The sequence below is a fragment of the Eumetopias jubatus genome, unplaced genomic scaffold (genome assembly GCF_037043125.1).
Source record: "Eumetopias jubatus isolate StellerSeaLion01/CBP00866 unplaced genomic scaffold, mEumJub1_p1.0 scaffold_1, whole genome shotgun sequence".
In the NCBI taxonomy this organism is placed as follows: domain Eukaryota; kingdom Metazoa; phylum Chordata; class Mammalia; order Carnivora; family Otariidae; genus Eumetopias; species Eumetopias jubatus.
In genome coordinates, this window is record NW_028274807.1 from 17,006,237 (window position 1) to 17,150,415 (window position 144,179).

Below are 144,179 nucleotides of genomic sequence, written 5' to 3' on the forward strand. Positions count from 1 at the left end.
CATTGGCTTATAGCCAGAAGAATTTAGAGAAAGAAGTGTTTTTTTTCAGGACATTTTGGATTTTGGAACTATGGATAAAGGATTGTGCATCTATACCTACCCCCTTTCCTTACCCCTGACCACCCACCATACGTAAGGAACTGAGCCTGAAGAAAGTTGCAGCCACAGGACAAATTGGTTTCATTATTAATTAATCATCACCATATTCAAAGGGACCCTTGACATTGCCTGGTAATTCCACCATGTTTCTTTGGTCTCTCATCAAAATTTCAATCCAACTGTTTTTCTCTTCACTTTTAGTGGCTGGCTTCATCTTAAAATTTCCAAAGAAAAGAAGGCCATTAGGAAGAGATTTACTCAATTTTCTGATATCAAAAAAGACTTCTTAAAATATAGGCATTTCCTGTGCCTTTTATTTCAGGCCAGTTTTGCCCTATGCTTACAATCCTGTTTTTTCTCCTTCTCAGGAACCTCCTGCTATCGATTTGCCCTATTTTAAATAGGATAACTCTTAGTTTTCTGTTTTTCATTTTTGGATGAGTGATGATGGACTAGGTTACACTGGAACATTGGAAGACACAGTGATGATATCAAGTGTGTGTATGTGTTTGTGAGATACTAAGTAGATGGCTGGAAATGGAATTATTAATTTATAAGTTACCTGTGAAGGTTATTACTGAAGCATTGGACTTGGGCACAACTAGCAAGAGTGAGATTGTATAAAGTGAAAGGAGAAGAGGATCCAGACCCGGGTCATGAGTTAAATAATCAGGAAGTTAAGGTGCTTTCAAAAGAGACTGATAAAACGTATCCAGAAAAGAGGGAAACCAAGACACCATGCTCCATACAGAAATGACAGATAAACTTTTCCAGAAAATTTGACTGTAATGGGGAAGTTAGAGCCATAAAGTTGCAACTGGAGATGAATGAGGGCGGTATAGGGGTTTTCTTTATCCTTTTAACATGGGAGTACACTCTATCATATAGCTACAAAGAGGTTTCTTTCAGGGGATTATGAGCCCCTAATTATGGTTATGGTTAACAAACCTATTGTTCGTATAGGTCAACAAAACTATTAATTATGTTCTGTTCTTAAATATGTCCTAATAATTATTTCTATTAATTATGGTCAATAAACCTACTAATTCCTAACTTCTCTGTTCATTTGGGTTACTAGAAGTTGAATAAAGCATATTTGGTGTCCTTGGTATGGTCAGAGTCAAGTTGGACCTTATCATCTAGCGATTTTTGTAGAGGATTTTGTCCCCATGCCTGTATGATTGTGGGTATAAATGCTTCTACAAAGGAGTTCAGAAATGAAGACTGAAGACATCTTAAAAAAAAAAGAAAAATATAGTTCTATAAATATTGCCCTTTATTTTGTGATTACTGATCCAAGTCCAAGACACTTTTGAAGTTAGAGAGACTGAGTAAGGAGATAGCATAAAATAAGGTGCCAATTCACCCTGGTTATGGCAAAATGATCCCCAAATGGACAGACTACAAAACCTGAAATCCTTGTGATTAGAGTTATATGGTTCAGGTCACTTTTCTTCTGAAAATACTATTTCTGGCCAATAGATATTTAGTAAGTGTTGTCTCTACATTTTCACCATAAAAACAACATTTTGAGAAAAAATACAATCACAGGAAACAATATCATGACCCACAGTAGAAGCACATCAAGTGTGCTGTAGATCTTGTATATCCTGACTTTTTCCATAATGCATCTCTGGGTTCATCTAATATGTTTTAAAAAATATATTATTTATTTCTGCTGACCTTAGGCTTATTTAACATTGTGTTACAGACAAAGACAACTTCAGGAAAATTGTTGTATGTAAATTTTTCCGGATTTCTCAAGGGAATATTCAGGATTTATGTTCTAAGTTATTTCTTAGTTGGACACATATTGGTTATCTTTTGAATTTCAAACCTTCTGGAGCAAGAGAAATAATGGATTTTTTTTGCTATCTTTTAGGAAGGATAATTATCATGTAATATATGATCTGTTTATAGTTTCTGTGGATGTTATCTAATGCAAAAAGTGAGTGATCAGTGTGAGGCAAAGCAGATGGTGAAGTGTCTGGTTTGTGTCTGAGAGTAAGCGGATCTGAGAGCTGAATAGTCCTCACACAACTGTGGGTCATTGTCATGCCTGCTGGCAGATTCCACAGAGAGGTTAGTTGAGCCTGAAATCATTATCAGGCAATTATTTGGGGACTATGAGGGTGGAAACATTTGACAAAACATATTAACTTTCTTTTGTCTTTTATTTGTATTGTTCTGCATCATGCACACCTGTATATAAACGTTATCATAAGCAAAGATATCGAGATTCTGTGATGAATGATTATAGCCATTTTAAAACATAAGACATGTAAACTGTAGTTACCATGAATTACAAGTTTTATAGAAATTAATATTGAATTTTGTTTTTCAAGTTGATATGAATTTCCCTTTTGTGCCGGTAACCATTGTTAAGTTCCTTGGACTGGAACAGTGTTTTACAGACTTTGGTACAAGGTTCTTCACAAGTACATATCTCTGACTGAATCTCAACATTGTATTATAATCTGTTTCTGTGTCTGTCTTCCCAGTATGAATCCTTCAGGGTCTAATCTCTCTCTTTTTTTGTAACCTGGCACCTTACGTATGCCTTGGCACATCCTAAGTCTTCTATGAAAGTTTTCAATAAATATAGGTTTTTTAATATGTTTATCCATTGTAAATACATGCTTATATACAAACAAACAAATAAACAAGAGTTTACCTTCTCATTTACAATACACTTTTTATTCCTCACAGGATCTGGAATGATAATATACTTAGTAAAATATATTTATCTTACATTTTATTTAGTAGCAATTTTTACATCACTTCATCATGCCAAATTCTGAAATAAACTTGAAATAAGTTCTAATTTTAGAATTACTTTAGTTATAACTATTAGTTCATATAGATCAGTAAGTCAATAGATGTTTATAAAACAATTCCTAAAAAAGTATATTTACAATTATATTTTTTAACTACAATAAACTGTTAGTGTGAGCTTTCCTTAGTATATGTTTTATAAAGTGTGAGTAAAGTAAATGCTCTTACAATTTCACATTTAATGTTCGAGCTATCTTAAGAATTGCTATATAGTTAAATGTAGCAATAGCAAACATCATTACTGCCTCTTGCCTCTGACTGAAGATGGTGAACTCAAACTGTGGAGTTGAACTTATATCTAATCACAATGATTATGTTCCTTCTCAGAATGCTTTCCCAGATGATATGTTCTGTAGTATCTCCCAACAACTTTTGTTAATCCAGGTATAACTTACATGTCTTTACCTGCACAAATCTTTAATGAACTGGTTGGTTAGTTTTCATATATGTATACACCCATGTAATCATCACCCAGATCAAGATAGAGAACAGTTATACATATGTGTGAATTGCAATTCTAAAAAGTATAAAAAGAACAACCTCAGAAAAGAATAATAAGAAAAAAAACAACTTGTCTTGCATTCCTGGTCTGAAACCAGGAACCCTACTTTCTTCCAAGCATCTGCTTTTTCTTGACTTATTCAACGTACAACCTATAATTTGAAAAAAGAAAAAAAAAAGAAAAGAAAATCTGTTTTGAATATCTGGAAGAATTTCTGTTTCTAATTCTTATTTATTTATCATGCAATTAAAATGTCATCAACTGTAAGTATCAAAAGGGTCAGCCTCATGATTATGCAGAAAGATACAGATTGTACTTCCAGGTGGCTTTGCTTTTACTAACTTTATGAGCATACTCTGTGTTTCCATAACCAGCAACAGAATATACATTGGGTCTGATCATGATTCCATGACATATGTAAATAACTATCAAATAATGCAATGTCTGTTTTGGAAACTTTTCTTTCTTTTTTTAAAAAAATAGGCTCCACACCCAACATGGAGCCCAAAGCAGGGTTTGAACTCACAGTCCTGCGATCAAGACCTGAGCTGATATCAAGAGTGAGACAGTTAACCAACCGAGACACCCAGGCACCCCTGCTTTGGAAACTTTCATTGCTTTACTTTATACGCATTATTAATTTTACTACCAATTCTATAGTTTGGTGTTTCTATCACACTTGACTAGAGATATAATATCTTTCTGACATTTCTATACATTTCCAAATTTATTAGAAGTTATGTGTAGCTTTATCTATTTGTAACTTTATTTATGTAATTCTATTAGAAGTTATATGTAACAAAATAATGGTCATGTAAACATGTCTCTTATCTCTCTTGACCTCTTTTTATCAGCTTCTCAATTTTCACATTTAATCTATTGCCAAACTATGTGTTAGTCAAAGACGATTTACAAATCTGAGTTAACAGCAACTCGGGTATACTGGTATCAACCAATCATGAGGATTTCAGTCTTCATCTATATAAGACATGAATTCACACTTTGTTCATCATACTCACATGCAATAGTATCTAACAATTAGAGGCAATTATTTATTATTCAAAACGAATGACAGGGCCAGAAAAAAGTGGAAAACAAAACAAAACAAAACATGCTAGTAACAATTTCCATAACTTAATCCCTAGGAGTAGTCTATTTTAGAATTATACACAAAATCAATTAGGCTGCTTTTCTCATGCTCATTGTTTTTTCTCTCTTACTCTTTCTTGATAAGGGTGTCATTTGCTCACCATTCCTCTAGTTTCCATGTGTCCTCCTTTGACATCCTTCACCCCACTCATTCCCTCAAAAGAAGATGAGATATTCAACTGGAGAAATGGGAGAAGCAAGTGGGGTGCTAGACTCAGCACCTTTTGCCGGGGGTCCCAGCCTGTTCATGAGATAGGGAGTCTGGTCTACTCTCTGCCCTATAGCAAGGGACTTGTCTTCGAGGGCAAGACCTAAAGTTGAGCAGGTGTGCCAGCAAGGTTACAGCCCCCAGATACAAACCCATGTTCAGCACTAAGCATGCTCCCCATCTTTGTCTTTTCTGTGTCATACCACAATTGAATCGGAATGCAAATGGTGAGAGAGTTACTATTTGTTATCTCTCCCCCAAACTCCCACCATTTCTCTCTAGCATTTTCAGTCTGTGCTTTGTGCCTTTTTATTCAATTCCTCTTCTACTACTTACAAATGTAAGTCTACTCTAGCTTACTATCAGTCCTGCTGTTTACCTTCTTACTCTTTGTCTTCACAGTCTTTTTTTTTTTAAGATTTTATTTATTTATTTGAGAGATTGAGAGAGAGAGCACAAGCAGAAGGAGAGGGAGAAGCAGGCTCTCCTCCGACTAGGGAGCCCAATGCAGGGCTCGATCTCAGGACCCCAGGATCATGACCTGAGCCGAAGGCAGATGCTTAACCTACTGTGCCACACAGGCACCCCTTCACAGTCTTTTTCTTAGCATGAAATTCAAAGTGTATTTTGTATTTGCTCTTTTGATGGTTTCCTCTCTCTTATTCCTCTAACTTCATTAAAACTATTTTTGGAAGAATTTCTAAAGTTCCCTAAATCCTGTATCTTTTGATTAGTCATCTTCCTAGATAAAAGCAGATTCAAACTTGACTATAATCTTCTTGATGGAAAGACAACATATCCAGTTATAGAGGAGTCCATGGTTTTGAGCACTATAGTCTAAAATTGGTTTCCCATTCTTTGCTTTACAGAGAAAGCCCTAGTATTGTAGCGTAGTGAGTTATGTCTTCATTTGAGAAAATACACTAACTCCCTGTGGAGTCTTTTAATAAGGGTAAGAAAAAAGCAGTCAGTAAAGGAGATTCTCCAGTGTATATATGGCTCTGGTGTAACGACTTGGAATTTTGAAAGAACTGGGTGAAAGACATGGTGCTCAAGCAAGCATTCAATAAGCACTTCTTTGTTAGCCAGATTTTTTGGGGGGGTAGAGATGGGGGTGAGAGGGGCTGAAAGAGAATCTTAAGCAGGCTCCACACCCATGATGGAGCCCAATGTGAATACGATTTCATGACCCTGAGATCATGACCTGAGCCAAAATCAAGAGTCTGTGCTTAACAGACAGAGCCAGGGGGCACCCCTATTAGCCAGATTTTTGAGAGCTGTCCTCTGTGAAATATCCAAAATTATTAGCATTCTGTGCTCCTGAAGGAAGGCAATTGAGTATGCTTTAGAAATTAAAAAAAAATCATACTTCACCTCTTGGATTACATTCTGAATGCCTGCTAGTTTCCTATTTATCCTTCCAGCACATTATGTTCAAAAAGTTTAAAAGAGAACTTTCAATGATGGAGAATCTCAAATGATTTTTAGCAGGAACAGAGTGAGATAGATTGAAAAGAGGCTAGCAGAGGATAGTTTGGACCAGCTGCTTTAGCCATGGAGGAAAGAAACATTTTTTTCTGTGAGTGATTTTCCTAGGATTTATATTTTTGAGTCTCTTCATATCATATATAGGTAAATATGAAGTTGTGGATATAGGGAAAAAGCCAAAGTGTTTCAGATGCAAGCCATGATTCTCAAGGAGCAAAGAATCCTGGAGGCATACATATGGTATAGCCAATCTGTTCCCTGGGGTCTTAGGACCAAAGCCATATTGGTACAAGCCACATGAATTTGTCTGACTATCCCCTTATATCTCTCTTGGAAACTTGCAGTAAAGACAATTGGCCAATAGAAAATTCTTGGCTATCCTGCTATGTCTTTCTATCAGAGACATGACTAAAACGAAAAATAAAAATATATGTTCTTTAGAGTTTCCTAACGAAAATTAAAAATTAGAGATATACAATATTCTTCTTAATTTTAACATCATGTATATTATATTTCGTCTGTTTGCCTCCATAAAACTACAGCATGCCACTTCAATAGACCTCACAGAATCTTACTAATAATCCATTTTTCAATTGCCACAAAAAAAGAAGTCTCCATTGGAAATGGACCTAAGTCTTATGGTAACTTCTTTATTTAAAAAAAAAGGCAAACAAGCCCCCACCCTTCAAAACAATAACAACAACAAACCTGAATATTCTTAATTTTCTGAAGCTGTCAACACAATCAAACAATCTTTTGAGATTATTTGATACACATTATTTGATTAGTTGATACACAACTGCTGTTGTTGGTCTTTCAAAGTAAGTGTATCAGCTTTGAGGCTTGTTTTCTCTCTAAAAAACGAGTAATATTGAGGGTCATATTTTCTAAAATGAAACATGACTATGTTACAATTTTTAACAAAACTGGATTTTGTATTTTTAGTCTTGCTTCAGTGTTTATTTTGATTTTAAAATATATATACTAACTAGAAACTGATGGAGTCAGAAGAGAAAGTTTCATGACTAAAGGCAAAACAGATATATTCATCAGAAATTTTGATGTTATTGTGGTAGAGCGTTTTCAAAAAAGTAAAGATTAAAATTTGTATTTATTTCAATTGGGAAAAGAGTGACTGACTGCATCCTTCTGGATTCCTTGCTCCCATAAAGTTTCAAGGAAACATAACAATTAATTCAATAAACATGATTCTAAACCAATGTCTTTTAGTAACTTTATTAATGTGTTTCAAAAAAGGAAAGTAAGCTATTGACCAACTCCTAGGAAATTAATGAATCTGTTGACAACAATTGATTTCAAAACCAATTCCAAATCATTCATCAGCCAAATGGCAGGAACTAATTCAAATACCTTGGTATTTGAGGATTTGGGAAAAGGTTTGGAAAATTTGATTGAACTTTTCTATTTCCTCTACCCTTTTCTTATCCTTTCAAGCTCTGAGCTTTTTTCAGTAGAAGCCAAATTCTTGGGGAAAAATTCATTTTTTATTACACATACCCATGATTTTTAATCAATTTGAACCCTCTAGGGATTGTTATACTCATAAATAAGAAATAAAGCCATTGTTGCAACTACTACACACTTTTTTTTTCTGGCTAGAATTAATAGCAATTCATCCATGTTTTTCTTATGTAATCATCATTTTATTGAACGGATTCAGAAAGTTCTTTATGTGGATAAGTTTAATTTTGCTTGATAAGGGCTCCTTTGCAAAGTAATGGTTTTGAAGTCATGAATGTTTTCATATAAATCATAGTCTTTAAAAAAATCTCTTCTGATCAATCAGATAAGCAATCTTTTATATTATTAAAATTATAAGATTTAATTTTATACTACTTTAGTGATCTTACTACGTATTTTTCTGATTATGGATGTAAAATTAAATAAGCCTCTGGAGACAGAGTTAAATTTTGAAGAGAGTAATCTTTTTCTGTCCTAAAGTACTCTTCCAGAACAAAGCGAAAAAATGAATTAATATCTACTGGGCTTTTCAGAATTATGAAAAGTTATTGTCATTGGCTTTATGGTCTACCAGCTTCTCATAAATTAATAAAGTTGCCTCTATAAAGGCCAATACATGAAAATAAAATCATTTTATATATTTAAGAATCAGGATATTGGGGCCTATCCCGTCTTCATTACTTACTGGGTATATGACCCTAGGCAACTTATTTTCTATTTATTTATTTGAGAGAGAGTGAAATGGAGATAGCAAAGAGATAGCAAGAGAGAGCACAAGTCGGGAGGAGAGGGAGAAGCAGGCGCCCCACTGAGCAGGGAGCTGAATACAGGGCTCCATCCCAGGACCCTGAGATCATGATTTGAGCCGAAGGCAGACACTTAACCGACTGAGCCACCCAGGCACCCCCGGAGGCAATTTATTTAATCTCACTTTTCTTCCTTTTCTTTTCTTCTATAAAATGATCTACCTCTTAGGGTTTGATGATTAAATAAGAGGATATACGGGCTTGACGTATGGCAATCACTAACTTTTTAAATATTTTTTAAAAATTTAAAAATATTAAAAAAATAATAATAGGTACTATTATTATTACATCAAAATCTAACTGAAATTAACATTTCTCATTAAGTAAGAAATTAAATTTTTAGCTGTCACAACCTACTAATAATGTATTCATGTGGATAGCAATTTCCTTGTTTTGTCATTCAGCTTTCATAATAACTCCAAGTCCTGATAAATATTGTCCATTAGACTCCTTATATATCAAACAATGATTTTAGGTCAAGAATATTAGAATAATGATCACAGGCAAGCCATAGATATTCACTGAGCATTACATATAAAATATCATGTTTTGTAAGTTACTCTGATATTGGTTAGTAATTTGGGTACATCCTTTTGCAAAAGCCATTAACAATGTAAACAAATACGTTTTAAAAATGTCTCTTAAAAGTATTGGATAGTAGAATCGTCAGTGAGTGACTACTAGGCCAAAATTGTAGGGAAACCAGAATTCCAGATATGTGAGCAGGGCACATAGGGATAAATCCACTTTTACCTCAAGAAAAGATGGGTGTTCTAAGCATATTTGGGCTATACATCTGGTGGCCTTGAAGAGCAAGGGAGACAAAGTCAAGGTCCTAGACCTACTATGGTAGGAAAAGTATTAGAGACTCCCCCACCCCCATCATTGAACTGGGTCATCAAAGGGTTATACACTCAGAGTAAGGGTGACCTGAAATAATTTTCTACCACATCTCCACTTCTTGTGGACCTCAGGGATCTCTCCCTTGGTTCTCAGTTGAGCACAGAGGATAAAGAAAAGTGAACAACAGTAACCTGTGGATTTCCATCTCATCCTGGGATCAAGAGTTCCCAGTATCCTCCAACTATGAACTTGAAATGAGGGATTCTTAGACTGATAGTGCCCCCAGAAACAAAGCCAAATCCTCTTGAGGAGAGTAACTTCATCTAATCCTTAAGAAGTACTATGAGTTTTTTAAGGATCGTCCCCTTTCAAAGTAACCAAGTACACAACGAAATAAAGCAACATGAGCCAGAAAAAGCAGGAAAAAAAAAAAAAAAGCAAGGAAAAGAAACAGCAGAAACAGACATATTGGTTTCAAATATAGTGCTTCCAGATAATAAAATACTAGCTTTAAAATCTGAAAGAAATGAGAAATATAAAATATAGCACAGCAGAGTTTTTATAAATCAGGTTGACTTTCTGGAAATGAAAAATCAATTAATGGATCATAAAATCTCAGTGGTTGGGTTGAACATCAGAATAGCACAAATGAAGAGACAATTGATAATCTAGGATTGAAGTCAGAAAAATTTATTCAAAATGATACACATGGAGTCAAAAGATGGAAAATATGGAAAAGAGATTATGAGACAAGGCGGTTGTTAGTAAGTTACCGCATGGGCTTAACTGTAGTTCAAGAAGAAGAGTAAGGAGAAAACAGAATAGGTACAAAATTTGGAGACATATAGTTGAGAATTTCCCAGAAGTGATGAAATATACCCGTTCATAGATTTAAAAATCCAAGTGAAATCTCAGCAGGGTAAATAATATGAAATCCACCCTGAGACTCATCAGAGTGGCACAGCAGGGCATGAGTGACTAGAAGGAAGATTTTCAGAACCGCTGGAGATGAAAGGGCCTGTTTCTGTCAGAGGAGTGCTTGCTAGACTGTTAGCTTATTTCTCAACAGCTGCAGTGTAACCCAACGAAAACTTTCATTCTAGAATACCAGACTCTGCAAAACAAATGTCAAGAATAAGGACTAAATAAAAAACAAGGTGAGAGGGAAAGAGCAGGGGGGAGAGAGAGATTGAGAGCGAGAGAGAAACAACAAAACCTGAAAGGGTTTGTTAACAGCAGACCCTCATTTCAGGTAGAAGGACCATGAGCTCAGCAGATGAAAAGTGTGAGAAGCAAGAAAAATGAAGGGCAAACAAAATGGCAAATGGGGGTAAATCTGTATCAGGCCAGTGTTATTGACATTTTGAGCCGGGCATTCTTTGTTGTGAGGAACTGTCCTGTTCACTGTAAGACGTTTAGCAGCATCCTCAGCTTCCACCTATCAGGTGCTGGGCAGCACCTCTCACCTCTCCCAGCCTACTAGCGATGACAATCAATAATGTCACTAGACACTGCCAAATGGTCCCTGCGGGGTGACATTGTCTCTGGTGAGAACGACTGATCTAAATGAATATTAATTTATAAGACAATAATAAATAATTTCTTGTGGGTCAATAAGATGGACTTGAAACCGACAACAACAATAATAGATAAATCGGGAATGAAAAGGGGATCTGACAGAAGAGGAAAAATTAGGAATGATAAGGATAACCCCAAGGAAAAGGAGGAGGGAGAGAAGAATCACCACAGAGCGAGCAGGAGGCTATGGGCCGCCAATGAGGAACTCTTCTAAAATCAAAGGGCAGAGACAATTTGAAAGCGAAAGAAGAAAGAAAAGATGAATCTTGAATAAAGGAACCAAGAGCCTCCCCCCCAAAAAAACCTGGTTATTAGACAAAATAGTTTTTAACCATCATGGATTAGTTAACATTTCTATCTTGATTATTTCACAGCTGTGATGCAATGGAAAGAGCCTTTGTTGCCCTTTCTTGATGTGTTTGTACAGTTTGTTTTATATGTGTAAATCCAGAAAAGAAACACTGCAAAAGAATAACAAGATTTTACCATAGCCAGAAGCAAAACTGATAACAGTGAGGAGAAAACAGTTCTAGTAATTTCTTACACCAAAACAGGCTGGCTTTCATCTAAGTGACAGAAATAAAAACATTTTAGACAACATATATTGAAAATCTTTTGTTGAGAAAGCAGTCTTCCTGGCTTGAAACCATTGAAAACATTGTAAAATTAAAAAAAAAAAATCATTTAGAAATCTGTGTTAACCAGCTTTTAGTGACTCTACAATTATGACCTGTCTGTCTTTCTTTCTTCCTTAGGTTTGCATTTCTCTCTCTCTTTCACACACACAATAATAAACAAGAACCAGCTTATGGAGACATTTTGTACTGCCTTAGAAAGAAATCTGAACTTGTTTAAAAAATTGTTTAGCATAACCCCACAGAATCATCTGCTTAATTTTATTTATTTTGGCAAAGATGCTGTCACAGATGTTCATTATTACACAATGAAAACACGTTCACAGTGTAGTAGATGGGCATAAAGTGGATTGCAAGAGTGGTGCATGAAGCAAAGAATCCCCATAAATTTTGTAAGTAAGTTTATGTGTGACCAGGTTATGGGTTAGTAAGTGTATATTAGCACCTTGTAAGAGTCTGCTGTCCTTTTAGAACACAGAGGTGAATTCACTGAACCCTATTAGGAGCTGTTGAGATAATGGAGCAGTCCTGTTAATGGAAGAGGGACAGAATGGCAAGAAGGTAAGAAGGCCTTTAAAGGCAGGTTTTGGGAGATCTGGGGAAGATAAAATGCCCAGGCTGCTCTTTTATCACTTTCTCATGCCAGTGTTCCTTCTCTTCAACCTGGGGAATTTGGGCCTTGAGGTTATAGTCTGTCTTCACACGGGAATTCTGCATGACCTTGTCAACTCTGAGAGCAGTACGATAAACAGCCCAGAGCTCTTAGGAATGACCATGTTTTTAAAAATTCTATAAATAGATTCTGCCGGTTAATTATTACTCTCAAGGCTGTCTAGTAAGTGAACAATGAAACTATCAACCTGAACAGCTAATTCCTATGCAGTTTCAAAGCCTCTGAATTTTGGATCAGCTTCCTTCCTCACGCTTGTTATTGACAGAAATTCTTGGTTCTCATCCTGTATTAATGAAGTGCATGTTTCTTTTTATATCTTCATGTTATTTGCATGGCTAATAAAAGCTCTGTATATATAGGCAGCAACCCAATCTAATGAATGCATCAAAATTACTTCCTTAGATTAAATATAATTTTTATGAGACTCTACTCTTCAGGGGGGCATGTTGTATAGACCATTATATTACGCATGTGCTTAGGCTTGCTAAAATGCAATTTCAGTCATATATGATATTCTATTTTCTTTATTCTGATCTTGCTAACAAATATCTTCTTTCTTAGAAACACCAGCTCTTAGTCCCTAAAGGAGGATGTCTCTATTGTTATGCAGTCCTTGGACCTTCATCTTCTCCAACTCTTACGTCCCCAAACCTCAATTTAATTATTTTGCAAAAGCCTATTAAATTTTAAAGCAGCTGGTATCATATTCAGATACAATAACGGCCAAATGATAATACTGAAACAACAATATCTTTGTTTAAAAGACTTGCTCCTACATAGCCGGGCTGGTGAAAGCATATGTTAGACAGAACTTCTCATTTAATAAAATTCACAGTAACTGGATCAGGCAACCCCTGTTATTAAAGGCTACCTGCCAGCACATATTACACTTGTATGGAACCAGCCATTACAATGGTTTTCATTGAGATGAATTCTGCTTCTGGGGCGAAAAATATGTTTAGGCTCATGAAAGTGCCCCGGTGTATGTTCTGCACACAGTGACCATACTCATTTTTATCATTCTGATTGTCATTTCCCATATTTATCCTCGGTCTAAAATTGTGTTGTCCTCTCTCATAAAAGATGATGAATTTGTTAATGTATTTTCTCTGAGTTGTGTTTTCGGAAATGTTGATTACTACCAAGTTAGTTTTGCTGTTATCACACTACATAAACGGCATGCTTCTGTTTCACATTAAAGGAACACTTTAACTGGGCTAGGTATATTTAAGAGCTCTGATACCTTGCCCCTGTCTCTCACTGACATGTGTGTATTTTGCTGTCTAATATTCCCAGAGCACCGGCAAGTACTCATGTATATATCAGTTTAAGAATGAGATAAGACATTGGGAATGTGAATAATAATATTTCAAAACGTTTGGTAGAGGCATTTCAGTAATTAGTTTTTATAGATAAGATGCATGAGACCCAGAGAGAATAAATGATTTGCTACTATCTGAAATCCCTGTATTTCAACAAGACAACAAGATAAATATGAAAGAAGGTAATAATAGGCTGAGGTTTGTATTTGCATTAGGATATTATTTCTTCAAAATCAGATTAATTCAACGAATGTACATAGAGACTTTGTTTTGTTTTGGGCCCTATTCTTGGTGATGGAGATGAAAAGATTCAACTTCCAGCGTTGACAGCCTGGTGGGGACGTTATCAGCGCCCTTGTGTTTATTATGCATGCATGACTGCTAGAACTTAAGCTTCCTGAAAACAGAAATTCGTGTGTGCTTGGTTCATCGATTCGCTGAGCATCTACAAATAGGCCTGGAAAATTGCAGGTACTTAGTAATTATTTGTTGAGTAAAAGAACAAATATATGCATACTCTATACTAATATTATAAAGCATAAGGTTTATTATACTGCACATATCATCGAGTTTCTTCTGGAGAGCAATGAGGGTGGTGTGTCTTGAGGAAGGTCAACAGTTCAGCTCCATTGATGATAAGGATTGGTATTTATTTGACTTGCCTGAAGTTTTAAAACTTTGGTTAACACCTCTAAGAGAGTATATGTTCTGGGTATAATACTTAAATGAAAAAATCTCTGGGCTTCATCCATTAATGAACAATTTACCTTGTTATTGCTACTTAAAAGCAATTAAAACTATTAAAACGATGCTCCAATTATGCAAAGTTGAAGACCGAACATAGACTTGAAAATTAGTCACACAACGCTACTAGCAGCACATCTGCATAGCGTGCTGAAGGGAGGAGGCAACAGAGACAGAAAATACGCCCTGGAAATATGTGAGGGTGTCCACAGCACAATACTCTGCTAAATGAAAACATTCCAGAAAATGATTACACTGTGCCATGTTCATAATAAGAATGGAATAAGCATGGGAGGCAAAGGGGGTAAATTAAAGTTTTTTTTTCCTTCTTTTCCCTACTATCTTCTTTTCTGAGAAAATGCAAGACACAGCCCATCTTGGGGGAAGTCAAAATCACGATAATGAGTCATTATATAGTACAAGTATGCATAATAAGTGCAGAGTATTGTTTCAAGCATTTGCATTATATTTAAGGAGTAGAGGCAATGGATTTAGAATAGTATGTGCTAGGGCAGCTCAAAAATAAAATTCAAAATATCTCCTCCCCCCAACACACACCACTATGACAATGGAGGTTTACATTGTATGAAGACTTCAGAGATGCATTAGAAATGCTTGTAGATTGTAAGGCAAAAAGGACCCTGTTAATTACTGTTATGTTGGATAAAGCCGAACTCATAGCATGTGAATAATTTTCTGGCTGGACACTTTCAAGAACATCTCACGCAGTGGGCCAGAAAAACTGCTCATCAGTGAATCGTGTCTCCGTTAGCTACACTCAGGAATGTTCTGAAGTTTTGAAACATATCACGATGTACTGAGTGTGTTTAATTAATCCTATGACAAGTTTATTTAATTGAGCTTCTTCCCCATTTCTCTTCTTTTCTCCCACGTGGAGTTTCCACATTTTTCTCCCTTCTCAGTTTGATTATGAGATTAAACATATGGTTATGTCTCCTTAAGAAGTTTGAGATGTCGTTCATTTGTCATTTCTAATACCCACTGAGATGATTTGTCAACATTATGGAAAGTCTGTTCTTTTTCCTTGAAAAAATTAGCTTTACATTAATATTGTCAAAAAGTAACATATTTAAAATATGTTTATGGTGAGTGAAAGGAGTGAAACCATAATCATAATACTCTACCTGCTAGGCTTGCTTCATACAGAATACATCAGAATAAATGTTTCATGGCTCTGTTAATTTCCGTGATGTTTATGGACAGCATCTGAATATTGACCTGAATAGGTTACCAGATTTAGCAAATGAAAATACAAGATGCCCAGTTAAATTTGAATTTCAGATTAACAAATAATATTTTTTTTAGTATGCCCCAAATATTGCTTTGGGCATATTTATCCTAAGAAATGATTCACTGTTTATATGAAGTCCAAATCTAACCCGTGTTTTATCTGATAATACACAATGGAAGAGACTGTTCTCAATCACATCAATCAGATTTTTCCTCTGCAAGGCAAAGAAAATATCACAAGGAGAGGATTCATGGGAAGATTAAGCCAGTACTATGGCAGATTAATTGAGGCAAAGCTGAATTTTCTATGAAGTGACTTAACTCAGTATGGACAGTTTGTTATAATGAAAGTCTGTATGCAACATATCCCTAGTGTATATTGTTTGATTATAGAAATTCATTTCAGGGACACCTGGGTGGCTCAGTCAGTTAAGCCGCTGACTCTTGATTTCGGGTCAGGCCATGATCTCAGGGTGCTGAGATCGAACCCCGTGTCAGGCTCTGGGCTGGGTGTGGAGCCTGCTTCACATTCTATCTCCCTCTCCCTCTGCCCCTCCTCCTCTCTTTCCCTCTCTCTAAAAAGAGAAAAGAAAAAAAAAAAAGAAATTCATTTCATTCAACAAATATTTATTGTCTATTCTTTGCCAAGCACTGTAAAGACACCCCAAGGTATTTCTAAGAAAACAAAGAAAAAGAAATTTAAAATTGATATGCATGCATACTTCCCTGAACTGACAATGTGACAATGTTAGTACATATCAGTTCATAAATAAACACATTGTCCTCCTTCCTTTTTCTTCATTATTGAGTTTGATTTGCACATACTACTTCCCACCTGTATGAAAATGGGTGATGTGATCAAGTGTTCTATTTATTCGTTGAATTTCTAGAACTCGGATAGACCCCACTTCATTATTAATTTAATTATAACCTGTCCTAGATATTTTTGATCTGCTTGTTGTTCATGTATGTTTGCCTCACAAACACAAAATTTTCTTAATTATTTTGCTTTCCTTTAATAACTTGTGGTATCTGCTTTATTGAATGAAGAATGAGCCCTGAGAAAGATTTTAATTTGCTTGGAAATTTACTCAGAAACGTTCAAGGTAATTGAGGTCAGCTAATATTTACTTCAAATTATTCCTATAAGAATAATCATGTGGTCATGTAATCAAGTGATAATCAAGTAATAATAAGAAGAATAAAAGTAATAAAGAATTAAATAATCATGAGTAATCAGGAATATTTTTCCTGGTGTTATGTGTCTTTAATTTTTGATTCAAATGGAACCACACACATTCCTTATAGTTGGAACAACGTGGAACCTAGCAAGTTGATGAAAAATTGCACTGCGTCTATTAAGAATGAGTTAATATATAATGATGATTCATATTGATTGTTTTTAATTGTAATGACCTCAGCTATGACTGAAATACCCAAAGGAAATAGGTTTTACCAACATGAAGCATTATGAACAACCACAATTACATTAATGTACTACAATTCAAGTAAGTGGTGTCAAAGCTCTTTGGCGCAGATGCCTTATCACATGCTCTATTTGGTGACTTTCCTATGAAATTGGCAAATGCACATGTATTTTTTTTTTCCATTTGGCACATATCACCATACATTCACTTATTTATTTTGTCATGCTTCTGATGAAATCTTGAATGTCCTTTAAAAAGTGGCTCATTTTTATGCTTTCTTGAAGACATTTCATTCTATTCATTATCCTTTTACCTAAGTAACTATTGAATGAGAGGATCAACAATAAACTAAGTGACTCTGCATTTCATAAATCATCAATTAATTTAAATTAGTTTTTGTGAGAGGAACCAAAGAAGCCACATATGTTGATTAAGTCTGAGTAAAATAGAGAGCAACCTGAAACGTGGGGAAGCATTTTTAGGGAAGGCTTTGACCCCAAACACAAACCCAAAGGAGATAAATCCTTTGCTGTGGTTTTAATAGTTTGGCGCCTAAGCAACATGATAAATGTGCTGATATTTACAGAGGCCCCAATTAGAGCCAAGAGATCTTAATGCACTCCTTGGCATCTCAGAGCACACATACTCTATACGAAGGACTTTTAGATTTATGGTGTGAAAGCAGTCTACCATATGGGACCCAGTTCTTTCTTAACACTTTCCTGCAGCATTTGTGCTGATATGTTCTTTTGTTTTGATCAATCCTTTCTTAACTACTTGTAGACTACATATTTTTTCCCCAAAGTCTTTCAACTGTTTTCTTCTCGTTTTAATCTTCCAGTATCCATTTGAAATAGAAAAGGTATTATGCCCATTTCACTACTCATAACAGTTGTTCTTATGTATAACTAAACAACCTATGATATTTTCCCTTGTAGCACTGAGTGTAGCTACTTACTCTTAATTAGTTTCAAGAGAGAGTGGGTGGGGGACGTGGGGAAAATGTGTATGCTAATGTTTCTTTTATGTTCTTGGTGACATTTACTGTGTAGTAGTTTTTGCTAAGAAGAGTACTGCTTAAAAAAGAATAAAAGTTGACTCACATAACTAATAATTTTTGAGAATCACTAAGATGTGTGATAACCATTTCAGTTAAAAGACATTCTCAAACACAAAATGACTAAAAACCTAGAGACTATTTCTGAATTGAGTTTGCTTAGAATTTGATGTGGTAACCAGTCATAGTATTTGCCATATCACAGTAATCATAGTAATGCTGCTTAGAAAATTTTAGGTGTTAAAAATGTCATAAGTGGAGGAAAGTCAATTATTTTCATGATGTGTGCATTTTTAATATTTTTAAAAATTTTAACTGTTTTGAAAATGATTAAACATATTGAAATCAAGATAATTTTGGTTAAAACTGTCCCTAATTTGTTGACCTCATGTGGACTGATTGGATCTCTTTTAAATTCAGATGGTCAGCATTCATTTAAATTTAACACGTCAACATGGTAGCTTGGAAAAGCTCTTTGATATATGGGTTCACGAGGGCTCCTTGCATGATATTTTACGATTTCTTAAAGGTCTATTTAAAATGATGATTGCACTGGAAATTAGTTTTCCATATTTATTAAGTTGTAAGAGTCATGATGCCTTGAAAGTGAGTAAAATATAAAATCAAATTTATGGAAGTTACAGATATAACTCATATCACATAAATATATTTGGTAATCATAAATTTTATTCTTTCAGTGGAATTACTTATGTCATCACATGATAATTCTATGTCCATATTCACTGTAACTCATTGTTTATTTACATGTCCTATCATGTTAATATTTATTTTTGTGATATAATTCAAAATCAGTATTTTAAAATGAGTATGTTGCTTGCAAAAATAGGCTTAAGGGAACTGATTATGCAGATATTTTAAAATATTTTTGTAGATGAAATATAGACTGTCAAATATTTTAATATGATAATAGCTATTTTAGGTCACATGTCTAACATATATTTAAAATGTTTTCTTAATTATAGAAAATATTCATGTTTCATAGAAGATATTGTTTGACATTTTTAAAAAGTAGAATAAGAATTTAGGAATATTGTCATGTAATTTATTTATTTTTATTTATTTTTAAATATTTTATTTATTTATTTGACAGAGAGAGAGAGGGAGGGCACACAAGCAGGGGGAGCAGCAACAGAGGGAGAGGGAGAAGCAGGGTCCCCGCCGAGCAGGGATCCCGATGTAGGGCTTGATCCCAGGACCCTGGGATCATGACATAAGCAGAAGGCAGATGCTTAACCAACTGAGCCACCCAGGCGCCCCTTGTCATGTAATTTAAATGCAGAATCCTTCTAGGTCTTAATTCTTTCCCTAAGCTTTTATACTTTCTTGTCCACACCCAAAACTGACAGCAATTTTTATCATTTTTGTAAATTATTCAATTGTTTTCATTGAAATGACATTTTTATAATTATATTTAATCAGTGTATATAAATGACCATGTATGGCTAAAATAACAGGAATAAATAAAATAAGCAGATTTAAGGAAAATGTAATTGACTTGGGAGCTAAAGTGAAATGAAGAGGGAAATAGTGTGCCACAAACTAGCTCAAGATGTCTTGTAGGGGGAACAGAGAGAAGTAAGCAAATTGATTACATAAAGTTCTATTAGGAGAGCTTCTATTGAATTGAAAAAAAAAAGGAGAAGAAAATGCAAATGTCATTTTCCAAGGATACATACTTAATATTTTGGATATTCCTTTTCAGCTGTAGATAGCTATACTTAGCTGGTATGCGTCAGTTTTATTCTGCCGGGAGGTAGGCTAAATAATGGATCCTATCTAAATATCAAGGCAATTAGATGCTGTTCAGGAATGCCAGTCTGCAACCTAGTCAAGTAGTTATTGACGTTGTAGTTGAGTAATAATATTCCCTAGAGTAAGGATACAATTGACAGATGGGGAACATATTTTCAGACTAGAATATTCCTTAGTGGCCCTCATATCTCCATCAGAGTCATTAAACTTAGATTTACAGGATCAAATTAAAAAAAAACCCTTTTACTTTATTATTACAATAATATATTGACATCATCATAAGATTATATCCAAAGCATATTATTATTAATATTATAAGGAATGATTGACAATGATTTCAATATGTCTGAGCTAGTTAAATAAAATTCCTGTTAGAGTAAATATTATAGAAAGTTGGAAATGTATAGAAAAACAAAAAACAAAACAAAATAAAAACAGTAACCTAGTTACTGTATCCAATTATAAAAATGATTACTATTTTGGTGTTTAGTCTTTTTTTTTTTTTTTTGGTTTTATTTATTTATTTGAGAGAGAGTGAGAGCATGAGTGGGGAGAAGCAGACTTCCCACTGAGCAGGGAGCCCGATGCGGGACTTGATCCCAGGACTCCGGGATTATGATCTGAGCTGAAGGCAGACGCTTAACCGACTGAGCCACCCAGGCGCCTTGGTGTCTAGTCTTTTAGTAATTTTCTGTGTCTTTGTGTGTTAACAACACACGATTAGCCCATGCAACAGTTTTGTTACATGACAAAACTGCCACAGCTTGGTTGTGGCACGAGAACATATCTCAAGGTCGTATGGTGTTGAAAAGCCCAGGTTCTGGAATCTGACTGCCTGAAAGATGATGTTCTGATTTTGTCTCTTGCTAGTCGTGTGGCCTTGGCAAATCAAAGCTTCTAAGCCTCAGACTCCTCACTGCCACCATGAGAACAAGGGAATAATAGTAACATCTAGCTGATAGGTTTAAACTGGGGTAACCCCTGTGAAATACTTGGTTCAGGAAATACTAATTTTTTTCTATTTGCAGCTTAGTGCGCTATCATTTTTAGATGTTTAAGTTAAATGCACTGTTGTTTCACGGAAAATTCTTTTATAAGTTAGGGGGAAGATGGACATGTTGATGCACTTATTTTCAAAAGATGTGATCTTTAACTTTTGTTGTAGTCATTTACAAAGCCAATTAAATCATGAAAGGAGAAACTTCACAGTAAACAGAACACCAAGGTAACTACCAACCGAAATAAGAAAATAGTTTAAGAATAAAATTAAATGATAAATCCGCCATTTAAGTGGACTTACTTTCTGGTATGTTACATTTATTCTTTTTAAAGGAATATATGTTGGGAAAATGGAGAGTATATCTTGGGTATTTAGAATTTGAATTTCCAGAGTGTGATCAAGATTTTCAACTGGTTACTAAGCCTGTGTTGATAAAAAAATTTAACAGATTAATGGGGCATAAAACATTTTTTAAAGTTGCTGTTCCTGGTCTAACACAGTGGTTAATATTTTACCGACTTACGTGTTTTTCCTGTTCATGCTTATTGAGTCTCTTAAGTCCAATGATTCAAAGAAATTAATTAACTGAAAGAGTTTCTATTTGCAAGCATGTCACTCCTGGGAATTAATGTGTCTACAGTAAAATCCATGTCAGTTTTTATACCAACTAGTATTACTGGACAGGTTGAGTCATACAATATCCATTAATTTTTAAATGCCTCAATAACATATTATAGAACCAGGAAATTCAGTCTTTCTTAAAGATTACAGGCTAAAATCCTCTTGGGGATTTATAGATTGCATTTGTGAGTATCACAACAAATGATGGTTTCCAATTTCTCCTCCCTCTATAAGATAATAATTGGCATGTAATTTTCAAGGACATCTTTCCCTTTCCATCTTCATATCCTTGTGAATTTCTTCAGTCCTGTGGTTCCTTGGCTCTTCCAGGTGTCCCTTTTCTCAAGTGTTTTATGGAATATGGAAAATCTGGGAAGTGTCATTATAAAGTATGGGAAACTTTAATATTCTTAACTATCTTGATTCATGTTTGAGGGTCCAAACAATTAATATTCTTCTCCTGTTTACAAAATTTTTAGTTTGGAAGGTTTATGTGAGATTACCATGATCAAAAGTTCAAAAATCCCTGAAGTTGTAATTGGCAAAGAAGAGATCTCAGTCAGTAATAAAGCAATTGGGTGCCAGAATGCCTCTATCTCTGATTAATAATTGACTAAACTCTACGCCCCTTGAATGCTGAAATATTTTATTTTTCTTGGTATTCCAAATACACTGCCTGACCCATAATATTGGCTCGATAAATACATGTCGAATAAGTGAATGAGAAAATAAATTCATTTCCTAACCCAACTTTCCACTTGAATAAGGAATCCCCTTAATATCCTGACAAACCAGTATCCAAATTATCTTTAGATTTAGTGTCTTCAATCTCATCATTCCACAAATTGTTCATTCTGTCTCTGGGTACAGATCTTATTTCTTCACTGTTTCTGGGAGATATTGGGCAAAGAATTTAAATGCTTCAAAAGTCAATCTTCATTATCTCTACATTTATTATATTGTGTAATGTTCTCTTCAGGACTATTATGAGAATTCAGTTATTAAGCATGTAGGAAACATTTGAGTGTAGCATTAGGCTCCCAGTTTGTGCTCAGCATATTGTGATTCAAAGTCAAAGTCTTTCACTTAATCAGTTGCCTAAAACAAATGTTCCTGTTTGGACCCTGCCATTCTTGCAAAACTTATTTTTTTCCCCTGAATTTTTCATTGACTTTGTTGTTATTGAATGAAGAGATATACATTCTTATTACAACAGACAAGTCATTCTGAATCACACAACTTGGGAAATGAGTCATTTTCTTGCTGAAGAAATTTTTGGTACCATATTACTTCTTGTTCAAATAACTGATTTCTTTTCATGTCACTTTTCAGTTTGGATCATTCTCTCAGATCCATTTCTTTCTTGCTTCCTTCTTTTGTTTTTCTGGATTATAAATGTAAATTAAAAAAATGTTTTTCATTGTTTTCAGAAAACACTCATGGACACTGGGACCTGGCAGCCAAAGTTGCTTTCTTTTTAACTTCCTTTTCATATTTAGTAAAAAAATTTTCTTATACATAGATTTTTAGATTAAACATATTTTCTGGATATTAAATTCTTTTTTTTTCTGACATATAATAGTACTAATGAGAAGTCTGGTGCCAGTCTCATCCTCTTTTCTCTGAAGATTACTTTTGTTCCCATTGGAAGATGTATTATGATTATCTTTTTACGCTCAGAATTCTGAAATTTCACAACTGTCTTTGGGTTTGTACCTCTTTTCGTTTTTCCTGTAATCTGTGAAGTTCTTCAATCTTTTCTTAGAGGTTTGTGTTACAGTATCTCTATGACAGTTTATACCTACCAATGGTCTCTCTTCTTTTTTCTGGTTCTACAAAGGTCTGGGACATTCTGGATATAACTGGCATCTAAATTTTCTAATATTTTCTATTTCTTAGTTTTTTAAACTTTATATTCTGGAATATATCCTTGTCTTTCTCTTCCAGGTTACTAATCCAGGATTGCCTATTTTATTAACTATCCTTATTGATTCTGTTCAATTAATTTTGGCAACCATGATTTCAAGTTCCAAAACTTCTTTCTTGTTTGCTTATTGTTCTTTTTTAGGGCAGCGTGTTTTTATTTTAGGCATGAAACATCCTCCAAATCTCTCTCAGGTTACTAACATGGATTTTATCTGTCCATTATCTATCTATCTATCTATTGAATTCATTTTTTTATTAACATGGATTTAAAAAAATATTTCTATTTTTTGCATTTCTCCATTTCTTCCGTGATCACTTGGTTTTCTCTGATGAGATTTTACAATTAGTGAATCTCAGTGTATCACTCATACTTATGAATTAGCTGCTAAACTGATGAATCTTTTTGCCAGCAGGTGTGCTTTGTAGTTTGTAAGTATGTTGCCCTAAAAGCACCTTCCTGTGGGGGCAGAGGCCCGACTGTGAGCCAGTCCAGTTGCCAGGCAAGTCTCTCTTTATATTAAAACTGTTCTTTAGAGTAGGAAGACTGGCAATGATCATAGGGTAGAAGACTTTACTCTGGGGGAGAAGTACTTTGATTTATTTTGTTCTGGGTAGAACTGCTTCTCCTTTCCTATGCTCAATACCCAACTCCATTGAACACATCCAGAGCCACCTCTGTGTTTTCTGCTTCTTCTCTCAACCACAACTGCCACTGGGGGGCCATCCAGGAGAATCATCTGCTCAGATTGAAGGTGAGATCCTTAGCTGGGGAAAGACTGTAGCTAGCTACTCGGCACCTACTGAGGAAGGGGTGGTGGCTGAATGACTCAGCAGCTCTTTACATGGGCCTTTATTAAATTCTGTCAAGATTACCTGGAGGTATCTCTTGTTCTCTGTAATTCATAATTACAGATTTACAGCCACTTCATATTATTTTTTCACCACCGAGAACAGCTCCAGTCACCTGTAATTTTCACCCATGCCTATATTAAGATGTGATTTCTTTGATCTAGATTATACTTCTATTCAACCCTATTTCTCTACTGTCGTTAAACTTTTGTTGACATTTCTGTTCTGCTTAATGCTGACTTCTTTCCACTTTTAGCACTCTCATGGGTTTATTATTTTTTGTCAGAAGGTGAGAGAGCTCATTAATATCTCTTATATAGGTCAGCCTCCAAAAAACACAAAGGATAGAAAAAGATGGGGAGTGGATCTGGACAAACAAATGGGAAATATCCAGCAGGGCTCACCCTTTTGCATCCACTCTTATACTTTGCCCGGATGAAATATTATGTGCTCAACAGAGGGACCACCCAAATTCCCATCAGCTATGTTGATGGCAATTCAGTGATCTACCCACTTGAAACTTAAAACAGGAGGATCACCAGCATGCCCATATAAGGCAGGAAAGTGAGGAAGAAGGGGAAATGAAAAATAAATAATTTACATAACATTTTACTGCTATGTTCCCATTTCTGATGCCAGATATGGGTCTAATTTGGTAATTATAGCCTCCTTTCTTTACTACTCAGTCCTTTTTTGTTTGTTGTTTGTTTTGTTTGTTTTACTCCTGCCAGCCACCGCAGTTGTATGGAATTCTTTACCTGGTGAGATGATCCTGCATGATCTGGGTCCATGTCGGTTCTGTCTTTATTGTGTTGCTGTAGTTTCCATTGACCAGGGCTCTTGGGAAATGAAGTATCAAGAAGCACCCAAGCAAATCTCCTGTGTTCCACACATAGACCTTTTTGTTCCAACCGTGTAGCAGGAATTCAGTTGCACCTTGATGATTAGGTTTAATCACTTCAGCCAATATGTCACCTCTTTCCCTTTCTATGGGGTCAGTATTTTGAGAAGCCCTGAACGACCAAGAGGAAGTTGCAGCTTCCAACTAAATAGACCATGACTGTATTTACTAGTTGAAGCATTTCTTTCTTAAAGAATACAAGTTCAGGGGCCCATGGGTGGCTCAGTCAGTTAATCATCTGACTGTATTTCAGTTCAGGTCATGAGATCAAGCCCCGTTTTGGGCTCTGCCCTGGGCGTGAAGCTTGCTTAAGATTCTCTCCCTCTCCCTCTCTTGCTGTGCCTGCCACCCTCCCTCCCTGCTCACTCACTCACTCTCTCTAGGAAAAAAAAAAAAAGAATACAACTCCAAACCCATTTAACCTAAGGTTATAGGAACTGGAAGTAAAAATTTTTTCAGTGAGTAACTTTGATAATAGTAAAAAAGTTTATTCTTACCTCTGTATTTTAATTCCTTTTCCTGTATATTCTGATTATGGGAATGATGGCTCCATATAGGAAGTGCAGGTTTAAATCATATAACCTGTCCTGCAGGACAGAACTTCAACCTTGCAAGTTGTTGTTGTTTTCCATTTGGTGGATTAATTGAGTCCTTAGTTGGCCATGGCATTGTTACATTAAGGCAGTAGCTCTTAGGTTATTATGGGGACAAGCTAAGACCAGTGAGATTTGTGGCTATGAGTCCATTGTCCCATTTCCTTCACTTTAAAATGTATCTCTTTTTTGGACATGATATGCTTGTGGTTCCATGGTAGTGGACAAAGTTAACAATGGAGATACTTTCAGGGGCAGAGTAGAGTAGAGAAAAGTGGAGTGGATCTGTAGAGGCAAATGGCAAATATTCTAGCACACAAGGAGACTTTGCTGGTTGGAATGAAGAAGAAGAAGGAGAAGAAAGAGGAGGAGGAGGGAGGGGGAGGGAGAGAAGAAATCCTGGACTAAGGGATTTTTTAAATTTTTTTAAAAGATTTTATTCATTTATTTGAGAGACAGAGAGAGAGCACATGAGCAGGGAGGAGGGGCAGAGGGAGAAGGAGAAGCAGACTGCCCGCTGATGAGGGAGCCCAATGTGGGGCTTGATCCCAGGACCCCTGAAGCTGAGTTGAAGGCAGACGCTTAATGATTGAGCCACCCAGGCGCCCCTAGAGGATATTTAGAAAAAATAATTCACCAGGAGGGAAATCCAGAGAGGTTACCATTAAGAGAAATTTTTTTCCTTCGGCTTTTTTCCCTTAAAAGTATCAGAGAAAAAAAGGACAATGTGGGTTTCACTTAAAAAGCAAATCTTTTTTTTTATTATTATTATGTTATGTTAATCACCATACATTACATCAGTAGTTTTTGATGTAGTGTTCCATGATTCATTGTTTGCGTGCAACACCCAGTGCTCCACGCAGAACGTGCCCTCTTTAATACCCATCACCAGGCTAACCCATCCCTCCACCCCCCTCCGCTCTAGAACCCTCAGTTTGTTTCTCAGAGTCCATAGTCTCTCATGGTTTGTCTCCCCCTCCGATTTACCCCTTCATTCTTTTTTTAAAAATTTTTTTATTGTTATGTTAATCACCATACATTACATCATTAGTTTTTTGATACCCCTTCATTCTTAATGGAGAAAAAAGTAATAATAAGTGAACTCTTCTGAACTTATAGAACATCATCATGGGAACTCATATCTACCATAAGAGCAATATGATCTTTGCTATCTAAGTTGCTCTGTTAGATTGTTGTGATCAAAGGAAGTAGTCCAAGAAGTTTTCCTCAACTAGTGAAAAAAATCTGTCATTCAGTCAACCGAGTACCTTCCATGTGCCATATATTGCTGCAGGTACCAGGTATACAGAAATGAAAAGCTTTTGCTCTCAAGAAGCTAATAGTTTAATAGGCAAACAGACAGGAAAAGCGACATATAATACAAGTGATAATTACTGTGTGCAACTTGTGGTGTGACCAAAGGGAAAAAAATAGTTGTCTCAAAGTACTAGGATAAGAAGGGAGAAGTGTCAGGGTAAGTTCAGAGAAAGTTTCACAAAATATTTGACTCTTGGTGGGTAAAAGGTATCATTCTAATAAAGAGTAGAGGGAGAAAGAGATTATAGGCAGAGATGAAAGCAAGTACAATCATAGGGAGGTATGAAATATTTAGGCCACTAGTTTGGTATGGTCCCCAAAGATTAGGTGAGAAGGAAAGAGGTCAGAGATAAGGCTTGGGAAGAGACTGATGGAGAGAGGAGGCTGACGGAAATTATTTGTATTTTTCTTTTCATTATTATGTACAAATGATTGGTATCTGAACTTTCTTAGGCTCTATATTCATGAGAATAAGCCACAAAGTTACTATCTGTTAATGATTAGCATCCAAAATAACATGTACAATTACTTAGAGATTTGAGGCAGAGAAAATTTGGAACACTGTACAAGAGTTTGAATCTATTTCTTATTGATTTCTGCATCAAAGACCTGAATGGTATATTGGTGCGGCCATGAAATCATGAGAGCATTTCTAGTGTTAGAAATGTTTAATGTTGTTGTTATTACAATTTACATATTTTTAATAATGTGCATCCAATAAAAATTATTGTAGTTTTGTTATTTTTAATATATATTTAACATTTAAACTAGAGTTGTAAGTGAATTTTAATTAAAATCTTACTGTAATTTTATTAACACACCTAATTTTTATTTTTTAATTTTTAAATATTTTTTTAAAGATTTTATTTATTTATTTTGACAGAGAGACACACAGCGAGAGAGGGAACACAAGCAGGGGGGAGTGGGCAAGGGAAAATCAGGCCACCCGTGGAGCAGGGAGCCCGATGTCAGGCTTGATCTCAGGACTCTGGGATCATGACCTGAGCCTAAGGGAGATGCTTAACGACTGAGCCACCCAGGCGCCCTAAAACACCTAACTTTTAAAGAGAAAATGAGAAACGTGTTTTTGTGTTTAGAAAATAATCTTGACTCTTAGTTAAAATTAAATGGTATTTGAAGTTCTTAGTGTTATATTTATTTCTGGCATACTTATTTATTATATAACTTAGGAATTTTAGTTTTAATTGATACATAATTAAGTCTAGTGATGCTTTCTGGCTTCTGTATATAAAATCATGTTATATGGGAAAGGTGAACACTTGACAATGTACATGAAGTGCTTTATTTATTAAGTTTAAAAAATTGCCCTAGATTACTTCAAAACTTCCATCCGTCCTTAGCTAACTTTTATCTCAAATATTTACAAGCGCTGATGCAAAAATAAAATGCGTCATTTTTGGAGGAGCATGTGAAGATTGCCCGTAGTGTTTCATGTTTTCATTACAAAAGAGAGTGAGCACTCTCTAGGGCCTGAAGCTGGGATATTTAGCCATGCTTACATTCTTAAAGCCAGCTCAAGAACAAACAGTTCAAGTACATACATGACATATTCCTAAACTTTTCTTGGAAAGATTGGAGAAATGTTTTTAGCTACTGACATATTATTTCGTTTTTATTTTTTTCTAGTGCCACTGGTAGCAAAAGATACTTATGTGACTGTTTTTTTTTTTTTTTTGCCTGTTTTGATTTCTTATGTGGAAATATATTCTGTACAGACAGGGCAGGCTTTAATCTATAAAAGAAAGAAACAGACATTACCCTGTCTGCGGATTCAGTTTTCAATTCTCTATCGGACACTCTGGTGCCTGAACAGATAGAGCTCAGTAATATTTTAATATATAACATTTGTGTGCATATTTATACACAGACACATCTCTCTCCTTCTCTCTCTCTCTCTCGCTCTCAAAGATTTGCATACATGGTTAATTAATTTCAGTTTCAATAGCTGCTCATAAACAAAGAAGGAGGAAAAAGCTTAACTATGAAATTAAAAGCATGAGGAATAATTCTCAAGAAACAGAATGATGTTTTTCTAACCAGTTGTCCAAACAGCACCTTCGGAATTTGTATAGATAATCTATATATGCAATTTCTGTGTTCCCTTTCCCCCTAATGTCTGTTAATTGTTTTCTTTAGTGAAACTGGTGTGACACTAGCTCATTTTTATGAGACTCTCTTCTCTTCAAACATTCCTTTTCACTGTATACCATGTGTGTGCCACCCAATCTGGAAGCCTTTCTGGCACAAGTTGAGATATTTATTTTATTTTATTTTATTTCTTTTCTTTTCTTTTCTTTTTTTTTAGATTTTATTTATTTATTTGACAGAGACAGAGACAGGGAGAGCAGGAACACAAGCAGGGGGAGTGGGAGAGGGAGAAGCAAGCTTCCTGCTGAGCAGGGAGCCTGATGTGGGACTCGATCCCAGGACTCTGGGATCATGACCTGAACCGAAGGCAGCTGCCTAACGACTGAACCACCCAGAGGCCCCTTGAGATATTTATTTTAAAAAGAAAAAAGTGGGGCACCTGGGTGGTGCAGTTGGTTAAGTGCCTGACTCTTGGTTTCAGCTCAGGTCATGATCTAAGGGCCTTGGCATCAAGCCCCGTGCCAGGCTCTGCACTCAGAGCAAAGTCCGCTTGAGATTCTCTGTCCCTCTCCCGCTGCCCTTCCCCCTGCTCTCTCCCTCTCTCTCAAATATATAAATAAATCTTAAAAAAAAAGAAAAAAGAAAAGTAGAAAGAAGGCTTTATAGAAGATATTTGCCTATAATTTGTATCTTGGGAAAAAGCATTATGTAAATATTTAACATATCATCATCTAACATATAATGACAAAGTATAAATGTTAGCAGAGCATTAATCTTCTAATGATAAGTTTTTCTATGAACACTTAAATATCCTATTAATATGCAAATTAGGTACCCCTGAAATTTACGCTAATGAATAAATGAAATTCATGGATTGTGTTCTATTTCTGGTTAAAATTTCAGGTCTTTAAAAAAAATTTCAGGCCTTTGATCTACTTCTTTCTTAAGTAGAAATTATTGTGAAATATGTCAGCTTAATGAAAGCACAAATAATCAACATTAATTAAATAAGTATATGCATTATCTGATAAGTTTTCAAAAATATATGTGCGAGAGTTAGAGTTAAATCAAATTAAGCCATTTTTGTTGAAAATGCTTTAGATATTCTGGGTACTACAATAATGTCAAGTTAATACGTTTCCATATCTTTAATAGTACTGTAATGTAATAATAAGAGTAAACAGTTGCAATAATAATTTAGTGTAATAATAGCAATGATTGGTGAAGAAAAGAGACTTAAGAAATGACGTTCCAGTGTTCCCGCTGGGACCCTTGGAACCACTGATGTTCAGGTCTGTCCATTTATTGCCAGTGTGGAATTTGTGAATTCAATTTCAGTTTCATAGACACTTGGAACAGAGAGATTAAAGCGGACAGGTGAGTGAGTGAGTGTGTGGATTATATCATCTCTTTGTGTACGCTCTACTCTAGAGTAAGATAACATGGTCAAAGGAAAACTACTCTTCCCACTCCAGTGTTGCTGCCTTCTAAAGTAGCAGGAGGACTGGCGGCCATGAGAAGAGGATCTGGAAGTGTTCCAGGGACTTCTGGGACATTAAGCCTCAGTGTCCTCACCTCCCAAGAGGGAAGCGAGGACTTTGAGTGACATCTGGCTGTCCTTTGACAAACTTATGTAATAAAATACTTTTATTCTCTTTCAAGCAAAAATTTTTAATTAAGTTTACATCAATTATTTATTGTCTGTGCAAACCCCACAACTTGGGGCTGCAAGTTTGGCTCTGCGAACTGTATGATATCATATCACAGCACATTGAATGTTCATCCCCATCTAGTCTCTACACCTAAGAAGTTTTTCCTCTCGGGGGAGTCAAAGGAATATGCATTCCCCTGCCATAGCACCTGGGATGAACTTTTACTTTTTCTTTTTTCATTTTTTTATTATTATGTTATGTTAATAACCATACATTACATCATTAGTTTTTGATCTAGTGTTCCATGATTCATTGTTTGCATATAACACCCAGTGCTCCATGCAATACGTGCCCTCTTTAATACCCATCACCAGGCTAACCCATCCCCTCACCCCCCTCCCCTCCAGAACCCTCAGTTTGTTTCTCAGAGTCCATAGTCTCTCATGGTTTGTCTCCCCCTCCGATTTCCCCCCCTTCATTCTTCCCCTCCTGCTATCTTCTTCTTCTTTTTTTTCTTTTAACATATAATGTATTATTCAGAGGTACAGGTCTGTGATTCAACAGTCTTGCACAATTCACAGCACTCACCATAGCACATACCCTCCCCAATGTCTATCACCCAGCCGCCCCATCCCTCCCACCCCCCACCACTCCAGCAACCCTCAGTTTGTTTCCTGAGATTAAGAATTACTCATATCAGTGAGGTATTATGATACATGTCTTTCTCTGATTGACTTATTTCGCTCAGCAATACTCTCCAGTTCCATCCACATCGTTGCAAATGGCAAGATTTCATTCCTTTTGATGACTGCATAATATTCCATTGTATATATATACCACATCTTCTTTATCCATTCATCTGTTGATGGACATCTTGGCTCTTTCCACAATTTGGCTATTGTAGACTTTGCTGCTATAAACATTGGGGTGCAGGTGCCCCTTTGGATCCCTACATTTGTATCTTTGGGGTAAATACCCATTGGTGCAATTGCTGGATCATATGGTAGCTCTATTTTCAACTTTTTGAGGAACCTCCATACTGTTTTCCAGAGTGGCTGCACCAGCTTGCATTCCCACCAACAGTGTAGGAGGGTTCCCTTTTCTCTGCATTGTTCCATGCTTATGGACTGGAAGAACAAATATTGTGAAGATGTCAATGCTACCTAGAGCAATCTACACATTCAGTGCAATCACTATCAAAATACCATCAACTTTTTTCAAAGAAATGGAACAAATAATCCTAAAATTTGTATGGAACCAGAAAAGACCCCGAATAGCCAGAGGAATGTTGAAAAAGAAAAGCAAAGCTGGCAGCATCACAATTCCGGACTTCAAGCTCTATTACAAAGCTGTCATCATCAGGACAGTATGGTACTGGCACAAAAACAGACACATAGATCAACGGAACAGAACAGAGAGCCCAGAAATGGACCCTGAACTCTATGATCAACTAATCTTTGACAAAGCAGGAAAGAATGTCCAATGGAAAAAAGACAGTCTCTTCAACAAATGGTGTTGGGAAAATTGGACAGCCACATGCAGAAGAATGAAACTGGACCATTTCCTTACACCACACACAAAAATAGACTCAAAACAGTTGAAAGACCTAAACGTGAGACAGGAGTCCATCAAAATCCTAAAGGAGAACACAGGCAGCAACCTCTTCGACCTCAGCCTCAGCAGCTTCTTCCTAGAAACATCGCCAAAGGCAAGGGAAGCAAGAGCAAAAATGAACTATTGGGATTTCATCAAGATAAAAAGCTTTTGCAGAGCAAAAGAAACAGTCAGCAAAACCAAAAGACAGAATGGGAGAAAATATTTGCAAATGACATATCAGATAAAGGGCTAGTATCCAAAATCTATAAATAACTTATTAAACTCAACACCCAAAGAACAAATGATCCAATCAAGAAATGGGCAGAAGACATGAACAGACATTTTTCCAAAGAAGACATCTAAATGGCCAACAGACACGTTAAAAAGTGCTCAACATCGTTCGGCATCAGGGAAATCCAAATCAAAACCTCAATGAGATACCACCTCACACCAGTCAGAACGGCTAAAATTAACAAGTCAGAAAACGACAGATGTTGGTGGGGAACCTTTACTTTTTCTGATATGTCGTGGAGCCTAGCTCCCTCAGAGACTACTGGAGCATTTATTTTAAAGGACCAACTTTTAGAGAAATTACAGAAATTAAACAGAAGTCAAAAGTCAGCGTTGTCACCGAAGTGCAATTTGATAATCGTGTGTGTTGTTTTAATACATTTTACATATTATCCCAAAATAATTTCATTAAGAGATGGTTGGAGCCATTTTCCCTTACAGTTTCTGTAGCAATCAGTCTAAATTTGGAAGAATAATATTCTTTATATGAAACTATACCAAAAATCTTTAGCTATAGTGTTGGCAAATAAAAACATTTTTAACATTTTCAATTTTTGGTAATGAATAAGTAACTTGTATAAACACTATTTTATATGTCTAATTATGACTTTAAATGTATAAATAATTAGAAAAATAATTAGAAAAATAATAAGGACTAAAATATGTAGAACTTATGTACTGTTTTTCTTTTTGAGGTGATTTTACATATTGCTGATTTATTTAACCCTCACAATGACCATATGAGGTAGGCACAAGTGTTATCTATAATTTTCCATGAATAGTTGAGGCATAGAAAGATTATGTAAATTTCCCAAATCATACAACTAATGAGGTGTGGAGCTGTGGTGTCAACCCATGTTCTCTGCACCAATAATATTCATGGCGCTATGATGTCTCACTACAGACCGAAGATTAACATAAAATGGAAAATTCAATGCCAGTGCCTGGTAAAATGAACAAGCAAAAAATGAAAAAATGAAATAAAAAAACTCTAATACTGGTTTTGTCTAAGTCTGGCCTTTATATAATTTAATAGTGATATAAAATAAAAGTACACATCCTAGATCTATTTTGATACTCTAAATATGCAGGCAACTTTAGTCACGCATCACTAAATATACAGACAAATGCAGAAAGCAAAACACACTGTGAAATAGAAAGAACTTGATATTTGAAAAAAGTGGCTGATAATATTTGTAAAAGGTGGAAGTAAATGATGTGTTTTTTACTTATTGGTTAATTAATGACTAACCCTAAGTCCTAATTGTGTGCCAGTGTAGTTAGTTGAGTGCATTCATTTTTAACTTTAAAAGTTGCTCAAACACAGCTTCAGGTGTTCAGAATTTCTTTGTCTACTGCCGGTCATTCTTTCAAACTCAACTGCAGTCATCAGTGAAAACTTGATTCACATTTTCTGAGAGAAGAATAAATGCTTTCTTCAAAAGTCTAAAATAAGTTGGTACTCTTTCATAATTCAAGTTTAATTTTAGTCGTGAATGCAACTTGACATTTTCAAAAGTAGGCCACATTGTAAATTAAAATCTAAAATCCAACAAATTTTAAAGTCATAAGTTTGTGGTGTTTTATTTGTATGGAATCCACACCAGGCTGGTTCTACAACTTAGGAACATAACCCCAGCTCTGTGCTCCTTTCTAAAGAAGAAATTTCTCCTTCGTTTTTGCAGGGATAAACAGTTTATGACATAAGTTCCCAGATGACATGCATGTAGGTATAAGAGAGGTACCAATATGGAGAGAAATATAGCATTGAGGCTTTACTTGCTGTTTCAAAATCGTTTTTCATCTTGTAGACAAAAACTATTTAAAATTATTTCATGAAATATTATGTATACAAGAGAATAAATATGTACCTGAACAATATGATGAAGAAAATAAATACCTATATACTCAATCTTTAACTTAAAAAAATAGGTCATTATCAGAACCTTTGAAACCCTCCACGCTCGTCTACCTCAAATCCCTCTCCTGCTTCTGCAAATGGCAGTTTAATTAGTAGAGAACACCATCTATGTTTAATGATAACTATTCCCCAGCTCTGTGTGCGGATTTTCCCACAAATTATTGTTTTGTGTTTTCTGTGTGTTGTCAACTTTATGTAGATCAAATATCCATTAAATTCTATGATTGGCTGCTTTGGTTCAACATTTATGGTTTAAAAATTTAATCATGTTTTTGCCAACAGATGAACTTCGTTAATTTTCCCTGGTAAGGTAATATTTTGCTGTATGACTATGCTGCAATTGATTCATCCTATCTTTTGCTGAAAGACAGTATAATATTTCTAGTTACTGTATTTCATAAAATAAAATATGTGGCAAATTTTCTTATATTTGCCTTTGAGGACAAATGTACAAGAATTTCTTTAAGATATGTCCTTGGGCCTGGGAATGAAAGTGCTTCATTGTGGCATATAATCAACTCAATTTAGTAAGGGCAATATTTTTCAAATGGTTTTAGTACTTCTTACTTCCTCAGCCATTGATAAGAGTTCTTGTTGCTCCCTATTCTTGTCAAAACTTAGTATTATAAAGACCAATTTTTGTAAAATTGTAACTGGCACAAAGTTTCTCTTTGAGATTTCAATTTCATTTTGATTAGTAGTGAGGTTAAGCATTTTTAAATGTCGTTACTGGAAAGAATTAATCCTCCCTTTCCCAGCAAGGGTTTCCCATTAAACATTGATACAGTGGTTGAAGATTCACTCCCAGGTATCTGGTTAGTTCTCTGGACCTCTTACCAACACGGAAGTCCCAGGGTACAAGGTGAAAAGTTTAGGGCAAGGCACTATCAGGTTGATTTTGCACAAAACTGATGAGTCAACACCATCCTGACTATTGTGACCCTGGGAACAAAGGAAGTTGAGGCCAAAGGGATCTGAAGTTTTTCAGAAGGGGTGTCTGACTCAATGACATCTTTTGTGTGTGCTGGAGGAACAGATCTGGGAATAGTGTCTCAACTGGGTCACATTTGAGGTCACTTAAAGATTCCCCAATATGTCCCTCTTGCCACTGCACAGTATTGCCAGGCACTGGATTTCACTCCAATGGCTCTTGCATTGACATTAATACCTCTTCTGCATTGGAAATGCAAATCTGTAGCCAGTACCTGCTCCAAACCTTATGCCTCTTGTACCTCCTCTACTTACTAAATGCAAACTCAACACAGAATGTCCTTCATCTTTCTACTCTGAATTAAAGTCTCGTTGGACACAGTTGATTTCGGGAGACCAATTTATGTTCTAGAGGCATGATAGCTGGGAACTTGAATTCTTTGTTGGGGAGTTGGGACACCAACTAGAAAAGTTATCCAAAAATGATGTGCAAACCCGGGTGTAAAAAAGTGCCCACGAGAGGCTTCCAGGAAGATTTTTTACTCCTATTATGGAGCCACCGAAAGCTTCTGCCTTTTCTACTAGACATGAATGGAGAAGTGTGTGGTCTCCATGGCTGCTAGTGGCCAGCCTGCAAGCACGACAGGATTAATCTTAGGAGGAAACAGGCAGTGTAGGCAGCAAAGTGGGGGATGGATATGATGACCTATCCCCTGGATCAAACAAGTTTGAGGTCCACATTGTCCCTGGACTCCAGTTTTGTGAGCTGAGAATATTTTCTCACTCTTTACACCAATTTGAGGTGATGAAAGAATCCTAAATCATATAGCTATTTTTATTTATTTTTATATGAAAATATTTATATTTATTCTATTTATTTTTATATGGAAGATCACCTCATGCTTCAATATAAAATTATTGGAGAGAAAACTTTCCTCTTAATTTAGCATGTAATTTCCAAAGATCTCAAATGTCTATCAGTTATTTATTTATTTTCATCAAAGAACATTAAGATAGTAGTTGTAATATTTATAATTACGATAGTAATAAAAACATACCATCAACTTGCTTGATCTTTTTTAGAGTTCATTCATGAGATTAACTCACTGTAAGTCCTCCACAGTTGTTGGATGTGGGAAGTTGATATTGTACTTTATTCACCTTAGACCTGAAGAAGTTGTAGCTCAGAAAAATTAATTAAATTTCCCCAGCTAATGAGTTTAATAAGGGAATAAATTACATTGAGAACCTAGGGCTTCTCAGATCTAGTCAAGCAAGTAATTTGTTAGAAAACATTTATATGATCCATACATATGCCACATAAACTAATAAATTACATATTCACTAACAAAATACACTTAGGCTATTTAATTGTATCTACAAAAGAAAGGAAGTGCCTGTTTTGGGGACAAATATCTCTCATGAGTCCATTTCCATGCTGTGTCATGTCATGGGCTATATACAATGTCTGGAGCAAGACTGAAATGGGAAAATGAGTTAGAATGATTCTGAGCCCTTATCTAGATCCTTTACTCATATGTTATATAGGCCAATAAATGTCATTCATTTTAATAAATATTTAATTTCTTGTAATTTCTAGGTTCAAACTGCTCTTTCTCTTGGTACCATTAAGAGAGACTTAACAACATATTTTTTAAAATTATGAAACATTTTCAGGGTGCCTGGGTGGTTCAGTTGGTTAAGTGTCTTAACTCCTTGTTTCTGCTCAGGTCATGATCTCAGGGCCATGGGACTGAGACCCATATTGGGCTCCATGCTCAGTGGGGAGTCTGCTTAAGATTCTCCCTCTCCCTTTCCCTCTGCCCCTCCCCACCACTTGTGCACTTTTCTCTCTCTCTCTAAAATAAATAAATAAAATCTTTAATTAAAAAAATAAAATTATGAAACATTTTTGAGTAAAACTACCAACATGACTTCTGATACTTCCTCATACAAAAAGGCTTTTTCATCAATTATTTCAATCACCCAATGAACAAATACACATTTGTTGTACGCCATGTGTCGGCCAATTTCTGGAGATTCTAGTGAAGAAGACTGCTAAGGTTCTTGCCCCCTTATTAAACCTATATTCCTTTTAGGGATGCAAACGTCTAATGATATAATTACAATACAATCTCTTAAGAATTGTGTTGGGTGAAATGAGAACACACACACTGAGCCTAGACTGGCTGGAAGGAAGAGGGGATAGGAGCAGCCATTAAGGGGGCTCTGGGAGCAGGAAGTTTTCCAAGCAGCAGGGATAAGGTCCTGAAGAACAGAGAACCAATGCATGTTTAAAAATCTGAAGGAATTGAAGAGCAAGCCCCACAGTGCAATGGTGGAGACTGAGAGCTTTAGTTTTAGACTCTCTTGAGTTCAAATCAGAACTTCATTATTTTCTAACTGATATGACATTATGTGACTTGGGAGAGGTTACTTCATTTTTCAACTGCTCAGCTTTCAAAAAGAAAAGGAAACTAGTCCTACCTTGAAGAACTTTAGGGAGGATTAAAGGTAATTTGTTCTAGAAACATCAAGAAAGTATTTGGTACCTAACATGTTCTTGATGGGTGCTCTTAAGTTCTCTGTGGCTGGGCTGTAGAGGGGGCGGGGGTTGTCTCTGAGGGAGTGGCTGGAGGACTGGGCCTTTGACGGCCTCCTAGGCCATGTTTGAAATTTGAACTTTGTCCTAAGAGCAGTGGGGAGAATCTGAAAGTTACAGCACAGATTTGCATTTTGGAAAAATTTAATATTGGGATGTAGTCATGAGGTACTATAAACATGAAAATATTTTATTTTGTAAGTTATTATGAAGATAAGACTGAATGAAAATAAATATGTGAACAAGGCAGGAACAAAAATTCTCCTCAGAAATGTACACTTTACATATTTTTTTCTTGTACATAGAAAAATCCTGGTAGTCAAACAGGATCCTTAGGGATCCACATATATACGGAGAATGTCTTTGGACAACCAAACCATTACATAACTTGTTCATGATTTTTTAAAAAAATGTATGGGCATTACCAGTTGTTGACATATCCACATGTGTAGAAAAATAAAAATCACATGCCTAGGAAATGGTCAGAAATTCTGCTTACAATCAAATTCAGTATTGAAACATTTGTGATTTTTATGTAAATTATCTGTTATTTATTATATTCTGTGATTGCAGTCAATAAATGTTTATTGAACCAATGTTAATGTACACACCATTTTGTTTTTATACTAGAAATCATTTTATTATGTACATTTTACTTTTATACTTTTACACATTAATTATTAAATCTTATTGATTCTGTTCATGTAATGTCTTACCACATAATATAAAATTGCATGTTTTCTGTTAGATTATTTGTTCATTTTTATTTCATTGTGTAAGATATGCCCTCCAATAAATGTTGTTGACATTGCATTTCTTATGTGCCTGCATCATATTTCTCTTGATTAAAATTAGTACACCCCTCTTTACGACATATAACTGCCAATATTTTTCAAAAAGTATGGTCAAAAGACCAATTATGTAGGAAAAAAATCTAAGGAGGCAGGGAGTTCTTACTACAAAAGCAGATTCCTGAGCCCTATTCCACATTTAAGGAATCAAAATGTTCTGGATATGGGTTCCTGGAAATTTCATTAAAAAATTGTTTGAGTGATTGTGATGTGAATTCAAGTTAGAAATCCACTTCAGAATGAGTATGCACCTCTTTTCTGTTGAAGTGAATAGAAGTGGACCATTTCAATGCCACCATTTCTATAGGTATTATTTGACCCATAAAACAATATCCATGATAGAATATCTTGATTTCTCCTAAGTTAATCAGAAAAAATCTCACAAAGCATTGATGGATAAGCAGGTGCTATTGTCTGACTGTGTTTTCCAAAAATTCGTATGTTGAAATCGTAACGCCCGATATGATGGTATTAGGAAGTGGGGCCTTTGGGAGGTGATTAGGTCATGATCTTAAGCTTCTTTAATTGTAGTACAATGCTGAAGGCAAGGAAAATCCTAGCAGAGTGTTGTTCCACGCATGGCCCTGGCACACAGCACCACATCTGGAGATGAGCTCCCAATGGCATGGAGTCTGGAAACATGGGGCCAATGACCTGCCAGAAAAAGATTCTTATGGAATCATGAAAGCTGTTTTATGTACTTGAAAGGCACATTTTGTAGAAGAAGGATCACTAAGTACTTTTGTTTTTTTCCCTGTTTGTTTCTGGAGAGCACAAATAGAATCAATTGAGTTTAATTCAACAAGCCCTAACTGATTCTCATATTCCAGGCATCGGGCTTGGAGTTTGGGGCTAAAGGCACAAGCACTCACAGATCTCAGAGTTTAGTTGAGAAGCAAACATGAAACTCCTTGTCAACTTTTTTTAAAAGTCCCAAGATGGATTTCCAAATTGCTTTCCTAAAGTACTACATCAAATTTCTCTCCCGCTAGAATTATATGACAGAGCTCTTTCAACACAGCTTTATAAAAACGTTGTGCATTGATTTTTTCCCCTAGTTTTACATGAAAATGGTGTATCATTGTTTTTTAATTTTCATTGTTGTTACTAGTATGATGAAATATTTTTTCTTTTTATTTTTTTTAAGATTTCATTTATTTATTTGACAGAGAGAGAGACACAGCAAGAGAGGGAACACAAGCAGGGGGAGTGGGAGAGGGAGAATCAGGTTTCCCGCCGAGCAGGGAGCCCGATGCAGGGCTCCAATCCCAGGACCCTCGGATCATGACGCGAGCCAAAGGCAGACGCTAAACGACTGAGCCACCCAGGCACCCCAGAATGATGAAATATTTTCAAATATTTTCAAATAATAATCTGTTATGTGAATTGGTTGATTTTTATTATGTAAGGATGATTTCAGTTGTTGTTTTGTTTTGTGTGCTTTAAATAGATAACCAGTTCCCTCAGTGATGCTTATTGAAAATCCTTCCTTAAAAAAAAAAAAATGAAAGGAAGAAAGAAAAAGAAAATCCTTCCTTTCTTCAGTGATTTCCAATACTGCTCTTATTCTGAATAAAATTCACATATGTAACAAAGTTAGTTTCTGAATTATCTATTTGGTTTCATTGGTTTATGCTAATTGAGTTATGCTGAGTTTACTATTTAGTTGGATAATTATTAGGTTTTTTTATGTTCCCTTGTTTGTTATTTCTTCTAGATAATTCAGAAAGAGCTTATTAATATATTTTTGTTTGAATTATATTAAGATTATAAACTAATTTTAGAAAAACATCTATATTTACAGTAGTATTTGTATCCAAATATATGGCCAGTATTATATCCAATTATATGGCTACTTTTAAAGTGGCCTTTTATTAATTAATCCCAGATGTTTTTTTCTTTTTGTAAATGAGTCACATCTAAATATTATTTTGCGATTTTTGTTTATTGTTATGAGTAAATCTGTTTGGCACTGTTATTTTTTTTTTAAGATTTATTTATTTATTTCGAAAGAGTGAGAATGAGAGAGAGAGAGAGAGCACATGAGAAGCGGGGGAGGGCCAGAGGGAGAAGCAGGTTCCTCGCTGAGCAGGGAGCCTGATGCGGGACTCGATCCTAGGACTCCAGGATCATGACCTGAGCCCAAGGCAGTCGCTTAACTGACTGAGCCACCCAGGCGCCCTTGGCAGGGTATTTTTAAGGAGCTGTGGGAAATGACAGGGAGCACAATGCTTCTGCTACATTCTACCAGCAAGAACTAGATATTTGGGCTGGCCTAAATGCAAGGAAGTCTGGGAAATGTAGTTCTTGGCTGAGCAGCTGTTAGCTCTAAGAACTCTCCACTTCAGAAAGGGAGCAAAAGCCTGTGGTCAGCTAGATGTCTCTCCTACATGAGTATTGTTCTTTGTATTTGCATATTTATATGTATCTAGATATTTTAGTGAATTACTTTATTATTTCTAATAATTTTCAAAGAATTGTCACAAGTTTTATTATACACAGTTATTGCATACAATTACATTATCATCAAAAGTATGTAATTTAGTCTTTTTTCCCCTCAATAGTTATGTTTCATTTGTCTGATCTGTTAAAATAATAATAATTATTGCATTTTTGGATTTTACTGCAAATGTCTCTAGTAGTTAGCAGCTGATCTGATTGGAGATGTGTATTCTTTATCAAACTGAGTCACACATATTTTCCAATACACCTGTTTATGTACATGTAAATGTATTGTGAGTTTAAACGGTAGAAAAATAGAATTTTAAATGTGTTTTAAAGGTTATTGGTGTACTTTTTAAAAATTTTATAAATTAACTTGATCAAGTTTATTAATAGATTTCCTAATATCAACTCACTCATTTTTGATATGAATACTATTTTATTTTGATATCTAATATTGCCTTTTAAACATTTTTGAATCAAAATATCTTGTATTGTGTTTCATCCACTCTCCTCCAAACAACATTAGCACATGTTAAATTATTGGACTTATTTGTATTTAGTGTTGGAAAACAGCTCTCTGTCAGGAAGATGGGAATATACTGCTAAAATAATAATCACACAGTGAATGCAGAATTCAGACAATTATTCAAATTGTCACTTTCTTTTATGCATCTGCATATAGGTCTGGATAATTGGTAAATATTTGACCCATTTAGCTTATGAGTTGCATGTTTCCTTCAGCAGTTCAATATTTTATGTTTGAGAAAAGATGGGATATTGAGGTACTATTTAGAAAGTTGAAGACATAAATTAATTACTAAAATTATATCTTTTAGATGATGAGGATTCTCAATAAGTACATTTTGCTGTCCATTGAATTGAATAAATGTGCTAACTTGGCATCTAAACAATTGTTAATTTTAGTGTAAGCTACATGGTTGTTAGTATGATTGGTGCTGCTATGGACTGGATTGTGTCCCCTCAAAAATTTACCTCGTAAAGCCAATGTGACCATATTTGTAGATGTAGCCTAGAAGGAGGTAATTAAGGTAAATGAAGTCATAAGGATGGGGCCTTGATGGGATAATATTGGTATTTTTTTTTAAGATTTCATTTGTTTGAGAGTGAGAGAGAGCACAAGCAAGGGGAAGGCAGAGGGAGAAGTAGACTCCTTGCTCAACAGGGAGCTGGACCCAGGGCTCAATCCCAAGATTCTGGGATTTCTGGGATCATGACCTGAGCTGAAGGCAGACACTAAACCAACTGAGCCACCCAGGCACCCCAGGATTGTTCCTATAAGAAACAACACCAGAGGGGTGCCTGGGTGGCTCAGTCGTTAAGCATCTACCTTTGGCTCAGGTCATGGTCCCAGGGTCCTGGGATAAAGCCCCGCATCAGGCTCCCTGCTCGGTGGGAAGCCTGTTTCTCCCTCTTCCACTCCCGCTGCTTGTGTTCCCTCTGTCATTGTGTCTCTCAGTCAAATAAATAAAAAAAATCTTAAGGAAAAAAAAAGAAACAACACTAGAGCACTCTCTTTCTCTCTGTGCATGAAAATGGAAGGGGCCAAGTAAGCACAAAATGAGAACTCAAAGTCCTCACCAGCCATCAACTCTGCCACCATTTTGATCTAGAACTTCTAGAACTTCTAGAAACCAAAGTCCTCACCAGCCATCAACTCTGCAGCCATTTTGATCTAGAACTTCCAGCCACCAGGACTGTGAAAAATTAATTCCTATTGTTTAAGTGACCCATTCTGTGATATTTGATTATGTTATCCTGACAGGCTAATACAGGTACTATCAAAGAATGAAATACTGTATTTTCTCTAAACAGAAATATTACAAACAGAATCATCTCCAAGTTCTTGATTCACAGTAGAACATTATTTGTCCAATTTCTGTAAACCAGATAACATTTTCTTGCAAGCTACAGTATATTTTAAAAAGAGAGAAAATATGTGCAAATATTTTCAGTTTCCTATTATGCTATTTGCTGTAATGTGTAACAGCACGTTACATCCTTCTGTTTATATAATCACATACATTTGTTGGTAATGATGATACTTCGGAAATGTTGACATTCACTGATGGAGGACACATGTTCCAGAGATGAGGAAAGTTCAGAATGAAATTACTTAAATAAGCATTAAAATTAGTACATGATAAAATTTCCAAAGGGGTTAATAAAATAAGGAAGTTAATGTGTTGATTGATAAGGAGGAAAATTAAGTTGAGCCATCTGGCCATTCATGATAAAATATGATTTAGTAAAAATATTTAGTAAAGAGTTTATACCTGTTTGATAATAGTTATGATTGCATTTTTTAAATATTTTATTTATTTATTTGAGAGAAAGCACAAACGCATGCATGAGTGGGGGGAGGGGCAAAAGGAGAGGAGTGAGAAAATCTCAAGCAGACTCCCTGTTGAGTGCAGAGCGCTACACAGGGCTTGGTCTAAGGATCCTGAGACCATGACCTGAGCCAAAATCAAGAGTTGGCTGCTCAGTTGACTGAGCCCCCCAGGCGCCTCAGTGATTGCATCTTTTGAAATAGGTAGGAAATGCATGCATATTTACTTTATAATTCTTTATTATATGACCCTTGGAGTTGGGTGTTCTTATCTTTGATCCTCAGGTTTACCAAGCAGTGTGAGTCAATAACATAAATAAAGCTTTTATTTTACATTGTGTAGATTTTACTTTGCATAAAATTTCAGATGGGCACACCTTACACCTAGGTCTTAGCTTTCTTTCTAGGTCTTAGCTTTCCCACTAGAAGGAGCCAGAGATCCTCAGAGAAATGACTGATTCCAGGATAGGGCTGGGAAAATACTGGATGATGTTGGAATATCTTGTTGGGTCAGGAATGTTGGAAATACATCAAATGAAAAAAATAAAAACAGCAGTTTGAAAACTTTGGGTCAGAAGAGACCATTGACCCAAAAGGGGATAATTTGATAATCAAAATAAAAAATAATAGTAAAGAATTATAACCCATTGAATAAAAATTGGAAACCACGAGCTACTATAGGTATAAATAAATTGAATACTTGTCGAAAAACAGGACACTTACCTTCTACAAATACTAATTATGAAGGGAGAGAATATAGAGGAGAGTCTTGGTAGTATCACCTTAATCAAGTGATAAAAATAACAGGACATTAGTTATGACACAAACCAAAATTGTGCACAGCCTTATAGAATAAAATGAGAATACCATCACACAGGTGTTACTCCTGCTAGAAATGCATAACCCAAATCTAATCAAAAGAAAACACTAGATAAACGTACATTGAAAGGAATTCTACAAAAGTGAATGCTTGTAATCTCCAAAATGGAAGTTCCTTTCTGTTTCAATCCTTGTTTGGCATATTTCCTAATGTTTCAATATGCATCACTGCCTTAGGAAGTCAAGTAAAATGCACCTGTGGTAAGGGTATTTGATGAGCTATCTGCCTCAGAGCATGCCTCTGTCAATGTCCTTACTAAAGGCTTTAGTGGAGCTACTCAGGGTGGAACAGACTTTGTTAAATCTGTGATTTTTTGAAAAATATGGCTTCTAAAGTTGCTTTTAGGGATAAAGCCTTGACGTTGGCTAAGGCAAGTAGAAAATCTGGCTACAGTGCAAATATTCAGAAGGTCTGGTTTTCTTATCAAAAGTGCTATCCAAATTTTCCTCCCATCTCAATTTGCTAAAAGCTTCTGGCAACATAGGCATTAAGTCCTCTTATCTCCTATAATGGAAAGCTCTAGATGCCTTTGGCTATTTGGTTTCTGTGCCTCAGGGCATTGGCTGTAAAATGAAAGTGATATTGATAGTACTTACTTCACGGAGTTCTTTGTGGACCAAGAGAATAAAGTATGTGAATGAAAAGAGCTTTGGTAGGAAGTGGCACACTCAGATAAATAAGATTAGTTGATGAAAGTCACTGAAAGTATTTCCACTTAAGTCTTTCCTGTTGAGGACATCAGTATCTTGATTTTAAGAGTTGGTAAGTATCTGATATCTGAATGGGATCTGTCTATAAAACTGGAAGAAAACAATGGAAGAATTTGTGGCTTTTTTGGATATGATTGCACATGCTCCACAGAATGAGAACTCGATTTACTTTAGTGAATTCAGAATAATAAACGCATAATTGTATAGAATCAGGTAAAATGCTATGCCATGGGATTTTGAGCTTGTTTGCATTTCTTCCTTCTTGTCTTCGGTGAAGTCACTAAACAAAGAATAGCTGAGAATGCATGCTCTCTGTTCTGGTTCAGCCTGGATCATTCTGTTGCTTCTCCCTGTCTACCTTGCGTTTCTCAGGGGCAATGCCAGTTTATACTGACCCATTGCATCTTCTGATCAGAGCAATTAAAAATTACAAAACCAATTTCTCATTCTCTGCCTGCCATGGCTTAATTTGATTTTCAAGCAACAACATCTGTATTAATTATGTTGCAAAGGGGAAATTCATTCTGCTGCTACCCTGACACTAGTTTCCGTTAGCCTGAGAAAGCATTGGATCCTCTCTTTGCTTGAGTTGTCCTACAGCTCTATATTTTTTTGTGAATCTGCAGAATCTGGGATCCCACAAGTCTCTATACCATTCTGCCACAGGCTTTGGCTATAATCTGGTCATAGGAAGAGTATCTTCTTCATGAAAGGCCAGGCTAAAAAAAAATTCACCCTGGTGGAGGCATGCTACCACCATCACACTGCTCATTGTCATGCCTTGAAGATATTTACTAGGTTACCAAGGTGCAGAATTTAACCGTTGTTTTTTTTTTTTCTTTATAATCCATATTATGAGGGCACAGTTTCACATATATTTATTTTGAGTATGAATTGCCTTTAATATTATGGAGAACTTCATGGGTAAGGATAAGAAGGGGACGGCAGTATTTCTCTCCAGAAAACATTTAAGGCAGCGAGAACATCCAAGTCACTAATACTGTTGGATAAACTAGCATTACTCAAGTTGTCTCTTGGCAAGGAGCAAATCATGTTTTTAAGTGTTTGAGTCAGGAAGACCATCCCCGATGAAGAGAGAGTGTTAAGATTAAGAAATGATACTGTTTAACTCTCCATGGTGCTTCACTGAATTTTTGGCTCATCACTTAGATTCTTCCCAATGTTGCAGCCATCATTGGATAAATGAGTAAGTTTTATGCCATCCTCTCTCATCCCCTTCATCCTCACAAGGAAACTTCATCTGATACCAAACCCAGTGTGGAACCCAGTACAGGGCTTGAAATCACGACCTTGTGATCAAGATCTGAGCCGAGATCAAGAGTCCGACACTTCACCAACCAAGCCACCCTGGTATCCCTAAAATAAGATTATTTTAAAATTATTATTATTTTTTAAAGATTTTATTTATTTATTTGACAGAGAGACACAGCGAGATAGGGAACACAGGCAGGGGGAGTGGGAGAGGGAGAAGCAGGCTTCCCGTGGAGCAGGAAGCCCGATGCGGGGTTCGATCCCAGGACCCTGGGATCATGACCTGAGCCGAAGGCAGACGCTTAATGACTGAGCTATCCAGGCGCCCCTATTTTAAAATTATTTTAAAAATAAGATTTATTGGGGCACCTGGGTGGCTCAGTCATTAAGCGTCTGCCTTCGGCTCAGGTCATGATCCCAGGGTCCTGGGATCGAGCCCCGCATCGGGCTCCCTACTCCACGGGAAGCCTGCCTCTCCCTCTGCTACTCCACCTGCTTGTGTTCCCTCTTTCGTATGTCTCTCTGTTAAATAAATAAATTTAAAAAAAAATCTTTAAAAAATAAGATTTATTTCAGCTTGAATGAATTCCACTGGGATGATTATAGTATCTGAAAAACTTAAATGTTGAAAGGTTGAAACAGAGCAAGTAAGGAGAAGAATTTGTTCCAAAGTTTATATAAGTGGTATTGATAAATCATAAATGAAAAAATTATTCTAAATGGAGTGAGTGATAGAAAATTTTCTGTCAAGACTGCATTTGAAATATCATAATAGAAACTTGATAAGCAGGGACTGAACTGGAAAGCAGTTTATTTTTTCACAAATAAAAGCATGGAGGTGGGCATCCAAGGTAAGTATGGTAACTGTCCGACATTTTCAGGTATCTCTGCTCCTTCCAGTCTTCTTGTCAGCCCTAAACGTATGGCCTGTAACCTCAAGCTTCTCTACCTCAGCATCTTGTGACAATGTTCTGTCAAGCTCAAGGACTTCCCCTTAAATCTCATTGGTCCCTTATATCCCCTTCGTCAAGGACAGGAAATCACACTCAAAGACTTCCCCTTAAATCTCATTGGCCAGAAGCATGACACGTGGCTCTCTTAGTGGCACCAACTTCTATAAAGCTAAGTATTTTAAACTGACCATGTTGTCCTCTCACGGAAAAGTGGAATAAAAAAAGAAATGAAGAATGGATATTAGGCAGGACACTAGCAGTGTTCGTCCCAAATAACTAACTAGATCCTCATAAAGGTAACAGTTATTGAGGTCCAGAATCTTTTTTGAATTCAGATTAGGGAAATATGTATCCCTTTTTACTCTTTATAAAGTAAATTTTCTGTAGATGAGATAGTGACAATGCATGATGATATTTACTTGTTAATCTCAGTAGCTTGTTTATAATGCGTGTAATTATTCATTTCTAACAAACAAAAAACAAGGCACATTTAAGGGAAAAATACTAAAAAATATGTTAGAAAAAACTTTCTCTTATATTTAAGGAGAACTGATTTTTCAGGTCATCAGAGATCATAATATTCCAGAAAACATGAATAAAATTTGATTGCTATTGAACATATCCTGCCTACTTATTAAACTTCTAGGGTAAAAAAAAAAAAAATCTTCAGACACCCAGGCAAAAATACAAGACATCTTCAAGGAATAAAAATTTGTTTAGCTATAGTGAGAACCAAAAGAAAATGAGCCATTGTCTAAAATGATACGGAGAAAATAAAGGAAGAATAAACAAAAAATGTCACAGGAACCAAGTTACCATTCAAGCATGAAGCCAACAAGCAGACATTCTCTGACATGCTAAGAATAGTAGCTAGCACTCCCTGGGTACCTGCTCTGGTCCAAGCCCTTTCCAGCATGCTTTATGGGTACTATCATACTAGATTCTCACAATAATCTCACGAAAGGGAGGGGGTGCCATATATCTCTATTTTACAGTTCAGGAAATTGAGGCAAATCATTTATTTAGTTTGTTCAAGATTTCACATCTCATTAATAATAGAGCTTGGATTTGAACCCAGGTAGTTTGGCTAAAGAAACTGCATGCTTTCCACTACACCACACTGTAAAGAATCTGAAATAACTTACAGAATAATGAATGAAAGAGCTCTTCTGAAAAAGTCAACAAATACACTAAGAAACCTGACAGGTGGTGAGGTTCAGCCAAAAGATTAATTATTGTGACAGAATAGAATATCCCTCAGCACAACTAAAATGCTGGTATAGCAGTGTATATACCAACACAAGCAACAAAAATGAGAGCAGACAGAAAGGAGGCAGACATGATGTTAACAGTTACACTTTGCTTATCTCTTTCATTAGGGAGAAAATGGATTCTGCTCCAAATTAAAATACGTTATTAAAGAGATGTACTCCATCTATTCACATTATTCATAATTGTTTCTTCTTTAAAGAGTTTCATTGAGGGGCACCTGGGTGGCTCAGCTGGTTAAGTGTCTGCCTTCAGCTCAGGTCATGATCCCAGGGGTCCTGGGATCGAACCCTGCATTGAGGGGGGGGTCCCTGCTCAGTGGGGATTCTGCTTCTCCCTTTCCCTCTGTCCCTCTTCCCGCTCATGCTCTCTCTCTCTCTCATAAATAAATAAATAAGCCTTAAAAAAAAAGAGTTTCACTGAAGTTTCTGGAATAACGAAGTATAGAATCATCAGTGGTAATGAACAATGAAAGTAGAGTGAAGACTGTGATCACTGGGGGGATGGACATCAATGAAATTATTAGATGCATTATATTCATGGGTATGTAAATAATCAAGAATTAAAGCAATACTGATGTGAGACCACATGACAGTTAGCCAGCTAGCTCAAATCTTCTAAAAATAAATAGATAAAATAAAGACAGCCTGCATTCATCCTTGGGAGAAGGGGACTGATGTTGGTGTTAGTAGATAAATTGATAAAGATGGAGCCAAGGGATTTACGTCAGCATGACAAGCACTCGTCACTACTGGGTTCTTGGCAGCTAGAAAACAGAAAAAGCCTCGGAGGCACAAAGGCTCAGCGGGGCCAAGAGGACCTGGTGGCAGAGGGAAGGCATGTCACCTGGGTCTTTAGAGGGCAATTTGCAGGGATGCTCTGGAGCAGGGTTGAGGTCTCCCTGGCTGGGAAAGTTGGGCCAGTCCCTGAAGGGGTGAGTCCGTTGGTCACAGTTTATTCATGTTTTTCTGATCTCTTTTCAGATGCCTGACCTATGGCTCCCATCCTCACGCCACCCCCCAAAATCTTAGTTACCTAGTTTCTTGGTGTTCCTCTGCGTCTGGAATCTACCCCATCTCATCTCCTTGGTCCCCCAAACCTATGGAACTGATATTGTTTCCTGCTTTGGGAGTTTAATGCCACAGACATGTTGCACCTTCATTTCAGCAAAGCATCTGATGAGATCTCTTCTGGTATCTGCCCCCCACCCCGTCTCCAACAATGAAACTTAGTGTGTTTTACAATTCCTTGTGGACATATTTTCCAGTCATATTGGAATGAATTTAATCTTTCTGATAACGACGATTAGTCCCATCGATTCCCCTGCCATTCCTGATCCCATCTAGGGCTCTGCTTGGATGAACGACTGCACTGGACTATAATACATGTTTTGTCTAGTTTTTGTAGTTATTCATTTTAAGAATCAAGTTTTGTCATGTAATGAGACTCAAAAGGTTTCAAGTTCTGTAGGCATCTTCCTGGTCAAATTTTAAAATTCCTAGGCAGTAATGCAGGAAGATCATTACCACAACCTTGTATCTTATTGGAGGAAAGACTTAGCCACGTACCCTCATGCATGATCTATCTAGGCTCGCAGCCCTCTCTCTACCCTAGCAACCCTCTCTCCCTGCCTCCTACCTTCCATCCAGGGAAAGAGACTCATCTGATGCAAATCTGGAGACTCGGATTGCACACAGTTTTTAGTATGTGTGCAATCACGGGGTATAGCCTCAAGGTGAAGGGTCCAGGCTCTAGGATTTCTCATTGTCCTTTTCTTTTTTATATGATGTTGCAGAATTGTCAAGCTAAGTCAGGGATTCCTCTTAAATTTTGGTGGTCTTTCTTTGGCTCTCATGCTGTGTATGTGTGGTTAAATAGACTCCAACCGTATCTTTGTCTCCCATGCAGGTACCCCAGAGCCTGAGGATCTCAATATTTCTAATGTGGTGGTCTTAGGGTAATGAGGATGCTTAGAAGGTTCCTTTCAGACTTCAAACCTAAGCCAGGAGCTTCCATTTATGTTTTATTTTTTTAAAGATTTTTTTTTTTTATTTATGTATTTGAGAGAGAGAGAGGCAGAGCATAGGGAGAGGGACAAGCAGACTCCATGCTGAGCACAGAACTGATGCGGGGCTCTATCCCATGACCCTGAGATTGTGACCTGAGCCAAAATCAAGAGTTGGACACTTAACTGACTGAGCCAACCCAGGAGCTTCCACTTATCTTTTAACCAAGGTTATTAGTTAGAGAATCCAGCAACCAATAGCATGAAACTCTTGTGTGTGTTCTGTTTTGATCCTTGGCTATCCTACTTAATAACCATGTGGGAGAGATTGTTGGGAGTTACATAGGATTTAAGTTTTCCTGGCCTCCTGTATCGGTCAGGTTCTCCAGAGAAAGAGGAACAATAGGAGATTGATTATGAGGAATTGGCTGATGCAATTATGGAGGCTGAGAAGTCCCATGATTTTCCATCTGCAAGTTGGAGACCCAGGACATTTGGTGATTAATTCATTCTGTGGCAGAAAGGCCTGAGAACCGGGGAGGCTGACCCGTATACATCCTCGTCTGAGGGCAGGAGCTGAGAAGGAACACTTCAGCTCAATCACTGAGAAACACACAAAAAAATGGGGATTAATTCCTTCTTCCTCTGCCTTTTGTCCTGTTCATGCCTACCTACACTGGCAAGGGCAATCTACCTTCTGAGTTCACCGATTAAATGTTCGTCTCTTGGCGTGCCTGGGTGGCTCCGTCGGTTAAGCTCAGGTCATGATCTCAGAGTCCTGGGATCCAGCCCCCAACACCCCCTTGGCCTCGGGCTCCCTTCTCAGTGGGGAGTCTGTTTCTGCCTCTCCCTCTCCCACACCACCCGCACTCATGCTGGTTCTCGCTCGCTCGCTCTCTCTTGAATAAATAAGTAAAATCTTAAAAAAAAAAGTTTAAAAACATATTCATGTCTTCTGGAAACACTCTCACAAAACACCCAGAGATAATGTTGAATCTGGGCACCCTGTGGCCACCTGGGTTGACACATAAAATAGCCATAATACCTCCTGACTGCAAAGTAATTGTAATACCATCAAAATTTCTCCCTGACCTCTAAAATACTTTAGACCCTTAATGAGAAGTATGATATGCATTTATAGACCTATGTCTATATTGGCTTTTGCTACCTGAGGACAGGTGTGTCCTTCTTATACCTCACACAGCTGGTAGTGTGCTTCTACACATACTCTTTATTTAATGAGTGATGACCTAATTCTAAGTATGTTATGTTGACAATATATTGTTCAGGTATTTAGAGCATTTTTAAAGGTAGCATTGAATTGAGCATGTACTATATGTCCTAAAAAAGCATTATACTCATTTAGAGATAAGGAAATTGAGGCCCTATAAGGGGCTTGTCCAAGTTGAGAAGCAGAGTTGAGGTTCACATGGGGGTACGTACAACTCCAGAGCCAGCTCTTGGCAAAACACCACTGCCTGTAAGCTAGCTCAGGGTCAAAGGGGGGATTTCTAGTTCTCTTCCTTGCCCAGGCAACATTATCTCATGTGAATCAATATCCATTTTCCTGGCTCTGGGTAGCAGCTTGGCTATTCTCAGTGATGAGATATTTTGGTCTGGTGACTGTCCTGAAGGTATACTCAACTAAAAAATATGCTCATCAATAATAAGTATCTCCCTTATCATGCTGTTTATTTACTAAAGCTTTGGAGTTAAAATGAGAGAGGAAAAGGGGGCAGGAAATCAAGAAATCTAAAGGATGCAAGGTAGATAGAGACATTTGCAAGGAAGAAACTGACTTCCATCTTTCTATTAATATATTTCAAGATATATATTATATTATATATACTAAGTAAATTATACTAACAATGTTATATTAACTATATTATACTAAATACATTAAATACATATAATGTAATATAATATAATTATATATAATAAGATTGAATTATAATACACAATAAAAAAGAAATCTTTGTATCCTCAGTCTGGTCATTTTTGCATGGAAGGGGTCAAAAGCCAAGTCTCCCCAGGATGAATTAAGTGATAATTACTGGAATATAAATACTGGAATACTGACTGGAATAGTCGAGGAAGAGAATAAAAGCCAATTATGTCCTGTACTTTCCATTATATAGGATTTAATCACAACTGGGCTTAGTTGTGGGCTATCTAACTTAGAGATATTCCTCTCTATAGTTAAGATCAACTAATGGGATATAGAGAATTGGTTTTTATTGTTGCAAAAATATTGCTAATTTGACCAAGTCTTCTTAGTTTGAGTCATTCTAAAGAAGCAGTGGCAGAATTTTGTTATTATGTATTTATTTTGTTAATGATCGAGATAGGTTTGAATATCTTGTTCAATCCTACAAAGAGATTGCAGCAATTCATTAGATATAAAGTAATAAAACAAAATAAGGAAAAAAAGAAAATAATAAGTTAGGCCCGTAGAAAATAGAGTTAGAAGATACAAAGAACATATCAGGAAATGTCTGTGGAAGGATATAAACATGCTATAATTTCCTAAATAGTTACTGAAATTAGGTCTACAGGTTTAGCTTTCTGAGCTCTCTGGCAGTCAAAGAAGAAAAAAGAAAATAGATTTGTTTTGAATTTTATATTGTCTAGGAAAAAGCATTCATTTAGCTGTTGTTAGTATGACAACCTTATCTAAACCTTATTGTTTGTACATGTTCTCAGAGATTTCTCAGTGAATGCTTATGATGTACAATGTGCAACCAGTTGTGCTCAGGTGCTCCCCAGGGGTTTTTCCTTCTTCTATGAAGATTTCCCTGAACCATATGTTCACACCTCTGGGTACCATGGAACACAGCACAAATGGGTCATGGCCATCAAGTCCCATTTGGGATCATGTTGACAGAAACCTTTCATTCTGAGATAAGGGAACCGAGGTTAATCTTTGTCTTCCTGTTATTCCTTTTCTCCTGGAGTTCTAGATAATTATGAGCTACAGTATGCCCCATCCTGCTACAGTTCCAATGTGATGAAATTTTCCTATTGACTGCCATCCTCAAATGTATGACTTTTGTGAATTGAGATAATTTTTGTTCCTTCCAGCGAACACTTCATATTTGAAATCTCTTTAAAGCTAGAAAACATAGCAAAAAGAAGCAATCTACTCCTTAAATATACAAAATTTTCTTGGGGCACAGGAAGAAGACAGAAAAATATGTCCCAAAACAAAACTCAATTTTCCTTGTCACATACCAGAGAAAGATATCTATTTTTTACAGGTGGGCAATTAGATTATAGGAATTCCAGGGCATCAAGAATCACCCCCCCAAAAAAAATCCTTTCAATTCTAAAATATTTCTTCTCCTCAGTAGCTGAGGGTTCAATTATTTTCAATTTATATTTCATTGGCCTTCAAATCATTAACACCTTAATGTGAAAATATTGTTCAACCAGTGAATTTGCTCAGAAAATAACTTGGGTATAATGAAAGACAAATGGCATATTAAATATATTTTGGTTGGGAAGAAGTTGGAAAAAGAAGATTTAGAATCCAGCTTATTGCATAATAGTTGAACGCTTAATTACAGAAAAGCTCAGCCAGGGGTCTGATTAGTATGTGATTCAATGTCAGATGTATGAATGGTGAAAATTGTTGTGATTACTTCATATCTCTTGTAAGACCAAACTTATAAACACATTTGGGAATTTTGGACCATCCTAAGCATTTTTAGATGTCCTTATGAGAGAACACTTATTTTTTTATTTTTAACTAGAGTTAGAAGTCAATTAAAGAAACAAATGATAGAGTGTATGACCTTACGTTATATATAAGTTAAGTATATTGTTGGCCTTAAGTCAAAAGTCACTTTTCTAAAAGTACATATAATATAAATCCTTTCTCCAAAAAACACAACAAAAAACCTTTAAAATAATGTGCTAAGTTATATTAATTTTACTTGGTCTAAAAATGACTTATTTTACTTCTCTGTTCAGGAATATCTAATAAGTACAGTGAGTTACACATTCTAGATCCTCATTTATGTATTCAAAATAAGGATAGGCTTCCGTAATTCTTTTCTGTCTCCTTTAATAGTAAACTGTATCATACAAAAAATCTATCCTGTATAGAACATGGCTGATTATTGACAGTCACACACACATACACACAAACACACCACACATTTCACCTAAAGATCTAATCATTTGTAGGCTGCCTATATAATATAGAAAATTATGACACTGTATGTGCATGATAAATGTAAATTAAACAGTTTTCCCACAATAAGTCATATAGTCATCTGGCTCTGGTAACTTTGATAACCACTGAATGGGAATAAAACAAGATTTCAAAAGTGGAAATGTGTGCAATTTTGAGAGAAGCTAAGAAACACAATTTCTTTTTCCCTTTAGCAGGCCCACAGCTAAGCCATTGAGAGACAAGCCCATGGGAAACAAATTAGCTCATGTACCTCAAGTGCTCCTGGAGCTTTCCCACAGTACCTCTCGGCCAGTGCTTGGACAAGGTAATTTACTATATCTCTGAGTGTCGCACTCCCAAGGGCACGTTCATCTTGCCTTCCCAGAAGCAGGTTGAGGTCTGGAGTTTCATGTTTATGATCATCAAGTGTATTTTGGCTAGCAGAATGAGAGATGCAGTTGTGTTTTGAGTAAACTCATCCATTACCTTGACTTCAGAGCTATTTAATTCATACTACTTGATGAAAATAATCAACTTCAAATGAGAGACAAATCTAAAATATGGTTATGCCATCATAGGTCTACCTGTGACAGGAAATAAAAATCAAATCACCTGGGCATTGCCAAGTAAAATGAGAGTTAGTAAAAAAGAAATATGTAATTTTAGAGTCATCATATATGATGAAATACTGGAAGGGATATCTCTTTATTTAGGTTTGTGTTAGTACCAACCGGACTGTCTTTTCAAAATCTGTGAATCTCATTAGTGGAAGGATGAAAGTAGCCTGCAGGGCATTTATGGAAGGTTTTGAAAGCTCGTGTAGCGTTTGAAGAATTTACATATAACTATGAATATTTTGGGGAAATTGTTGATCAAAGGCATCTAAAATGTGAACCCCAAAGAGAGAAATGAATAAAATTATTTAAAAGTTTTGTCATGAAGAAAGTGGGGAAAAATTAACTAGATAAGAAGTATTTATTGATAAAATAACTTTTAAAAGTATAATATACATATTTTTAAAATCATGTTCCATCTAAACTTACTAAAACTGGAAATAGAATAAGAGAAATATAATAAAATATTAATTATAGACCACAACACTCTTTTTAGTATTAGAACTTTTCTTTTTCCCAATGTACTCTCCATTTAGGGAATTCATGGCTGACACTCTGTACTTAGAAATCTACTCCTTTTTTCTCCTAATCCATTATATGTAGTTGAACTATGTATGTCAAAACACATATTTACAGAAATGATTGTATTGTAGGCAAAAGAGTGACCTGCAATGTAGTATTTTATTTTTTTTTCTGGCACAAACAACTACTTCATGACAGATACAATCACTTCTTATATCTTACTTTCCTGCCTTTTCTCTCACTTTGAATTATTTTTTCTTGTATTTCTGATTACATTATCTTTTACATTTTAATTATTGGATTGTTCATCATGCATGGTTGCTCTGATCTTGGTCATTATGATCTCAAATAAGGGAAGTTACAATGGATTTTTGGCGTGCCCATGGCAGCTCTGGAATAACCACTAAGGGTATTAGTGGAAGTGGAAAAAATCAGAGGTTAAGGCAGGCTCTAGATTTATGATTTATGTACATGTTTTGGAGATCAAAGCAGTGAAATGTAAACCTTGGTCTTGGTGGAGAGAGAGAGAGAGAGAGGGAGGGAGAGAGAGGGAAGAGGCAGTGGGTGAAGAATTAGAATTAGAAAACAAAGAATTTTAAATTTAAAGTATGAATTAGAGTATTAATTAAAGTATGAATTAGGCAGTAAGAAAACAAATAATTTTAAATTTAAAGTAAAAATACGTTCAGATAATTTTTGAGCAAAATCTAATAATTTAGTAAATTGAACTGAAACATTTGCAGTAAAAAATCTACAGTGATATGCTGAATATTTGATTTCTTCCAAGTCAAGCAAATCAGATGGGACATGAAAGCCAACAAATAAGGAATGACCTGAAAGTCTATTTTTATAGTATAATACCACTGAGTTTGTACTTTGCCAGTATAGGGTTCTATTACATCTCATTCTATTTTAGGACAACTACAACCATGTCATAAAGAAGACAATATAGCAGTATTGTCTCAAAGGATTAGTGTAATTGTATTAGTTGTTATTTAGTCACATTTTTGGCTTTTCTCACATTTGATTTTTTTGGAGAAAATTTCTTTCAATATAAATCATACTAAGTTATTCTTTGGATGGCAATGACAAGAAACTTGAATTGTGTTGAGTGTGGCACAATGTCACGTAACACCTCATCCCTAAAAAGACAATCCCGGTTCAGGTCTTCAGTCTTTCTTGCTTTGTCCATTGCAGTCACTGGGCTCTTTTCTATCCATGCATCCTTCTTTCCCCTCCACTGGCTGCCATATTGATTTTTCAAATGTAAATTTAATTATGTCACTCTCCTTGAGAAAGTTTTTAAGTGATAGTTTATAATCCACAAGATAATAGGACAACTTAGATTGGTATGCAGGGCCCTTAGGGGCTCAGCTCATCTGCCTCCATTCTCTTGATCCTCTCCACATTGGCTGTGCCCCAAACACATCATGTCATGCTGTTTCCTTGACCAGGGCAGCTCTTTATCTTTGCTGTTCCATTATCTCCTACTTTCCCTTCAAGTTCAAGTGTTAACTTTTCCAACTCACTGAGAAATACCGTTAAGCACTCCCTTTTCTCTCTCTGGCACCTCATATGTAACCCAATGAGAAGACCAGTTATTATTGTTTTGAATGTCTTGCTAATACAGCACTTTCATATAGAGGCCCTTTAACAATTGCTTGCTGAAAGAAAGAATGGGTAACAAAACAAATAGGTGCTCTGTAAACATCAATGGCGTGGGACGTTTTATTGCTGTCTTCCACCAGGCTACTGAAAACCTTTGAGATCACACACATAATACAATGGATATCCTCCTATGGCCAGAAATTCTACAACCAGATCTTGTCCTACAGTGGAAAGGCCTCTGAAGAACAGGTTAATCCCCCATCTGTGGATTATCCACGGGTGGTGCACTTTGGTTTGAAAACATTTGAAAACTTAATGTAACCCCTTTATTATATGCATGATGGAAATCAAGCCCAGAGAGATGAAGACAATTTCCTAGAACAGCTTAAATGAGAGGACGGGTAGGACTCAATCAAACTGTCCAGATACCCAGTCAGATAATCCTTACAATAATATAGCAAGCTCTTTAGTGTGCAAACCAACCAACCAAAAAAACAAAAACCAAAAAACCAAACAACAAAAAACCCCAATCCACCAATAGTTCTTTTATTATTTTTATTTACTTTGTTTATTTATCTATTTATTTATTGTTATTAAATACCTACTATCACTATGTTCAAGACATCATGCTAGATGTTATGGGTACAGAGGCAGATTGCCTGCGGATTCTGCTCTTCAGGTATTCACGCTTCAGTTCTTACCTGCCTCCTTTTTCTCCCCTTACCATTTATCCTTCCTTTCTACCTAAGGAGGCTCTGTCCGAGGGGCCTTTGGCTAAATTCTCTAAGTGAATTAAGTGATGGAGGAGAACAAACACGGGACTGGGCATTGTAGTTCAGACTCTACCTCTAAGATTTGAGGCCCTAATGGTCACTTCACCTTTCTGAGCGTTGGTTCATAAATCTATGGAGTCACAGTGATCTCTACTCTGCCTCTGCATAAGCCATTTTGGGAAGCAAATGCTGGAGATGCTGCATTTCGAAGCCATTGACTTTAGAGCCGGGATAGTTGGTTTGAATCTCTGCTCGATTACTTATTAGGTGTGTGACTGTGTCTCCTCATGTTCAAAATGGGAGTTAAATTATCCACCTTAACTTGTTAGGGTTAGCAATATTGTAAGGAGAGATAAAGGTCTGACATTTAAGACATTATCAATTAATATAAGTCTTATTATTTTCAGATATGTTTGGGGGTACTTCATGCATCTGAAATTTCTGTAGACACTTAAGAAATTATTTCCCCCAGACACATGCTAACTAAAGCATGCCATTTATGAGATGATTGGTACACTAGTGGTGTTAGGATTTTTCCCATAATTCCACACCTTTGCTACAAAGATCAGCAAGGATGCTGGTTATCCAGCAATGGCTGGGAGCTTGAGGCTATGTGAAATGAGAGCTACTCTGGAGTAAATTGTCATGTTCAAAAAATAAAGAATGAGTCAGACCATGCCTAATTCCACAGGAAAGAGATTAGTTGCCGCAGAAAACATGTGGAGTTAATTTGGTTAGAAAGGAAATGTTAACATCTTGAATTCCACAAAGACTCCTACCCTTGGAGTTTGTTGGATGATTTACAGAGCTCCGTTATAGATCTTCATAAACATAGTGGGTACATAATAAAAGGGCAAATCAAGGATTTCTATTGTTACAGTGAACATTTGTGTTTTATATACATTCAAAACCTTATCCCACATATGTAGCCTTTACTGATACAGAGCCTAGGGATTCTTGAGGGAATTGAAACGAGAAGTGATTTTACATAATGTTCTTTCGAGCTCCATTTTGGCTAAATTTTGAAATCTGATTTTTAGAATAATGTATATTTGGAATGAATAGTATGTTTCTACAATATGGAAGTCAGCTGTAGCTGGAATAAATGGATCCTTCACTAATTTAAGGTCCCCACTGACCACTAATTTTTTTGTCTTTCAGAGCTTGAAATTTGCTTTTTGTAATAGTTCCTGAAATTACTATGAATTTTCATAGTCATAGAGATCGTTGTCTTCATCATTTGTATTTTCTTTCATGTTTGACACAGGAAAAATAGAATTTGTTTCTATCTAATTCTATCTGTAGACTTCTCCCCCAAACCTCTGTTTTACTCCGCTTTTTGCTTTTTGCTTTGGGACTTTTCTTTCTTTCAAAACTTAGATAGAAGTTGTCCTTCCTCAGATACATCATCAGCATTTTTAAAAAAAAACTTCCGCAGGTGATTGTAAAAGGATCCTTAAGGACACAATACTGGAACAGATAAATAAATTAGGATCTTAGAGATAACCAAATCAGGACCATTCTGCTATAATTTAGTTCATCTCTAAAACTAGTTACATTACAAAAATTATCTAATTTATCTTACATTTCCCAAATAGTTTTATACATTATCTTTAGACCTTAGCATGTAGATCCCAGGGTAATTAGCTCTTTTGCTAGATTTTTTAAAAATACATTCTTTAAGAATACGTTTTTCAGTTGCAAAATGCTTCCTTACAAACATTTTGAAATTAATTTGTTACAATAAAAAATGTATATTTTTAAAGCATTGAAAGTATAGACTGATATTTTTTTAAGTTCCTGAAGTTTAAAATCTAAAAATCTTAGAAAAGCGTATTTCAATTGCACTGTGCAATGGTATTGCATATATATATATATATGATATGCAACTATATATTCACACTATGTACATACACACAGGTATATAAATGATTTGGAAATTCTCACAATCCAAAATAAATAGTTTTACATTTATATTTATGTCAATCACAATAATTTTGCTTTACTCTGAATTCTCAAATTAAACCTTAAAAATAGTTACTTATTGGGGCGCCTGGGTGGCTCAGTCGGTTAAGCATCTGCCTTCGGCTTAGGTCATAATCCCAGTGATGCAGGAGAGCTACGTTCTTGTCTTGCGGAGTCAAAGAATGAATCTCGAGGACAACAGAGTGAATAAAGCGGTAAAGTTTATTAAGTGAAGTTACAGAAAAAGCTAAGAGTGAAAGGGGTGCCGACAGGGTTGCCCATGAGGGCCTTTAGGGTTGGTCTTTTATAGAAAGCTAACCAGGGAACTTAAATCCTTTTAACATTTCTACTGATATCACCGTTGAGCAAGGACTAGTGATAACACCTTCAATGGCTTACTTCCTTTTTAGGGTCTGGTTATTCCTTGTGGTCACAGGTGATTATCATAAAGACAAACACCCCACACGACCCACCCCACACGCCTAGGGTAAGGTGGTCTGATTTGTCCCCTTATCTTTGGTTTCCCCACACCTCTAGATTTTTGGGATTTCTGTGAGCCTGATCACATAGCCCCCTGTCTATCTCTCCCTACCTAGTCCCACCTGTCCCTTGCTCACCAGGGTCCTGGGATCGGGTCCCCCATTGGGCTCTCTGCTCAGTGGGGAGCCTGCTTCTCCCTCTCTCTCTGTCTCCCGCTTCCCCTGCTTGTGCTCTCTCACTCTCGCTCTCTCTCTCAAATAAATAAATAAATAAATAAATAAATAAATAAATAAAATCTTTAAAAATTGTTACTTTTTTTAAATTAGTGTTTATGAATCAGGCTCAGGCTTATCCCTATAAATCCAGGCTCGGGGTCAAAGTAATTCAAGGTCCTACGGCTTCTGAAAGGCAGAGCAAGGATTACATTAACTCCTTGACCTTAATCATGACACAGTTTTTTTGTTGTTTGTTTTGTTTTTACACAAAGTGCCTTATCTTAATCAAAGGGGTGCAATAGAAAACATTTTTAGGAACTCGAAAGCAGAAGCAATAAGTCCAAACTGTTTATATCAATAATACATAATGAACAGTAAATATAGCTATTCCTCATTTTAAGCAAAGGGTATTATTTCATGAAAGAGAAAAATTGGATTGAGATTAATACTTTCACAGATGGAATCATTGTTGGTATTTCTCAGATGGCCATTAGGATCTAGGCAGAAAAACCAAACTACGTTATAGGTTAATTGATACAGGAAAATGGTTAAGGCTGCAAGTGAGGCCACCCAGAAATTAACGACAGCAGGAAGCTGTTGTCACCCTCGGACTGGAAGGGCAATAGAAACAGGTGGCGTTACCAGAGTCCAGAAATCATGGCTGCCTCACAGCTGTTGCATTCGTGACGGATTTCTATTTTCCGTCACGGAGGCTGCAGCCTCCAAGGAACCAACTACAACCAGAGACACCACAGCAGCACAGAGAAGGGGTAAGAGCCTGGCTTCTCCTTCCTCTACCATTCATCGTTGGTTCCAGTCTCCCACTGCAGCCCCCACCTGGAAGCCAGAGGGCAAGGGCTACCCCCGCAATGGTGTTTCCTGTAAAATGCAGCAAAACAGAAGGAAGGATATGGATCGCAGAGAAGACGGTCCAGCTATCCTCCCTCCTTCTCAACACACCAAGTGTAACGGGATGGTTTTGGATAAATCATTGAACTACTATGAAACTGCTTCCTTATGTAGAAAAAAAAATACTAATTGCTATTTGTGTCTCACAGGATGATTGAGAGAAGTAAATGTGATGGTGAGTTTGAGTTATTCATCTATATAAGGCCTGATATAAATACAAAATACAAACTTTTACTATGTTTGTATGCAACAAACAAAAATTCTTGCTCTATTGATAAATTAGCTATAGCAACAATTTCCAATGCAACACACACACACACACACACACACACCCCTGAGGTGCCTTTCCAAGTCATGTGACTGGAGAAAGCTTTTATTGATGACCTTATAGTAATTGTAGAAAGATATAGTTATCTCTGATTAATGTTGGAATTTAAGATTTTATATAATTATACATTTATATATGTTAAAGTAATCAAACAAGGAAGCAATTAGACTGAAGTGGTTCTCATGCCTTAATAGCCCATGTAAGCAAACCAAAACCTAAACTAGGGTCAATGCACTGGATTCTGAGACAATGAAACTTAGAAAAACTAGTCACAAGCAGTGAAATAGGTTTTCCCAAATGAGACAAAGGCTTAAGCTATAGTCAATCAAATCATTTCCTTGCTTTGCTTTAGTTTCTTCTGTATAAAAACCTTGTCTTTGACTCCCATCAGTGGAATGCTCCTAGCTCCCTTTGGTTTGGTGCTCATTTATTCGAATCAGTGTATACTCAAATAAACTTTCAAAAATTTTAATGTGCCTCACTTTCTCTTTTACCATATATAAAAGATATATGGAAATATATTTGACAAAAGATAAAGTAAAAAAAATATAAAACTACATGTATAAATGTATTTTTACTTTGAGACCTAATATGAGGGTTGTATTTGATAAAATATACTAATTTAATATTAATATTTTGGGGGAGAAATTGTTTTTTTAAATGACATGTAAATTTTGATATCCCAATTGGATTAAGTTAAACCTTCTTTGAGAATATATTAATACTGTAGAAACACTTCCTGGATAATTTATACTTGCACTGTGTAGGCAAAAGTCAAAAATGCATAAAAGATGTGTTCTTTAGGTTGATAATGTCACTTTTGTATTTAATGAGAACTTTAAATGTATTTTTACATAGAATCGCAGGACCTCTAGTAATATCAAATTATATCCACAATGAATTATAAATACTATTTGTACTTAAAATCAAATGTCATAAAGTAACTTTTCTCTTTTAAACAGAGTTAAATAAATTTGAACATACGATAACATTTTTAAAGCAAAGAAACAGCTTACAGTGCCTTCATAATGCCTGATCTAGCACCAAACCCCAACTCTTGCAGAAGAGCCAAAATGTCAATGTGGCAGCTCACTCCAGTACAAGCTAAAGTGATACCTTTTTACCAGAAATGTATTGGCAAGAAGACTGTGGCTGGGGAGAGAGGTCCCAGAGATGGGCAAGGCAGGTAAACAAACAAACAAACAAAAAACAAGTAAAAAGAAAATAGAAATTCAAGGATACCATGGTATCAGAGAAATTTATTTGATAGTTCTGGAGACTGGGAATCTGAGATCAGGGTACTAGCCTGGGTAGGTTCTAATGAGAGCCCTCCTCTGGGTTATAGACCTCTTGAATCCTCACATGGTAGAAAGGGTGAGAGAGCACTTTGGGGTCCCTCTTATAAGGGCACTAAACCCATTCATGAAGGCTCCACACTCACAGACTAGTCACCCCCCAAAGGCCCCATCTCTTATACTGTTATCTTGCGGGGTAAGATTTCAACACATGCAATTTGAGGTGACACAATAGTCTATTGCACAGTCTGTGGTACTTGTTATAGCAGCTTGGAACTGAATAATGGGTAGATGCTGGAGGAGATTTGAAGTGCATGCTAGAAAAAGCCTGGATTATTATGAGGGGAATGTTGGTAGAAATACGGATGATAAACACCATTCTTGTCAAGTCTTGGGAAACAAAAGTGAGGAATAGGTTATTAGAAATTTCAGGAAAAGCGATCCTTGTTCTAAATTGGCAAGGAACTTGGCTGAATTGTGATCAAGTGTTTTGCGGAAAGTAGAAGCCATAAAATTAGATGGTTAGCAGAGGAGATTTCTAAGCAAGTATTGAAGGTGCGGCTTGGATCTTCCTTATCATTTATAGTAAAATGCAAAAGAAGAGAGATGACTTGTGGAAAAAAATTGTTAGGCAAAAAGGGACTAGAACTTGGAAATTTGGAACACTCTTAATCTATAAATATTCAAAAAATGAGAAGACTTGTTCTGAGAACACTAAGGGTGTGGCCAAACAACCATTTGATAAAGCGATTATGTGTGTGACTCATGGACTTACTCAGCCATCTCGGCAAGAAGCCAGGAATAGAGATGGGATTATACCGGTTCAGTCACTGCCAGTTGGGGTTAAAGTGGACAGAAAATATGAGACAAAATGAAGGAAAGCCATTGGACTTTTTAGATCCTACAGGATTGGACCAGAGAGTTATTTGACTGCGGATGTGCACTATTCTTCACAAAAGGGAAGAGTGACCCTAAAGGAAATTTGGAGATCATCAAGTCTGCCCTCTAAGTTTCAAAGGGTGGGACCATTGCTTCAGTATTAACAGGCCATGTGGCCTTTAATTGCAGCCTTCAGGGTTGGACCACCCTGCAAATCCTTGGAAGGTGGGGCTTCCATAGAGCTTTGATGGCATGCCACCACAAGGCAGAGACCCCAGCATCGAACCTCTGGCCCCATGGTTTCTGTAGATGACACCACTGCCTCAGTGGCTTGGGAGAAGGGGGTATCTAGCCAAAATGGGTTGTTCTTAAGTCTCAGGATCTAATGGAATTTATCCTGTAAGCTTTTGGACTTACTTGAGACCTATCACCTCTTTTTTCTTTCCAGTTTCTCCCTTTTGAAACGGGAATGTCTATCCTTTACCTGTTCCACCACTGTATTTTGGAGGTACATAACTTGTCTGCTTTCACATGTTCACAGCTGAAGACATATTTTGCCTCAGGATGAATCCTACCTTGAGTCTCATCCATACCTGCTTTAGGTGATATTTTGATAGCAATTTGGACTTCAGACTTCAGAATTGATACTGGAATCAATTAAGTTGTTGGGAGCTGTTAGGGTGGAATGAATATATTTTCTGTGTGAGAAAGACATGAATTTTGGGGAACAGGAATAAAATGTTATGTCATAGATTGTGTTTCCCCAAATTCGTATGTTGAAGCCTTAATTTCCAATGTGACTATATTTGGAGATCGGGTTTTCAAAAGGTAATTAAGGGTAAATGTGGACATATGTCACCAATAAGATTGTTGGTTTTATAAGAAGAGGAAGAGTCAGAGTTCTTTTTCTGTCATGTGAGGACACAATGAGAAGGCAGCCGTCTGTAAGCCAGGAAGAAATCTCTTCCCAGACCTCGAATCAGCCAGAACTTCAATCGCAGACTTAAAAGCTCCAGAACTTTGAGAAAATAAATTTCTGTTGTTTAAGCCACCCAATCTAAGGTACTTGCTATGGCAACCTGAGCTGACTAATACAGCCTCCCAGGGTGCCAACCTGCTTTGGAACATGACATGAACAGACAGAAAGTTATATTGTTTTAAGCCAGTAAAAATTGGAATTGTTTGCTAAAGCCGTCAAACTGCTCTGACGAATATGGTAACAGAAGAAAATATATGGAAAGAGAATTAACAAAAGAACACATGGTAACTGCCCGAAAGCTAGAATGAAACAGTCATTTACCATATGAAGCAAGAGATTTACCATAGCATTTAAACATGTAGAATAATATTATCACGCAGTTTCTTTGACAAAGAAGGTAGTTATAATGTTTCCTCACTGAATTCTGTGAGGAAAGAAATTTGTTTTTTAATTTAGAAATTCTCCAATAAGAATGTCCTACTCATGTGAAAGCCCAAACCAGATTTAGCAATTATGGGTTATAGGACAGTACCAGCCTGTTTTTTCATAGATGTCAAAACAAAAAATGTAGAACAAATTATGAACAGAAGGATGTATCCTAGCAGGCAGATTTCTGGTTTGGGGAATGAAACAGAGGTGGAAGAGTAACAGTCGGCTGAGACACAGCGTACAAATTGTTATTTGAGGTCGGTGCCTGATAAAGAAAGTCAGTTTCAATCATGGCCACAGTCTTGAATTGGAAAGTTTGCTTTGTATCCCAAATAAATGAGTATATTTTCAATAGTTTTAAAGAGAGGGAATATGCATGACATACTTGAGGCATTACTTATCTGTTCCCATGTTAACATTTTGCTAGAGAAAAACTTGTTTTGTTCATTAGTCTTAATAGGTGAGGCTATGCAAATATGCCCCAATTCTAGAGTAGCAAACACTCTCTCAAATCTTAGTGATTGTACAAATCCAAGTTTGGTAGGCAGAATAGTGGCCCCTCAAGATGTCCATATTCTAATTCCCAAAACCTGTTGTATATGTTAACGTGGCAGAAGGGAATTTTCAGATATGATTAAGTGAAGATTCTTGCTATGGAAAGATTATCCAGGACTAATCATGAGAGTCCTTATAGGAGAGAGGCAGTAGGGTCAGAGTCAAGAAAGAGATGTGATGATAGAAGCAGAAGGTGGGGTGAGGTGACCATGAGCTAAGAAACATGGGCAGCCTCTAGAAGCTGGAAAAAGCAAGGAATGAATTGTCCCCTAACGTCTTCAGAAGGAGTGCAGAAGGACCAACGTCTTGATTTTAGTTCTGTGAGAACCATTTAGATGTCTGACCTCCAGAGCTGTTAGATAATTTTATTCTTTAAGCCATGAGATTTATGACAATTTGTTATAGCAGCAATAAGACACTAATACAGCAAGTTTATTCTTATCAACATCACAGGACAATTGCAGCTCTGTTTTTCCCTTAGCAGTGATTCAGGGATGCTGAGGCTCTTCAAATCAGTAGCTGAGTCATATGAACAGATTTTTAGTTTGCTGCAGAAAGCAGGAGAGGACTGACTGATTCCATAGGAGGTTTTTATGAGCCAGAATTACCTTATATAAATTTCTTCCACCTTCTACTGACTGGAATTCAGTCATATGTCCCCAATATAACTGTGGGAGAGTCTGGAAACATAGCTGGTGCACAAAAGAGGGACCTATTTAGTGAATACATAGACTTTTTTTTTAGCAGTCATTTATAAAAACCTTTCTTCTCCAAATCCTTTAATGATTGCCATATATCTTCTTAAATTTAATGTTGGAAGGGAGGTAGCTGAAACCAATAAGAATATTGCTCCTTTGGACAAAATTTATTATTTCCTCTCTAGATTTTCATAGGATTTTTTTTTATATTTCCCTCATATTTCATTTTTATCAAAGAATTATTTTAGAAAGAGTACACTTTATAGGTATTTGTATAGAACACAGTAAATGCTTCAAATTGAGTTATATTACTATTGATATGATTTACATACTATGTCAATTTGTAGTTTTTAATCTGGAAAAGATTAAAAAATGTTTGTTTTGACTTTATTTCAGTCAGTTATTTCAGATTATTGCTTCTTTTTCTTGCTTTTGTTTCTAAATCAGGGTCACTTACATTTTAAAAACCAATCTTTGTTCCCTTACTCTTGTATAACCTTTTATCATTTGATTTTTGTCATGCTTTTTCTCTGCTTTCTGCAATAATTTCTCAGATTTATTCTCAGAATCATATTTTCTGCAATGCCAATTGTATCGACTTAAAGAAATATAGATGTTAAATTTACAGTTGAACTTGGAGTACATGTTATCAGTCATGTTTACTTGATGTCATAAGTGAACTAACAGAACTAATAAATAATTTATAGTGTTTATATGAGGATAAAATTAGATAGTGTATGTCAGATATTTAAAGATGAGCCTTCAAGCTCAGAATGGCTGTTGACTCAAATATTATGCACTTGGGAATATGACAATTGTTGATTTTTTTTCTAGGGATAGTGACACAAAGATAAGCAGGCCCTATCCCTATCTTTGGAGTGTAAGAAGAAATGGCAATTTGAAAAGATACAATTGGAAGGATATCATAGGTGTTTGGTGTTTGAGTTGACACACAATGTTCATTAGTTTCAAGTGTACAACAAGAGAAGATTTTTATGCTGCATATATTCATTATGTCAAAAAGTCATGTGTCAGTGTTGAATTTATAGATAATAATGTGTCCTGGGTTTTTCAAAATTCCTCAGCTGGAAACTGTGCAAAAATTAGTCTCTTATAGCAGCTGAAGAGTTTCAATCTGAGTAAAAACTGAACACTTAACTTCGAATTCATTGTTATAACTTGAGAACCATTTTCATGTTCAATCTCCAGTTTTGTTATTTCAGCATTTGTGGGTCACTGGATTTCTTAAAACATTAAAGCAGGTCTCCTGTTATTTTTACTAATTATGATTTAATACAATTGGGAAACTACAAAGTCTAGTTCAGCGTATCTAAAATTAGGTGACCCTCTCCCACTGATTTTAATAAATGTGCCAAGTTTTTCTCTGAAGCATATGGATAAATATTGAAGCATGATTTCAAAAAGAGTCATCTAACAATCACCTCTTGGGAAGAATTTTGTTTTTGAAACATCCTGTTTTTTCATATGGTATATATTACAGAACTTGAAAGCAGTATTATAATGACTATTACCTCTTGCAACCAAGGGGAGTATTTATATAATAAGAATATCAGGTTTTAAAGAAAAAATCCTGAAGCACTTAAATAAAGCAAATTTTCAATAATCTTTGCAACTTTACCTTACACAGAATTACTTTACAGGAGGACTGAAATAAAGTCAAAACAAACATTTTTATAATCATATATGTAATATCAATTCCTCTTTTATTTCTACACATTGAACTATTTAGTCATTATGACGTTTATTACCTAATGATTGATGAGAGAAAATCAGGTTCAATCATTTTAGACCTTTTACTATATGTAGTAATGATACGAATAACTTGATAAAATTAATAGCTGTTTGAGTATAATTGATTACATTCAATCAGTGTTTCACAATTTCCAAAAACTTACATATGCATATGTCATTTTATCTTTACAACTACCACAAGGAAGATAAGAAAAAAGTTAACATTTTTGTTTTACTCATGGCCAGAGAATTAAGCAACCTGGTAAAGATCATAAACAAGTTATAGATTTGGGAATAGGACTACTTTTGTTTATTCTGATAAATAAAATCAATCCCATTAGTCTTTGTCAAAAGTATACCTAGAGAACTATGCAAAAATACATAAGGTCATTTTCTAAACAAATGGTAGTTCTGTCACATTTATCTTCAAACAGTATTCTTGGTTTATCTCATTATTCTGATTTCATTGTTATTGTCTCATTATGAGACAAAGTCATCTTTCAGCTGAGCTCCTCACAACTAATTTTTATGTAAAACCCAAAGAGTTTCAAGTTAGTTCAGGCTGAGTTAGAGGTTATCATACCTATATATTTAACATTATAAGAAACTACCAAATTATTTTTCCTAAGCGTTTATACTATTTTGTATTCTCATCAGCAATGTATGAAAAATCCAGTTGTTTCACATTCTTACTCACACATGTTGTTGTCAATTTTCTTTTTCTTTTTAACATTTTTTTTAAATTTTTTATTGTTATGTTAATCACCATATATTACATCATTAGTTTTTGGTGCAGTGTTCCATGATTCATTGTTTGTTCATAACACCCAGTGCTCCATGCAGAACGTGCCCTCCTCAATACCCATCACCAGGCTAACCCATCCCCCTACCCTCCTCCCCTCTAGAACCCTCAGTTTGTTTTTCAGAGTCCATCATCTCTCATGGTTCGTCTCCCCCTCTGACATACTCCCCTTTTCTTCCTCTCCTGTTATCTTCTTCTTTTTCTTTTTTCTTAAAATATGTTGCGTTATTTGTTTCAGAAGTACAGAACTGTGATTCAACAGTCTTGCACAATTCACAGCGCTCACCGTAGCACATACCCTCCCCAATGTCTATCACCCAGCCACCCCATCCCTCCCACCCCCAACCACTCCAGTAACACTCAGTTTTTTTCCTGAGATTAAGAATTCCTCATATCAGTGAGGTCATGTGATACATGTCTTTCTCTGATTGACTTATTTCACTCAGCATAACACCCTCCAGTTCCATCCACGTCGTTGCAAATGGCAAGATCTCATTCCTTTTGATGGCTGCATAATATTCCATTATGTATATATACCACATCTTCTTTATCCATTCATCTGTCGATGGGCATCTTGGCTCTTTCCACAGTTTGGCTATGGTGGACATTGCTGCTATAAACATTGGGGTACACGTACCCCTTCGGGTCCCTACATTTGTATCTTTGGGGTAAATACCCAGTAGTGCAATTGCTGGATCGAACGGTAGCTCTAATTTCAACTGTTTGAGGAACCTCCATACTGTTTTCCAGAGGGGTTGCACCAGCTTGCATTCCCACCAACAGTGTAGGAGGGTTCCCCTTTCTCCACATCCCCGCCAACATCTGTCGTTCCCTGACTTGTTAATTTTAGCCATTCTGACGGGTGTGAGGTGGTATCTCATTGAGGTTTTGATTTGGATTTCCCTGATGCCGAGCGACGTTGAGCACTTTTTCATGTGCCTGTTGGCCATTTGGATGTCTTCTTTGGAGAAATGTCTGTTCGTGTCTTCTGCCCATTTCTTGATTGGATTATTTGTTCTTTGGGTGTTGAGTTTGATAAGTTCTTTATAGATTTTGGATACTAGCCCTTTATCTGATATGTCATTTGCAAATATTTTCTCCCATTCTGTCGGTTGTCTTTTGGTTTTGTGGACTGTTTCTTTTGCTCTGCAAAAGCTTTTTATCTTGATGAAATCCCAATAGTTCATTTTTGCCCTGGCTTCCCGTGCCTTTGGCGATGTTTCTAGGAAGAAGTTGCTGCGGCTAAGGTCGAAAAGGTTGCTACCTGTGTTCTCCTTTAGGATTTTGATGGACTCCTGTCTCACGTTTAGGTCTTTCAACGATTTGGAGTCTATTTTTGTGTGTGGTGTAAGGAAATGGTCCAGTTTCATTCTTCTGCATGTGGCTGTCCAATTTTCCCAACACCATTTGTTGAAGAGACTGTCTTTTTGCCATTGGACATTCTTTCCTGCTTTGTCAAAGATAAGTTGACCATAGAGTTGAGGGTCCATTTCTGGGCTCTCGATTCTGTTCCATTGATCTATGGGTCTGTTTTTGTGCCAGTACCATACTGTCTTGATGATGACAGCTTTGTAATAGAGCTGGAAGTCCGGAATTGTGATGCCGCCAGCTTTGCTTTTCTTTTTCGGTATTCCTCTGGCTATTCTGGGTCTCTTCTGGTTCCATACAAATTTTAGGATTATTTGTTCCATTTCTTTGAAAAAAGTGGATGGTATTTTGATGGGGATTGCATTGAATGTGTAGATTGCTTTAGGTAGCATTGACATCATTTTAGTAGATTTTAAGTATCTTACTTACATTTTGATTTGCATTTCTCAGATGAGTAATGATGTTGAATATAATTTCATGCCCTTATTTGTCACTTGTGAATTATCTTTTCTGAATTGTCTTTTAAAATTTTTTGTACATTGTTGAAAAACTGGGTTTGTTTCCTCACTGAATCGCTGACTTTTAAGGACTCTTTATATATTATTGATACAAGTGCTTTGTCAAATGTATTTGACAAATACTGAAAATATCACCATCTATGGCTTGTCTTTTCATTTTGTAACAGCATCTTATAGAGGGCAGAGGTCTTCAGTTTTGATTAATTCTAATGTATCTTTTTTTTATTGTTGTCTTCTTTTATGGTTTTGCTTTTTATGTCCTTCCTAAGAAATGTTTAGAAGATTTGACCACAAAGCAAAACCTTTAAATACTATGTAATACTTAAATTGCCAAATATTTGAGCCTGAATTTCTTGGTATAGATTAAAAGAAAGAAGATATGTACGGTAGCTACTGTTTAATCTGGCAACAAGTTAATCCTTTCTTTGTTTCTTCCCGAGTAAAACCATTTTCCCAAATTATTTACACTGCTATAGAGGTCTTTGTTTATTTATATAGGGGGTGTTTATTTTTCCAAGAAAGTGAACTTTCATCTTTTCTCATATGTGTCGTGAAGAACTTGAAGGTTTCTTGAATAGTGGAAGCATATTGGTGCTTTTTTAATCAGCTCAGACTCCCAACATCGTACTGTACGTTGCACGTGCATGCTAATCCTCTTAAGGAATGTGGCAGGTCAACAGACAGCAACAAGTCAGAAAAATACCAGAACTAAAACATGCTTCAACACTGTCCACATGCAAACTGCTGTCATGGTCACTGAGGAGGGTACATGGCAGGAAAATCTCCCAGATTTCAATTCTTTATTAGAATAGGATGGCAGTCATCCATATTCAACAACAAAAGTGTGTTCTCTTGGTATTTATCTTGTCCAAGTCTCTAGAAACTTGGCTACATTTCAGATGTGTGTTTTTCTGAAGTGAAACCGACTCCAAATCCTTCCTGTTTAGAGAAGTATTACAATGAACACAACTCTCTCTAGAGTAAATAAAAATAACACTTCTTCAGCTACGCTGACTCCTCCAATAGCACTTTCGGTTTTGATTGTATATTTTTTTCTGTTTCTTTGTTTTTGTAGAATATAGTCGGACCACCAAATGGATTCGGTATGGCTAACGTTTGTAAAACTGAAAAATAATGGCTAACCCCATTCCATAGCCCAAAAGAGAAGCAAGTTTCTTAAGGGAATTTATTCTTAGTGGTTTTGTTCTCTTCCATGTATCTGAGAAGTAACCCACAGAAAATTAAGGTCCCTCTTCCCTCCAAATAGTGGGTAGAAATTTTATATGTGGACCCATATTGGATGATTAGTATGAAATTTTAGTAGGACTTGTTTTTTGTAAGGGTAGGGGAGTTCGGTAATAATGGAATATTTAGAGTGACCATAAATTATCACATCAAACTGATGTTAAAGAATGGCCTGTTTTCCTCAAATAGTTTTCTCTAAAATGTTGGGTTGACCATGGATTCTTATAGGATGACTTGAAGCGGGGTTTTTATTGAGGTATCTAATGACCATTCTGGCTTGGCCACCGACAGACTCGGATTTAAAGAGGGTTAGGTTGCTGGAAGATTCTTTCTATATGAATTTCAGGGCCATGCACTGAGAAGTACAAAATTTGTACATAATAAAATTGGTTAACAATGCACCCATTCTGATCCTAACATTGCTTTATTTTTCCCTATATTTTGCTATTGCCAAATGCAATCAACAAGTAATATTAATGGTGGAGCCTGAGCATATCCCAGAACATACACACTGATGCAGTATGTTCTCCCTTTCCTCTACAGAATCAAGAACCCATAGGAAAAAAAAAAGCAGCCTTTAAAATTCTACCCTAACTTTTCATTTTCAGAAATTCCCTTATTCACTCATGGCAAATTATTGATTCTATATTCATATTCTTTAGTTCCCCTGGTGATCCTTCTTGGTTTCTTTTTATTTTTTATTTTTTGTTATTTATTTTATTATGTTATGTTAGTCGCCATACAATACATCATTAGTGTTTTTTAAAGATTTTATTTATTTATTTATATATCTATTTTTTAAGATTTTATTTATTTATTCATGAGAGACAGAGGGAGAGAGAGAGAGGGAGAGAGAACAAGAGAGAGAGAGAAGCAGAGGGAGAAGAAGGGGGAGCCCGGTGCGGGACTCCATCCCGCGACCCTGGGATCATGACCTGAGCTGAAGGCAGACGCTTAACCATCTGAGCCACTCAGGCGCCCTACAGCATTAGTTTTTGATGTAGTGATCCATGATTCATTGTTTTCGTGTAACACCCAGTGCTCCACGCAGTCCTTGGTTTCTTAGGCATCCTTTTAAAATCTTGGTATCTCCGAGGCACAATATAAAGAAAACAATTACCTTATTGATCTAGTAAGTTCCTGTTCCATTTTGCGAAGTATTAGAAATACCATTCTTACAAAATAATTTAATTACTAAATTAATACATGTTCATTTCAAATTCTGAAACAATAAATGATGCATACAGAAAATATTAACTCTCTCTATTTTCCATACGCTGAGTACAGAAATGTGAACATTCCTAAACACTAAAGTTTTTTGCCCTACAGAACATTAAACAAATGTCTTATATAAAAATAAATAACTAAATAAACTACTTCAGTGTGCCTTTCCTAATGAACTGTGTAAGTTCATGCTTCTCAAACACTCTTTGAACCAGCATCACAATATGATTGGTTCTTTCATTAATGAATTAGTTATTATTAACTAATTCTTAAATCATTGACATGAGCTTATTTTACACTTGCATGACAGTGATGTTAACTTTTTAAAATTATGTTTTAACAGTGTCATCAGAATTTCATACAGGTGTGCACCAAGAATCTCATAACAGAATTATTTGTAATAACCTACTGTTAGGAATATTCTATATGCTGTAGGAGTAGGACCCCTTTGAGATAAATCATCAAGTCTTCCTGGTGTTCCCTCCAGCCCAGTCATTAAACTCCAAAGTATTCACTTCCTTGGCTTCTATGACCATAGATCATTTCTGTCTCTTTCCTCATAAACGTGCATAGATAGTCACTACAGTATGTACTCTTCTGTTTCTGGCTTGATTTACTTACTATGGTAGATGTGAGAATCACTCCTGTTGTTTCACGTACCAATAGTTGCAGAAGATTTCACAATATATGTTATACATTCTTTCTTCTTTAGATGGATATTTAAGATATTATTTGTAATAACTAGTAGCTGGAAAGTACCCAAAAGACCACCTTGGTTATTATTTCTATTGATTATAAATCAATTGCATCTCCCCTTGAAGGCATTTAGTTGCACTGCAAATGGTCTAATGGACAAAAATTAAATATGGGTATATACTGGGTCATAGGAGATATATGTTGTCAATTTCTCTTCTCTTTGCGCATAATTATTGCTTAGTTTATTAATTTTGGTTAATTAAATTTACTTTAAAAAATTAAGTATACTTTTGAATGTTAGAGTGACAACTCTTCCTATTTTTGAAAATCAAACTCTATCTACTCTTAGATAAAAATAAGAAAACTCTTCCTAAGGTGCACTCATTTAATTCTCTTCCCACATTATGGATATGAAGTCTTTACAAGATTTTTACTTCTCTATTCTCAGAACAAGACATTTAGAAAGATTTTACTTCTTCATTCATTTTTCCAGTTGGTAACAGGATTTGATGGAGAGTTAAAAAAAAAAAAATGACCCTGACCCCAAGTCTCCGTGGATGTGTGTGGGGTTTCTTTCTCTGCCTCAGACTCTGTGACCACTTCAGCCAGGACATTCTCTTTCATCCTTGTTCCACGCCCCTCCCCCTGAAGTCCGACATCATCGACAGGATGCGGTAGGTCTTTGGTACCAGATCTTATAAGCAGGAAAATATTAGTTACCTTCAGAAAAGCAATGAATGACAGAGACAACTTCGTTTCTATGGCCACTTGGATGAAAACTTCCATTTGGATTTCTCAAAGATAATTCAGACTTGATTTGCTAAAAGAATACCCATGATCTTGTCTGACCTCATTCAAATCTCGTCCATTTCCAGTGTTCCCTTTCTCAAAAAGGACACCATCAAATTACACAAGCTAGAAAAACTGATCTCTTTCTACTCTATATCCAAATCACTACTATGATCTGTCAAATTATAATTTCTAAGCCATGCATTCTTTTTTTTAAATTTTATTTATTTGAGAGAGAGAGTGAGAGAGAGAGAGCACAAGAGCGGGTAGGGTCAGAGGGAGAAGGAGACTCCCCGCTGAGCAGGAACCCCCCCCCCCCCCGCAATGCGGGACTCGATCCCGGGACTCTGGGATCATGACCTGAGCCGAAGGCAGTCACTTTACCAACTGAGCCACCCAGGCACCCTCTAAGCCATGCATTCTTTATGAGTTGTAGATTTTATAGATTGTCCTCAGGTGAATGAAAATTAGTAGGAGGACGAAATATTTTTTATTTTTATGTATAAAGAATACACACACATATAAAATGAGATATACAGTATGCTTGTGGTATTACAATTTCATGGAGGAGGGGCTATCAAAAATGTCTAAAAAATGGGGTGATTAAGAATAAAGTTGAGAAATATTGTGCTAAATGTAGGTAGAATCTGTCCACTTCTCTCATCTTCATGGTTACCATCTTTCCTGCCTGGAGTCTAACAATATCTCTGTCATGCTCTCTCATCATCCAATCTGATTGTCTTCCAATCTCTTCTGCACCCTGCAACCAGACTAACCTTTCCACATCTGATCATTTCTCCCACAGCTTAAAATCTTTCAGTGGTCTCCATTGCTCTTAAGCTATAAACCAAATTCTTATAGGACTTACATGATATATTTTGGCTCTGGTTTTGTGTATGTCTACAGTGTCATCCCACACTACAGTGACCCTTACCTTCTGCAGTCAAGCCACAGTGCTTTTCAGTAACACCTTGGTTAACACCACAGCAGTGATAATGCACATTTCTCCTTACACTTGGCCTGGTCAGACTCTCCCATCCCATTCATCAGATCTCAGTTTAATGATTACTTCCTCCAGGGAGCATTCCCTGACTTCTCAAGCTATGCTATGCCAGATATGTATGTTATAAACCTCCTGGGATAACATTTCCTACCTTCAGAGCACGTATCAGTTTGGGTTTATATACTCCTATGTAATCAATATTCCAGTCCTTATTAAACTGTATGTTTCATGAGAGCAAAACTTTACATCATTTTCCCAGCACTTAACACACTATCAGGCTCACAGTAGGCATGTAGCAAATATCATCTGAATGAATGTACAGAGCATGTCATACTTTATTCTGTATTTTTCTAGTGCTACAATAATAACCAAATGATTTTTCATGTTCCATCAATTCTTTTTTTTCTTTAAGTCTTTTTTTTTTAGGATTTTATTTATTCATTTGAGAAAGAGGGCATGAGCGGGGGGGGGGGGAGGGGCAGATATGGGGCTCGATCCCAGGAACCTGGGATCATGACCTGAGCTGAAGGCAGATGCAGATGAGCCACTCAGGTCCCCTCTCCCCCCATCAAGTCTTTCATGACCTCGGTTCCTGTCTACCTTTCCAACTTTTTATGCCACTCTGTTCAATAGGCTCAGGTGCACCAGGCACCCTCTTAACAAAGGGATTGTGCTCATGATCTTTTCCCTGCTTCCATTTCTCCTATGAGCATGAGCTATAGGAATAATTTCTCAGCTTTGACCCTGAGATCCGGTGGTCCCTCTCAAAGAGGTATTTCTTTATCACTGTATCTTAAGTTCTGCTTCCTCCCATCATTTTGATTCTCTATAGCCTGTTCATTTTCACAATTTTGAATTATGTGTTTATTTGCTTTCAGAAAGTGAAGTTGTCTACTAGGGAGCTAATAGGGCCTGAATACCAGGTAGGAGAACTGAAGTGTGAAAATGGTTCAGGAATGGAATAAAAAAGTCCAAATTCCAAGTGATACTTGGAAGAAGAGTCATGTATGAAGAAGATGAAGAATGAGAAATCTAAGAGAGGATAAAACAAGATGTTATGGTCTTGTAGCAGCCCCCCCAAAAAAAAGAGTCATTCTCAGGGTTGAAGCTGAGTGTTACATCCTGGAACATGCTGGTCACATCAAGGTACCACTTGATGGGGCGCCTGGGTGGCTCAGTCAGTTAAGCGTCTGCCTTCGCCTAAGGTCATGACCCCAGGGTCCTAGGATCGAGTCCCACCCACATCAGGCTCCCTCCTAAGTGGGGAGCCTGCTTCTCCCTCTGTCTCATGCTCCCCCTGCTTGTGCTCTCTCTTTCTCTCTGACAAATAAATAAATAGAATCTTTAAAAAAAGAGAAAGGTACCACTAACCTGTAGGTGAATTATACTCCCTGGCCAAGTGTCACTACTTCATCTCTCACAATTGCCCTTATGGTTATGTTTATCAAATTTGCCATTTCATTTTTCCATCAAATGTTCTTTGGAAATGTGGATTTTTCAGTGTAAATGCAATTTTTGCGGACACCAAATCAGAAATATGTCTTGAATTACCACCTTGATACCAAAAATATACATAAGTGTACAGGGAGTTTTCTATTATTGATATTTTACCCTAGAGATAAATTTTAAAAGGATAAAATAGTCTTGTACAAAAGCTTTCACTTTCATAAGAGTTTATATAAATATTTGTTCATGAATTTAATAACAATAATAATAAATTAGTGGAATGTGAATCACCTGAATCTAGTGATATCTTTTTTATATATTTACATCCTCCATGAATTCAGTGAGAATCAATTGCTTCTTTTACTTACCAGCTAGAATTTTGAAAATTCATTCTTAGATAAAAAGTTTATCATGATAAAACAAACCAAAGGTAAATAGCATTTTCTGCAACCCAAATTGAGCTGGTTTGGTCTTTGTTGTATTCACTCCCCTTTCTGAAGACATTAATATATAGCGGCAGTCATAGCCCTTCATTTTAAAGGAAAGAAGTTAATCTTACAATCCTAAATGCAAATTTTGGAAGTCACTTGTCTTTGTATGGGCACTAAAACCACTTGGTCAATTAAAGGTTAAATCCTGTCATGAAAACTAATATTTCTATAGCTTCTCTGAAATAAAATGGCCAAATAATTTTTGGCCTCCCAGTGTTTTTTGTGTGTATTTATTGCTAAAAATAAGGTCAAAGATTTAAGAGTTTGGGTTTCATTTTAAATGAGACTTAAACAGAAGAAACGCGATATCTTTACCAAACAGCTACAGAAACAACTGGGCCATCACTGTTAAATTAGTTTGAAAACTAGGTTTGAATTTACATATTTGGGAAATCACAACTCATAGAAATACTAATTGCCAAGGAAAGCTGTGACAGGTCCATTTTTCTTTTCTTTTCTCTTCTTGTCTTTTTCTTTTTTCACATAAACTTACAAAGTAAGTGCTAAGTAGAAGTAAAGGACAGTAACATGGTAAATTAATAAAAATTATATTAGAACATTCTTATCACAGGGGCGCCTGGGTGGCTCAGTTAGTTGGCATCTGCCTTCGGCTCAGGTCATGATCTCAGGGTCCTGGGATTGGGCCCCACATTGGGCTCCTTGCTCAGTGGGAAGCCTGCTGTTCCCTCTCCCTATCCCCTGCTCCTGCTCTCTCTTGCTATCTCTCTCTCAAATAATTAAATAAAATCTTGTTTTAAAAAAAGAACATTTTTATCACAGTAGGAAACTTTTTGCTCTCTTAAATAAAGCCTTAATTTTCAATAATTTACTTCCTAAAATGATCCCCCCTTTTTTTTGTCTAGAGTCATAGTTTATAACTATTCCATGCATTTTGTCTTTCTCTACATTTCTTCTAAGCAGAGATAATCAATATGTCTAGAACGCTTGCATTCTAAGAATATTAATTCTGAAATGGAAACAAATTTAATCTTCCTAGCACTGCCTAATTTTGAGACAAATTTGAAACTTTCCAAATGTAATCACTTCTAGACCTCTCTCATCTAGACTTTTGAATGACATCCAGAAAGAAGGGCCAAGCTTTTCCTTCTATTTTACGTATCAGTATAATGAGCTTAGGTGATAAGTTCTTTGAATACTTGGAAAGTCATAGAAACCACTGGATTTCTTAAGCATCCTGGCTTTGTAACTTTCTTGGGTATGGTACATTTTCAATCCTGCAGATTTGTAGTGCTGGCCAGTTAAGTCCATGATCATGTTTTCTCCCTTGTGTGAAAGACTGGGACATACTTCATAAATGTGTACTTATCTTTTTTCCTCCTAAAACTGGGAGATGTTTGTAGAGTAATGCTAAGCCATTTAGCCTCCATGAAGATTTATGTTTTCTAAAAAGGAAAATCATGGGTAAACCAAGCCTCATTTTTTATTTAAATTCACAGGTATGTTATTTAAGGATAAGTGTCATGCTTCATAGAGCCGTATTGATCCACTGGAAAAAAGGGAGGACTTTGTTACTGATGCTTTCCAAAACCAAAATAATGTTTATATATTTGGGTACAGCTAATTCTGAGAATGAATGGGAACCAAAATAAATATATAATATAATATATAAATATGTAATATAAATATATATTTTCATATATAGGATATATATGACACTAAAATTGTCTAAAATAAAAGAAAATTTGTTACATGCATTCTGCTGTTGTTAGCATATAGAAACATGGCTTAGTATTTTCAAGCCATTTTAAAATGTGCCTGGAGTTGGCATCGGTTTTCCAGCATACAATATGTTTTTCTTTCAAAATATTTAATTTTTTCATGTATTCTCACATATACATCTCCCAAAGCTATTATAACAAAGCCATTAGATATATATTATATTATATATAATATATAAATATATTATTTAAAGCTATTGTATTCACATGACTCTACTCTAAAGAATTCTACATCGTTTCCTAACTGCATTGAAGTTTTAACTTGTACCTAAAATAACACACTGAAAAAAATAAAACATTTTCAGTTGGTTAAGCAACTGCCTTTGGCTCAGGTCATGATCCTGGAGTCCCAGGATCGAGTCCCGCATCGGGCTCCCTGCTCAGCAGGGAGTCTGCTTCTCTCTCTGACCCTCCTCCCTTTCATGCTCTCTGTCTCTCATTCTCTCTTTCCCAAATAAATAAAAAATCTTAAAAAAAAGAAAAAAACCAATAAAAATAATTTTGTTTTTTTATTTCCTTTCACAGGATAGTCGTACAGAAAAGTGTTATAATTGTATAAATGTTAATGTTTAGAGTCTTTAACATCCCTTGACTTTTCCACTTTCTTCTTCAAATTCCATGTTCTTACAATGCTCTCTAAACTCAGCAGCTACTACAATGTAACACAAGTGATTAGAGGAAATCATTTACTCAAGTTGTGAAAGTCATTTGTAATGTCCAGTTATACCACTCGCATCTTTAACAGATAATAAGATACAAACACTGCATACTTTCCAATCACTTGAGCTAGTTTATTTTCTCATTAGTAAAATGCCAATGTGCATCATACCTGCCAACTCCACATCTCTGGAAAATATCTGTCTGAGGCCAACTTCACCTCACAAAATTTTTACAAGAAATTGCAGAATTTGGCTGCTTTGAAGGACTTCAGTGCTCTCTGGTGTCTTTTGTGGATTTTCTGCTTTTGATATTTTTTTAATATGGAACATGACTATAAATAATTAAATTTGAAAAATAGATTAACACATTTTTTAGTATAGTATTCACAAATTTCAGAAGATAGATCCTACTACCAAGTTATGGATACAAGGGCTGCAACAGAATTTGAAATTGTACTTTATTCCTCATAAATAATGGACATTAGAGGAGCAAGATATAAGATTTCCCCCCTGTATTTAGATGCTTGAAATAAGAGTAACTGCTATGACCATCCCACACATAAGATCAAGGGACAGGTTTTAAATTAATGGCAACATGTAACAAGCTGTAACACACTGTCTGGCTAAGATACCTTTAGAGGGTAGTTTAGCAGTTTAACAATGTGAATAATCTGATCTTGACAATTTCAGTCTCATTTCTCCTAATCATATTAGTTGGTCCTCTACTTCAATTCTTTCCAGATGCCTATTTATGTTAAGGAACACTGCTTTAATTTATAAAAGAGATTTTTTAAGAGAAGAATTTAAACCACCTGCCTTAATCCCATTCTTCTTCATGTAGTTTAGTGCTCAGGAAAAATATGGTTCTTAGGTTTTAATTCATGAAATATATTTTTTTAAAAATTCATGAAATAGCTTGATAGAAGTAATTATGCCTGTCCTTCAAGCACTACAGGAGCAGTTCATTTTTTCTTTCTCATCAAAATGAAAATGCTGTGTGTGGGCATCTGGGTGGTTCAGTCGGTTGGGCATCTGCCTTCCACTAGGGTCATGATCCCATAGTCCTGGGATAAGTCCCGCATGGGGCTCCCTGCTCGGCGGGGAGTGTCTTCTCTGCCCGTCCCCTGGCTGGTGCTTTCTCTCTCTCTCTCTTTCTCTCACCCTTGCTTGCTCACTCTCTCTCTCAAATAAAAAATAAAATCTTTAAAAAAAAAAAGAAAAAAAAAGTGTGTGTGTGTGTGTGTGTGTGTGTGTGTGTGTGTGTGTGTGTGTTGTAGGGGTTAAATTTTACATAAGCCAAAAGTTCTCCCATGAAACTGCTGTTTTGCTAAAGTATAGTACTCTAGCAGCATAAAATTATACTCCTTCCAAGAAAAAAGATGCTGAACAATCAGTAGTCTATAGCCCTCACTTTTTGAAACACTGTATTATTAATGATTCTACAGAAGAGTGTGACCATATTCATGCTTTTCTGTTTCCTCTTAGTAATAGAAACTCAAAGTATTAACCTGGACACACATTCACCCAGCCTCAGACTGGGTTTGCCAGCCTCTTTTGCATATTGGTATGATCATATGACTAAATTCTAGCTGATGGCTTAATAAACATATGATATGTGAAACTGGAGTATCATGTCTTTAAAAGAGTGATAGGACAACCAAAATGCAGAAACTTGGATCCTTGGATGAGGTAGAGACACAGAGAGGTGTTTGTTATATCTAGATAAGGTTAGCTTATATTCTCACTTACCCAGTTAATCTTTTTAATTGTGAAACAATTCAAACACAAAGAAAAGCACAGAGACATCCATGTGTGCACCACCCAGAATTAGCAAAATTTAACTTATTATTAAATAAAACACCAAATAATTTATCTTTCTTTCTTTGAAGTACTTGCTGTTTTGGATTTGGTGTGTGCCTTTTCCATTTGTGTTTCTGAAAACGTATTACAAACATATGTATCCAACAAAAACATAGTATTTTTATTGCATTCAAAAGTTCTATATGACGGATATCAAATTATACTTTTTCCACACACTAGTGTGTTTAATTCATTTAGTTTTACTATGCTTATGTATATATTTTAATCTCTTTGCCATCCTTTTATTTGTGTGTGTGTTTACTTACCTTGATTTTCTGTGCTTTTCATAAATACTGCCACACCTTTCTGGCGATCTATTGATCTGACTGAGTTTTATTCTCGCATGCATTTTTCCTTACTGATTTGCAAGTTACATCATCTATATCTATTTTTTCCAGAGGTTACTTTAATAATACATGCATTGGGATGCCTGGGTGGCTCAGTCATTAAGCGTCTGCCTTCAGCTCAGGTCATGATCCCAGGATCCTGGGATTGAGTCCTGCATCAGGCTCCTTGCTAGGCAAGGAGGCTGCTTCTCCCTCTCCCACTCCCCTTGCTTGTGCTCACTCTCTCTCTCTGACAAATAAATAAATAAATAAAATCTTTAAAAAAAATAAATCATAAATATACATGCATTATTAATAAGCTCTAAGATAAATAAAAAATCTCTATTCTACTCTTTTTGTTTGTTTTTTAAATTTATTTTCTATTCTACTCTTGAATAAAATGATAGCTAAAACAGTTAACTGTAGGGCGTCTGGGTGGCTCAGTTGGTTAAGTGACTGCCTTTGGCTCAGGTCATGATCCTGGAGTCCCAGGATCGAGTCCCGCATCCGGCTCCCTGCTTGGCAGGGAGTCTGCTTCTCCCTCTGACCATCTTCCCTCTCGGGCTCTCTATCTCTCATTCTCTCTCCCTCAAACAAATAAATAAAATCTTTAAAAAAAAACAGTTAAGTGTATATTTATTTTTTAAAAAGATTTATTTATTTATTTTTTATATATAGAGAGACCGTGGGGGGGGGGGTTGCCGCAGAGGGAGAGAGAGAGAATCCTCAAGCAGACTCCCCACTGAGCACGGAGCCCAACATGGGGCTCAATCTCAAGACCCTGAGATCATGACCTGAGCTGAAATCAAGAGTCAGACGCTTAACTGGCTGAGTCACCCAGGTGCCCCAGTTTATTATTTTTTTTAATGCACCTTATTCATCTTGTTTTTATTATCAATAGTTAAATTCATCAAAAGACTCCATTGATTTCTTTCTTCACCATTACTTCTTGTAGTCTACATCTTTCTTAGTTAAATCCCCTTTCTGACTAAGTATACAGGTTAGTACTTCTTTCAGTGGCCCTAATGGTAGTCAGGGTCCAGCCTCAGGAGGGTGAGCAAAAAGATTATTATGCAGTTTCCCCCCTAAAAGATGCACACACATACACACACACATAAACACACACAAACAAAAAGTAAGATATCACATGTATAGTATATAGTCTCTACCAATGTTTAAAATAACCCCTGAAATCAAACATTTCTTAGGACATTTAAATGACTAGTTTTTATTATTAATTTTTATTGAATAATTGTAAGATTTATGGAGAAAGTTAACTTCAGAGGGCTGAATTCATACAAAGAAAATTTACCACAAGTTATATAAAAAAGAACTGTTGTTAAGTGTGTTTAAAACCATAGAAATCAATCTCTACTAAGAGGTCTGTAATGGAAGATTGAGAAAGAAAGCTAAAACAAATGAATTCAAAAGAAAATTTTGTTTTTGTTTTCTTAGACATTAAGCTAAAATAATATTAAAAAGTAGTATCTAATGGCAATCCTCCACACAGTACTTTACTTTTATTTTTTTGACTATATCATTTTATTTTAATATAAATTCTTATCCTCTAAGTTAATCTGCACTCTACCTATTGCTGCCTGAAATGCAGCAATATGCGATTGCTGGATGGGTAGCTCTATTTTCAACTTTTTGAGGAACCTCCATACTGTTTTCCAGAGTGGCTGCACCAGCTTGCATTCCCACCAACAGTGTAGGAGGGTTCCCCTTTCTCCACATCCCTGCCAACATCTGTAGTTTCCTGACTTGTTAATTTTAGCCATTCTGACTGGTGTGAGGTGATATCTTGTAGGGATCCGAAGGGGTACGTGCACCCTGATGTTTATAGCAGCAATGTCCACAATAGCCAAACTGTAGAAAGAGCCAAGATGTCCATCGACAGATGAATGGATAAAGAAGAGGTGGTATATATATTCAATGGAATATTATGCAGCCATCAAAAGGAATGAGATCTTGCCATTTGCAACGACGTGGATGGAACCGGAGGTTGTTATGCTGAGTGAAATAAGTCAATCAGAGAAAGACATGTATCATATGACCTCACTGATATGAGGCATTCTTAATCTCAGGAAACAAACTGAGGGTTGCTGGAGTGGTGGGGGGTGGGAGGGATGGGGTGGCTGGGTGATAGACATTGGGGAGGGTATGTGCTATGGTGAGCGCTGTGAATTGTGCAAGACTATTGAATCACCGATCTGTACCTCTGAAACAAATAATACAATATATGTTAAAAGAAAAAAAAAGAAGAGGAAGATAGTAGGAGGGGAAGAATGAAGGGGGGGAAATCGGAGGGGGAGATGAACCATGAGAGATGATAGACTCTGAAAAACAAACTGAGGGTTCTAGAGGGGAGGGGGGTGGGGGGATGGGTTAGCCTGGTGATGGGTATTAAAGAGGGCACGTTCTGCATGGAGCACTGGGTGTTATATGCAAACAATGAATCATGGAAAACTACATCAAAAACTAATGATGTAATGTATGGTGATTAACATTTAAAAAATTTTTAAAAATGCAGCAATATGTATTGGGTAATTGTTTTTATTTAATTATTTGTATCTTAAAGGCCTTCTTGTTAATCTACTACTTTGAATTCAATTGGATTGAAATTAATGCAGTTTTAGTACAAATTATTTAAAAACATTTCTGTTTAGTGGCAATGTCAATTTCAGCTTAAGTTTACGATCACAAGACAGGAAGATTTTATCAATACTTTGGATTAAAGATAGTTTGTTCTCCAAGTATTAATAACCACATTTTATAAAGCACACCCACACAGATATATACTGTCACATATATCTATTTATATTATTCAGGCTGGTGAGTTTCCTCATTTTTTTTGTTCATAAATTTATTAGTATATTCCTTTATTGTGTCTCATCCTTCACCAAAATGCAAGTTTCTGAGAAAAAGATGCCTGTCTATTTTGTTCTCTGTTGTATCTTAAGGGCCTATAATAGTTTCTGTCATAGAGAAGGCACTTAAATCCCTATTGGATGAGGGAACGTGGCAGGTATTCTATTAGCTTTGTTTTCTTCTCAGACTGTTCTCTCTTGGAGCCTTCTACCCTCTTGCTCCACACAGGACCAGCAGCCTTCTAGAATAATAGGGATTCTTTTTGCCTCTTTCTTTCTTTCTTTTTTTTTTTTTTTTAAGTAGGCTCCACACCCAACATGGGGCTTGAACTCATGACCCTGAGATCAAAAGTTGGTCGCTCCACTGACTGAGCCACTTAAGCGCCCCACCTCTTGCCTCTTTCCAATCTTGGGTTTCCTTTTTCCTTAAAGCTTTTCTCCTCCTTGGTTTAGCTCTTCATTTTGGTGGGTCACAATTCATAGATTGTAAAATGTTTTAGCAATTCTTTCCAAATGCCACTGCTATATAACAAACCACTTCAAAACTTAGTGTCACTCTGCCTCAGCATCCACTCATTGTATTCTGGATTCTGTGAGATAGGAATTTCAGAAAGGCTCAGGTGGGCCTTTGTGACCCGGGGTCTCTCACTGAGGTTGTATTGAGATGGAGATGGAACCACAGGAAGTCTATAGCAGCTGAGGACTGGTTACGTCTCTCTTTCTCTCTTTAAGGTATTTCTTCTTATGTAGTTGAGGGCCTCTCCATTTGGTCTCTCTATGTGTCTAGTTTGGGCTTCCTCACAGCGTGGCAGCGTCAGGGCAATTAGACTGCTTACATGGAGGCTGGCTTACACAGAATATCATTATTCTTTCCTTGTACTTAATGATAGGTTGGTGGGTATAGAATTCTAGAATGGATCATTTCCCTTCAGGATTTTGTTTTCTTTCAGAAGTATTGTTGAGAAGTCCAATGTCATTTTCAACCCACATCCTTTCTATGTCAGCTGATAAATGTTCTCTTTATCCACAGTGTTCTGGAGCTTCATGTAAATCAGGGCATAGATTTGATTGAACTAATGGAAGTTTTGCTTGGTTGAATTTTAAGTTCTGCTTAATTTTATATCCTTAAAATTGGGTTCCTTCCCATTACTTCAATAATATAGCTTTAATCAACCTGAGTCCATTTGGACTGCTTTAACAAAATACCACAGACTGGGGAGCTTGTACATAACAGAAATTTGTTTCTCACAGTTCTAGTGGTTGGGAGGTCCAAGATCAAGTTGCCAGTGTGACTGTGTTCTGGTGAGAGTCCTCTTTTCTTCCTGCTTCATAGCCAGGACCTTCTTGCTATGTCTTCACATGTTGGAAAAGGTGAGTTCACTCATTTTTAACTTGTAAACATTCAGAGATTGTTCAATGAATAATGTTTAATTTTGTCTTTGTTTAAATTAAGTAGTTATCTTAGGCATAAATCTGGGAATCATCCTTGCTATTCTCTACTGTATAGCATTGGTGTGTGAAAGGTCAATAGATCATGTCCACTCTAGAATGCATGTCAAAACATGTTTTAAAAAATAAATCTGATATGACCTGGACAGTATGCAGCATAATTGGTTAAATATATCACAAAATATTAAAATTTTTTTATATGTCCCATGTCATGAAGAAGGTTTTTACAGCATTAGACATTTCCCATATGGTGATTCCTAAAGCCCGAAACACTGTATTTTTAGTCATTAAGAAATGAAATGAGAGGAGGAGGAGACATAGCTTGGAGACTGTATGTGGTAGTAGTTAAATGAATTCTGTCAATGCATTTATCTCCAACTCTGCATTTCCCAGGGCAAGGAGAATTTTTTTTTTTATAACATTTTCAAGGAAAAAGGCATTCTCTTTTAGAACTTTTTGGTGGTAGTTGCTTCAAACTGGAAATTAATTAATATAATAGATCAGTGGACAGTCTAGGAGACGTTTATATGGAGCAGAATGTCTTATTTTAACCTTCAAGTGTCAAATAAAGATAGATGGAGGAACAGAGTTTGTAACAAAACATTTTCAGTCATAAGGCAGAGTACTATGTGTTCATCATCCCACTTCTTGTTCTTGGACACAGAAAGACTACAATCCCCAGGCTCCCTTGAGTAAAAGTTGGTGTCACTTGATGAAGTTTTGACCAATATTGTGTTGATGATGTTGAAGATATTTTCAGGCATAGCCCTAAAAAAACAAATCATGTGATGCTCCATTTCTTTTTTCCTATCACATAGTAGCTTTATAGGCCACTTGCACCAAATTATATAGCTAAAAAATGGAAGCAGCCTGGTTCGTGAGTCACAGCTTGAAAAGGAGAGGTGCTTGGCAAAGCTTAAGCTCAGAGACCCACACACCCATATTAGACTCATACATGAACAAGAAATAAACTTTTATTACAGTTAGCCAGTGAGATGTTGAAATGTATCTATCCTTTCTTGACTAATTTGAAATATTGCAATTGAATCTATCCCATCCAGACTAATCTTAAAATAGAAAACAAAAACTAAAGTATGTGACAATAGTGAAGAGCTAAGTTCCGGTTGTGAGGACTTGGGTGCTAGGGGCTAGAAAGGTGTTGATCACTATTATACAGGAAGAAAACAGTTAGTAATCCTAAAATATGTGATTGCTTGGGGAGGAAGCCAGGAAACATGGATGGACAAAATGAAAGCAAGAGTGTGTGTGGTTATTATTGACTGTGCTCGATAAATTATTACAGGAAAAAGATGAGTTCAGAATTGGCAGATTCACGAGCATAAAGGTAAGGAAATAGGAACAACAGAGATTTTACCCCCTTATGGCATTAGATTTCAAACAGTAGGGGATGGGATTACAAAGACTTTGAATGACAAAGTCATGTTATGGCCCTCATGTTGAATAAAGTCATGTGAAGAAAAGAAGAGACTGAAGTTGTAGTGACTCTTAATATAATTCTTAGCTGAAAAAAAAGGAACTGAGGTAAAGAGAATTTAAGGGTGTTGCCTTTCTACACATTGTACCAGATAATCTTAAATAAACACCATTCAGTTGAGAAGAAAGCATGGTGATGTGAATAAGGAAGATAATTATTCTTGATATTTAAATTAAAGAAAGAACTATAGGTACGATTTCTGGTATGGGGAACTGACTGGAAGTAAATGGAGTGGAGGACTACTCAGTTTTTGACAACAATATATTGCCAAAGAAACCTGACTGTTTAACATTTAAAATGAGACTTGGGTTTCCATTATGGAGAAGCAGGCATCTCCTAAGGAATTCTCATTTCAGACTCAGACAAGTAGACTCGTGGATGAGTAACTTCCCAGAATGTGGAGTCTAGGAAGACATGTACAGGAGAGTTATTTCCCTAGAGAGAGGAAGGATCTCCCTCAATCCCTAAGTAAAGTGCTTTCATACTAGCCACCCAGTGAGAGTTCAGTGTTTCTATCAACCAGGGATTATTGCATGTTTTCTACCTTTCTCCTTTCTGATTGAGCATGTGTACTGCAGGCATTCTTTCCCTGTATCGGGTTTGTGGGACCAGACAACCTGTCATTGTATGTGATAGGTCATTAGACCAACAGAGGCCATAGCCAGACTTGTGAGAGACTACTGATGATCCTGGTCTTTAGACACATGCACTGACAAAATAGAACTAAATAGAACTGACTCCTTTGAGAGGTGGCAAGTATGTTCAGTGTATGGAAAGAATAGAATAGTTTGGTGACCATAATAATGAACTGCTGGAGAGATAATATTAGGTGTTCATCACATCTTATACCTCATTCTGACTAATGGAATGGAGAAAGGCTCATCCACATTCCGTTGGCCAGACTCAGGTATAAGATGCAGTGAACACCTAACCTTGTCTCCCTAACAGTTCATTATTATGGTCAACAAATTATAGGCCAGTTCCAGACCCAGACCTTAAAAACATTTTACATGACCCAGAAGTTTTATAATGTGTTTGGAGCCTTGTGTTCTAGGTGGCAGAGCTACAAGATTATTGGAACATTGGTAGCTGTTGTGTATAATTAGTCTTTGTTACACAGAGATAGATGTGTGTGTGTGCATCTCTCTCTCTCTCTCTCTATATATATATATATGTAATTTATATAAATAATATAAATATTATATATCATATATAAATATATATTCACATATTCACTTTCCTTGGTAATATGAACACATCCCTATTAATTCTGTCTCAAGAAGTGTTCCTTATAGCAAGTAGTTCAGAAATGTTGGGAGAATATAAAACATTCTTGAAGACAATACTCCTAAAATACTAACAGTGGGAACTTGTAGGAAGGGTGATCCTGTTGAGTTAGTTCTCTGTAAAATGCACATCACAAGATGTAATTTTCGTGTGATTTGGAGGACTAACATTGATGCATGCAAACACCCAGGGGAAAGCCTGACGTGTGGAAGTGACTGATAACTGTTAAGTAATAGTGGTAATGCCACTTTATTTTCAGAATGGAGAGAAATTATGAAGAATATGCTGTGCAAATGGTACAAATATTTGGTCATCCAAAGGGATATGGGGCTCAATTGCTCCTAATATCTGACCCTCATAAAATGTGTCATTTGACAGTTGTCTTTCCTAAATTTTGCCATCTGTATGATAGAAAAGAAAGTACCTAGAGCATAAAGGGAAGTGACAGGTTATGTGTTCAGTAGTTTTGAACACAAAGTGAGATTTAGTCTCACTCTGCTACTATCTGTGGGCTCCACCTCCCTTGGATCCAGTTGCAGGGCTCAGGTATATTACAGGATAGAGTGAATGGAAGGAGAGGACCAAGGTCACACATCGGGCACATGCTCTGTTGACTCAGAATCTCTTTGGAACTCTAGTACTCGCTCTCTGTTGTAAAATTAAGAAGACTTCATGTTCCATATCTTAAAATATAAAACTGATTCAGACCCAAAGTTTCACAGCATGTAGTTATTTAGGAAATTGCCTTGGAGCCGAGTCATTTTGCTATGATCTTTCTATTATCCATTTTTCCCATTATTTTTCCCTCTCTGATTTACATTGTGTTTCTTTTCTACCATGATTTCTACCACTTTAACTGTTTAGCATAAAAAATATTTCTTAAAGTAAACTTTGATTAATCTGTTGGCAATATGCCAACTGGATCCACAAATAAAATTTAAAAAAATCAAGACTGATTGAGATAGATTTCCTTTTAACATTCTGTAGATGAGAGAGGAAATAATCGAAGCATGATTTTGAAAATAATAGATATCAAACTCTTGCAAAACAACATTTTTGTCAGCTAATTGTAAATGAATGAGAAACATATGGATTAATTTTTCCATCAAAAACACACACATTTATAAATTCAAGCAAAATTTGTCTGGCAGAAGTCTTTTTTATTTTGCCAATTTCAAAATATTTGAAAATGATTTGAATGTTTATTTCAAACATAAAAAGTCATAGGATATTCATTATTACAATCTCAAAAAGAAGGAAAAAAACCCTATAAAGTGACTTCTACAAAAATAAGCAAATGCAGTTGTAATTTTGATAGCCCCATGGATTATTTCAAATGTAATTACCTGAAGGGAAAGAACATCATGATCTGCAGACCAGAAGCATGTTGGAAAAACTCAGGAAAATATCAAGGACCCAAGACATGATTCTATGTTGCTTACCCTCAAATATAAAAGGGGTAGAATCTCCAAAATAATTTCAAAATATATTTCATATTACTAATAGCATTTATTGAATTTAATATGAGAATAAAATGTACTGTGTATTATTGGTTTCAAGTAGTAGTTAGCCAATTTGACCTTAGCTCTTACAAAATTAAATAAGATTCAACTGGAATTTGATTAGAAATAGTGGTAAAAATACAAGGTGATCATATTAGTCTGAACTTTTTGGTTTAATAGTAGAAACCCTACTTAACCTATTTAAATGAGAACATTATTATTTTTTTAACAGAAAAGGAATACATTGGATCATACAGTTGGGAAGTCCAGATCTCGGACTGATTTTTATTAAGGTAGGGTTTAGGGGCCTACTTCCTGATCCTTACTTCCCCCTCTCTCTGTTGGCCTTCTTCCCAAGCAGTATTCACAAAATAGCTGTGAAAAGCTCCCGACTCCTGGGTTCCCAACATAATAACATTAGGGGAAAAAAGTACCACCTTTTGGATAGTTCTGGCAAAGGACTTAAAGTAGTGCAATGGTGTTGTGTGATGTGTTCGTCTGTTTCCATGCTTCAGTCATGCCTGAAATCATGATGACCTAGGGAGGAAGGAGCAGGATCAGTGTCATCCAAAACAGACAGAATGAGGACAAAGGCATTGGCTTCTCAATAAATTGGGCTGATGTTTCAAAAAGAAATAATAAGGAATATTGAATGAGAAGGTACCTCAGAGTCACAGGGAATTTCTTCCAATACTATGGACAATTTCTATACAATTGCTGGTATTATTCACTATTCTAATGCGATGTGCTATATTTGTTGTTTTTTCCTAAAATCTGACAAAATGAACAATTTTCAGTGTTCTCTGTTTGGTTAACTGCATTTTCCTTGAAAACATCCTAATGTGTTTTAATTGAACAGAGCTGGGTTTTGAAAGTGAACTCTTCCCTCTTGGAACTCTTTCTTAGATTCTTTTTGTCTTTCTTTCAGATTGTTTTATGATTCTCTTCCCTCTTCCTTCCTCATCAATCTATCCATGAGGCTGGGGTAGGAAGCCTGACCTTGGGTAGCTGCTCACATAGTTTGCCTCCTGCCTCAGAAGGCCTGGGACTGGGGCAAACAGGCAGAGGTCTCAAAGAAGGAAGATATGGATAATGTGACAGGCCAGTTCTGCTTAGACTTGGAGAGAAATCGCTCCCTGGGGTTATTTTCTCAACTACTTTTCATCAGCAAAGTGGTAAGATTCAAGAGCCTTGGTCAGCCAGCTGGGGGCAGTCACAGGAGAAAGGAGCCTAGGAAATAATCTGGTCAACCTCTAAAATATGTGAAGTGAGTTATAGAATCTCATGCTATGCAATGAGATAAAAAACTGACTGTATCACGTTTTGGACACAGCCCTGGTTAGTGATAAAGTCTATCCTCTTTATTTATTTTTTCCACCACTCTGTAATCATAACAGAGCTGGTTGAGGATTCTGAGATTGCGCTTGTCATTTTTGTATCTCCATTGATGACAGGAATCCTGGTCATAGAAGTTACCCTCTATGTTGTTTCAAAAAAGAAAGATCTTCATGGAAAGACCTAGAATACACCAGAAAGGTAATGAGGCTTGGTTTCTATGTCACTTTCTTCCTTGAGCGTCATTAATAACACAGAAAGTCCTAAGTTCTTTCTTCATTTGCAGCAGGGAGATACCTAATCACGGAACATTAGTGCTTTTTAGGTCTTGAGTATTTGCATGCAGTTCAGAAATGAGGCTGCAGAAAAATGATGATGAAAAACAGAAGGGCAATTCAAATCCCTAATGACAGACAAGCATCAGAATCATTGTTATTATAACCAGGTTAAGGGCTTATGTTGGTATCATTTGAAAACTAATGATCTAAATCATATACTCAGAAAAAAAAACAGTATGCTATTAAAGAAAGAAAGAAACAAAGAAAAGAAGAAAGGAAAGGAAAGGAAAGGAAAGGAAAGGAAAGGAAAGGAAAGGAAAGGAAAGGAAAGGAAATAGAAGAAAACCCTTAAGAGTAAAGAGCTTTTCAGGGTGCCTGGGTGGCTCAGTCAAGCGACAGACTCTTGATTTCTGCTCAGGTCATGATCTCAGGGTCTTGAGATTGAGCCCGCATCAGGGCTCCACACTCAGCAGGGAGTCTGCTTGAAATTATCTCCCTCTCCCTCTGCCAGTCTCTCTGTTCCTGCTCTCTAAAATAAATAAATAAATCTTTAAAAATAGAGAGTAAAGAGCTTTTTTTTTTTAAGTTTAGAAAAATCAGGGTATATATTAGCTATTCACTTTGCTTTGTGGCTCCTTGAACACCTTAAAAAGGAATATTTTTCATGGAGAGAAAAAGTTAGGTGTGACTTTAAAAAATAGAGTCTAAAGGATGTTTTTGGATATTTCGGTCAGATTTTATAAGAATTCATTTGCATAATATTGGAATATAATCCGTGGGCTTATATTATGTTCCACTTTAACAAAAGAGGCAGACAAATTCTTTGTTAGTGGTCCTTAAGCTACACATGTATATGCTTTCGTTTGTACTGCCTCATAGAGTGAAGCAGTATTTTTTAATTCCTATTTTATTTTATGAGTAATTCAGGAAATATTTACTTTGCCTACAAGGTATAGTATAATACTATTTGTTAGTCACTGATCATCATATTCACCTCCACTTCATGGAAGTCTTGCATGTAGAAATATGTCAACACTGAAGCATTAGCTCCTCATTAGTGTAACATTTATTTTTCTAGTATAGTACACAGATGCATCACAAGGTAAACAATAACAATAATACTTGTGAATATTTCTCCAACATTTTTTTGTGTAACAGTCATTATGCTAAGTGTTTTACATGCCTGAACACATTTAATTCTTAAGGCAACATAATGAAGTAGTTAATTATTATCCACATTTCACTACAAAGACTTTGAGCACAAAATGGCTAAGTAATGGCTGAAGGTCATGTGACCAAATAAAAATCTCACCATTTTCTTTGCTATGCTTTATTTTCTAAAGCTGTTTTGAACATGTATTAAAAGGATGCTTGAGGGGCACCTGGGTGAGCTCTGTCATGATCTTGATATCAGCTCAGGTCATGAGCTCAGGGTAGTGGGATCAAACCCCGTGTAGGTCTCCACGCTCAGCAGAAGGCTGGTCTAAACTCTCTCTCTCTCCCTTGATTCCTCCCCCTACTCACATGTGCACTCTCTCTCAAATAAAAAAATAAATCTTAAAAAAAGTTGCTTGAATATGTGAAAGGAAATCGTTGTTGTTTACAACAATCTTTGTAATTGTATGTTAAGCAATCATGTGACATAAAATATAGTAAAATTGTTTTAAGAAGAATAACTTCTTAAAATTGAGAAAAATGGGGAACCAAAAAAATATTTTCAAAATGTATACATAAGTTGTTTGTCAAGCTGTGTTGGAATAATGTCATTTGATTACAAAGCCACAATTATTCAACAGACATTTATTAGACATCTCCCTTCTGGCTGATTTTTGGATAAAGCCTGTATACGAAGCCAGAGTGTATTATTTTAGACAGAGAGACAATTCCCTCTAAGGAGAGGGAATGATTATGTTCAATATTTTTCTTTCTTTTTTGTCTCCCGCTGTCCCTTTATATTTATGTAGTATTTCTTTTCTGATATAACTCAAGCAATAAAAAGTTCTCTTGTAGGTTATTAAAATACTTTGTTCCATTGTAATGGTAAAGATTTAACTGGTTTAAAGGTAGGGCTTATCCCACTCTCCTTGTTCAGACCTGCTACAGACAGGGAAGAAAATGGTGAAGGTAAAGAGTCAAGTGGCTGATTTTTTTTCTTTCCATGCCTCATAATTCTACTTGTTTTCTCCATTCTTGGCAACAGAAGTTTCTGTCCCCATAGAGATCAGCATACAGGGAGTGAGAGAAGGGTCTACTGTTACCCTCCTTGGGCCTACAAATAGTTGGAGGCTGATGCCTTTCTTCTGTGGATCCTTTCTTGCGTTAATTCCTCACCCTTGTATGATGTTCCCTTCTCTGGCTCCTCATTTGCTTCTTTCTCAGCCTCTGAGCATGTGGCAATATTTCTAGATTTTCTTTGTCTAAGCCTGTTTGCCCTTTTGGACAACCTTTTTGAACACACACACACACACACACACACACACACACACACACACACACCACTTTAGCATTGGCAAACTGGGAGTATACTTCCCTAATCAGCCACTACTCCTTTGGTTCATCCATTGGCAGCTATCCTGCCCATCTCTCACCCTTTAGATATTTTAAGCAGAACCTAATATCAGTTGACCTTGTTTACTTATTATGGGAAACAATTCTCAAGCTCCCTGAGTTGTCCTATTGAGATACTTTCTCCAGGTTTGAGATAATGGGGGGGGGGCATATATACACTCCATCCCCTTTTCTCTCTAAATAACCATATTAAGAATATATCATTTGCTTTTCACCAGTCTTGGGGTGAAAAATGTTTGCCCCATCCTTCCTGCAGTAGTCAGAACTTTCTAAGAAAATTTCTCTCAAAATGCAACTTTCTCAAAGAAGTGAGGGGGAAAATTGTCATCAGGTTTTGGCCAACAGATTTGTAAATTATTCACAGAGTCTAGGAAGTCTTTTAGAATGTGATAGTGACTGTTGGTACTTCAACCAAGTATTTTAGCATCGTGTGTGTGTGTGTGTGTGTGTGTGTGTGTATGTGTGTGTGTGTGTTTGTATGTGTAATTTTGGTGGCCAAATATCCTGAGGTCCTGCTCTGATCAGATTTGGGACTACGCCCTAAATCAATCACATCAGTGCACCCCTCCAGGGCACACACCTTGGCTGGGAGTAGTGCCTCACATCATCAGCATCTGCCTCACCGAAAAATACAGCAATATAGCAGTAGTATTAATTAGCTTTAAGGTGAGTTCCTCTTACATGGATAAGTAGATGAGAAAGAGTGGCTGAAAGAAATCCAACAATAAAATGACACCAACATTCCTTCCTGATAATATCTTCTGAAATGTGGCCATATGGACTAGGTATATAAGTTCAAAACAAGCAAAATTCGGTTTCTCTTCCTAAAATGCCATCACCGGTCCACATCTGTGTATACATATATACATGTATTCCTGAAAAAAAGGAAATCGAAGACACCAAGTCAAATATACACAGTGTTAGCCAGAATCTCCAGGTCCTCTTTAATGAAAGGACAAGAATCGCAGCTCAAACTAGCTCACTCCTAGAGAACAAAAATCATTTACTGTTGAATTGTGCACGTGTAGCTCTTTACACCTGGCTAGAAGCAGCAGCTCAACTGGTATAATTTGAACCTTTCTGCTCTCCCTGTCACTCATCTTTTCTTGTCTATATCTCCTTGCCAAGTTCGCTTCCTTCTCCACATGGATCTCTTGCAACATCAAAACCCTAAGGTAAGAGGTGGCTCCGATAAGAAGTCCTAGGAGGGAACTCTTGGTCTGGGTACTCTAATTGACAGGGCAGCGAAGAGTGTTGGAAAAACTCCAAGTAGTGGAGAGCAAGGGAGGAGTTTGCTAAAGAGGATAGAGGTACCCTATATGAGTTTGCAAGGGCTGCCTTGGCAGAGTGCTTGCTACAAGTTGAGTGGTTTAAAAAAAACCCAGAAACTTATTGCCTTATGTTTCTGGAGTCTGGAAGTCTGAAATCAAGAGCTCAGCAGGGTTGGCTCATTCTGAGGCCTTGATGAAAGGGTCTGTTCCAGGCATCTTTCTTTGGCTTGTTGGGATGATCAGTTTCTCCCTGTATCTCTTCACTTTGTCTGTCTTCTATGTTTGTCTCTGTGTCCAAATTTCCCCTTTTTTAAAAGGACACCAGTCATATTGGATTAGGGCCTATTCTAATAAACTTATTTTAACTTTTATCTCTGTAAAGACCCTACCTCTAAATAAGGTCACATTCTGAAGTGCCAGGGGTTAGGGCTCCAACATATCCATTTTTCGGGGGTAGGAACAATTTTTCCCATAACACACTGTTCCTTAAATGGGGAGAGGGTCAGAATTAATCCTGAGGAGACAAATTTCAACTACCATATGCCACTATAGACACTCATAATGTATGTCAACAATGCCAATAAAAGCAATTAAAGAGATTGCCATCAATCTTCTTTGTCTTTCTCTCTCCTTAAATGTATAAACAAACTTAGATTTCCTTATATAAATATATATATAAAATATATAAAATATACATCTGAACTTATATTTTTGTATATTTGTATTATTTCTAGTCCTAAGAAATCCTGTGTGGTGATGTTTTGTGTATGGATCTCCTGAAAATTTTATTTCATTTTATGTTCAATGCTCTCTTTCAGTCTTTTAGAAGAAGAAATATATCTAAAAGTAATGCTTCATTATAATTATTAGTATGATAAAATAATTTTACAAAATTTTACAAAATCCATTTTAATCCAAACATTTATAAATAAAATAGCAATATGCATTTCTTTCCTATATCCAGGTAAACATTTATTTAAGAGTTTCTAACTTAGGACTCAACGCCTCAATTGAAATATACAGTTACTTCAATAAAATCAAAAAGATTTGCTTCACAAAAATCTTACAACAGAAATTGAATAATTTATTGCATAAGTTGGTATGTATTATTCTTTCTTACTACCTCCTTAACTGTAAGGTCCAGCTCTTTATCAATCACAACACATTGAGTTTTGCTTTACTATTAATAGAATGAATGAAAGAAATGACAAGTCACCCATCAAATAAAACAAAACAATACCCTTATCTTTATTTTCCCTAAAATAAAAAGATAGAAGTCAATTAAGAGGTAGTGCAGATGGGGTGCCTGGGTGGCTCAGTCAGTTAAGTGTCTGCCTTTTGCTCAGGTCATGATCCCAGGGTGCTGAGATCAAGCTCCTGCATCAGGCTCCCTGCTCAGTGAGGGGTCTGCTTCTCTCTCTGCCTCTCCCGCTGCTTGTGCTCTCTCTCTCGCTTACTCTCTCTCTCAAATAAATAAATAAAATCTTAAAAAAAGAGATAATGCAGAAACACACACACACACAAACACATACACACGAGTCTAGAATCTATTTTCTATTAAAGCAATTCATGGTTTATCCTGATGTTCTATTTCTTATAACATTATTGAGGAATAATTGACAAAATTGAAAAATATTTAAAGTGTACATCGTGATAATTTTATATACATACATTGTGAAATGATTGCACTATCAAGTTAGTTAACACATCTTTTTATTTGTTTGTTTTTGTGGGTTTTTATGAATAGGTAACTCTAACAATATGGGTTGGCTTGAAATTTAACCACTTTAGAATAAATATATGATGTAATTTAAATATAATATGGAGGGTTTTTTTTTTAATTTAATAGTTGTATGTCCACAATTTCTTTTTAATTTGTTATTGGAAACTGTCTTTCAAAATAATACTCTTCAGAACAAAGTTCCTTCTGGAGCTGATGTAAATTTTTTGTTGCCAAAAGATATGTCCCCACAGCGGGCTGTGATGCTGCTCATACTTCCAGATGTTTACACAAAACAGCCCCTAGGGAAGAACCATATCAGATATTTGAAAAGCAAATATCCAGGTGTGGTACTTTCTATCAATAGATTTACACAGACTGAATGGATGCCTCCAAATTCCTTTCCTCTTCCAAGATTCTATAGTCCTCCTTGTTTTCACAAAGTCAACCGCGTTCTCATCCCCCAAATTAGCATCATTGTCAGATCTGGGGTTAGTCATTGTTAGCTTCAAGATGTCTTATGTTATGATTTAGCATTTTAAATGTAGCTAGACTTCATTTTCTGGAGTCAGTTTTATCACTTTAATATGGAAGCATATTATGTTGTATGAAATACTAAAAATGCACAGCCCACCTCTTTGGGCAGGACACAAAGGTAGGAGATTAAGTGTGCCTCTAAAACATCTCATCAGTTCACTAAAAGTAATATATTAAAAACATATGAACATAGACTTCACAGAGATCTGAGCACCAGTCTCCAGCCACACTGTCTTCTGGGGTTACCTCACTTTGGGGCAAGATAACTAATATTTTACAGGCCCTCTATACAATAGGAATTACCATAACTAGTTACAGTGTGATGCAAAAAATTATATGCTATGGCAGAAAGTTACCTGGCTTATAACAGTTTCCTAAATGCTAATTTTCTTCCTTTTCACTTGCATTAACAGAAAAAAAAACTTAAAAGAAAAATTATCTAATAAGTAAAAAAGAAAATCTCAAAACAAAATTATCTAATAAGGAAAAAAAAACAAACAAGGTGCTTGCATAGACTTCTATTTACTCTGTCACTCTTTGATGTTTTGATTTTTAATCACAACTAGAAAGTCTTGTACAACTCATAGATATTATGGAAGAATGGGTAATGGATAAAATGTGGAAAAAATAGGCAAGACCCTCAATTAATTACAATCCATGTTGAAAGAACTTGAATTTGAAAGAAATATATTTATTATATTGTAAAATATGGTGTTGCTATAGTTTTATTTGCATTAATTACTGATAAAATATATGGCCTTGATCTAAGGGTCAATGACATTCTTGATTTATCATGGAAGAACTGACATAGTTTATGACAAATAACTTGATACATTTTCTGTATATGTCCTTGGTCTTTGGATTTACCATTTAGTATCTGAAAATGTTTCTGGAAAAAATATGAAATGTGTCTATACACTTTCACAAACATGAACAAATTGCAGAAAATTTGAAGAAAAAAACAACATATCAAAGAAATATTGTTTTAATATTTTCTAAACCATGGAATACTGGATGACAAGTTGTTCATATTATTACTATATTGAACATCTATGAGGCTACATTGTTAAGTATATGATTGTATTAAATACATTATTTTTACACAAATAGTTTTTAACTATTTAACAATCTGAACTTGTGTGAAAGAATAAACAGTTATTTTGAAATATTTTCCCCAATACTACTGATTTTGTGGGAAATTCTTGAAATATACATTAGGAAATGTCTATACAGAAAACATCTTACAGTGAAAATTAAAATGTGCAGCTACATCTTGGCCATTATAATATTTAAGGCAGAAATTAACTTAAGACATTAATTTTGGTATTAGCACAGGAAAGGATAACTAGAATAAAAATCATCTTCTTCTCCCTAATAATAAGTTTATTTGATAACTGAAATTTATAGGCAAATAACTTCTACTTAACATAATTGAGATTTTTTTCAATCTCTCATTCTAAAAGTGGGAGAGATGCTGAAAGCTGATAGGAACTTCTAAAGAATAAAGATCAGTTTAATCCTTGTGCTTGTAAAGATGGAGGTATTCAAGATTATTAAAAAGCATGATATCACTCTTTCAGCTTTAAGTAATATCTTTGAAAAGCAAGTGCTATAACTGGTGCATAATGAAGAATGATTAAAAAAAAGAATCAGGTACCTAGGTTTATATCATCTACTATAATTTACTACCTTAACTTAAAAAGTAAAAAATCATTATGATTAAATTGTTAAAAATCCATTTCTACATATAGATATATCTTTAAAAATAGATTCTCCACTAACTATCTTATTCTCTCTGGTTTTAGTTAAAAAATGATTAATAATTTGTATGAATTGGTTTTTACAGGTCAACCCCTATGAAGATTTCATGATAAATTGCCATATTGGGCCAAATTATATATTATATAACCAAGTATTTTGTTTTAGAATGACACCGAAAGACACATAATTATAATGGGAAACAAAATTGGCCATAGCACCCATCCCTGGAGAATCTTGTTTATATTTTTTCATCCAAAGATGAATTCTCTCTTTAGTTTACTGTTTCTTAAGCCAGTTCCCTAATCATGTCAAAATATTTTTCACAATCTTGTGATTTTTCCGTAAAATCACTTACGTATGCATAGCTGACACACACATATACACACACACAGATGCTTCTTTGTTCACACTTTTTTGCCTTCTTAAAAAAAATATACAGACAGACTAACATAAGCTTCCCACAACTATCTGGCAGTGATTTATATTTGTTTAAGTACTTTTTTTCAATTTTTTTAGTAGTGTTTCAATGGGGTTTCTTGGTAGGAGCTCAAGAGCTATTGCGCAGCAGTTTCTACTAATTAAAAAAAAAAAAAAAGAAAGATGAGATTCTGTTTTAGTCCCTTCAGTCTGCTATAACAAAATACCACAGACTGGGGGGACTGATAAATAACAAAATTTAGCTGTGGAGGCTGGAGGTCTACGAACAGGGTGGTAGAGAAGGTTTAAGGAGCTCTGTGGGAACCCTTCATAAAAGTGCTAATCCCCTGGGGTGTTGGGGTGGCTCATTTGGTTATGCATCTGACTCTTGAATTTGGCTCAGGTAATGATCTCAGGGTCGTGAAATGGAGCTCATTGTGGGGCTCTGCAATGGGCATGGAGCCTGCTTAATATTCTCTCTCTCTCTCTCTCTCTCCCTCTGCCTCTCTGGGACTCTCCCTCTCTCTCCAAAAACAAAAACAAAAACAAAAACAACAGAGGATGCTAATCCCATTCATGAAGACTCCACCCTCATGACCTAATCAGATCTTAACACCGTTACCATAGGCATTAGGATTCCAGCATGTGAATTCTGGGGGCACACAACTGTTCAGACCAGAGCAGATACATCAATAGATGGAGGCTGATAACTTTTTAGATAGATAATGATGGTGGGGAGAGGGGACCCAGGAAATCTCTCTATGGGAACTGATTCTTGAAAGACATGTTGAAGGATGTGTAGAAGCTCACCAGATAAATAAGGGTAATAAAGTCCGGGTAGAAAGAGCAACTTGAACAATGTTACAGAACCTAAGGCATGTTCAGGAAAGTACAACTTGTTTTTAATGATTAGAATAGAAGGTGCATTTGGGATGTGTAACTGGACATGTAGGCTAGATAATGAAGTTATTAATTTATTTAAAATGCCATCTTTACCAACATTTTTCAAACTTTTAAAAATTGAGAATTACACTTTATTTTGTAATTCAGGACTTCTATACATAGAGTTAACTAAATTTAGAGACAGACAGTTCTTGCTTTGCATGATCCTTATGGTTCTATAGGTCAGAAATCCAATCCAGGTCTCACTGGGCTAATATTTAACCTAGTGACTAGGTGTTGACAGGAATGCATTTCTTTCTGGAAGCTCTAGGAGAAGAATCTCTTTCCTGGCCTTTTCCAGTTTCTAGAGACCACTCACATTTCTTAGCTTATGGCCCTGCTTCCATCCTGGAAGCCAACAATGGATCAGGTTCGTCTCACATTACCATCTATCTCTTTGGTTCTTCAACAATAGGAAGACTGGGAGAGGTTTTGTGCTTAAAAAGACTCATGATTACCTTGGACCTACCTGGATAATGATCTGCTTGTCTCAAGTTATTTTTTTTAAGATTTATTTATTTATTTGAGAGAGAGTGAGTGAGCAGGAGGGAGTGGGAGAGGGAGAGAATACCAAGCAGAGTCTCCACTGTGTGTGGAGCCCAGCGCGATCCCAAGACGCTGAGATCATGATCTGAGCCCAAACCAAGAGTCTGATGTTTAACCCACTAAGCCACCCAGGTGCCCCTCAAGATTTTTTTAACCTTATTCACATCTGCAAAATTCCTTTTGTCATAGAAGCTAACCTACTTATTGATTCCTGGAAACAGCATATGGACATCACTGGGGGTCCATTGTTCTATCTAGTACAGTCCACTTTTTGTTCCCTAAAATTTACATCTGTCCCTCACACAAAATTCATTCACCGAAACCAAGTTCCTCAAAAGTCTGACTCATTAAACTGTCAACTAAATGTCCCAAGTCTCATCTAAGTCTCATCAGTTCAAAAGTCCCAAATGTCATCATCTAGATAATCTAATTTAGGACTGGGTGAGACTCTGAGTTTAATCTATTTTGGTGTACAATTCATTTCCATTTGTGGATCTGTGAAAGTAAAGAAATGCATTATCTGCTCCTAAATTACAATGGCAGGACAGGCATAGGATAATAGTTATAGACAGGAGAATATTTAAAATAAGGAGAAAATTAAAGGAAAAAGAGAGGCAGGGATTCCCCAAATTTCTAAATCCAGCTGGGCAAACTCCGTTAGGTTTCAAGCCCCCTTTTCAGGCTCTTGCTTCCTCCTTGGAATCATCCCTCCCTTTTCATGAAATATGGCAGGTGTTTGCAGCTGAGGAATTTTAGCAGCTTGTTTCTTGCCAATTGAATTTTAGGGTTCCAAAGCCTTTTTTCGTTTCCTACTTAATCCCTTTTAGTATAAACTGGCATTGTTTCTCACAGTATAAAATCAGCAACAAAATCGTGGATCTCCCATGTATGTCATAGCAATTCACTCCAGTAGACAAGAGACTTTCCTAGAGATATTTCTTCCATAATCAGTTCTCATTTTTGACTTCTCCTGACATCTCCCAGGAAGTCACACCCTTTAATCTCCTAGAGCTTCTCTGGTTTGTTTGGGGGATCTTCAAGTCACATCCATAATCTCTTCAAAGAGCATCTTGTGTGACTGAGTATTCAGACATTTTTATCTTTTTGAGGTATTAGGAAAAGACTGTCACAGTCACACCCTCAGTTTTACCTTTAGATCCTACATTCCTGACAGCAAATCTCTAAATTTTAGCATCTTTTGCAATGTGGATAGGCTGAGAATTGACCAAATCATCTCCTCTTGGTTCCTTTGGTTTATTCATTTTTTCTCTCAACTTATTTCCCTCTCCTTGCATTTTGCTATGAGCAGCAAAAAGAAACCAGGCTGCTCTCTTCATCCCTTCGCTTAAAAATCTCCTCAGCTAAGTCTTCCACATAATTGCAGGAGACAATTCTGCTAAGATTTCTGCCATTACATAATAAGGTAAACCTTTCTTCCAATTTTCAGTAATGTGTTGCTTATTTCCTACTGAACTCTTACCAATAGCACCTGCTATGTCCATATTTCTACTAATAGTCTGGGTGTGATGATTTAGGTATTCTCTACTGCAGTCTATGAGCTCTTTACCATGCCCTTCACTTCCTTCTCAGTCTTCACTGGCAGAGTCTCTAACATCTGCATTTCTACTAACAGTGTGGTCAAGGCGATCTAAGCTTTTTTGGATAATGCTCTTCAGAATGGACTCACTAATTCCAAAGCCACTTTAACATCTTTTTAGATATTTGTTACAACAGTATATCATCCTCAGGTACTCAAATCTGTTTTAATTTTCTATCGTTTCCATAACAAATTCCCACATATGTGGTGGCTTTAAAATCACAAGAGCATTATCTTATAGCCACCAACATCCTTTTTCTAGCAATGCTTTCTAATAGAGTGGAGGCTCTCTTTGTTCCCTTAAGTTGCAGCTAATGCCCACCTCTTCTAAGGGATAGAATCAACAGTAATTTTTCTCTTCTCAGAAATCATGTTTTGTTCACAGATTGCACTATTGAACCCTACTTACCCTGTGTTTTGGTATGTCGTTATTTATCTTTTTATGTCAAGTTATTGTGATACAATTAGATATCCAAGGATAGGAACTTTGGGCATTCTTAGCACTTATTATAGTATTTTTATATGGTAGCCATTTCGATTCCCTTTGTGAATGATATTACAAAACCTGACAGATAACAGAAGAGTTAAAGGAGGGAAGTTGCCTTTATGAAGCAAAGTTTTTAGAAAGTCAAAATATTTTACTAATATCAAGATTCTCACACCTTTTATGTAGTAACTTGTCATTACTTTCTAACTTTTAAGTGCAGCTATTATTTATAGAATATTTTAGCTTATAAATGCTTTTAACACATACCATCTTGTTTGATCTTTACACACACACAAATACTCTTAACACAAAAGAGGAAAAGGGAGTCACATGTAGATTTCAGTTGTGTTGGCTGATGTGCACATGGTCAAGAAAGATGTTAGTAGCAAAACAGAAAATAAATCCAAGACATACAATTCTAAAACCTTTGTTTTTCCCACTATGCTATATTTTCTCCTTTCATGTAGATTTTAGAATAAATTAGTACCTGATACACATACCATTTGTATCATTTCATTAAATTTCTTGAGAATTGGGGATGGCACAAGAAGGAACAATTAATTTTGGAGACCTCATTTTTGGTGTAATCAGTGAAAATATGATAATATTGTATTTGCTAGAGAAAGCAATTAGTCTCATGAGAAAGGAGGTCACATCATGAACAGTTGAGTTAAATCAATGCAGTGAAAGAGTGCTGACTAATTTCATTTTTCTAAACATTCAATACACTTTGATGATTTATTATTATATTGCCTTAGATTGTTTTTTGAAGTCGTTATAAAAGCACATAAATAATCATAGATTGTACCTAACGGATAGTCAAGGTAGTCCCAAAACTTAGAAAGAAGTTATGGTATTGAAAAGTAAAATATAGAAAATAGATAATTAAATGGGTGAATAAGGAATCTTGGTTCATGGGTTTCATTACTATTTGAGAAATAGCAAAGGAAAAATTTTGACATTACAACATACCAATCAGAATTCATATCATGAAACACTGAAAACTAGAAATCAGAGAGGAAATAATTTAGAGAAACTCCAAATTTCTGCTTTCTTTTTCTTTTGCCTCTACAGCAGAATAGTCCTGCTAATGAGAATAAATATATATTAGGGCCCCATTGTTTGATACTGTGATTAATTGTAACCATGTGAGTCATTAAAACTTCTCATGGATTCTATATTCCTCAGATCTTCTGATTGGAATGCAGATTATAATAGGAACTTTTCTTATAAGAGAGTGTCCTGGGTGGGCATAAGGCGCCAAAGCCAACCCCTTGAAATTTTACTTCTTGTAAATTAATACATGTGCATTGACCTTTATAAAATAGTCTCTTAATTGATTTTTTTCTGAATCAACTTATTGCCTGCAAGCAACAGAAATTATCTCTAGTTAACTTCTGCAGCAAAGTTATTTCTTAGAATTCTATGAAGAATTGCACAGAATTGGTATGAAGGTGGGGACCCAGATTCATAAAATGGTCAGTAATCAAGGGAATCTAGGTAGGACACTTCTTTCATATCCTTGTACAGGGACTTCTTCCACAAGGTTTTCAGTCTGGCAGCACTGCCATAATGAATAGTTTCTTCACTGCTCAAGGTCTCTGTGTTCTCTATTCCAGAGTCAAAGTTCTAAGCAAGAACATCTGATCGGCCAAGACTACCAGGAGGTAAGGAGAGTAAATAAATCTGCAGTGTGGGTAACACTCTGGATGTGGATACTGAACCTGAAAACTAGCTTGGAGACATTCTTTCCTCCAAATGCTGTTGTCTGTAAATATGTTAAGCAACTCATCACTGTTTTCATTATTTATTGATTAAAAAAAAAAAAAAGTACCGAACAGAATAGGGTCAAGCGTAAAGTCCTGGGACATGTCCTTTAAAGTCTTTATCAGATGATATTAAGAAAGATTCTGATGGATGCATTTTGGAAATACAGACTCATAATGTTTTGTGTAGGTTTTCTTAGATGGTGGAGAGGTGTCAATATTCCTGCAGGGATTTAAAATATACACATTTCTTTCATACCTTAGAGGACATAAAGCCTCCCTCAGAATGATTTATGTGGTATGAGAAATGGCTTGGTCCTAGCTCTTTTACTACTCAAATTTATCCATTTATCTGAGTGGTTGTGGTCTTATGACATGCCAAATCCTACCCCAAGTTGTGTGGTATATAATATATAATATGTATAATATATAAAATGTAACATATTATACATATTATGATATATAATACTGTACAATGTGGTAAGGGAAGGGTCATCTTTTCACCAGTATTATGTGTTAGGGGAAGGGTCATTTTTTCACATATTATGATATATAATACTGTACAATGTGGTTAAGGGAAGGGTCATCTTTTCACCAGTATTAAGTGTTAGGGGAAGGGTCATTTTTTCACCAAATTAATATTTCTTTGGTTCTCAACTTCCTCGAGAGCTTCTTGGGTGAAATCTGAAACCGTCCCTTGTACCCAGAGGGCAGGGAGAGATATAAGAAAGAGGCAGGGTATTCCAGATTGCTAAGAGGCAAGTTTAATAAGCAAGGGAATGTACACAGGAAGCTCGACCTGGTGGCTGCAAGACAAGTAGATTTCCACACTTGCCTGCCAGAATCTTAAATGTTTATATAAGGCCTTCACTGGGGACAGTCACATATATTGTCTAGATGGTCTCATCACTACCTCAAGGATGTATCCTTGGGGTAGCCTCTGAGGGTGGAGAAGGCAAGTGGGACACACGTTCTAAGGATAGGGGAGCCTGGGCGCCTGGGTGGCTCAGTTGGTTAAGCGACTGCCTTCAGCTCAGGTCATGATCCTGGAGTCCCAGGATCGAGTCCCACATCGGGCTCCCTGCTCAGCGGGGAGTCTGCTTCTCCCTCTGACCCTCTTCCCTCTCGTGCTCTCTATCTCTCATTCTCTCTCTCTCAAATAAATAAATAAAATCTTAAAAAAAAAAAAAGGATAGGGGAGCCTCTGATTGCCAGGGTCTGGCTCATGGGTCAGCTGGAGGTTGTGTCCTCTTGATGACCTCCTCTAACACTCTCTGAAACCCCAGAGTACTAAGGATTTTCCCTTAATTTAGGGCCAGGAAGATACTGTAAATTAAACAGAATTAAATATGTATGATTATTTTTCACCTCTAAAAAGAAATATTCTCACTTAAAAAATCTGTTTTATATTGTTTTTGATAAAGATGTAGACCTCTACAAAGAAATACTTTTCTACCCCTTAAAACTACAAGTGTAATGTTGAATGACAACTGACACTCATGTGCAGAATTGGAGACTGTTAGGGAATGGTGGAGACTGTACTAAACAGAAAACTACATTACTTTCTTGTTGGAATGTTATCACATCGATCTAGCCAACTGTTGTCATGCAAGCAATGAAGCCTAGTATTGCCAGATATTTCCATTTTCTCAACAGAAGCCAGGAATCTGGGTTTTTATGTGAAATTTCCCAGTTTTAAATGTTGGTAACATTAAAAAAAAATAGTACAGGAGCCAAATGAAACATATCTGTGGTCCAGGTTTAGCTTGCAAGTTGCCAGTTTGCAACCTCCTCTAGAGGCATAGAGCTGGAGCCCAACAACTATCTCGATCTGCCCAGTAATTGTTGCTCCCCAGGGACCTGTGGCTTCTAACAGCAACAGAACCTTGATATACCTTTCCTGGCAGCCTGCCCATCTCCATCCAGATTCCAGTGGTGGCAAGCCAATGTACTTCCTTAGGGGCTCTCACTGCCTAGACTTTAACCATTAACTTTCCCACCAGACCATGAATTCCTTAAGAGGAGTAAGTCTTTGTTCATGAGCAAATTGTATAGAAGCTGAAGTATGAGAATTATCATGAATAAGCCTCAATTTGTCAATAATTCTTCTATAGTAACATTTCCAACATTTCTTTCCCCTTGTTCTAAGAGATGATCCTCCTAAAACACTGACTTTTTTTTTTAATGTAAAGAGTGAAAGATAATTGTTGATGTTTTGGCTAAGCAGTCCTTCTGACTAACTCAGAGGAAGAATTAATTCTTTACTGTTAAAGGCATAGCATAGTGAAGAACAGACACAAATTGATAAGCTGTTTCAAGATCAGTAAATAGTTATTGAGTATCTACTACATGCCCCAAAGTTACAGATACAGAAGTAAGCATGCCCAATGTGAGGAACAAGTGCTTGCCCAAAAACCGCCATGTATAAAGGAACAAGTGTCTGTCAAAATTGGCACAGAGGGGTCTACAAAAAGGTCTTAGATCCTGATCTTGGGTAGGAGTGGCACACGTGCCCCGTCTGTAGGATTCTTGCATCTTGGGCCCAAGGCCATGATGAATGCATCCCAGCTCTGCTCCACTGGATTCTCTCTGAGGGTACTCAGAGACAGGATTGAATGTGCACCCATCATTCCCATTTCCCCAAATCTTCCCACATGTGCCACTTCCATAAATCTCGGCCACATATTAAAATAAAATTGAAAGAGGAAATCAATACATGCCAAAAGTTACTTGTGCAAGATAGGTGTTTGGATAGTTAAATCTGGAATTATAATTTTTGACTGGTTTCTTTTCAGGGAAATAATTCTTTTTTTAAAAAAATACACTATATTTTTTTAAAAGATTTTATTTATTTATTTGAGAGAGAGAGAGAAAGAGCAAGCACAAGCGGGGAGAGAGGCAAAGGGGAGGGAGAAGCAGACTTTCTGCTGAGCAGGGTGTTGGGTGCAGGGCTTGATCCCAGAACCCTGGGATCATGACCTGAGCTGAAGGCAGATGCTTAACCAACTGAGCCACCCAGGCGCTCCAGGAAAACAATTCTTAAATTAATGTAATAATGATACTGATGTTTATAGAGTGGAGACTATATGTGTTAGCTATTATTCGTGTGCTACTGTGTTAAAGCCTCACCAAAAAGGGATATTCATACCTGCTGGATGCTTTACATCCGTTACCTTTTTACTATTTACCAAATATATATATATATATATATATAATTTCACTTAATATTAGAGGAAAATGAGCTTTAAAGAGACTTAAATATTTTTCTTAAATTTACCTTGTTGGTTAAGTAAATAAGCTTGGATTTGAACCCTACCCTCATGAAACGTCACAAATTTTCTATTACACTACAAAGTATTTTTCATTGGGGTCTAAAAAAGTTTCACCCAGTGGTTTCTAACTAAGGAACACTTCACTAATCTCCCAATCCTCTCATCTATTCATGTATAAATGAGGAATAATTTTGCCCACAAGTCACAGAAAACCTAGCAATGGATTAAGCAAATATTGTAATTTGGTTTTGTTAGAAGCAAATTTGAGAAAGAGACTAGTGTCAGAAGTTTTCAGAGGGAGTATTTTCAAAAATATCACCTTAGGGATATGAAGGAAGCAAGACTCTGGAAGAAAAATTGGGCTGAGGTTTATTTTATAACAAGACCTCAGCCATGCTTCGGTGAGTGCCAAAGGTAGGATGGCTCTCAGAGATGGCTATCCTGTGTTGAGGGGAGACACCCAAATCTTTACACCTCACATCAACCAGTCATTGAATATGTGTTCCCCTATAGGATTTACATATCCTCAGGTGAGGAGGCATTCTCTAGCTGAAACAATTCTGGAAAAGGGCTGGACAGCCAAGAGATATCAATCCACAATCTTCCTAGTGGCTGGGAGAGTAAATTTTTAATCCTGAAGGGAGGGATCTAGGCAGCCCATTGTTCTATTCTCCACAAATGAACATTATTTTCTCTCATGTGACAAGATGACTAGATATTAATAGTTGCTGTGGTTTTGGTTCAGCCATTTAATAATGTCAGGACTTCTGCATGCTTCTCTTGGCTTTTCTTGCTTTCTCTTGGTCTGTTTCTCTTGGTCTTTCTTTATGATGGCAGGATGGCAACTTCAACTCTAACCATCAAGATAAGGAAAAGGGAGAAGGGTGTGGTATCAATAATCATTGTTTCTTTGATCAGGAAACTTAAAGTCCTCTAGCAGACCTCCTTTAATTCTTATAGTCCAGAATTGGTCACAGGGAAAGGAAAATTGGCAAATTTAATAGTTCTCTGAAAAACGGAATTATCTTAATTGACTTAGATTAATTTTTTGAGGCTGGAAAAATTGTTTCTTGAAAAGGTTTGTTAGCAAGAGAGAAGCAGGGAATTTGTATGTTGTAAACAAAAAAGCAGTATTTTCCACAGGTCATTTTATTCTTAATTTGTAACCACATTGATCCCTAAGCAATGTATGCCTTATGGCCATACCTAGGGCATGGGAACATTCGGGTGTGGAGAGCGATGAGATGAGGCTTGAACAACAATTAGTATTCCCCTTCAAATGATGCTATTCCCAACTCAATCTCTCTGAATTTGTAATATGATAGAAGATGAAGAACAAAGTGAGAATGGAAAAGAGAACGGGACAGTACACTGAAGTTAGGTGGGAAAACCAACCTTATATGTAATAGGTAACACACACACAAAAATGACCAAAGTAATCCAATTCTATCTAATGAGAAATAAGCCGTGCTTTCATTTATAATTAATATCTGTTTGCACAATCAAAAACATTTAGCTTCTTACTAGCTGTTTCTCAATGCTGATGTTTATTGGCATTGATATTGGACAAGGGTACATCTGCGGTAAATTAGCTTAGGAAGACTTGTAAATGGGGTCATAGAGTCCTAGTAATTCAGCGTTGGAAAGACTGGAAATCATCTAATGCAAACTCATCATTTTACACACAGGAAACTGAGATCAAGAAGGGGCAAGCTGCCCAAAATAAATATAGGTATAAACTTTTAAAAAATCTTTTTTTTTCTTCTTTTCCATTAAGCAACAGTTATGGGGTTTGCTGGTCTTGAACTTCTCTGTGGGCATATTTGAGCAAAGTGTGATTGTCACACACACACAAAAATTGAAACGCTTCATTTGTATTCAGGGAAAAGAAATGTAGATAGTTTAAGTAATTTATATAAGATTGAAGTCTACTTCATGAGCCAAAGAAATCAAACATTAGAAGTACCACCTTCTGACAAAGTAATCATTTAAAAATAATAATTGATATTATTACTGAATTCACAGGACAATTAACATGTTTCTGAATCAGCAAAATAAAACTAGATATTTCAGCAAGCATCTATTTAACTTGGTGATGTCCCAGCAGCCCAAATCTAAACATAGATTTCAATGGCAAAAGTTTGTTTAATGGGAAAACCTATCCAAAGAGAAACAATTTGTTTCATCTGTAGTGGGGAAATATCCATCTGCTATTAGGTTAGTACAGAAAGCCAAGAGTTTTGCAAAAATTTCCACTGTTTGGCTGTTGTTTGTCATCCAAGGGAAGGGACTTTTTGATAAAAAAAAAAAAATCAATGGGGGTGGGTCAATTACTTTTAAAAGTGCTACTTTGGCAAAAATCTGCATAAGGATTGGGTAGTTCAATAAGTGAGTGACATTTTTCTGTTATTGGATGTGTTAATACAGAGTTCCAGCACAAGTGAATTGGCATAGGTGAATAGTGTAATCTAAATAGCAAAATCACTTGCCACAGTGGCTATTGTCAGATGGACACTTAAGATCAGTGATGCTTTTTTAAGATTCATTTTATCTTATGTTAATTAGCAAACTATCCAAATTATTACTTGGCTTCTGCTATTTATTATTTCAAAAATATATTTTAATTCTGATTAAACTTTACATCATGAAAATTTATGTTTAAGATGGGACTTTGCAGAGGATTGTTGGTTATATTTCTTCATTTTACAAACAAGGAACCAAGGCCAGATAGAGTAAATGACTTTGCCAAGATCACAGAACTAGTTAGTGACAAGCTTCTCGATTTTTTTCATTATATTGTGTTAGTCTATAAAGAAAGACTGGAGGGTCCTTTAGTCTCTAGGCTATAAAATTAGACTATTCATTGAACCAACACAGTTTTTGTTTTTTGTTATTTTTTATTTACAACAGGACAGTGTATGAGGGACAGACTAAGAGACAGTTGTTAAGAATTCACAAATAAATTCCCTATAATTATAGGAAGGGCGAATACCATATTTCAATAGACCTTAAGGACTGAACTATATGAAACACACTTCAAGGTTGAAGTTTGTGTTGCCTATTTGGAATTATGAAGGCATTTCAGCATATGTATATGACATATTTTATATACCTAACATTGTCAGGGAAAGAAAGACTATAAGAGAAATTTAAGATCCAAGTAGGACAAATTTTCTTACAACCTCTAGCACTTAGAAATAAAATGTATTTCAGTGATATGCTGATTTCATGGTACTTCTGACACAAAATGATGTGTTGATATAATTAAAATCAATGCACTGTATAACATATAGTTGGATTATATTTTATTAAAGCAATTCTAATATTCCTTTCTTAGTAATCCAAATTTTACTTCTCTCTAACTCCAGTTAGAGGTTAATTAATCATAATAACAATTAACCACTCAATCAAATAAAGATGTTCCTCCTCTTACAATTTGTAATTAGAATTCATTTTCAATCATAAAGTCATTGTCGAAAACTTCTATTTCACTTAGGAATTTTCAATATAGGATCTTAGTGATATTTGTGGCTGATCAATCACTATTTTTTTGTTATGTTCAGTTAGCCAGCATATAGTACATCATAAATTTTTGTTGTAGTGTTCAACAATTCATTAGTTCCATATTTTACGGTGAAGTATAATGTAGATTTGCTCTGGCCAAACTTGACAAGTAGGAAGCATTAGCAGCAAAACTATTTTAAATGTAATATTTCATAATATTTATTAAGTATGGGGTCTATTAAACTGATATAGAAAACTCTGTGAAATGATGGTTATAAAAAATAACTTTTCCAATCAAAAGAAATCTAGAAAGTTTCATTTATTTGCATTTTCTTGTCTCTTTCCCTCTTCAAATTAGCAAAGTTTAGCATGGTTCATTTTTTTTTCGAGTTAAAAGTTTAAGTCAATAATCTTCCAATTGAGAATAATCACAATCCTAAAAATATGCCTCCAAATGTTAAATAAAACTTAGAGTTTCAGACTTGAGAATATCAGTGGCAAGAAGAAGGATTTTAGGATCAATCATGAATTTCTAGCTAGGCAACAAATAATGTTGTTGCATATAAGTAATTGTCATTTGCTCATTACTGCAAATCTAAAAATATGAATTCTTAGAATTATAACTTTTTTTCCTTACAAAACAATTAGATCAAAACACTAAGAAAAAAAAGAAAGAAAGAAAGAAAAGGAAGAAGTTAAAGAGGCAAACCAAGAAACAGACTCTTAACTATAGAGAACAAACTGATGGTTTCCAGAGGAGAAGTGGATGGGGGATGGGGAAACAGGCGATGGGGCTTAAGGAGGGCACCTGTCGTGATGACCACTGTGGTTGTATGGAAGTGTTGAATCACTTTATTGTACACCTGAAACTAATATTACACTGTGTGTTAACTACCTGGAATTTAAAAGAAACTTAAAACAAAACAAAACACTCTGGTGCCATCCTGTGCTGTTTTTTCTATTAAATCCCTTCCCCGACTATGTCTTCTGTAGTGACATGAAGGATCACAAGGGAGGCTGGGAAGTTTCTGGTCTCTTGCATTCTTTATGCTTGGTCTCTACGATCAGTTGAATAAGATACAGATACCTCAAATGACACCCATCCCTGACATAACAAATCCTTTTATGTTAAAATAGCTACAAGATAATTCTCCAATGTTATGGTTAAAACCTTGAGATTATTTTAATCATAGGTTAGTCATGAAAACTGATGTTTCAGAAGACTTGAAGGGTAGCTGGATGGTCCAAGAGCAACACCACCATGTAACAAGCCCTGCGCCAACATCAAAGCAGACCAAGATGTTGCATGCAGCATTTGGAAGATAGCTTACAAGTTCTTGCTCTAATCACCCAAAGAAAAGTAGAGCAATAAAAAATCTGACAATGACATAAGGATTGAATGAGTGTACCCCTTAATGTAATAATTTACATGCTTGTAACAATTTATTTAAAAGAACATTTAATGTAAGTGCACTTCTATCAAACGTCTTAAGATTCATGTTTAAAAATGACTGTGTATATTGTAAAAACAACTTAGGCATACCATGTATTTACACATTTTTTTGTAATGTTCAGTTAAGTTACCAATCTTCAATCTTTTCAGTAGTTAGTCGAGAATCACTACATTTGTACTTTCCTGGAAGGATAAAAGAATTGGAAATGGCTGTTTTGTGAAGGTCTAGTTACGGAATAAAAGCTCTAAAGAGATGTATTCTTTGTAAATAAGTGGTCCAGCAATTTCCTATAAAACAACCTAGACTTAAACATAAACATGTGGGATAATTTATTAAACTCCCTGACATATTTATGCTCTGTGCTTTCTACCTTTGTATTCCTAGTCAAATTCAGATATTATTGGAGGTTGTTGTTGAATAAATATGGCTACATCTGAGTAAAACAACTATGGTTCTACACTAAAATGAAACTAATGAAATATCTTGTTATTAATAGAAATTTATGGTAGATTTAGTTTCATGGTTCTTTTGATTTAAAAATCACATACTTAGAGGGACAACTTTTTGTTAATGAATTTATCATTCAATTTAAAACCATGATGGTATTCTATGCTTTTTTATACCTTATGAACTAGGTGTGGTTTTAACATTTTTAAAGGGTTGTTGAAAAAATAAAGGAAAACAAATCAAAGGAGAATATGTAACAGAGACTATTATGTGTCCCACAAAATTTATCTGGTCCTTTACTGAAAACATTTGCTGATCTCTGTTTTAAAGTGTAGTAGGAAGATTTTACTGATTGGGTCTAGGGGATGTGTGGAGCAAAGGATGTATGAAGGTGTAGATTGAAAGGTGCTTTTGTTATTATAAACATAAAATGTTTGAACCCACACTCCTCAGGTAGCTTGTGGTTGTTTATGCTTTAGTTTTACATGTAGATAATGGATAATTTATCATAGATTATATCAAATTTTAGTCAAGAGAAGCAACCATTTCCCATCATATTCTATTTTTGGAGGGACAGTAGGCCAGATAGGAAATCTAACTTTGAGTTGAATAGGCAAGTACTAGGATTGATGATAGGAATTTCAACATTTCTAGAGGTGATGAGATTTTTAAAAATGGGCATCATAAAGTTAAAAAAAGGAGCAAACATTTAAGTCATGAAGTAATAGAAAATATGTGAGTAATCAAATTGCTATGGAAAATTAGTTACAAAATTTCTCAATTACCACTCCATGCATTAATAATAATAATACTTTTATTCAGTATTACGATCCAAAAGTAATAATTTTAACTTTTCTCTTCTAGTTCTGAAATATTAAAATGGGTTTTATGATAAGCAATTTTATTTGCAGCATGAATAATACAAATAATTTCCTTAATATTTCTGGATAATAAAGTTTAGCTAAATACATGCGGAATGTAATATGAATATTGACTCATCATTTTTCCCCTTACACATGCTCTTTGAGTTAATGTGGTTTTTTATTAAATCAAGATTCAATCGACTTATTGTTAATTTTAAGTGTACAGCATAATGATTCGATATACGTATAAATTGCAAAATGATTGCCATAGTAATTTAGTTAACATCCATCACTTAAGTTTTAGGAACTTAAACTTCAGGGAAAATATTATTACCACAAAAAACATTTTCCATAAAAGATTGCCTAGGTTATAGGGTGGCCAGGACACAGAATTCTAGTATAAGTTTTAAAAATGACTAGAAACCTCATGGAGTTCTTTATAAAATAATTTATTTAATATGAGGCAGATTTGTACACTAAGATGTACATCTTAGTGTTCTAGTTTTCAGGAATTATATTGAAATTTCCAGGTTGACCAACAGGGAAAGAGGGAGGGGTGTAAGGGAGAGGGAAACAAGGAGAGGCAAGGGGAGAGAGACACAGAGAAACAGAGAAAGATAGAGGCACAGAGAGCTAGAGAGAGAAGAAATAAGTGTTTACTTTGAAAATAGGGGGAAAACAGATGGTAGATATGAATGACCCCTGGAAAGGCATGGGATCCCACAGCAGCAAGAAAAGGCTTTAAGCGTAAGAATTGTCAATGACTCATGTGCTGATTTCTGTTAAAGCAAAATACACCAAGGATTTGAATTACAGTGTATTAACATGCTTAGAAATTAACTTCATGGCTTAAAAAAGTCATTTCTAACCTTACATTTCTATAAAATTTGGCCTTTTCCAAAATGTCATGTAGTTGGAATCATACTGTACATAACTTTTTCACATTGGTTTCTTTCACTTAGTAATATGCATTTAAGATTCCTCCATGTCTTTTTATGGCTTGGTAGCTCATTTCTTTTCTATACAATTTATTTACCATAGTTTACTTGTTCACTCACCTGCTGAAGGACATTTTGGTTGCTTCTAAGCTTTTGCAATAAAAAATAAAACTGCTATAAACATCAGCATGCAGGTTTTCTGTGCATTTGATATGATTTTTATTATTAAATATTAGTTTTACTGTTCTAGAATTAGGATGGAATCATATGAAATTTTTCATTTGGAGCAATTTTGTGTCCGGCTTCTTTTGCTCAGCATAGTGCTTTTAGTTTCATATATGAATCAGTTGCACAAATCAGTACTTTGTTCTTTTCTATAAGTAATATCCCATTGTATGAATACATGAAATATATGCAACTTGTTTATCTCTTCAGCTATTGATGGCTGTCTGAAACATTTCCAGCTTGAGAATATTAAGGATGAAGATGTTATAAACATTTTTGTGCAGGTCTTTTGATGGATACATTTTTATTTCTCTTAAGTAAAGTCCTGATAATGGTGTTGCTGCATCATACTTCACGTGTATTTTTAACTCTATTAAAAAGTGTTTGTTTTCTAAAGTGAATGTGCCATTTTCCACTCTCAACAGAAACATATATAGAATTTTCAGGTGCTAAACATCCTCTCCAACAGAAGGGACTTATGATCTATTTACCTATGGTTGATCTTCTCAAAATTAGCCATTCTAGTTGTTGTTTGTGGTATCTTTTTATGGTATTATTTTTTTTAAGTTCAACTTCATTGAGGTATAATTTACATATAAGTAAGTGCTTCATATTAAGAGTACAGTTTGTGTTTTGCTAAATGTACATATCAATGTAACAATCACAACAAAGAAATAGAATATTTCTAACTCTCCAGAATGTTCCTTTGTGTTCTTTGCACTCTTCTCCATTCCTCAACCCAGTTCAACTGCTGATCTAATATCTGCCACTAGAGATTGGTTTACCTGTTTTAAATGTCATATGCATGGAATCATATAATATATGCTCTTTTGTGTCTGAATCCTTTTGCTCAGTATAATGCTTTTGAAATTTACCTACATTCTTATGAGTTTCAACAATTCATTCCTTTTCATTTCCAACTAGGATTAAATGCAAGACTGTAAACAATTCGTTTTCCAAAATAGTTGTTCCATTATATATTTTCACCAGCAACATATGAGAGCCATTGTTACTCCACATTCTCTCTAACACTTGATATTGTTAGTCCTTTTATTTTAAGCCATTGGAGTATTTGTGTAGTGATAGCTCAGTGTGTTGTAATTTGTTTTCCTGATGACCAATGATATTGTGCATCTCTACATTTACTTATTTGATGTTGCATATTTTTTTTTGTGAAACATCTGTTCAGATTTTTTTAAAGATTTTATTTATTTATTTGAGACAGAGAGAATGAGAGAGAGAGAGAGAGAGAGCACATGAGAGGGGGGAGGGTCAGAGGGAGAAGCAGACTCCCTGCCGAGCAGGGAGCCCGATGCGGGACTCGATCCCGAGACTCCAGAATCATGACCTGAGCCGAAGGCAGTCGCTTAACCAACTGAGCCACCCAGGCGCCCTCTGTTCAGATTTTTGACCAATTTTTAAACTGCTCCATTTGCTTTCTTACTATTGATTTTAAGAGTTCTTTATAAATTCCTTTTCAGTGCTTATTCAGTTATTTCATAATGAGGAAAATGCCATGATTAATTTGCTAAGTAAAATTTCAGATAATATAATTTACAATAAAAGCTAAACTATGTGAAACATGCATAGAAATATGATATAGTGAGATTAACATGCCTTCTTTTCCTTTTCTAAAATTCCCATTGTTAAATAATAACCTTGGAGAAAAAAAAAAGACACTGCTCAAAAGAGCATGCAACTGAATACACTTAGACTTTTTTTTAGTTTTACTGAGGTATAATTGATATATAAAAAATTGTACACGTTTAATATGTACATCTTGATAAGTTTAAACATATGCATAAACCTGTGATGCCGTTACCACAAGTAAGATACTAAGCATATCTAGCACCTCCAAAAGTTTCCTTCTGTTCTTTTGTCTTGTCTTGTCATGTGTTGTTTATTCTTTTCTTTTCTTTCTTCTTTCTTTCCCTTTCTCTCTCTTTCTTTCTTTCTTTCTTTTTCTTTTTCTTTCTTTCTTTCTTTCTTTCTTTCTTTCTTTCTTTCTTTCTTTCTTTCTTTCTTTCTTTTTCTTTTTTTCTTTCTTTCTTTTTCTCTCTCCTTCCTTCCTTCTTTCCTTCCTTCCTTCCCTATAAGAACACTTAAAATGACATTATCCTCTTAATATATTTTAAAGTGTACAATACCATATTATTAATTATAAGGACGATGTTTTACAACAGATCTCTAGGACTTATCTATCTTACATAACAAAAACTTTATTTCCATTGAAAAATAATTCCTCATTTTCTCCCTCCCCCGTCCTCTGGCAACCACTGTTCTACGCTCTACTTCTATGAGTTTGACTATTCTAGAATCCTAACAGAAGTGGAATCATGTGGTATTTATTCTCCCATGTTTGGCTTATTTCACTTAGCATGATGCCCTCAAGGTACTGTGGCAGATGGCAGGATTTATTACATTGACCATGTACCCTGCAATCTTTCTAAATTTACTTATGAGTTGCAAGAGATGTTTTGTAGATTACTTAGGATTTTCTATATACACACTTACCACCTGCAAACAGATCTATATTGCTTTTATTTATTTACTTTTTTTACCTTTTTCCACTGGCCAGGTCTTTTAGTGCAGTGTTGAGTAAAAATAGTAAGAATGAACATCATTGCCTTGTCCCTGATTTTAAGCAGTTCAATCTTTCATCATAAATGCTGTTATCCATAGGTTTTGGAGGCTTTTTACTGTTGTTGTTGTTGGGGGGATAAACTTTATCAGGTTGAGAAAATTATCTTCTATCTCTTGTCTATCAATGCAGTAAGTCTCCACAAATGCTTGTATTCTTTATATTTCTGTTTTTATTTTACCTTGTTTCTTTATTGCTAAGTTTCCAACTTTTCTCAATGAGGTTCTTCTTTTGGTTTCGCTTGGGGTCTCTCATACAGTTGCAGTCAGATAGTGCCTCGACTAGAGGTCATGGAAGGCTCAGTTGAAATACTTAGACAACTATATCTCCCTCGCTACATACTCTTAGGGCATTTCCACATAATCTCTACAGCTGAGTAACTGAACGCCTTTCACTGTGGCTCAGGATTTGTAAGAGCTCAAAATTGGAAATCGATGGACTTTTTTTAATGTATAGGCACAAAATTCATTCTTTGTGGGCAAGGACCATATAAGAGTTTAAATTCTAGGAGGCTGGTTCTTTGGAGCCACCTCAGAGACAAATTACCACAACCTAGTTGTGTACATTAGTTAGTAAGATTTTATATTATTTAATATTTTAATATTTTAAGTGTTTTTCTTAGCTGTTTCTGTAATAAGAATTTCAGATAACATCCTTTGAATATGATCTAAATAGCTCAAGTTTGTAGATTTGCAGTTAAGTTTTCTACTTCTGTACATCGCACTGCTTTTTCTAAAAACACTTAAAAGTAAATTACAGAACATTTAATATCACAGATTTGTACCTTTACTATGTTATAATTTTGTATATGAACATAAAACAGTAAAACTATAATGCAAAACTAGTAGAAAAATATTGGAAACAAATATCAAATTCATTCATTGACATAAAAACCTCCATGAATTTGAAAGATAAATTCTAAGCCCCAAATAAAAATAAAAGAGTTAATTCAAAAATTAAAAAGTGCGGGCGCCTGGGTGGCTCAGTTTGTTAAGCGACTGCCTTCGGCTCAGGTCATGATCCTGGAGTCCCGGGATCGAGTCCCGTCTCCGGCTCCCTGCTCGGCAGGGAGTCTGCTTCTCCCTCTGACCCTCCTCCCTCTCGTGCTCTCTATCTCTCATTCTTTCTCTCAAATAAACAAATAAATAAATAAAATCTTTAAAAAAACATTAAAAAGTGGTCTGCTCAAGAGTGCTCATGGATAACAGCATGAATAAGAAAAAATATGCCTAATTTTTAAATAATGTTATGTTTATAAATATTAAAACAAACAAACTGACAAAAAAATACAAGCAGATATTCTAAAACAAAACTCTAGACTTAGTGTTGCACTGCAGAGGGTTTCTGCAGGTGTTTTCCTTTAGGATATCTGTGCAAAATAGACAGTGTGTCACCAAAGGAATTCTTCCTGTGTATGGAACTGATTTCTAGAGAAATAAAGATAAGAAAATTGTGTAGATAAACAAGCTAACACAGTTGATGAGTATTGTATTTGCAGAAGTAAAATATGCTACAAAATGTAACTAAAGTCATTTCTTGATTATTTAAAGATGATTATCCAATTGTGAATTAGTCATCCTGGGACCCTATTCTCCACTTTACCTTTTAGTTCTTGCTCATGCTGTTCACATTCTCAGTGCTCCATTCATTATGCTTTCTCTTCCCTTCTGTGGATATCTAAGTAGGACAGTGGCAAGAGCAAATCATAATTCTCCAACAAAGTCTTCTTTAAGTATATTGGTTCATAGTCAGCTCTCTCTTCTTCTTGGTCTGGCAATTGTCAGTGACACTACTCACTTTGGATTATCAGCCATCTTGTACTGGTACTTTGTTGTTATTTATGTATTGAGATTTTTCTCATTGAGATTCTTAATATTGACATGACCAGAGACTAAGCCTGGTATCCATTGTGTCTTCTGCATTTCAAACAGTGAAAGCATAAAGATCCTGTAAATATTTGTTAAATTAAACAGAATGCAATCAAGGATTTTAAGTTTCTCTCTTCTGTTATCCCAATTTTACCATATTTTTCACTAACTTCTCAATCAGAAGTCAGTAATGCAGAAATAATTTGCAAAATAATTTGAACATATAATGGAATACGCTGATCTTCACAGGTTCAGATACTAGAAAATGTAATGTGTGTGCATGTGTGATACATGCACACTCAATGAGCCATACTAAAAATTCTTTACATTGAAAAACAATGAGATACCATATGCACCACTTGACCAAAGCATATATGGTGTTCATTTTAAACTATGTTCTACTAAAAGTGTTGTGTTTTAAATACTCACCAAATATCTATTAATAATCCTTAAGAACTTAATTCCATTTGGCATCACTATATCATTTTAGCTCCATAAACTCCATTAGTTTAGAGATTGAGCTGCAGAGAGCACTGAAGTCACTTAGGCTTAGCAAGTAGCTTTGCGAGAGCAGGGAGTGTGTCTGAGGATTTCTATATGCATGGCAGTTACCTAGGCCTGTACTGAATAAGCAGTCCTACAAATTTCAGGATCCAATAATCAATTGCATTTGTAGGTCTGTTTGAGTACTCGTAAACATGATTAAATTATTTTCTCCACAATCTTCATGCATTATGACTGTATATGTAACACAACAAAGCTACTAATTTAATGGATAAAAGCTACCTGAAAAAATATATTTAATACTGTTCACTTATGCAAAAGGTTTCTATAGACAGGACTTCCAACAACTTTTCATCTCTGAATGAAAAAAGAAACACCCCACCAAAACCCAAACATTCTTGTTAACAATCAATCTTTCTTGTTAAAAATACAGAGAGGTGAGGCCAAAAAGTAGAGATACCAACTGAAGCAGAGCACACTTATAAAGCAAATACAGAGTAACTTTGAACAAGCAGTAACATTTTGTGGCAGGAGCAACAGTCAAACCTACACAATCATTAATGAGGTGCCATGATAGTTTCATGATTCTAGTAGCAACTAATAAGGTCAAAAAAAAAATTTCTGGCAAAGCCTCAAGGTTTGAACTTCAGCCATGAGATAGTTGCAGTACTTTGCTGTCAAGCTATGTAACAAGAAACACCCAATAAAAATAAAACTTGGTTCACATGAAGCCAGAAAATTTTCAGTATTAAATGTAGCTTTACACTTGCTATGGAAAAGTATCATTTGCTGTTGTAACTTTCATTGGGTACCTACCATTTATTGTTCACTAGTGACTGCTGCTTGAGTTCAGTTTTTGTCTGAGAAGCAGAAATCTGCACTATACAGTAGCAGGTCTCTTTGGTTGCTGAGGGTAGTCAAGAGTCCTTGATGTGTGTGTATGTGTTTAAGATATATTTTAACAAGAATTTCAAAATATTGCTTTTGGGGTGGGAAGTAAGATTTTGGGGGAATATAATATTTTTGAATATCTGTATAGTTATGTCTTACATAAATTAAGAGAATAAGGAGTCTTCAAAATGTTTGCCTCTTTGTTTCATCTCTCCCTTCTCCACCACTGTATTGTTCTGAAACTCAGGATATTCTAACCTTTCAATTTGATCTTATTTTCTTTTGAATGAATAGCATGGTACAGGTAAGCCGTAAATTGCTTTATTGCACACTAAATACTTTTAAAAGCATGGTAGGAACTAGCTATTGCAAGAACTATTATTTATCCTAATTGATCCCAGCTGAGCTTGGAAGGTCGTCTGGCCTGAGAGCCTTCAAAGACTTGCCAAAAGGCTGTCAGATTTGATAACTCACACCACTCTGAACTTGGCTTGGAGGGGTCAGTTACAGAGTGAACACTAAGCTCCCCCTGATATCCAAGCCTGCTGAAAAATGCAGATACACTGCCAGCTCACTTGCAAGCCACTAGATTCTCAACTTTGTTTTAAGAGGCTCATGTGTTCTTGGAACTGGGGATGGGCTGCTCAGCAATAAGAAGACGTTCCCATGTGGAGCTACAGAGCAGATGTGACTGTCCTGTGTACTGGGAAGCATCTGTTTTTGTTAAAACATGGTTTGTGCATTCACCTAAAGATTTAGGATGGGCTGGGGACATAAGAAAACCTTAAATTATGCCTCTTTGATTGAGTAACTGAATGCATCCATGAATTTATATTTTATTGTTTTATGTTACATTAATCTTTTTCACATAAAATTTCTCATTTATAGATTATACAAAAACTGTTGTTGTTCTACATTAACAAAGCTCCAGCTGAATGATCTTGCCAGTGGTTTTATAACATTAAGTTGAAGCACCGTGAAGGAAAGAAAACAGAATTTGTCCTTTCACTGTTACAACTTCTTTGCCTAACACAATCCTTCAAAAAATATTTGTTGGGCAAATGAAAAAATGAAGAAATAATTCTAAGAATGAAGAAAATGGGCAATCTATTTGAAGGGTTTTCTTTTTCTCTTAGTTCCAATAAACTTTCTCAATTGATGGATGCATTAACTAACCTTATCATGATAATCATTTTACAATATATACCATCACATTATACACTTTAACCTTACATAATGTTGTATGTCAATTATATCTTAATAAAGCTGGGGAAAATGAATACAATTTTTAAAGAAATCAGCTTTCTCACTATTGCCAATTTAAAAAAAGATTTAATTTATTTATTTGACAGAGAGACACAGCAAGAGAGGGAACACAAGCAGGGGGAGTGGGAGAGGGAGAAGCAGGCTCTCTGCTGAGCAGGGAGCCCGATGCGGGGCTCGATCCCAGGACCCTGGGATCATGACCTGAGCCGAAGGCAGACACTTAACCAACTGGCCACCCAGGCACCCCCTCACTATTGCCATTTTAAAAGATATTTTGGTAGAAACATATCATTTAAATTATGTATTTCTAGCAGTCTATTCAAATGCTACCTGTAGTTTTCTGAAATTTCATATTATTCATAGAGAATTTTTTTAGTGTTGCCCAGAAATTGAAAAGGAAATTTTATACTGAAAGTTTTCTTTTTTCCTTTTCCATTTTCCAGTTTATGGATGTGTACAGCTTCTTCATATTTTTACCTTTATATCTAAAATCTGGCTTTATGTTATGATGGGTTCAAGATGGCCACAAAGTCTTTGCCTTTCCTACTTGAGAGGAGGGGTCTATTTTCCTTCTCTTTGAAACAGGTGGGCCCTGTGACCGACTTTGACCAGAAAAATGCATCAGAAAGGACATAGTACAAGTTCCAAGGTTGGGCTAAAGAAACTGGCACATTTCCTACACCTCTGTTGTATGTTCTCCCTTGGAAGCCAGCTGCTATGTAAGAAGTGTAGGTGACCACCATCCTGTGAAGAAACCTAGTCTTCCTAATTGGAGAGGAAGAAAACACAGAAGGAAGTACATGGATGCTAGATGCATGAGTCAACTTTTTGGACCTTTCCCCATAGTGAAGGGAGAAAACAGATGAAGCCAGTGCCACATTGCAAAGACTTCCTGAGACTTCTTCCCAAATTCCTGACCCATGCTCTCATGAGCAGATAAAGTGATTGTCATTTTAAGCCACTAAGTTTCGGGGTACTTTGTATACACAGAAGTATATAATAAACTTGCACCTTCATTATTAAAAATATTACTTCTCTAACTATAATAGTTGAAAATATACTAAGGATTCTCATAATATATACTTCGAGAAAAATGAGAAATATCTCCGTATTATCACTTTTTTCAGCATGAGGCCTCAGGAGATAAAGTCCTCATTGTAATATTTATCTATATTGTTAACTTTTTACAATCATAGTTAAAATTAAAACTGATTGAAGCTTTATCATGCCATTATAAGACTCAATACTCAAAAATTCAACTTTAGAAAAATGACTCCCAAGTTTAGATGTTTGCTGGAGTTGATTTTATGAACATTTTTTTATTGTTATGTTAATCACCATACATTACATCAGTAGTTTTTGATGTAGTGTTCCATGATTCATTGTTTGTGCATAACACCCAGTGTTCCATGCAGAATGTGCTCTCTTTAATATCCATCACCAGGCTAACCCATCCCCCCACTCTCCTCCCCTCTAGAAGACTCAGTTTGTTTTTCAGAGTCCATCGTCTCTCATGGTTCGTCTCCCCCTCTGACTTACTCCCCTTCATTCTTCCCCTCCTGCTATCTTCTTCTTCTTTTTTCTTAACATATGTTGCATTATTTGTTTCAGAGGTACAGATCTGTGATTCAACAGTCTTGCACAATTCACAGCGCTCACCATAGCACATACCCTCCCCAATGTCTATCACCCAGCCACCCCATCCCTCCCACCCCCCCACTCCAGCAACACTCAGTTTGTTTCCCAAGATTAAGAATTCCTCCTGTCAGTGAGGTCATATGATACATGTCTTTCTCTGATTGACTTATTTCACTCAGCATAACACCCTCCAGTTCCATCCATGTCGTTGTAAATGGCAAAATCTCATTCCTTTTGATGGCTGCATAATATTCCATTGTGTATATATACCACTTCTTCTTTATCCATTCATCTGTCGATGGACATCTTGGCTCTTTCCACAGTTTGGCTATTGTGGACATTGCTGCTATAAACATTGGGGTGCACGTACCCCTTCGGATCCCTACATTTGTATCTTTGTGGTAAATACCCAGTAGTGCAATTGCTGGATCGTATGGTAGCTCTATTTTCAACTGTTTGAGGAACGTCCATACAGTTTTCCAGAGTGGTTGCACCAGCTTGCGTTCCCACCAACAGTGTAGGACGGTTCCCCTTTCTCCACATCCCCGCCAACATCTGTCGTTTCCTGACTTGTTAATTTTAGCCATTCTGACGGATGTGAGGTGGGATCTCATTGAGGTTTTCATTTGGATTTCCTTGATGCCGAGCAATGTTGAACACTTTTTCATGTGTCTGTTGGCCATTTGGATGTCTTCTTTGGAAAAATGCCTGTTCATGTCTTCTGCCCATTTCTTGATTGGATCATTTGTTCTTTGGGTGTTGAGTTTGATAAGTTCTTTATAGATTTTGGATACTAGCCCTTTATCTGAGATGTCATTTGCAAATATTTTCTCCCATTCTGTTGGTTGTCTTTTGGTTTTGTGGACTGTTTCTTTTGCTGTGCAAAAGCTTTTTATCTTGATGAAATCCCAATAGTTCATTTATGCCCTTGCTTCCCTTGCCTTTGGCGATGTTTCTAGGAAGAAGTTGCTGCGGCTGAGGTCGAAGAGGTTGCTACCTGTGTTCTCCTTTAGGATTTTGATGGACTCCTGTCTCACATTTAGGTCTTTCAACCATTTTGAGTCTATTTTTGTGTGTGGTGTAAGGAAATGGTCCAGTTTCATTCTTCTGCATGTGGCTGTCCAATTTTCCCAACACCATTTGTTGAAGAGACTGTCTTTTTTCCATTGGACATTCTTTCCTGCTTTGTCAAAGATTAGTTGACCATAGAGTTGAGGGTCCATTTCTGGGCTCTCGATTCTGTTCCATTGATCTATGTATCTGTTTTTGCACCACTACCATACTGTCTTGATGATGACAGCTTTGTAATAGACCTGGAAGTCTGGAATTGTGATGCCGCCAGCTTTGCTTTTCTTTTTCAATATTCCTGTGGCTATTCGGGGTCTCTTCTGGTTCCATACAAATTTTAGGATTATTTGTTCCATTTCTTTGAAAAAAGTGGATGGTATTTTGATGGGGATTGCATTGAATGTGTAGATTGTTCTAGGTAGCATTGACATCTTCACAATGTTTGTTCTTCCAATCCATGAGCATGGAACGTTTTTCCATTTCTTTGTGACTTCCTCAATTTCTTTCATGAGTATTTTATAGTTTTCTGAGTACAGATCCTTTGCCTCTTTGGTTAAATTTATTCCTAGGTATCTTATGGTTTTGGGTGCAATTGTAAATGGGATCGACTCCTTGACTTGTCTCTCTTCTGTCTTGTTGTTGGTGTATAGGAATGCCACTGATTTCTGTGCACTGATTTTATATCCTGCTACTTGACTGAATTCCTGTATGAGTTCTAGCAGTTTTGGGGTGGAGTCTTTTGGGTTTTCCACATACAGTATCATATCATCTGCAAAGACTGAGAGTTTGACTTCCTCTTTGCCGGTTTGGATGCCTTTGATTTTTTTTGTTGTCTGATTGCTGTGGCTAGGACTTCTAATACTATGTTGAATAGCAGTGGTGATAGTGGACATCCCTGCTGCGTTCCTGACCTTAGGGGAAAAGCTCCCAGCTTTTCCCCATTGAGAATGATATTCGCTGTAGGTTTTTCATAGATGGCTTTTATGATATTGAGGTATATACCCTCTATCCCTATACTCTGAAGAGTTTTGATCAAGAAAGATGCTGTACTTTGTCAAATGCTTTTTCTGCATATATTGAGAGGATCATATGATTCTTGTTCTTTCTTTTGTTAATGTATTGTATCACGTTGATTGATTTGCGGATGTTGAACCAGCCTTGCAGCCCAGGGATAAATCCCACTTGGTCATGGTGAATAATCCTTTTAATGAACTGTTGGATCCTATTGGCTAGTATTTTGGTGAGAATTTTTGCATCCATGTTCATCAAGGATATTGGTCTGTAATTCTCCTTTTCGATGGGGTCTTTGTCTGGTTTTAGGATCAAGGTAATGGTGGCCTCATAAAATGAGTTTGGAAGTTTTCCTTCCATTTCTATATTTTGGAACAGTTTCAGGAGAATAGGTATTAATTCTTCTTTAAATGTCTGATAGAATTCCCCTGGGAAGCCATCTGGCCCTGGGCTTTTGTTTGTTGGGAGTTTTTTGATGACTGCTTCAATTTCCTTAGTGGTTATAGGTCTGTTCAGGTTTTCTATTTCATCCTGGTTCAATTTTGGTAGTTGATACATCTCTAGGAATGCACCCATTTCTTTCAGGTTATCTAATTTGCTGGCATAGAGTTGCTCATAATATGTTCTTATAATTGTTTGTATTTCTTTGGTGTTGGTTGTGATCTCTCCTCTTTCATTCATGATTTTGTTGATTTGGGTCATTTCTCTTTTCTTTTTGATAAGTCTGGCCAGGGGTTTATCAATCTTGCTAATTCTTTCAAAGAACCAGCTCCTAGTTTCTTTGATCTGTTCTACTGTTCTTTTGGTTTCTATTTCATTGATTTCTGCTCTGATCTTTATTATTTCTCTTCTCCTGCTGGGTTTAGGCTTTATTTGCTGTTTTTTCTCTAGCTCCTTTAGGTGTAGGGTTAGGTTGTGTATTTGAGACCTTTCTTGTTTCTTGAGAAAGGCTTGTATTGCTATATACTTTCCTCTCAAGACTGCCTTTGCTGTATCCCAAAGATTTTGAACAGTTGTGTTTTCATTTTCATTGGTTTCCATGAATTTTTTTAATTCTTCTTTAATTTCCTGGTTGACCCATTCATTCTTTAGTAGCATGCTCTTTAGCCTCCATGTATTCGGGTTCTTTCCTACTTTCCTCTTGTGACTGAGTTCTAGTTTCAAAGCATTGTGGTCTGAAAATATGCAGGGAAGAATCCCAATCTTTTGGTACCGGTTGAGACCTGATTTGTGACCTAGGATGTGATCAATTCTGGAGGATGTTCCATGGGCACTAGAGAAGAATGTGTGTTCCGTTGCTTTGGGATGGAATGTTCTGAATATGTCTGTGAAGTCCATTTGGTCCAGTGTATCATTTAAAGTCCTTATTTCCTTGTTGATCTTTTGCTTAGATGATCTGTCCATTTCAGTCAGGCGGGTATTAAAGTCCCCCACTATTATTGTATTGTTGTCAATGTGTTTCTTTGCTTTTGTTATTAATTGCCTTATATAATTGGTGGCTCCCATGTTAGGGGCATAGATATTTACAATTGTTAGATCTTCTTGTTGGATAGATCCTTTAAGTAGGATATAGTGTCCTTCTTCATCTCTTATTACAGTCTTTGTTTTAAAATCTAGTTTGTCTGATATAAGGATTGCCACCCCAGCTTTCTTTTGTTGTCCATTAGCATGGTAAATGGTTTTCCACCCCCTCACTTTCAATCTGGGGGTGTCTTTGGGTCTAAAATGAGTCTCTTACAGACAGCATATGGATGGGTCTTGTTTTTTAATCCAGTCTGATAGCCTGTGTCTTTTGATTGGGGCATTTAGCCCATTTACATTCAGGGTAACTATTGAAAGGTATGAATTTAGTGCCATTGTATTGCCTGTAAGGTGACTGTTACTGTATATTGTCTGTGTTCCTTTCTGGTCTATGCTGCTTTTAGGCTCTCTCTTTGCTTAGAGGACCCCTTTCAATATTTCTTGGAGGGCTGGTTTCGTGTTTGCAAATTCCTTTAGTTTTTGTTTGTCCTGGAAGCTTATCTCTCCTTCAATTTTCAATGAGAGCCTAGCTGGATATAGTATTCTTGGCTGCATATTTTTTTCATTTAGTGCTCTGAAGATATCATGCCAGTCCTTTCTGGCCTGCCAGGTCTCTGTGGATAGGTCTGTTGCCAATCTAATTTTTCTACCATTGTAGGTTACATATCTCTTCTCCCGAGCTGCTTTCAGGATTTTCTCTTTGTCTCTGAGAACTGTAAGTTTTACTATTAGATGTCAGGGTGTTGACCTATTTTTATTGATTTTGAGAGGGGTTCTCTGTGCCTCCTGGATTTTGATGCCTGTTTCCTTCCTCACATTAGGGAAGTTCTCTGCTATTATTTGCTCCGATATACCTTCTGCCCCTCTCTCTCTTTCTTCTTCTGGGATCCCAATTATTCTAATGTTGTTTCGTCTTATCGTATCGCTTATCTCTCGAATTCTGCCCTCGTGATCCTATAGTTGTTTCTCTCTCTTTTTCTCAGCCTCTGTATTTTCCATCATTTGGTCTTCTATATCGCTGATTCTCTCTTCTGCCTCATTTATCCTAGCAATTAGTGCCCCCATTTTTGATTGCACTTCATTAATAGCCTTTTTGATTTTGACTTAGTTAGATTTTAGTTCTCTTATTTCTCCAGAAAGGGTTTCTCTAATGACTTCCATGCTTTTTTCAAGCCCAGCTAGTATCTTTAAAGTCATGATTCTGAACTCTAGGTCCGACATCGTACTAATGTCCATATTGAGTAGGTCCCTGGCTGATGGTACTACCTCTTGTTCTTTTTGCTCATGTGATTTTTTTCGTCTCCTCATTTTGTCCAGAGGAGAATAGATGAATGAGAGAACAAAATGCTAACAGGTTAACAACATCCCCAGCAAATATACTCTATACAAATCAGAAAAGACCTGAAACCAGGGGGAAAGAAAGGGAAAGAAAGAAAAAAGAAAGAGAAAAGAAAGAGAAAAGAAAGAAAGAAAAAAAAAACAAAAAGAAAAAGATAAAAACAAAAATAGAACAATAAAAAAAACAGAATATGATCAAATATGATCAGGCTAGTGCATAGATCAGTGCCACACAGTAGAATTTGGGCGTATTTTGGTCTGTTAGAAAAAAGTGCCTCCTAAAATTTTAAAGGAAGAAAGACTTATATATGTACAAAATAAGGGTTGATATAATGAAGGGATGGAAGATGACTGTAAAGATGAAAATTATAAAAGATTTTATAAACGGAATTGATAAGATAAGAAGTTGTTTGAAAAAAGAAAGAAGAAGATTTAAAAAAAAAAGGGAGAGAATGTGATCAGGCAGGAGACTAGAACAAAGCCATACACTAGTGATTTAGGGTATATTTTGCTCTGTTAGAAGAAACTGTATCTCAAAATTTTAAAGAGAGAACAACATATATATATATATATATATGTATATATATATATATATATATATGCCAAAAATAAGGGTAACTCCTATGAAGGGATAAAATATGATTCTAAAAATGAAAAATAAAAAATGTTTTTTTTTTAAAAAAGGGATTGATAAGATGTTGGTTGAAAAAGGGAAAAAGAAAAATTAAAAAAAAACAGTTAAAAAAATTAACTTTGAAAAACTAATGAATCATGGTAAAAAAAAAAAAAGCCATGAATTCTATGTGCAGTATTCCCCTAGCGCTGGAGTTCTCCCATTCTCCTTGATAGGTAAACTTGGTCTTGGCTTGCTGGCTGTTCGTGCTATCTTCTGGGGGAGGGGCCTGTTGCCGTGGTTCCCAAATGTCTTTCCCGGAGGCAGAATTGCCCCGCCCTTGTCAGTCAGGGCTAAGCAAGCTGCTCGGGTTTGCTCTCAGGAGCTTTTGGTCCCTGCAAGCTCTGGTACAGGTTTGGAGGACCAGGGTGAACATGGTGGCCTCCCAATCTCCACCCGGAGGAGCTGAGAACTCGGGGCCCTGCTCCTCAGTGCGCCCCCCAAGAAAAGCAGTCAGTCACTCCCGTCTCCCCAGTCTCTGGCCACACTCCGTGCTCACCCGGCCTGTGACCAGGTGTTTCTATCTCTGGCACCTGACCCGTGTGGAGTCTCCAAACCCAGCAGATCCCTGCGGTGCGCTCCCGCGCCGCTCCTCCCGGGGGAGGAAGGGGAGTCTCCCCAGCTCTGCTGCTTGTTGGGTCCCTGCTGGAGGAGCAGTGGTCCGACTGGGCTGCGGATCACAGTTTATGGCAACCCCGAGCTGAGAGCCCGCGCCTCGGCTCCGTCTCTGTAGCCGGCTTCCCCACTCCGATACCTGGGAGCTCTGGCGCACTCAGGCACCCCTGGTCTTTCTGTGACCCCAAGGGTCCTGAGACCACACTGTCCCGCGAGGGTTCCACCTCCTGCTTAGCCACTGGAGCTATGTCCCTCAGCGGAGCCGACTTCTAAAAGTTCCGATTTTGTGCTCCGGGGCTCTAGCACTTGCCAGAAGCTGCCGACGGAGACCCCCTCCCCGCCGTCTATCCTCCCAAATATCGCCTCAGATTCACTTCTCCGCACGTCCTACCTTCCAGTACGTGGTTGCTTCTCTGTTCAGAGAGTTGTTGCTACTCTCTTCTTCAATCTCTTGTTGAATTTGTAGGTGTTCAGAATGGTTTGATCCCCATTCAGCTGAATTCCTGAGACCAGACGAAATCTAGGTCTCCTACTCCTCCGCCATCTTGCTCCGCCCCCTCTTTATGAACATTTTTTAAACTTGAATATAGTCACACTAGATTTCAATTGGTTACATTCTCTTTACTATAAACAAATACCCCAAGTCTCTGGGTTATATGTAAAAATGTTATTAAGTAATGGGGTTCTCCGTTGCCTAACAGTTGCAAGATACTTTCTATTATTTTCCTCTATGACTTCCTATAAAATGATTCAATCAACAATCAACTTAACAATTACTATAATACAGAGCAGATAGGCTGAAGCTGTAAGGAATGCTCTATCTCACCACACTGTTTTCCTGTCTGTATTAGTATTTGAGTTCAAGTGTGAGCAGAAACTCAAACAAGAATGAATTAAACATGACAGAAGTTTATTTTCCTCTCATAAATTTCCAAGCAGCTATGACAACTCTACCCTGCAAAGTCAAAAGAAGCCCTGTTCCCTCCATCTGGCAGCACTCTATTACTTCCTATGGTGCTGCACTTAACTTCAGAGTTCATTATGGACCAGCTAGAGGAGGAAAAGGTAAAGGGGAAGGGATACTCTCTGGAAGGCCATTACCCAGAAGGTGAACTCAGAACTATCACCCAAATCCCAACATATCTAAGTAAGTTAGTCACATGGCCACATCTAGATGCAAGAAGCCTTGAAATGTATTCTTTATTCTGATTAACTATTTGTGGAATTAACATTTTGATTAGTATGGGAAAAGGGGAGTATGGATATTTAGAGACAGTTAATGTTTGTTAGATTTTTCAACACCTATTCAATACTCTATGAGTGTTTAGTAGATAATTGGCCATTATTGCCTTCATGGTCAATCCTAATCAAAATGATGAAGCTGAATACTAGAGTAACACTTGTCTTTGGTAAACACCTCTCTAATTATTTTGTGCCCTCAATCTGACTTTTGCTTCTTCAGATTTCTTCACTGACCCACACCATATACCAATGTGGCACATTAACTGTGTCTGAATAATATTCTCACCTCCATTCCATCCCCCTGTTTCCATCTCAGATAAATTAAAATAAGCAGATTTCTTTTTTTTAAGATTTTATTTATTTATTTGACAGTGAGAGAGAGCACAAACAGGGGGGAAGCAGGCAGAGGGAGAAGGAGAGGGAGAAGCAGGCTCCCCATGCAGCAGGGACCCCAATGCGGGGCTCCATCCCAGGACCCCGGGACCATGACCTGAGCCGAAGGCAGACCTTTAACTGACTGAGCCACCCAGGCGCCCCTAAAATAAGCAGATTTCTTAAAAACAAAACAAACAAACCCACAAAAAACAAAAACAAACAAAAAACTTAACCTATCCTTTAATTACCAAAGACTACTCTATTCTGTTGGGTGGTAATTGGTGGTAATTGGTTAATTCTTTTTGAAAAAAGTATTTATTTAGAACCCCTTAAAGTTAAATAGCCAAGCTAGTAATGAAAACTCAGATACTATATTACACAAGTGGCAAATAGTTTTTCATTAGAAATGGTTTTTAGCTTTCTTCAATTATTCAATGCAATAGATGTGTAAAGTGGGCCCTCATTAATAATCCCATACAATAGTATCAGGAATTATTTACTTTTATTTTGAACTATTTTATCTATCATCTATTATTTCTATCTATCAATCTATCATCTACCTATCTATCTGTCATCATCATCATCTCTGTCATCTATCCATATTTCTAGCTGAAGTATTGGGAAAAAAGCCAATCCTCAGAACAGAAACATTTAATTAATTAGTTATTAATTTGATTGAAGTATAATTAATTATAGTGTTATATTAGTTTCAGGTGTACAATATAATGCTTCAACAATTCTATACATTACTCAGTGCTCATCACAATAAGTGTACTTTTAATCCCTTTTATCTATTTCACACATCACCACTCCCCATTCCCCTCCGGCAACCATCAGTTTGTTCTCTGTATTTAAGAGTCCAAAACAGAAAGCTTTTATCCATACTTGCCTATTCTCAAGGTGAACCCCATGAAAAAAGCCATGTCCATTTCCTACCCAGTGGGTGCTAGATCACATGACCTGGGATAAAACCCAGCCTTCCATCCTCATCGTGAAGTGATGAGGCAACACCTGTCCTTCATGGAGCTTGTGAGTAGATCTCTGGCATCACCCTTCTTCTACAGGGTGAAGCAGTAATCCGCCTACACAGAGACTTTGGGCAGAATTTTGGCATCCAGCCCACTCCAAGAAGAGGAGGCACACATACCTGGTGAAGCTTGTGGGTGGTTCTCTGCTGTATACCCCTGCCCTGCACTAAGGAGAAGGTGTCCTTCCCCAGTGGACATGCTGATGGAACTCTGAGTTGTGGGGACTGTGGGGCAGAGTCCTGTCATCTGAGTAACACACAACTGGGGAGACTAGATTCACTGCAGGAGATTTATAAATTAAATTGGCATTTGATAAACAGCCCACAAAAGTGAACCAGAACGTGTATTTTGAAGCTACACAAGTTGACCACCTGCTTAAATAAAAGATATACAGGAACTTTAGTCTTATAATATTCAAATCATCCAAGATGTAGTCCAAAGTTCCTAACATACCAAAAACAAGGAACATCTGAAGTGAGAAAAGATAACAGAATCTAACACTGAGATGATACCAATGTTAGAATGACTGGACAAGGATTCTAAAGAAGACACCATAAAAATGTCCTCCATAGAAATACGGTATACAAATGGACAAAAATGAAAACATAGACAATTTCAGACAATTTCAGCAAAGAAATAGAAGTTACAAATCCAAATGGAAATTTTGGAACTAAAAAAATACAATAATCAAAATAAAAATCTAATAGCATGGGCTAAATAGCAGACTGGAAATGACAGAGGAGAGAATCAGTAACATTGAAGGTAAATTAGTAGAAATGATCTATTCTGAACAACACAAAGCAAACTGAAAAAAAAATGTAAACTGAACCTCAGTGACTTCTGGGACAATAGCCAAAGATCTAACATTTATGTTATTTTTTTTAAAGATTTTATTTATTCATTTGAGAGAGAGAATGAGACACAGAGAGCACAAGAGAGGGGGGAGGGTCAGAGGGAGAAGCAGACTCCCCGCCGAGCAGGCAGCCCGATGCGGGACTCGATCCCAGGACTCCAGGACCATGACCCGAGCCAAAGGCAGTCGCTCAACCAACTGAGCCACCCAGGCGCCCATAACATTTATGTTATTGGAGTGCCAGAATGAGAGGAAAAAGAACATGGGGCTGAAAAGGTATTTGAAGAAATAATGACTGAAACCTTCCTAAATTCAGTGAGGGACAAATCTACAGATTTAAAAAACTGAGTGAACTCTAAAGAGGATAAACAGAAGAACTCCATGCCCAGAAATATTAGAGTCAAACCTATGAAAACCAAAAGAGTAATTTTATTATTCACTAGTCTAATTTGGCCAGAAATAATGATAGAAAATAATATTGTCATACAGTATTTAGTGTGCTAGAATCCAAGCAGAAAGAACAAAATCATAGGCACTTTAAGAAGCAGCCTAAACACGTGGTAACTGAAAAAGCTATATTTTGGGTCTTGGTTTATTTTTGACCCAACTGAACAGGGCAATCATTGCATGAAAAACAATCTCTTATTTTAAAAATCAGTTTGATATTACCACAATTATTTATACTTGCTCTTACTTTCTGGTAAAAAATATCTTTATTTCCAACACTCCATCCACCTTTACATATTCTTGTTAATCTTGCTTTTTCAAATGTTACAAATACATCTTTTTATAAATGTTTGAAACTCCTCTGACACTCTGGATCCAATTAATTCATATATTTTAATGTTAAAGCTCTGTCCTAATTTTATACTAAAAGGTAATTTTATACAAACTTTGAATCACTTTTTAGGAATTTGTGTTCTTTTTACCAACGTATTTTAATTCATTGTTTGTAAAGATTGACACACACTAAAACTAGTCATACTTTTTGAAATAATATGGTGAGTAAATCATGGTGAGCATCCAAGAAACAAAAACCTTGAGACCTAATCAGGAATAATTTCAGAAATAAAAATAATTTATTTTGGTAATAATTATTATCAAAAATAACCACATCCTTCATCAAAGGATTCGGTTTTAGCATGTACTTATTTTTTTTAAAGATTTTATTTATGTATTTTTCAGAGAGAGAGAGAGCAGAAGCAGGGGAGTGGCAGGCAGAGAAAAAAGCAGGCTCCCCACTGAGCAGGGAGCCCAGTGCGGGACTTGATCCCAGAACACTGGGATCATGACCTGAGCCAAAGGCAGACACTTAACCAATTGAGCCACCCAGGCGCCCCTTAGCATGTACTTTTAAATTGCTCTTTTAAATCCAATAGTTGTCCTCTTTTGGCTTGAGAGATCTGAGTTAAAGTGAAGCATGTATCCTATTTTATATTATCTGTTCTCTTTTATAGACATCTCGAGTGGAAATTTCAACATATGCCTGAATGTTTGTATGTGTCAGTATCCCGCTTTCATTTAGTTAATCCAGCAGCCCCAAATAACCCTGTGATTTAATAAGTGTTTGAGAGGAAATATTACACTTTTATATGTATGACAGCTTCCATATAGCCAGTGTTGATTTATCACCTATACTCTGAGATTTTCAGGGAAGCATATTAATTTTCATTCAGCGTCAGCATTACATTTTTTTGGCAATTTATTTATTTATTTATTTATTTATTTATTTATTTATTTATGAGAGAGGGCACTCGAGGAGTGGGGGGGGGGATGTGCATGGGCAGAGGAAGAGGGAGAGAGAGAATCCCAAGCAGGCTATATATTCAGTGTGGGGCCTGATGAGGGGCTCGAACTCATGACTCTGAGATCATGACCTGAGCTGAAATCAAGAGTCAGGCCCTTAACCAACTGAGCCACCCGGGCACCCCACAACATTATATATTGTGATTGTCTCTCCCATGTTCACTGTGAATATTTTTAGAAAATTCTTATTAATATTATTAGGTAATCAATTGGTAAAATACAGGCTCTAAAACTTATTTTTTTGGCCACATGTTGCCAGAATTTCTTCCACATCTTCTCTGTAACTGAGAGTGAGCTCTCTTTGATGGCTAAAATTCTTACTACCTTTCTGACAGAGGTCTCTTTTTTCACCTATGTAAAAATGAGGTGTCAAAGATTACTCACCCATGATTTCACGTATTTCACGTATATGTGGAGTCTAAAAAGGAAACAAAGAAATAAAAAGTAGAAACATATCCATAAATACAGCAAACAAACTGATGGTTGCCAGAGGGAAGGTGGGAGGGTGGATAAAATGGGTGAAAGGGAGTGGGAGATTCAGTCTTCGAGTTATGGAATGAATAAATCATGGGGATGAAAGGCACAGCATAGGGAATATATTACGTGGTGTTGTGATAGTGTTGCATGGAGATAGATAGTAGCTGCACTTGTGGTGCAGAGAATAATGTATGAACTTGTGGAATCACTATGCTATATGCCAGAAACTAATGTAACGTTGTGTGTCAATTATACTTTAATTAAAAAAAAAGATTACTTACCATGGTCATGATTTTCAGACATTTCTTTTACTGTTTTGTGATTTTTGTGATTTTCTGTGATTTTTGTCATAATATATAGTTTCTCCATTTTGACAGTCAGTCTACAACCTCCTAACATTCTCATTTCTGGAGTACTTGCTCCACTATTTTTCTCTTCACTCCAGTCCTATTATTAGCGTCATCGCCCAAGTAGATAATCCTTCTAGCATACTGGCTCAGAGCCCTTCAATCCCTATGAAACCAAGGTCTCTCCATTTAATGTGTTACCCACAAACAAGTTACAAGGTTCGTTTTTTCTAACATGCTTCATCTCTCTCACTTCCATATTCCTATTAAGACTATCTCTTAAAATCTTAATTATAACTTCTACTATTCCTTTATTCTCTAAATCCAAAACATACTTCTGATTTTCCTTTCCCTCAGTGCCAGCCAGGATGCCCAAGGTAGCCATATCATTTGCCACGTGCCCCTTCCAAGGGCACCAAAACATAGGTCACACTACTGTGTCTGCATTGACAAATTTTTATCATATCCTTTGTCTGTTTTTTCTACATTTGCTCTCTAAACTGAAGTTGTTGATTAAAAAAATTCAAAAACACAAAATCCACTTCAAGGTAATGTTATTTTTTTCACTCCTCCCTTGAAAAAAATCATTATCGTGTTCCTTTCAGCGGGTGTTCCAAATAGACTCAACAAATTGCCCATTTCTCTGTTCCTAGAGGAGCAAATGTACTTCATCCTCAAGAATAGTGAAATCATGTGTAGTGATGATCACTGGGTGTTATACACAATTAATGAATCATTGAACACTACATCAAAAACTAATGATGTACTATATGTTGGCTAATTGAACATAAAAAAAAGAATGGTGAAATCATATGATGAGAATTATTTTACCTCCATTGATCCATGACATAAATATATATCGAGGAAACTGCCATGTGCTGGGTGCTATAGACAGAAAGATATTAAGCCAGGGTTCATCTATCCCAAAGCTCATTTCTGGGAGAAGAAACACATAAACGGTAATTTTGATTTCATATGTTGAAGGTTCTTCTTCTTTCCTAATTTTTCTCCTCCTCCTCCTCCTCCTCCTCCTTCTCCTTCTTCTTCTTCTTCTTCTTCTTCTCCTTCTTCTTCTTCTTCCTCCCCCTCCCCCTCCCTCCCCTTCCCTTCCCCTTCCTCCTGCTCTTCTTCCCCTTCTTCTCTCTCTCCCTCTCCTTCTTCTTCTCATTCTTCTTTTTCATCTTCATCTTCATCATCTTTTTCTTCTTTCGGAGGAATTAATGTCTCTCTTCTTTCCAATGTTCTCTTTAAAGCATCTTCATCTTGCCAGAATGTCTTACTTTATGAAATTCTTTTCCACTATCCTTTAAATTATTGCTCTTAGCAGGCAAAAGCTACCATCTTTCACATACTAGTTTTAGTGTTTCCCTTCTGTGAAAACATCCTGACACCTCCAGACTCTCAGAATTCATGTGTTTAATTTCATTTACTGTTTGCTCATATTTCTATCACAGCAAATCATAATTGTTTATAGTCCAGAAAACATAATAGTATGAACAAGGAAAATGAGAAATAAGTTTTCAGACAATAATAAGTCGTTGGATGTGATATATATGAATTAGAAGGGATGACAAAGTGAATCAGGGAAATGAAGGTCAGTGGTAAATTACTCCAAACTGGGAAGGTCCTAGAGAGCAACACAAGCCTTCTGACTCTAATCCTTTCTGCATTTCTCCACAGGGAAGGTTACAGACTCATTTCTTATTTTGTCTCTCAATAGTGTATTTTTGGTAGGAGCAAGGCTTATTTGTACAGTTATTTGATCAAATGTTAAAGAAACAACTTCTGGCATTCTCTGTATTTGTAATAAGTTTAGTATTTTTTTGATTCTGATTGCAGTTTTCTGATAAGACTGAGCCGGATTGTCAAACATATTTATCTCTATGCTATATATGTAGGTAGATCCTTAAATAGCTGGAACCAATTTTAATAGCCTTCAGAACTTTCCGTATTTAGAGCTCCCACTGAGTGAAACTAATTTGATGAGAAGAGTTTAATGTCTGGATTGATGATGAGTCTCCTGAAGTTTCATCCATAGGAAATCTGGATTGTGGTGATTACCTCCTTATGGGCTATTTCTCCAGTGATAGATGCCTAAAGAAAGAAAAAAAATGTCAATATTCTTTATTGTAACACAATTCTAAACAGCAACATATAGAATAAGCTTAGGGGAAATTTCAGTCACATCCTTAATTAGGCACCAGCTTTATTGAATGGAAGTCAACTTTCATTTTATTTTCCCTATGCTTAATATATTTGAGAACAGAGTTTCTTTAGACCAGATTGAAAGTGATCCTTACATACTCAATACCAAAAATTTGATTATTCACTTAATGGGGGGGCGGTGAGATTATGGAAGTAATTTGCTTCCTTCAGTTGCATAAGTAAATCTGCTGATGCCAAAGAAGACACACTATCTTGCTTAAATGGTCTTTTGGGGTGAAGGGAAGTTTTTATCTAATTATATACAATTGGATTTTATAAAGGTTTAAATCAGCCTTGACTACCACATGTCTGGGCAATAGTCCATCCTATATTGTGAATCACTGAAGATGGCTGGGAAGCAGAATGAGAGTTTCATCCTAGCAAAATTAGCAAAATAGTGCCATAAGATGTTTTCAGATGATGTCAGTATAAAGCTATTAAGTTCAAATTATCCTCATCTCAGCAATATCCTTTGGGAGTGGGAAGAAAGCATGGCAGCACAGAAATTTCCTTATGGGGCTCTGAGCTGGTCTATTAGGACCTGAAATGGATACGGGTTTGGATATATTTTTTTAAAGATTTATGATACGGGTTTGGATATATTTTTTTTTAAAGATTTATTTATTTATTTGTCAGAGAGAGAGAGGCAGGCAGAGGAAGATGCAGGCTCCCCCTTGAGCAAGGAGCCCGATGCAACACTCAATCCCAGGACCTCAAGATCATGACCTGAACCTAAGGCAGACACTTAATGGACTGAGCCACCCAGACGTCCTCAGGTTTGGAGATGTTATGAAATATACCATGGCTTCTGTTACAGGTTAAATGTAGCATTTTTCTCTATTGGTGACTCACAGTACAGTTTACTTGAGTTTAAGTCTTAGGAAGTTCCATCTGCATTTTATATTATCAAAAATTCTCCCTAAGTTTCAAAATTATCTCACAAATCACTGAAAACTGAAAAAGATCCAGGAGAAGCTCTTTTACCACCAAAATTGGTCTTATTCTATTTGGTTTGATGGGCTTCAATTATTATTAAAACCTCACCTCCAGTGTACAGGTAAATTTCCATAAGCATATAACGTAAGGCAAATGTTTCTGGGAAAATGTATTGAAAATTAACAATTCCAAGTATTGTCTAAGATGGGGAGCCACTGGAACTTTCATACATTGCTTGTGGGGGTATAAAGTGGTGTAATTATTTTTAAAAAAGATTTTACCATTCTTATAAAGTTAAACAAGTAAAACCTTATGACTATGCAATTTCACTCCTGGGTATTTACCCAAAAGAAATGCAAATTTATGTCCACAAAGAGACTTGAACAATAATGTGCATAGTACTGTTATGAAAAATAACCAAAGACTAGAAATAATCCAAATATTTATCAAAAGAGAGTTAATAAACAGATTGTGGAACAGTGTCCCATAATGAAAAAGAATGAACTATGGAAATATACAGCAGCATAAATAAATTTCAGAAGCATTATGCTGACACAGAGAAGACATCTCTGTGAAGACATCTCACAAAAGAGGACATACAGTGTGATTTCATTTCTACGATATTTTAAAGTAAATCAGTGGTTTCCTGGTTTTGCTGGTGACTGAACAGGGATTGAATGTAAAGTTTTATTGTGCAGTACACATAATAATGTACAGATTTTCATCCAAATGCATCAAACTATACAGTTAAAATGTCCATTTTATTGTATATAAATTGTATATATTTTACTGACATAATATATAGTATATACATGGATTTACAATATTAGAAAATCAATTAATACTACAATGCACCAATCATTCTAATAAGAAAACCCACTATTCTCATCAGGAAATCCTTTCAATAGATGTCTAAAGTCAAAAAAACTTTAATAATCTTTTTTTTGAAAAGCAAAGCAAAGCAAAAAGAAAGGAAAATGTATAAAGGTAAAACTAGAAAGTTATTTTTTAAAAGTGTAGTTAAGAATAACTGTATGAAATAAAAAGGAATAACTGTATGAAATCAGTAGCTATGGTTTGTGATGAAAATGAGTTAAAAAGGAAAGTAAAAGAAATTCTTTGCCTAACAAGATAAGATTTTCAAGTATTGAAAGAAATCATTATTTGCAGACATTTCAATTAATCCTAGACAACTCAAGACAGCTAACTAAAAACAGAAATATGAAAAGGGTCCGGTTGGGAGAATGAGAACAAATACAGAGAACAGTGGCTTCCTTTGTCAGTGATGAGTTAGAAGAAAGTATCCACATGCAAATCAAATATGGAAAATAAGTAAATCTTTATGGAACTCTTAGAAGACCTGTTCAAAGAGAGTTAGAATTATGTATCTGTATATATATATATATATATAAAATATTTTGAATAAATTAAAATATATGTTGTTTAAGCTATTAATCGAAGGTCTACATATTGTGTCCCATTTTCCCCCTAGATTGATTCCTACCTTTGTGGTAGGCAAGCATCAAGAAAACGATGACATTAGTGTAAGAGATGCAAGGAACAGATTTCTGCCAGGAGCAGAAATGAGCTTAAAAAAGGACCCTTACCTCCAGATAAGCCCACAGCCTTATGTCACCTTGACTTCAGCCTGAACAGAGAGCTCAGTCAGAGTGTGATACAATTCTGACGTAAGAATTGTGAACTGCTAAGTTTGTGGTCATAAATCACATAACAATAGAAAGCAAATGTGACATTTAAACATTTCCAGAGTCTTGAGGAAATATTTTTAATCTTAACAGGATAAGGTTATTTATCTGGCAGAACGAACAGTTTTTTAAAAAGTTATGAACATAAGGTGCCTGGGTGGCTCCGTCTGTTAGGCGGCGCCTTTGGCTGGGGTCATGATCCTGGGGTCCTGTGATTGAGCCTTGCATCCAGATTCCTGCTCAGTGGGGAGTCTGTTTCTCCCTCTCCCTCTGCCCCCCTGCTTGTGCTCTGTCTCTTGCTTTCTCTCTCTCTCTCTCAAATAAATAAATACAATCTTAAAAAAAGTTATGAACATATGAAAAAAGTTAGAAAAGAAATG